The following is a 144,179-nucleotide window of genomic DNA, read 5'->3' on the forward strand; positions in this document are numbered from 1 at the left end:
AATTGAAGTTACTCACAGGTGCCACTTTGGGGAGAAAGTCTTGACCATTTCATAGGATAAGATATTTAGGATGGCTCCTAGGCCTCTTTCACACTAGCGTGTGCGCCCCGTTGCTGTATTGCGGACCGCATTTGTGGCGTTTCGTGGGCATTCCGCATCACGGATGCGGACCCATTCACTTGAATGGGTCCGCATATCCGGAGATGCGGAATGGTGTGGAACGGAACCACGGAACAGAATCCTACGGAAGCACTACGGAGTGCTTCCGTGGGGTTTCGTCCCGTACTTCCGTTCCGCAAAAAGATAGAACATGTCCTATCTTTTTGCGAAACGGCCGGATCGCGGACCCATTCAAGTGAATGGGTCTGCGATCCGTGCGGCTGCCCCACGGACTGTGCTCGTGTATTGCGGCCCGCAATACGGCAACGGGGCGCACACGCCAGTGTGAAAGAGGCCTTAAGAAAAGGATCCTTTGATTACAAGTCCTATAATAACCAACCATTTTGATGTTGGTTGTGGACACCAGGAAAAGGTTGTGGACACCAGGAAAAGGATTTTCCAGGCAAAAAAACTGATCTGTATTTTGTAGGGGTTAAAAAGGAAACTCACTAAAAATAGATGTTTCAACACCGACGATAAATCCCAGGAAGACACCAATTTGCCTATATTGAATTCTTGATAAAGAATCTCTTGGCCAACAACTAATTTGAGAATTCATCCTCTGACAAGGCATTAATGCACCTTCAGTGTATTGAAATTAAAACCTTTCTGAAATCTTTCCTGCAAGAACTGAAGAGAAGATAATGCAGAATATGGCAGCTTGTTATGTGCACACCAGATAAAGTATTTCTTCCAAACTCTCCAATAAACCTTGGATGTAGAAGGTGTCTGGGCACAAAGAAGGGAGTTAATAGTTCCTTCGGGAAGGCCTTTGCTATTCAGTTTCCTCCGGTTATCTTCCAAGCAGTCATCTAACTTTAGGGGATCCGCATGATAAATACAGTTGTGTTCAAAATATTAGCAGTTAGAAATCACTACCCTGATCAATCACTGTTTTTGGTAGAAATGATATTTCTACATGGCAAATAATTTACTAGCAGGTGTAGTAGCGTAATAGAAATCTGACCCAACAGTCATGACATGCATGCTGCTGATTCTGTGTAATTGAATCACTAATTGAAAGGGGCATGTTCAAAATAATAGCAGTGTGGAGTTCAATGAGTGAGGTCATTCATTATTTGAAAAACAGGTGCCAATTATTGCCCTTATTTAAGGAAGGAAGGCAGCAAATGTTGTACATGCTGGTTACAGCGCATTTCTCTCTGAAATTCTGAGGACAATAGGTCGTTCCAGACATTGTTCAGAAGAACAGCGTACCTTGATTAAAAAGTTGATTGGAGAGGAGAAAACATATAAAGAAGTGCAGAAAATGATAGGCTGCTCAGCTAAAATGATCGCAAATGCTTTAAAATGGCAACCAAAACCTGAAAGACGTGGAAGCAGAGGCGGCTCTATCATTAGGTCACTTAGGCCGCCGCCTAAGGCCTCGCGCTGTCTTTTTTACAGCGCAGGATCCAATTACCCTTATAGTTTCTATTTTAGATTTTAATTGTTAAGTCCAGGCAGGGCTTTTTATCGGAACCCAACAGCGGCCCCCGGAATTATTCCTAGGGCAATATCAGATACGTAGGTTGCATAGATTAGCATCAGCGCAGGAGTACCCCCCTCCTTTCTGTTTTATTACTCCCCCATGGCATGACCCCCTTGTAGCAGAACCAGCCTCTCCCTGCTCTGCTATCCCTCTGCCCCTTCTCCAAATCCTTATTATGAAATCTTTCTCATTAGGATAAAACACAACATCAGCTCCACCGAGCCCGCGGCCAAAGTGTTGAAGTGGTGTCCGAGATCCCCAAGGACCAAGCCAAGTAATTGTAAGTTTTCATGTGAAATATGTTTGTTATACACATATAGCCTACATTGTGCCACACAAAATACATGTCCCTGTCCTTTACTATGTGCTGCAAGCATGCAGCTGCTTAACCCTGACTGTGATATCACTGTGTATACCCTGTACTGTGATGTCACTCACTGTGCATGTTAACCCTGTACTGTTAATATGCACAGTGATGTCACATACAGTACAGCCAGGGTTAATATGCACTGTGACATCTCAGTATAGCCAGGGTTAATGTAAAGTGTTAATATGCATTGTGCATATTACTCTTTACTGTGATGTCACTGCATATTAACCACCTCAGCCCCCATAGCTTAAACACCCTTAATGACCAGACCACTTTTTACACTTCTGCACTACACTACTTTCACCGTTTATTACTCGGTCATGCAACTTACCACCCAAATGAATTTTACCTCCTTTTTTTCTCACTAATAGAGCTTTCATTTGGTGGTATTTCATTGCTGCTGACATTTTTTGTTATTAATCGAAATTTAACTATTTTTTTGCAAAAAAATGTCATTTTTCACTTTCAGTTGTAAAATTTTGCAAAAAAAACGACATCCATATATAAATTTTTCTCTAAGTTTATTGTTCTACATGTCTTTGATTAAAAAAAAATGTTTGGGTAAAAAAAAAAAATGGTTTGGGTAAAAGTTATAGCGTTTACAAACAATGGTACAAAAATGTGAATTTCCGCTTTTTGAAGCAGCTCTGACTTTCTGAGCACCTGTCATGTTTCCTGAGGTTCTACAATGGCCAGACAGTACAAACACCCCACAAATGACCCCATTTCGGAAAGTAGACACCCTAAGGTATTCGCTGATGGGCATAGTGAGTTCATAGAACTTTTTATTTTTGTCACAAGTTAGCGGAAAATGATGATTTATTTTTATTTTTTTCTTACAAAGTCTCATATTCCACTAACTTGTGACAAAAAACAAAAACTTCCATGAACTCACTATGCCCATCACGAAATACCTTGGGGTGTCTTCTTTCCAAAATGGGGTCACTTGTGGGGTAGTTATACTGCCCTGGCATTTTAGGGGCCCAAATGCGTGCGAAGTAGTTTGAAATCAAAATTTGTAAAAAATGGCCGGTGAAATCCGAAAGGTGCTCTTTGGAATGTGGGCCCCTTTGCCCACCTAGGCTGCAAAAAAGTGTCACACATGTGGTATTGCCGTACTCAGGAGAAGTTGGGCAATGTGTTTTGGGGTGTCATTTTACATATACCCATGCTGGGTGAGATAAATATCTTGATCAAATGCCAACTTTGTATAAAAAAATGGGAAAAGTTGTCTTTTGCCAAGATATTTCTCTCACCCAGCATGGGTATATGTAAAAAGACACCCCAAAACACATTGCCCAACTTCTCCTGAGTACGGTGATACCAGATGTGTGACACTTTTTTGCAGCCTAGGTGGGCAAAGGGGCCCACATTCCAAAGAGCACCTTTCGGATTTCACCGTCCATTTTTTACAGATTTTGATTTCAAACCACCTCTCACGCATTCGGGCCCCTAAAATGCCAGGGCAGTATAACTACCCCACAAGTGACCCCATTTTGGAAAGAAGACACCCCAAGGTATTTCATGATGGGCATAGTGAGTTCATGGAAGTTTTTATTTTTTGTCACAAGTTAGTGGAATATGAGACTTTGTAAGAAAAAAAATAATAATAATAAATCATCATTTTCCGCTAACTTGTGACAAAAAATAAAAAATTCTAGGAACTCGCCATGCCCCTCACGGAATACCTTGGGGTGTCTTCTTTCCAAAATGGGGTCACTTGTGGGGTAGTTATACTGCCCTGGCATTCTAGGGGCCCTAATGTGTGGTAAGTAGTTTGAAATCAAAATCTGTAAAAAATGACCTGTGAAATCCTAAAGGTGCTCTTTGGAATGTGGGCCCGTTTGCCCACCTAGGCTGCAAAAAAGTGTCACAAATGTGGTATCGCCGTACTCAGGAGAAGTTGGGCAATGTGTTTTGGGGTGTCTTTTTACATATACTCATGCTGGGTGAGAGAAATATCTCGGCAAAAGACAACTTTTCCCATTTTTTATACAAAGTTGGCATTTGACCAAGATATTTATCTCACCCAGCATGGGTATATGTAAAATGACACCCCAAAACACATTGCCCAACTTCTCCTGAGTACGGCGATACCAGATGTGTGACACTTTTTTGCAGCCTAGATGCGCAAAGGGGCCCACATTCCTTTTATGAGGGAATTTTTAGACATTTGGATCCCAGACTTCTTCTCATGCTTTAGGCCCCCTAAAATGTCAGGGCAGTATAAATACCCCACATGTGACCCCATTTTGGAAAGAAGACACCCCAAGGTATTCAATGAGGGGCATGGTGAGTTCATAGAAGAAAAAATTTTGGGCACAAGTTAGCGGAAATTGATTTATTATTTTTTTTTCTCACAAAGTCTCCCTTTCCGCTAACTTGGGACGAAAATTTCAATCTTTCATGGACTCAATATGCCCCTCATGGAATACCTTGGGGTGTCTTCTTTCCGAAATGGGGTCACATGTGGGGTATTTATACTGCCCTGGCATTTTAGGGGCCCTAAAGCGTGAGAAGAAGTCTGGGATCCAAATGTCTAAAAAAATTTACGCATTTGGATTCCGTGAGGGGTATGGTGAGTTCATGTGAGATTTAATTTTTTGACACAAGTTAGTGGAATATGAGACTTTGTAAGAAAAAAAAAAAATAATTCCGCTAACTTGGGCCAAAAAAATGTCTGAATGGAGCCTTACAGGGGGGTGATCAATGACAGTGGGGTGATCAATGACAGGGGGGTGATCAGGGAGTCTATATGGGGTGATCACCCCCTGTCATTGATCACCCCCCTGTAAGGCTCCATTCAGACGTCCGTATGTGTTTTGCGGATCCGATCCATGTATCCGTGGATCCGTAAAAAACATACGGACGTCTGAATGGAGCCTTACAGGGGGGTGATCAATGACAGGGGGGTGATCAGGGAGTCTATATGGGGTGATTACCCCCCTGTCATTGATCACCCCCCTGTAAGGCTCCATTCAGACGTCCGTATGTGTTTTGCGGATCCGATCCATGTATCCGTGGATCTGTAAAAAACATACGGACGTCTGAATGGAGCCTTACAGGGGGGTGATCAATGACAGGGGGGTGATCAGGGAGTCTATATGGGGTGATCACCCCCTGTCATTGATCACCCCCCTGTAAGGCTCCATTCAGACGTCCGTATGTTTTTTACAGATCCACGGATACATGGATCGGATCCGCAAAACACATACGGACGTCTGAATGGAGCCTTACAGGGGGGTGATCAATGACAGGGGGGTGATCAGGGAGTCTATATGGGGTGATCACCCCCCTGTCATTGATCACCCCCCTATAAGGCTCCATTCAGATGTCCGTATGTGTTTTGTGGATCCGATCCATGTATCCGTGGATCCGTAAAAAACATACGGACGTCTGAATGGAGCCTTACAGGGGGGGTGATCAATGACAGGGGGGTGATCAGGGAGTCTATATGGGGTGATCACCCCCCTGTAAGGCTTCATTCAGATGTCTGTATGTGTTTTGCGGATCCGATCCATGTATCCGTGGATCCGTAAAAATCATATGGACGTCTGAATGGAGCCTTACAGGGGGGTGATCAATGACAGGGGGGTGATCAGGGAGTCTATATGGGGTGATCACCCCCCTGTCATTGATCACCCCCCTGTAAGGCTCCATTCAGACGTTCGTGTGTTTTGCGGATCTGATCCATGTATCCGTGGATCCGTAAAAAACATACGGACGTCTGAATGGAGCCTTACAAGGGGGTGATCAATGACAGGGGGGTGATCAATGACAGGGGGGTGATCAGGGAGTCTATATGGGGTGATCAGGGGTGATCAGAGGTTAATAAGGGGTTAATAAGTGACAGGGGGGTGTAGTGTAGTGGTGTTTGGTGCTACTTATTACTGAGCTGCCTGTGTCCTCTGGTGGTCGATCCAAACAAAATGGACCACCAGAGGACCAGGTAGCAGGTATATTAGACGCTGTTATCAAAACAGCGTCTAATATACCTGTTAGGGGTTAAAAAAATCGCATCTCCAGCCTGCCAGCGAACGATCGCCGCTGGCAGGCTGGAGATCCACTTGCTTACCTTCCGAACCTGTGAACGCGCGCGCCTGTGTGCGCGCGTTCACAGGAAATCTCGCGTCTCGCGAGATGACGCATACATGCGCGACTCTGCGCAGAGCTGCCGCCTCTGGAACGCGATCCTGCGTTAGGCGGTCCGGAGGCGGTTAAAGGTGAAAAAAGTTCTGAAATGAAAAGACTTTGTCTCATTTTTTTTCATCACAGAAACCTGACATTTTAACAGGGGTGTGAAGACTTTTTATATCCACTGTACATACTGTCAACGCTGACTATTGCAACCCTGCTCCTTTCCCTATCTTCCCAGCGCTAACAGAGACATGATTGTAAGGTAGGAAGAAATAGGTAGCAGAAGTGAGTGATGTTACGCAGCCGGCCGGCCTGCCTGCTACGGTAGTTTTCGCCGGGACACAGAGCTGGCGGAGCAGATCATGTCATTGTGGCTGTCGGCAGTGGCCAGCGGGGCTCAAGAGGCAGCTGCCTTGGGCCCCCAGGAGCAACTGGGCCCGGGGCAGCTGCCACTTTTGCCCACATTAAAGATGGCCCTGATTATACCACCCCAACAGAGCCAAATATGACCTGTCCTAGGTTGCTTATATAGCTTATATGTTTATACAGCTAAATCTGCCAATAACCTTAATATAGTTCCTACGGTATGTTTGTGTGTTAAAGATAAAAGCAGAGTTATTTACAGTGACTTCATGTTTAGATGTCATAAAACTGTTATATATTGTGTTCACAGAAGCAGAAAAGATAATATGCCTTTAAGATTCATTATATAATGTAAGGTAAGCTCAATGACACAGCAGAAACAACAGAAAGCATAGAGTTAAACTGTTGTTGCTGGGCAGGAATCTTAGCCAATCATAGCCAGCCTCAAACACAGCAAGAGTTTTGACCAATCACAGCCAGCCTCACACACAGCCTGTGTGGGAAATTCCCCTAGCAGGAGCTGCTAGAACCATTACACCAGAGGAGAGAAGCTGAACAGACATTCACTCCACTAAGAGCTGTGTTTTATTGAAGCAGAGAGGCCAAAATAGCTATTTAAAACTGTTATATAATGTTCCTACTGTTAATATAGTGATTAAAACTGTATAGTGAAACAGTTATATGTGTGTTTACTTACAGTTCCACCAATTGCAAACTACAAAGTTCCCAATCCAAATTCAAATTCCATATTGCAATCCAAATTGCATACAACCATACCAGATCATACTCAACCAATCCTTCCCAGGATATTTTAAGGAACATGGACACATGTACTGCAGTCACTAAAGATTTAGTAAAGCTCATGAGAGAACTTTCAGCTGCAGCTAATTATGATGAAGTTAAAGCAAGAAGTAGAATGAATGAGCTTTTTATGAGAGACTATGCCACATCACTCCTGTATCCCTCCACTTCCCAAAGCCTACAATTTTTTTTAAGCTCAGGTAAACCATTATGATTCCAGAGCAGGGTGAGCGCATTGCAACCTGAGATATTTGTGATATCTTTTAATTTTTTCCAAACTTTATGGAATAAAAAAATACTCGGGACGGGTATCTGAGCTGAGCTCCAAAATATAATTTGGTGGCTTACCCCCCCCCCTTAAGTGTGAGACTAAAATACCCACTGAATTAAAAGCACCGTCCTTCCCCCACGATTGGAATTGTTGCGCCTGCGATGCCAAAAAATACAACCATGGATTGGGGATTGCAACCTAATTCTGGGAGATTTTTTTTATTCCAAATTAGAGACCTAAATAATCCCTGTATTTTATTAAAATACTTCGTCGTTATCAAAATTGGGCTGTTATGAAGTACATACAGGAACTGCGGCATGAGCACCATTTTCACCAGATTGGCCCTACCTATGATTCAGAGAGGCAGTTTACACCAGCTATTTATTTTTTGTGCACTTTTATCTATTAATAGGTTCAGGTTTAATGCAATATATTCTTGTGGACTGTAAGAAATATTTATCCCCAGGTATTTAAAGGACGTATCCACTCACAGGGGCAGTATTTTATCCCTGACATCTTGTGATATAGGGTCTATGGGCAACATAACATATTTATCGCCATTTATAGAAAGTCCCGAATACGAGCCAAAACTCTCTATCAACCTCATCACATAAGGTACTGAGATTGAAATGTTATCAAGAAACATCAACATATCGTCAGCGTACAGTGCGATTTTTTTCCTCTATATTTTCATACTGAAGACCTGTCACCTGGGGGTCTCTATGCACCATTTGGTCCAAAAGTTCAATGGCCAACGCAAAAAGCAGCGGCGACAGCGGGCAGCCCTGGCGTGAGCCCCTTTCCATGGCAAATGGTTCTGACAGTAACCCATTAGTACGTACCCGTGCCCTCGGTTGGTTGTATAGGAGTTGGACCCACTTCATATATCTAGGCCCAAAACCCATAGTCTCCATTACTTCCCATAGAAGCCTCCACTCGATGCTGTCAAAAGCCTTCAACACGTCGAGTGAGAGGATCGCCCTATGTCCAATCGTGTCTCTAGACATCTGCAGGTTAAGCTGCAGGCGTCTAATATTAATAGCTGTTAACTTACCAGGCATAAAACCCATTTGGTCGCCGTGAATCAAGCTGAGGATAATAGTAGACAATCTGTTGGCCAGAACTTTAGCCAGCAGCTTGACATCTGTACATAAAAGCGATATGGGTCTATATGAGATCGGATCCAAGGGGTCTTTACCTGGTTTAGGCAGTACAATTATAATAGCTTCTCCCATAGATTTTGGTAAGGTGCCGTGTAATTACGCCTGTTCAAACACTGTGAGGAGCTGTGGCAAAATAAAATCTCCATATTTTTTCAAGAATTCCCCAGGAATCCCATCCGCCCCGGGTGCCTTTTCATTAGGAAGCCCTTTTACCGCTTCTTATAGTTCTTCCAGACTCAAAGGTGCCTCCAAACTTTCCCTTTGCTCCGCAGTTAAAACCGGTAATCGCAGGGGTTCCAAAAATGTTTTGATCTTGTCTCCGGTACGCTGTAGTCTGGTGGTATACAGCTGTTGGTAATATTTGCTGAATACTCCCAGAATACTTTGACTATCTGATACCCGACTACCCCCACTATCCTGAATGCATCCCACATAGGAAGGACCCTGCTGGGCTTTAATAATCGTGGCCAACTTGTGTCCCGCACTCTCGCCCTCTTCAAAATATTTTTCTTACCAGAAAAATCGCTTACGATTTGCAACATTAAGTTGGTGATCCATATACGTCCGTTGCGCTTCGGTCCACCTGGCCCTGTTCACCCCTGTGGGAGTTTCACGTATGTATTTTTAGTGTTTATCACTCTAGACCGCAATTCCTGTAAAAATTCTCTATTTTTGGATTTATGTCGTTGGATACGTTTGATGTATCCTAACGCTAAATCAATGCGGGAAAGTGAGTTATGGGAGCTCGAGTAACATGAAACTTGTTTAGTATCAGGATTGCGTATTCTCCACACATCGCTCAGGTTGGACTCTATGAGGATCTTCGCCATATTAGTTGGGGATGGATTTCCGGGAGTAGGGATTTCCCTATGTCTGTCCAAATTATGATCTAACACCATATTAAAGTCTCCCATTATAAGCACGGGAGTGTTTGGTGACGCCTCCAAAAATGTCAATACATGTTTTAACACTTCGCCCGAGTACGGCGGGGGAACATATGTTGCTACTATTAGCACCGTCACCTGGAATATTGTACATTTCAAGCAGACATATCTGCCATACTGATCTATATTGGAATCAGAGCAACTAAATGGAATCTGCTTGTGTATTCACACACTGACCCCCCCTAGCGTGACTGGAGTACTGCCATGGACTCCTTGGTCAAGTGAGTCTCCGAAAGACAAAAAATGGCCGGTTGAAATTGTTTCAGCTAGTCAAATATTGCATATCTTTTAGAGACGTCACCAAGACCCCTTACATTCCACGCTATCACATTGACCCCCATCTCTAAAACCCCAAAATTGTATGCAGAGGGCTACTTTATCAAACCATCTGGTCCCAAAGAGATACAGTCAGGTCCATAAATATTGGGACATCAACACAATTCTAACATTTCTGGCTCTATACACCACCACAATGGATTTGAAATAAAACAAACAAGATGTGCTTTAACTGCAAACTGTCAGCTTTAATTTGAGGGTATTTACATCCAAATCAGGTGAACGGTGTAGGAATTACAACAGTTTGCATATGTGCCTCCCACTTGTTAAGGGACTAAAACTAATGGGACAATTGGCTTCTCCGCTGTTCCATGGCCGGGTGTGTGTTCTTCTCTCATTATCCCAATTACTATGAGCAGATAAAAGGTCCAGAGTACTTTTCAAGTGTGCTATCTGCATTTGGAATCTGTTGCTGTCAACTCTCAAGATGAGATCCAAAGAGCTGTCACTATTAGTGAAGCAAGCCATCATTAGGCTGAAAAAACACAACAAACCCATCAGAGAGATAGCAAAAACATTAGGCGTGGCCAAAACAACCATTTGGAACATTCTTATAAAGAAGGAACGCACCGGTGAGCTCAGCAACACCAAGACCCGAATGACCACGGAAAACAACTGTGGTGGATGACCAAAGAATTCTTTCCCTGGTGAAAAAAACACCCTTCACAACAGTTGGCCAGATCGAGAACACTCTCCAGGAGGTAGGTGTATGTGTGTCAAAGTCAACAATCAAGAGAAGACTTCACCAGAGTGAATACAGAGGGTTCACCACAAGATGTAAACCATGGGTGAGCCTCAAAAACAGGAAGGCCAGATTAGAGTTTGCCAAATGGCATCTAAAAAAGCCTTCACAGTTCTGGAACAACATCCTATGGACAGATGAGACCAAGATCAACTTGTATCAGAGTGATGAGAAGAGAAGAGTATGGAGAAGGAAAGGAACTGCTCATGATCCTAAGCATACCACCTCATGAGTGAAGCATGGTGATGGTAGTGTCATGGCGTGGGCATGTATGGCTGCCAATGGAACTGGTTCTCTTTTATTTATTGAGGATGTGACTGCTGAAAAAAGCAGTAGGAGGAATTCTGAAGTGTTTCGGGCAATATTATCTGCTCATACTCAGCCAAATGCTTCAAAACTCATCGGACGGCGCTTCACAGTGCAGATGGACAATGACCCAAAGCATACTGCAAAAGCAACCAAAGAGTTTTTTTAGGGAAAGAAGTGGAATGTTATGCAATGGCCAAGTCAATCACCTGACCTGAATCCGATTGAGCATTCATTTCATTTGTTGAAGACAAAACTGAAGGGAAAATGCCCCAAGAACAAGTAGGAACTGAAGACAGTTGCAGTACAAGCCTGGCAGAGCATCACCATCGTCTGGTGATGTCTATGCGTTCCAGACTTCAGGCTGTAATTGACTGCAAAGGATTTGCAACCAAGTATTAAAAAGTGAAATTTTGATTTATGATGATTAATATTATGTCCCATTACTTTTAGTCCCTTAACAAGTGGGAGGCACATATGCAAACTGTTGTAATTCCTACACCGTTCACCTGATTTGGATGTAAATACCCTAAAATTAAAGCTGACAGTCTGCAATTAAAGGACATCTTGTTTGTTTCATTTCAAATCCATTGTGGTGGTGTATAGAGCCAAAAATATTAGAATTGTGTTGCTATCCCAATATTTATGGACCTGACTGTATGTATAAGGTTTCGGTGCGGTTCCCCTAAACTGACAAGTAAAACATTCCAACACGAACTCATACCCTTAACAAAACGGGGATTAAAACAGTGAGGTTGAAACAATACCCAGCTACCGTGGGCAACGTGAGTTGATACTGCGATAAAACAATTGATCAGTAAACACGTAGATCAACAGTTCTATCTTTCAGCCTGTTGCTCTCCCAGGCTATTCTAGCATCTCAATCAGACATGCATCCCTGCCACTTAACTTAATGCAATAACAGTGTAATAAACATAGAATTGTATGCTTCCCTTAAAGATGTAGAACCCATGAGATACAGGAAGCTAACTTTAGAGTCTCAGATGTCCCTATCCCACTTCCCCTCCCCCCATCCCCAAACTAGGGGTAGATGATCTGAAAAATACTTATCGTCCCATGACATTCCATGCTTGATGGACGAGGAGCAATTATGAATGTTTTCTACCGCATGGATTCAACCAGTGGTAGTTGCAGGATCCGCTGACAGATGTGAAGAGTCCAGCCATTGGGCCGCTGCACCTGGTGTTTCTAAGATATGTACTTTTCCTTCCGCCACTACCCTCAATTTAGATGGATACAGCATGGAATATATTATTTGCTTCTCTCGCAGTCTGCGTTTCACCTCAGTAAATTTTGCTCTCTTTTTTTGTGGTCATTCTTTCTTAGTACAAAGATCTTTTAGAGAGAAATTAAATAACTGGCCTAAAATAGGTCCTAAAGGACACTTCAGACTCCAAGAGTATGGTGACTTCCTGCAAGCATGCAGCAATGCCATCCCACATGTTCATGGTTTAGAAGTACTGAACGACTAACTAGAAAACCACAGGATGCTAGCCAAGCTGCCTAAAGAAGTGGCTTCTAGATGGAATCACTATGTGACGGAACAGTTAGGTCTAGGCAAAAACTTCCCAAGTTTTAAAGAGTTCTCTGAGTTCATCAATAAGGAAGCACGGATAGCATATAATCCAGTAACATCATCTTACGTCTTAAAATCCTCAGAAGAAAGGCCTGCAAGAAAGATAAGACATTCAAGAACAACTAGCTTTGCAACCAACACAGCAGCTAAAGGTCCAGATACCTGCAAGAGCAAGTTTAAAGTCACTACTGGGATCAGTAGAGAGACAGAACCAACAAATCTTCAGACTCCCTTCAAGTGTATGTTCTGTGGAGGGAACCACTCCATACACAAGTTCCAACAATTAAAGGAGAAGTCCCCAGATGAAAAGAAAAGGTTTGTACTTGAGAACCAACTGTGTTTCGGTTGTCTAAGAAAAGGCCATGTTACTAAGGAGTGTAAGAAAAAGGCCACATGCAGCATTAGCAAAGGACACCATCCTACACCACTACATGAAGAATGTCCAAAGAAAGATAAATCCTCAATACCTAAAGATACTGAGGAAGGAATGAAAGTATCAGTATTCTCTTGCAAAGTGAGGGAAGGAGAAAGCAACGGCACATCAATGGTTGTACCAGTGTGCATTTCAAATCCTAAAAGGAGGAACAAGAAGGTATACGCCTATGCGCTACTGGATGCCCAGAGTGACGTCACCTTCATTGATCAAGAAATCTGCAAGAAATTACAAGTGGCTACAGAACCAGTGAAGCTCAAACTCACCACGATGACGGGAAGAGACACATTAGTGAACAGTCAAAGGGTCAAAGGACTGAGAATTAGAGGACTTCATTCAAACTTCACATGAGATCTACCTCCAGCTTATACAAAAGACGATATACCTCTAGATCGAGATCGCATACCTACCTATGAAACAGCCAATAAATGGGAGCACCTGTCATATCACATGAAATGTCCCCGCTGAAGGAGTTTGCTGTTGGACTGTTGATAGGCTACGATTGTCCCAAAGCCTTGGTACCACGAAAGGTAATCACAGGAGGAAAGGGTGAACCCAACGCTGTTCAAACTGATCTAGAATGGAGTGTTGTTGGAGGAAAACAGCAGATCACAAACTCAAGACAGGTGACAGGATTGTGTCATCGAATATCTGTCCAAGAGTTACCAACTGTAAGTCCAGCAAAAGTAATCAAGATCCTTGAATCCGACTTTGCAGACATAAGTTCTAAAGAAAAGAGTGTATCCCAAGAAGACATAAAGTTCGTACACACTCTAGAAGAAAGTATTCAGCAGAATCAGCAAGGTCATCTTAAAAATGCCCTTACCTTTTAGAGAGCGACCTCGTCTGCCAAATAACAGAAATCTTGCCCTAGCAAGATTGAAATGTTTGAAGAAAAGGCTGGGAAGAGATCCCAAACTCAAGAATGATTATTTCAAATTCATGGAAGGCATCCTCAAAGAAGGACATGCAGAGTAAAGATGGCCTTGCGGTGCGCCCGGCGGTCATTTCACGGCGAACTTTGCTCGTTCGCTGTTCGCCAAATGGGCGAACATATGGCGATATTCGCACCCACCATATTCTTTTACATTGTGAAGAACTTTGACCCATGACACATCCATCAAGTGGTACAGGACAGCCAATTGAGACGTTTGAGCACATGGACATACCCCCTACCTTATAAATAAACCTGATCTGGGCGCCATTTTACATTCAGTCTTTTGCCAGTGTAGGGAGAGGTTGCTGTGTGGAGCAGGGACAGACTGTTAGGGACACAAAACGCTATCAAATAGGGCCACAAAAGTTCTTTTTAAGGACTGGTATAGGTGTGCTATCGATAGGTGTGACATACTGAGGGGTGTAATATACTTATAATATACTTTCTAACATAGAAAGTATATTATAGTGCAATTGTATTGTGCAGCAGTTGTGTGCGGTTCTGCTGCGATACTGCAGCCACACAGAGTGCCAAACGCTATTGAAAAAAATGATTTCTACTGGTGTGATTTACCCGTTGCCCCCCCAAAAAACTGATTGAGGTAGGGGTGTTATATAGCAATAATATACTTTCTATATAGTTCATTTAGGTAGTGCAGCATTTGTTTGCGGTTTGCTGCGTTACAGCATCTACACAGAGTGACAAACGCTATTGGAAAAAATAATTTCTACTGGTGTGATATACCAGTTGCCCCCCAAAAAACTGATTGAAGCAGAGGTGTTATCTACCAATAATATACTTTCTATATAGTGCATTTGGGTAGTGCAGCATTTGTCTGCGGTTTTGCTGCGTTACCGCATCTACACAGAGTGACAAACACTATTGTAACAAATAATTTCTACTGGTGTGATTTACCAGTTGCCCCCCAAAAAAATTGATTGAAGCATGGGTGTTATATACCAATAATATACTTTCTATATAGTGCATTTAGGTAGTGCAGCATTTGTTTGCGGTTTTGCTGCGTTACCGCATCTACACAGAGTGACAAACACTATTGTAACAAATAATTTCTACTGGTGTGATTTACCAGTTGCCCCCCAAAAAAATTGATTGAAGCATGGGTGTTATATACCAATAATATACTTTCTATATAGTGCATTTGGGTAGTGCAGCATTTGTCTGCGGTTTTGCTGCGTTACCGCATCTACACAGAGTGACAAACACTATTGTAACAAATAATTTCTACTGGTGTGATTTACCAGTTGCCCCCCAAAAAAATTGATTGAAGCATGGGTGTTATATACCAATAATATACTTTCTATATAGTGCATTTAGGTAGTGCAGCATTTGTTTGCGGTTTTGCTGCGTTACCGCATGTACACAGAGTGACAAACACTATTGGAACCCAATAATTTCTACTGGTGTGATATACCAGTTGCCCCCCAAAAAACTGATTGAAGCAGGGGTGTTATATACCAATAATATACTTTCTATATAGTGCATTTGGGTAGTGCAGCATTTGTTTGCGGTTTAGCTGCGTTACCTCAGCTATACAGAGTGACAAACGCCATTGGAACAAACAATTTCTACTGGTGTGATATACCAGTTGCCCACCAAAAAAACTGATTGAGGCAGGGGTGTGATATACCTATAATATAATTTATACATAGTGCATCTGTATTGGGCAGCATTTGTGTGCGGTTCTGCTGAGATACCACAGCTATACAGAGGGACAAACGCTATTGGAACAACTAATTGCAACTGTTGTGATTAGAGATGAGCGAATCAAAGCTGACGAAGTCAAATCCGTTCCGAATTTCAGGAGAAATTCGATTATGAATAAATGCGAATTTCCTCACGCTTCGTGGTAATGAATCGCATTATTAGCAAGAGTTTAAAGTGCCCACATATAGCACATAGTTGGGACACTGCATCAAGATGAATCAGGAATGGATCAGCAAGGATTTCAACACACCAATGCCTGATGCATTTTGACAAAAAAGACAGTTTTCTTCTGGCTACCTGCCTCAGCTACTATTCTGATGCTGTTACCCGCCTGATGCCAAACATCTGATGCCAAGTGCTCTTTCTTTCACCCATCTTCAGCGAGTACTAGTATTGCCACCCACCTCCACACTATGTCACCTTGCCCCTCTGTGGCCTCCTGGTGCTGCCATGTCCACACTATGTCACAGTGCCACTCTGTTGTATCATGCTGCTGCTACCATGTCCACACTATGTCACCTTGCCACTCTGGCCTCCTGATGCTGCCATCTCCACACTATGTAACCTGGCCACTCGCTGGCCTCCACATACTGCTGCCAACTACATACTCTGTGATTGTGCCACTCGGTGGCCTCCTCATACTGCTGCCACCTCCACACTGTCATTGTGCCACTCTGTGGCCTCCTGATGCTGCCGCCACCTCCAGACTTTGTCATTGGGCCACTGTGTGGTCTCCTCATGCTGCTTCCACCTCACCACTCTGTCATAGGGACACTCTGTGGACTTTTCATGCTGTTCACACCCTCCCCACTTCATGACTGGGCCACTAATTTGGCTTTCGGCCTGGCTGACATCATCATTTATTTGACCCTTCTTCTGATCTGTCAGAAGGAAGGAAAAATGAGACGCACAACAGATCCTGTCTGTGTAGCAGCTGTAAGGCCTGTATGGTCCCATCAGAATTGACTTTTGATTTGGTAGACAAAAGCAGGAGTGGGTACAAAACATAGAAGACATGCAAATATTCCATTCACATGTCATCTCTGTTTTAGATCCACTCCTGTTTTTATTGGCATTAGCAATACTGAGCAAATGCTGACCGGGTGAAGGCGTATGCTCCAAAGACAGGATCCGTTTTTTGTGGGTTATTGTTCTGACGGATCAGAGGAAGGGCAAATTAATCAGTGACGTCAACAGAAACTTATTGCTGACATCCTCTCCACTCTGTCAGGGGGGCTCTATTTGTATAAGCGTGTAATACAGTAGAACAGGTTCTGTAGACATCTATGTGGAATCAGATGACAAGGGTGTAAAAGCAGTGCACTTCTTCTTGACACTAACATCGACCTATAAGGCAGAGCTCATACTTGAGTTATTAGGCCAGTTTTGGCAAATTTAAGTATAGTTTTGGTTTAATAAAATTTAATAATAAAAATTAAATGTTGCGTAAGACAGGAGAGAATCGGCCAGTCTTCTGTTTATTCAACGACGTGGTGTTGCGATGGAGAAAGCATTAAAAAAAAATAATAATTACTCTCCACCTGGAGCCGAATCCTGTCAAGATTGATGCAAGTGAGGTATTGGCTGCTCATCCAGCAAGATACTTCTGAGTGCGAAGAGTTGCGAATTTAATCACGATTCAAACCACCCAGGGCCCAGTCTCTTCGTCAGGGGTTCCCAGTCATCATGGAATGGAAAGGAGGGCATCCTTATTATATTTAAGAATAAAATGTTTAATAAATTTTATAATAAAAATTTCATTTTTCCTAACACAGGAGGAGAAGGACATCCTGTGGTGCACGGAGATGGAGATGGTCTTCGGATTACCACACAGACGTCTAAGAAATGAACCTCGGCTCCCAAAAGCAGATCCTGGGAAGATCACGGAGCGTCCTGATCATCCATCATCTATTCGCCCCACTTTATTTTGAATGTGTGGAACCCCCAGGCTGAAGATTGATCATGGAGACACCGAATTTTATGATATATATGGAATAAATTCATAATAAAATGTTTAATAAATATTGATATTAATAATAACATTTAAAAAAAATCTTAGGAGAGAATCGGCCAGTCTTCAGTTTATTCAACGATGTGGAGGGTGCTGCGATGGAGAAAGCATTCCAAAAAAACTATTTCTCTACACCTGGAGCCAAATCCTGTCAAGATTGATGCAAGTGCGGTATTGGCTGCTCATCCAGCAAGATACTTCTGGGGGAACCTGTCTGCCATGCTTAGGCCTCTACTAGCGACAGACAATGAGAAGAAGACAAAGTTAGTTATTTTCTGTACATAGAATGAATAATTTTTGGGGCCTGTACTCAACTGGCCTTTAGTAAAATTGATATCTAATGACCGTTGTGGGGATTTGCTCTGGTAGACAGGTTAGCGGACGCAGTATAGAGGCAAGGAACCAGGATGTAAATCAAACTTCAGTGTTTTATTCACACTCAACAAAAACATAACAGTCTTGGTGCTTGTTCACACACAGCAAAATAACACAGTGTTCACCTGGAATCCTAGGTGTCAGTTCACAGAAAAGTTCACTGGCCTCTTCCAGGTGGCCTGCCCACCTGTTTGCAGTCTTTAGCACAGAGGCTCCACAGCTTCACTGTCAGATGGAGGTAAAATCCACACAGCTAAGACTGCTGGCTGGGTTTTTATATCCCAGACAAAACCCGACCTGGAGCGTGGGGAGCAGCCACCCACCCTGCACTTTGGCTGCTCCCAGTAAGAGCCGGCCCGGATCGGCTTTACAGCCATACTAAATAACAAATAGTGTCAGTCAGCACTAACTGCCGCTAACACTTAAAATTACCGGCTCTTACCTCACCGAGGCCAGGAATCTCGGTGACACATACCTTCCGTCAATGACGGACTATTGTGCCTTCCTACACCGTCTAATATACCTCCAGCCACATAATCACTTGATGTTTTCTGTCTGGTGAATGCCTTATGTTTGGGGCCTGTACTCCCGTGGCCTAAAATAAAAAACTCTAGGCTCCAGCAGGGAACATTTTTGAGAGTTTCAATTTAAGATGCATAAAAATGGCCCCTGAATAAAATACATATTTTTTGTGGGAATTTTTGCCATTGATCGCCCTCTGGTATGTCACTGGGACGATTTGTGCACTTCTTGTAAGTATTTGGTGGCTGCAAATATGAGCTAAAGGTTTTTTTAGGTTCGCCTGCCATTAAAGTGAATGGGGCCCGCCACAAACTTGCGGTTCGCGAACATTTGATCCCGTTTGCGAATCGTCCAGGCCGATGTTCGTCCATCACTAATGCAGAGAAAGTTAATAACCAACCTAAAGAAGGAGAAGTGTGGTACATCCCACATCAAGGTGTTTACCACTAAAATAAACCAGATAAGATTAGAGTGGTATTTTATTGCTCAGCAAAGTACAATGGTGTTGCATTGAATGATCATCTACTAAAAGGACCAGATCTTACAAACTCTGCCTGGAGTACTCTGTAGATTCAGAAAGTATCCCGTAGCGGTCATGTGTGACGTTGAAAAGATGTCCCACCAGTTTCATGTGAAGAATGAAGATATAGACTTCCTGAGGTTTCTATGGTGGGAGAATGGAGATACGGATACAGAGCCAGCAGAATACAGAATTAAAGTACACTTGTTTGGAGCAGCATCGTCTCCAGGTTGCGCCAATTATGGTATGAAGTACCTGGCCAATCAGAATCAAAAGGATTGCCCATCAGCAGCAAATTTTTTGAAGAAAAATGTTTATGTAGATGATGGTCTCATAAGTCTAAAGTCCACAGAATCTGCAATCAAACTAGTGAAAGAAAGCCAAGAGTTATGTGCAAGAGGAAACCTGCGCCCTCATAAATTAATCTCAAACAACAGAGAGGTACTGGAATCCAACAGTTACTCTGAACATGCATCATCAATGAAGAATGTAGATCTCAATTATGATCATCTTCCAGTTCAAAACTGGGATTGGGATGGAATGTAGAGAATGACAAGTTCTTCTTTGAAGTATCTATTGAAGAGAAAGTTGCAACTAGATGTACCATTCTTTCCGCAGTGGCTTTTATATATGATCCATTGGGATTCTTGGCCCCAGTAATCCTCAGAGCAAGAAAAATACTACAAGAATTATGCAGACAGAAGTTAGGATGGGATGAGCCCATATCTGAAAATTTGAGGCCAAGGTGGGAGAGTATAGGAGACTCAAACCTTGACAAAAAAGTAAAACGTCTCACTACTCCACTCAAGTTGGAACGTCCTATACAGAAGTTAGTTGTTCTACTTGAGAGTGATAAAAGACACTTGGAAGTTGAGAACCTGATGGAAAATTACTCAAATTCATGTCCAAGTCCTACCACTAAGAACATAGAATTCTAGGTAATTTTGGTGGGAGTGTAGCTGGCCAGCTAAGACCTGTCCTAGGTTGCTAATATAGCTTATATGTTTATACAGTTAAACCTGCCAATAACCTTAATACAGTTCCTATGTTTATATGTTAAAGACAAAAGCAGAGTTATTTACACTGACTTCATGATTGGATGTCATAAAACTGTTATATATTGTGTTCACAGAAGCATAAAAGATAATATGCCTTTAAGATTCATTATATAATGTAAGGTAAGCTCAATGACAGAGCAGAAACAACAGAAAGCATAGAGTTAAACTGTTGTTGCTGGGCAGGAGTCTTAACCAATCATAGCCAGCCTCACACACAGCAAGAGTTTTGACCAATCACAGCCAGCCTCACACACAGCCTGTGTGGGAAACTCCACTAGCAGGACCTGCTAGAATCATTACACCAGAGGAGAGAAGCTGAACAGACATTCACTCCACTCAGAGCTGTGTTTTATTGAAGCAGAGAGGCCAAAATAGCTATTTAAAACCGTTATATAATGTTCCTACTGTTACTATAGTGATTAGAACTGTATAGTGAACCAGTTATATGTGTTTACTTACAGCTCCACCAATTGCAAACTACAAAGTTCACAATCCAAATTTAAATTCCATATGGCAATCCAAATTGCATACAACCATACCAGATCATACACATCTGCAAATAGTTACTGCTAACTGCATACTGCAAATTGTGACCAAATTCAGCAAGTAGAACTATTAGTTAGACCTCAGATATACCTCTCAGAGAGATCATAAAGTTTTTAAATAACTTAAAGTGAGAGTACAGATACTAAAGAGAGAAATATATCCACCATTTTATGTTGAATGACAAGATTGAACAGTTGAACCACCATCTTATGCATACCGCCATTTTGTGATATCTTTTCAACACGTGTTATGTACATGGACTATCTGCTGCGGAGGCGGCAGTGTTATATATGAAGAAAAGTTGAAGTTAATAAGGAAGTTATTTCAAGCATTTGGTCTGCTCTTTAAACCTACTGTTTCCGTAGAACGGCACTAGAGGAATTACAGAGTAATAGACAGTCTGGTTAGACTAAAAAGTCAGAGATATCAGAATTCTTCTAATGCCACAGCGCAAAAGACACTTTATAGTTCTGCGCCTGCCACACACAGTCCATCACAAAATACTGCCAGCAGCACAAAATACATCCCCAAAAACTTCCACTGGCCGGCCCCCTGGGCATCGGCCCACCGGGAAATTTCCCTGTAAGGTCTATGGCCAATCCGCCCCTGCTGCACCCCTAGACTCTATTAAGGTCTCGGCTCCAGCTCCAGCTGCTAAAGCCACAGCTCCTGCACTGCAGCCAACGCTGTCTCTCATTCCATAGTACCGGACTGCACCTCCTAAGATGGAGATCCCAAGATTTGCTGTGCCTTCCTGAACCAATACACTATTCATTTTGAACTGCAGTTCGCTACAGATCATGCCAAAGAATAGGCATTTTCTATTATGGTTGTGGCCATGTGCGGTCCGCAAATTGCGGAACGCACATGGCCGGTATCCATGTTTTGCGGATCCGGCCGTCTGAATGGGCCCTTAGAAAGCGCTTTAGAGAGTTTACTCTGGAGATAAGAACTCCACGACTATAACCTTCCTTTCAGAAGCGCTTACTCCTCTTCTGCTTCTCAAGAGCAGCCTAGGCAGCTAGAGTCAAGCTGTCTGAGCAGGAGTGCCAGCGCAGACACAGTAACAATGTATGCCTATACTGCAGTGGTAGGGCCCATTACGTGATGAATTGACCTTTCAAGTCGACAGAATTCAGCACCTAGGGTCCATAGAGAGACAACCTTTGGGAAACATTAACTCTCTCCAAAGCTGTTTTTGTGGTTCTGTCCTCCAGTAATATTCGTTTCTCTTTCTGGACTCTGTTTCTGTGGGCAATTTCCTGCATCAGGCCTTAGTTGCCCAATACCAAATAATACCCACTGTACAGCTGGAGAGACTGCAGATAACTAAAAAAAACAACCGCTAACACATGTCTTCCCCGCCTAAACCAAATAACGACAGAGGCACATGTTTTGTGGAGTGAGGATTGGTCACAGCTTTATTTAACATTTTTTAATCTCTTTTTTTTTTTTTTACCAAAAAACACCAAAACTCTTATCACCTGAAACCCCTTCCAGGAGTATGAGAAGCAATATGCCCCACGGAAACCACAGTGGGCAAGTCCGCCTTCTCCTCCGGTCTTAGTAATTTATTTCCACCGACCTCCAGCCGTGACTCGAACCATGACAACTGTAACAGAAAGATACGTGAGACAAAACATCATAGAGAGAACAATAAAAGGGCGGGCGGGTGCTAAAATTCCTGTTGAAGGTGCCGGTGAAAAGAGACCGAGCTGTGATAAGCCCTCCTATTTATTAACTCTAGAGGGAGGGACAGGAGAGACTATAAATCTGAACCAGGGGAAAAGGGGGGGGGGGGGGGGAATAAGGGAGAAAACCAAATACTGAAACAGGCATACACAGTGCTGAAGGAATAACCCCCCCCCCCTCCCCCCATTAGAAGAAACTACAATGCCGGCAGGGCAGGAGACATGAGGATTTAACCCATGAGCTGCCACAGTAGCTGCAGTCAAAAACGCCCTCAGTATATGCTGTGGCGTTAACTAAGTCCATAGCTGTGGCTTCGGTCAGTGGTATACTTCTTTCTCAACCTATTCTGTACTCTGCAGTGCCCATGGATCTCCAGATGGGAGTTATGCAAAAATGAAGAACTCTTTATGTTCTCCCCAAGTCTATTAGACCTTTATTGCTAGGATTTCCTTGGGTGTTCCATGCCCCTGTTATCAATTGGGACACCAGGCAAACTCTGCTTTGGAGGTCTTGATGCCACTAACGCTGTTTGGCTACAGTTCATCCAGTCCTGAGGTCTCTAAACCTCTAGTTATGTGGATGTATTCGACAAGGAGGCCTCTCTCATAGGCCATATAAGTGTTCATTAACCTTTTGCCTGGCACTACTCCCTTTCGCAGTTGTGTACAGTATATCTTCTATTCCTTCTAGAAACTGTCACCATGTTTTCCTACATAAAGAAGAACCTGGAGAGATGATTCATCCACAAATCTTCCTCCCCTGCTGGAGCTGGTTTCTTCTTTGTTAAGAAAAAAAAAGTCTCTCTTCGACCCTGTATAGACTACCATGGCCTCAATAAGATCACTATTGAGAAGTAATCAATTTGCCATTGATATTGGAACTTCTCCAAACTGGATCTTCAAGGTGCGTATAACCTAATATGCATTTGTGAATTTATTTTTGAAAAATCATCTATTCACTTCTTGGGATATAGGATCTTGGAATACGGTCTTCAGATGGATCTTAAAAAGCTGTCTGCAGTTCTACACTAGCCTTGTCCACAAAGCCTGAGGTCCATCCAGCACTTTTTAGGTTTGGCCAACATTCCACATTTCCCCACCCTGGTTATCTGAAACCGAAGCTAGACCGTTAGGCTGAGTTCACACGGGCTTTGCGGGAAAAGGTGCGGGAACATGCGCAATTTTTCCGCGCGAGTGCAAAACATTGTAATGCGTTTTGCACTCGCGCATGTTTGGTACACAAACCTGAACTTCTTCACAGAAGTTCGGGCTTGGGATCGGTGTTCTGTAGATTGTATTATTTTCCCTAATAACATGGTTATAAGGGAAAATAATAGCATTGTGAATACAGAATGCATAGTAAAATAGCGCTGGAGGGGTTAAAATAAATAAATAAATAATTTAACTCACCTTAAGCCACTTGCTCGCGCAGCCCGGCATCTCTTCTGTCTTCATCTTAGCTGTGTGCAGGAAAAGGACCTGTGGTGACGTCACTCCGGTCATCACATGGTCCATCACCATGGTAAAAGATCATGTGACGGACCATGTGATGACCGGAGTGACATCACCACAGGTCCTTTTCCTGCACACAGCAAAGAAGAAGACAGAAGAGAAGCCGGGCTGCGTGAGCAAGTGGATTAAGGTGAGTTAAATTATTTATTTATTTTAACCCCTCCAGCGCTATTTTACTTTGCATTCTGTATTCAGAATGCTATTATTTTCCCTTATAACCATGTTATAAGGGAAAATAATAATGATCGGGTCCCCATCCCGATCGTCTCCTAGCAACCGTGCGTGAAAATCGCACCGCATCCGCACTTGTTTGCGGATGCTTTCGATTTTCACGCAGCCCCATTCACTTCTATGGGGCCTGCGTTACGTGAAAAACGCACAAAGAGGAGCATGCTGCGATTTTCACACAACGCACAAGTGATGCGTGAAAATCACCGCTCGTGTGCACAGCCCCATAGAAATGAATGGGTCAGGATTCAGTGCGGGTGCAATGCGTTCAACTCACGCATCGCATCCGCGCGGAATACTCGCCCGTGTGAAAGGGGCCTGAGCTACTTTCACACTAGCGTTCAGAGCGGATCCGTCTGATGTTTCATCAGACGGATCCGCTCCTATAATGCAGACGTTTGCATCCGTTCAGAACGGATCCGTCTGCATTATAACAGAAAAATTCAAGTGTGAAAGTAGTTCAGACGGATCCGTCCAGACTTTACATTGAAAGTCAATGGGGGACGGATCCGCTTGAAGATTGAGCCATATGGTGTCATCTTCAAGCGGATCCGTCCCCATTGACTTCCATTATAAGTCTGGACGGATCCGCTCGCCTCCGCACGGCCAGGCGGACACCCGAACGCTGCAAGCAGCGTTCAGGTGTCTGCTCACGGAGCGGAGGCTGAGCGCTGGCAGACTGATGCATTCTCAGCGGATCCGCCTCCACTGAGAATGCATCAGGGCCGGACGGCTGCGTTCCCTTTCAAACGGAGCTCACGAGCGGACACCTGAACGCAGGTGTGAAAGTAAGGCCTCTTTCACACGAGCGTGATGGATTAGGTCCGGTTGCGTTCAAGGTGCGTTCAGTGAAACTCGCTCTATTTTGCAAGCAAGTTCAGTCAGTTTTGTCTGCGATTGCGTTCAGTTGTTCAGTTTTTTCCACGAAGGTTTACAAACAACATCTCTTAGCAACCATCAGTGAAAAACGCATCGCACCCGCACTTGCTTGCGGATGCAATGCTGTTTTCACGCAGCCCCATTCACTTCTATGGAGCCAGGGCTGCGTGAAAAACGCAGAATATAGAACATGCTGCGATTTTCACGCAACGCAGAACTGATGTGTGAAAAACAACGCTCATGTACACAGACCCATTTAAATGAATGGGTCAGGATTCAGTGCGGATGCTATGCGTTCACGTCACGCATTGCACCCGCGCGGAAAACTTGCTCGTGTGAAAGGGGTCTAAAGGTTTACGGCTTGATTGAAGTTATCAGACATTCAGAAGAACACTGTAAAGATTGGTACTTTGACAAGTATCAAGAACATATATATCAATGTACTGTTTCTTCTGTGATATACATACACATATATCGCAGAATCCCCATATTTTGAGGTAAAGGGGCCACTGAGGTGAATAAATCTGGTCCATTATCGCTGACTAGGAGGAGTGATCTCCAAGAATCAGCCGCGCCGTTCTGGAGCAGTGGGCGTGCCGTTAGCTCGCCCCGCCCCACTATGTTCAGCTTCCCAGCTGTTTATGTAACGTGCCCGGACAGGTGACAGACTATCGTGTCCGGAAGCCGCACCAATGGTCGGATTTATAAAGATCCTCGTCGGCCACGCCCCCACCAATGAGCGAGAGGGGCGGGGTCTCGTCACGTTGCACGGTGAATGTGTGTTGTGTGTGAGAAGATGGGGAGTCAGAAGAGGAGCGGAGTGTGACGAGGGCGCAGGGCTGAGCGCTGCCTGCTGCTGGGGTCTTACTGCCTGGTCTGGAGCCCTCGGATACGGCATGAGGAGCCAGCTGGGTAAGTGCCGAGCATGTGTGCGCAGCATTGCTGTATTTCTGCATTTGTATGCTGTGTATGTGTATTCTGCATTGTATACCCTGGCATTGCCCATGTGCATGTCATGAGTGCCCATTTACAGGCAGTAGCATGGCAGCCTATGCATACACCCCGCCTGTGGAAAGTTGTAACCCCTTCCCTCACTCATATGACCATTATGATACCTTTCTGTCACCGGAATGGCGTTAATATATGTGCTAAAAAAAAAATAATTACTGCTAAATATCAGCGTAAGAAACGCCATCTGACCGCTGCGGTGGCGCCAGCAATGACTCGAAAGCAAGAAACGTGCCAACGTTCCTCGGATTGGAATTTGTTTTAGTTCACGTTGGTTAGAGGGATGCCAGGCGGGCGGCAGGCAAAACCGACTGACATGGTGCCATTGAAATGGGGGAATTTGCAAGTTTTACGTATATGGACTGAAGGGGGTCCAGCCCTTTACTGGGTGCAGGGACCCTATTTTATTAGGTCCCCAGCTTGCCATTTTTTTGCCAGTTTACATCATTATCTTTTTGGGCAAGTGTGCCAGGATAGGTTGGGAGTTGTAGTTTCAGAATTTGGATCCCCTCCAGGGAGCACCTGGCGCTGGTGTGGACACGTTATTGGGTGCCCAGAGCTGGTAGGGGTTGCTGTGCCCGCTGAACTTGTGACTGGCCGCAGAAGGGGGCGTCTCCACACAGAGGATTTTGCGTGACCGTCAGCGGATTATTTTTCCCATTGTTGGTTGATCAATTAGGACGTCAGAGGCTCCTGAGCGGTGGCAGGACATGTGGATTCCGTGGAGGGGACACATGACAACCTGCCTCCCCTCCTGTGCCTGCTGCTTATCTGTGTCCTTACAGCTCCGACCTGCCACCTGTGGCTCCCCAGCTGCTGGGAACTACAACTCCCAGCATGCCGTGACAGATCATTGTGTTAGCCACCGATGCATTCGGTACGTCCTAACATTTATTTTGCAGCCCCAGAATCAAACAAAAGTTGTACATTTGATGTGAAACTCTGCTGGGATTTGTAGTTCTGGGATCAGCAACCTCCGACCCCCAGCTGTGGTGGAATTACGACTCCCAGCGTGCACTCTTGCTTGGCTATTCTCAGAACTTGCATAGAAGTGAATGGAGCATGCAGGGAGTTGTAGTTTCACGAAGTGCTGGAGGTTGCTGACCCCTGACTACGTTGCTGTAGGGGGCTATTCAGTGCATGCTGAGAGTTGTAGCTCTACAAGAACTGTCGAATGGCATTGCTGTGCTTGGGGCTGGCAGAGAATGCTGGGAGTTGTGGTTATTTCCTATAACTAGGCAGGCACCGTTTGCTCACTGCTTTATCTTATTGCTGTGGTAGGGAAGATCTTGATCTGGGGAGGGCGATTATTTGGGTATTTGAGAGTGGGCAAGGGGTCTTCTACTCGACCCTGTATAGGAGATACAGGGACAGTATGTAAGAATGTGTGCCCCCTCCTTCTGATTGTTTGGCATCCCTTGGCTTTGGGAGCAGTGAGCTGTGTAACGGGACTGTGCCAGACGCATGCAGCAGATTGGCACTGAGGGCAGAGCCAATGAGAGGCGCTCGGCTCAGCCTCCTCTCTCTATTGGTCCTTCACTGATGGGGTCTGGGATTCACGTGAAGCAGACATGCTTTTCTGAGACGCTGGGCTGTGCACATGCCACCACCTCCAGCAGCAGAGGCGTCTCTTCACATATGTGTATAAACGCACATGTATGTGGCGTGTGTGTGCAGATCTATTCAGATTCCTACAATCTGCTAATCCAGAAAGTCTGATCACTCCAGAGTCGCAAGTGATATCTCTATGAATAGGCAGGTTTCCAGAGGTCATCCTATGACAGCCGCAATAGCGAGACCCCCTCAGAAAGATCGCACTTCTAGTCCCCCATTATTTAAAAATTTCACTATGTCGTCCATTTCCAGCCTCTTTCCCGAATATAAAATCCCTTTAATACGGCATCAGTGGGACCTGGATTATCGGACATTCTGGATTAAGGAGTTTTTTGCCTTTAGACTCTGGCATTGCTGCTGCGTGATTGTCATTTCAGCAATATTCCAGTAATATATTGTATGTAAATGACACGTGAAATGTTGGCTTAAAGGGACAGCATTTCTCCCCGATCCACCACAGGGCAGCTGATAATGTATGGTTGTTGGGGGTCCAGACATTGGGACCTCCAGGCCTCTGTGTGAATGGTGCAGTAGTGCGGATGCGGGACCACTGCTCAGATTGCTGTCTATGGGAGTGGTGGAGGCGCTCCTGCACGCTACCACTCCAGTCGGACAGGGGACTTGGGGACATACCTTCTTGTGATCGGTGGGGGTCCCAACAATCATACATGTATTACCTGTCTTGTGGAGCTGGGCCCCATAGTCACACAGATTGTCATTGCATTTTTACTTGAGGGTCAGTCATTTCTGAGGCGTGGCAGCAAATTCCCCTCTATAATACTGCTAAAGAAAGAGAGGAAAAACTTAAAGGGGTACTCCGTTTGTTAGAAGCTATCCCCTATCCGCAGGTTAGGGGATAACTATTAGATTGGTGGGGGTCCCACCAGTCACTAGAACGGGGACACCTTATCCCCTGCATCCCCCTCTTAAATGAACGGAGCGGCCGCTCATTTCTATAGGAATTCTGGAGATAGGCGAGCGCTGTATCAGCTATCTCTGGAGTTCCCATAGAAATGAATGGACCAATCATGCGCATGTGCGACCGTCCACTCCGTTCATTTCAGAGATGCTGCAGGGGATACGGGGTCCCCGTTCTCGTGATCAGTGGAGGACCCCCACCGATGTAATATCCCCTACTAACAACTGGAATACCCCTTTAAATCACCCTTCAGATGTCGATGAATAAAAGGTTCAAGAGGAAAATCTTTACTGATGTAAATTGTGTAATTCGTTAAGAACAAACCTCACGCACGCCGCCGTATATGTTTTGTAGATCCACAAAATACAGATGACGACCATGTTGCATCTGTTTGTTTTTTGCAGACCCATTGACTTCAATAGGTCTGTGGACCAAATGTCTTGGCAAGAATAGGACATGTTCTATCTTTTGCTGAACCAACATACAGATGTGGAAAGAACACAGATGATCCGTGTGGTTTCCGCATCCATGTTGGTTGTGCAAAAGATAGAACATGTCCTATTCTTGGCTGCAAAATACGGCCCTCAGACCCATGGCATCTGCAAAAAAAACAAACGAATTCAGCACAGACGTTTCCCGTATTTTGCAGATCCGCATTCTGCTGGCTGCAAAATACATACGGTCGACATACACGACATCGTCAGAGTCTTTCACATCTGTCACTTTTGCTAAGGCTGGTTTCACACGGGCGTTGCGGGAAAATGTGCGGGTGCGTTGCGGGAACACCCGCAATTTTTCCGCGCGAGTGCAAAACATTGTAATGCGTTTTGCACGCGCGTGAGAAAAATCGCCCATGTTTGGTACCCAAACCCGAAGTTCTTCACAGAAGTTCGGGCTTGGGATCGGTGTTCTGTAGATTGTATTATTTCCCCTTATAACATGGTTATAAGGGAAAATAATAGCATTCTGAATACAGAATGCAAAGTAAAACAGCGCTGGAGGGGTTAAAAATAAATAAATAAGAATTTACCTCATCTTAGTCCACTTGATCGCGGCCCGGCATCTCCTTCTGTCTCCTTTGTTGAATAGGACCTGTGGTGAGCATTAAGTACAGTTACAGGACCTTTGATGACGTCACTCCGGTCATCATATGATCCATCACCATGGTAAAAGATCATGTGACGTAAAATGTGATGACCGGAGTGACGTCATCAAAGGTCCTGTTCCTGTATTTAATGCTCACCACAGGTCCTATTCAACAAAGGAGACAGAAGGAGATGCCGGGCTACGCGATCAAGTGGACTAAGGTGAGTTAAATTATTATTATTTTTTTAACCCCTCCAGTTCTGTTTTACTATGCATTCTGTATTCAGAATGCTATTATTTTCCCTTATAACCATGTTATAAGGGAAAATAATAATGATCGGGTCTCCATCCCGATCGTGTCCTAGCAACTGTGCATGAAAATCACACCGCATCCGCACTTGCTTGCGGATGCTTGCGATTTTCACGCAACCCCATCCACTTCTATGGGGCCTGCGTTGCGTGAAAAACGCAGAATATAGAGCATGCTGCGATTTTCACGCAACGCATAAGTGATGCGTGAAAATCACTGCTCGTGTGAACAGCCCCATAGAAATGAATGGGTCGGTATTCAGTGCGGGTGCAATACGTTCATCTCACGCATCGCATCCGCGCGGAATACTCGCCCGTGTGAAAGGGGCCTAAGTGTGAACACTCTTTCATCCATGAAGACAACAGGGAGTCATTGTCTCACCTGCCAGTTCTGGTGTTCTCAGGCGAATGCCAGTCAAGCGTCACCATCCTGGGTTGTAAGCAGGACAGCGGACCCTCATGCCACCCTCGTGGAGTCCGTTTCTGATAATTTGGTCAGAAACATGCAGACCAGTAGGTCATTTTGTAGGGCTCTGGCAGTACTCGTTCCTCCTCACACAGGAGCAGATACCACATATGGTCACAGGTGCGCACTACCCACCACCATGTCCGGCTCTCCTGGTGTCTTGAGAATGTGCTGTGAGACCTTCTTGCGATGGCATGTATGGATGGTCCATCCTAGGGGTACTTGACTACCTATGAAACCGAATTTGATTGTATGTGGCCACCATCTGCAGGACCATCCACTTTTTTGGTTTCGGTTGTCTCTCCTGTGCATCTGTTGTTACCTTAATTTGCACCAAATTGTGTGAAATTGATTGAGAGTTTATTTTGATTAGGAAATAGGGAGATTGATATCCCTGAAGCTTAAAGGGGCTGTCTCACATCAGTAAATGGCATTTATCATGTAGAGAAAGTTAATACAAGGCACTTACTAATGTATTGTGGTTGTCCATATTGCCTCCTTTGCTGACTGGATTATTTTTTCCATCACATTATACACTGCTTGTTTCTATGGTTACAACCACCTGTAATCCATCAGTGGTGGCCATGCTTGCACACTATAGGAAAAGTGCCGGCCTCTCTGGTGGCCAGGACCATGGGAGCGCACATAAGCTGATGCTTTTTCCTATAGTGTGCAAGCACGACCACCACTAATTGATAGTGGGTTGGTCGTAACCATGGATACGAGCAGTGTATAATGTGATGGAAAAATGAATCCAGCCAGCAAAGGAAGCAATATGGATAATAACAATACATTAGTAAGTGCTTTGTATTAACTTTATCTACATAATGCCATTTGCTGAGGTGAGACAACCCCTTTAAGTGACTTGGGGTTACTCTGTGATGCTTAAGCGTTCCCAAAATTTTTCGAGCAGTACATATCAATGCCACGTGCCCAGGTTGCTGTCGGTAAGCTGTACCCTTTCTGTGCAGTCCTAGGAGTAGGTGTCTCTTGGATAAGTACAGTGTGAACCGTGTACCTGCAGGGTGTGAGAAGAGCGTGTTCCTAAATCGTAAGCCTTTTCCTCCTCCGCTGGGTGTCCACTCTCTGGATCCACCTCCTTCTTGCAGTACTTTGTGCTCTGGGTGGAAGGATGTGCAGTGCTTCTCTTAAACTGGCTCGGATTACTTGTTGTGCTATCCTGATGGTAAGCTCTTGGGACGAATTTCACTTTCTGCTTTCTATGCATTCCGGTGAGTTGCAGAAATTAGTTGTGGCAACAACCTGACCTCTGAAGGTTCTCGGAGTGAGTCAGCTCCTGGCATTTGATGTAGGAGTCGAGAAAGCCGCATTCTCTGTTAGTAACACTTAGGGCTCATGCACACAAACGTTTTTTGCGTTCTGTATACGGGCCGCATTTTGATTCCGTATACGGAACCATTCATTTCAATCCATTGCTCCGTTCCGTGGGCCCGCAAAAATTTTGAGGCATGTCCTATTCTTGTCTGTTTTGCGGACAAGAATAGGCATTACTATAATGGGCCGTCTGTTCCGTTCCGCAATTTGCGGAACGCACACGGGCGGCATCCGTTTTTTGCGAATCCAAAATTTGCGGACCGCAAAAAATGGCACGGTCGTGTGCATGAGCCCTTAGGTCTCCGGTCTGATTGCTCATTATTTTATATAGCACCAGCATATTCCGTAGGGCTTTGCTAGGAGCACACTGACTTTGAGATGCACCTGTTCTCTGAGGTGACCGTGCTGATCTAAGGCACTCTATAAGATTGGTTTCATAGGAAACCCAGTAACCTGTCGCTATGGAAGGAAATCTGAGAACATGGAGAAAATCCACGAGGACAACATTCCCTGCGTCCCTTCCCAAGTTTCCCATACACAGAGGCACCCTGACCACCCCGCTGTGCCCCAGTGAGGGCGGTGTGGCCTTTTCATTCTCCAGATAAGTTCTGGTCCCAGAGGATGGACCCCCGTGATCATAAAGTGATGGCATATCCTACAGATCACTTTATGGCCTTACCCCTTTAAATGTTGTAGACTGAAAATGTATAGTCATTTATCATGTTTTTCAAGACCTCTGCTACTGTCATTGAATGGGAACCTTTAGGATTCTTGCACACAACCGTATCTGCGTATTTCTTTTCGGTGTTCCTTCTGAAGACCTTGTCCTTATTCGTGGATTAGACTACCCCATTCTATCGATGGGAGAAAAATCGGAAGCTATCTTTAATCTGCAAATCCGATTTTGCAGACAGAAATACAGAGATGTCCGTGTGCATGAGAGGCCTTATTGTGGGAGCTCTGAGCCATGTACATGTGTGAGTGTCAATATGGCCATGAGGTTCTATTCAATTACGGAAAGCAGTGATCTTTAAAACTGAGCAGGATTCATATGGAAAATTGATTAACTTTGTATGATTACACTTTATTTTATAACCAGAAGTGAATTTCCTTATATATTCTTGTGTATTCTTTCACTTCCTGGCTGTCTTGGCATGCTGAGAGTTGTAGTTCATTTGTTTTCTGCATGAAATCAGGAGGGACTGATTTTAGTATGAAGTGCCTCGGGCACATGGCCATAGTTTAGGTCTGCATCCAATGGATGCGGATCCATTCAATTCAATGAATAGAACATGTCCTATTTGTTTGGCAGACAAGAACAGACATGTAACATGCTGCGGGACCTGCAGAAGGGTAAATGTGGGATGCACATGGCTGGTATCTGTGTTTTGCAGGCTGCAAAAACGGATACGGTTGTGTGCATGAGGCCTTGGGTTGTACTCGCACGGCCATGTCTGTTTTAGGTACTGCAAACCGCGGACGTCGGTGGTGTGCACCCGCATCACAGTGCGGGCCCATTGACTTCTATGGGTCCATGATCCGCAAGATCTATTGCAGATTGGCCGCACAGTCCCAGAAGCACATGGGATTGCGAACCCATTGAAGTCAATGAGCCCGCACTGCTATGTGCGGTGCACAGGGCCGGTGTTTTCTGGATCTGCGGTTTGTGGTCCGCAGAACGGACACGGCACAGTGTGAATACACCCTTGTGCAGTGTCTACAAATCTTGCTGGACTTGTCTTCTTTATCAAATATGGTGTTCTGTGTATTTTTTACTGAAAATCTATTAGACAGATTTTTCACCTTCTCTAAGTGTAGAGAGATACACAATGTCCCCCTGTGTAACAGGGTAGTCTCCATACAGCATCGTGGACAGCACCACCTAGTGGCTAAATTACAATGGAACATAAGATGGAAGTTTATAATGACATGTTACTCAAGAAGTCAGACTAGCTCCTGGAGCAGGGATCAGCAACCTTCCGCACTCCAGCTGCTGTGCAACTACAACTCCTAGCATGCACACTTACTTGGCTGTTCTTGTAACTTCCATAGAAGTGAAAGGAGGATTCTGGGAGTTGTAGTTTCAGAACAGATGGAGTGCGGGAGGTTGCTGATCTGTCTTGGAGTGAGATGAATGTCTGGAGAGCTGCGGGGTCCAGTGAGTCTGTGTGCCCCCTGGCCCATCTTGCCTATCCTCTATGTTCTTTCATGGTTTTGTCCTATACCTGTAGTTTTTCCTGAATATATTCTGCGCTGATTTTGTTTGAGTGGTATGGAGTACTAACCCCTTCCCACGTGCTGCTTAAAATCTGGCACTCTTCCTTTAAAGGGATTCTGTCACCTCGTTTTAGCCTATAGAGATGTGGAGATGCACGGCTAGATCGCCGCTAGCATGTCCGCAATATACCTGTCCCATAGCGCTGTGTCCTTTTATTGTGTTTAAAAAAATATTTTATAGATATGTAAATGAGTCTGGTAAGGAGCCCAAGGGGCTGCACTAACCTTCCTGGTGCCCAGCCACGCCCCCCTGTGAAGGAGCCAGCACCGCCTATGTCCTCCGAATCTCCTCCTTGCTCACAGTTAAATCGCCGTAATCTCGCCATGCGCGAGCTCACGCATGCGCAGTGCCGGCATAGTGTTCCTTTCCTGTGCTGGCATCAGCCTCGGGGAAGGAACTGCGCATGCGCGAGCTCGCGCATCGCGAGATTATGGCTATCTAACTGTGAGCAAGGAGGAGATTTGGAGGATGCAGGCGGTGCTGGGCTCCAAGAAGGTTAGTACAGCCCCTTGGGCTCCTTACCAGGCTCATTTACATATCTATGAAATCATTTTTTTAAACACAATAAAAGGACACAGCACTATAGGACAGGTATATTGCGGACATGCTAGCGGCGATCTAGCCGTGCATCTCCACATCTCTATAGGCTAAAATGAGGTGACAGAATCCCTTTAACAATAGATTCTGCACCTCTGACAACCTGGAAGAATGGTTGTCAGGACAAGCTGGGGCTTCCCTCTACTTGGGGAGTTAATGCAGTATGTGGATGTCTCAGTTGTACGATATGAGGGTTCCTCTAGGGCTTCTCTGTATGGGCGACCATCGATTTTTGTCTTTTGATATAGAGTTGTGCCCTGCTGTTTCTTACAAAGAGGGTCCTGACTGGCGGACCCCCAGGACACTAATTATTCAGTCTGCAACCCAGTAATTTGCTGGTCCACCAAGACCAGAGAACACCCCCCCCCCCTTCCCCAGAAAAAGGGGGTGCGAGTTTGATCTTTACATAGTGCAGATGAGCTCTCCTGGTAATTTGGGTGTGAAGGCAGTCTATTTACTGTGGCTCGCTGCTGCTATAACGTGCTGACGCCCTGCCAGCTTTCTGTTCTAGCCGTGTGTTGTGCAATGCAGCCCGGACTACACCTGCGGCATTGAACATTGTGTTCACATGTGTTTTCTCTGTTCTGTCCTACAAATGTGCTTTCCTACAAATATTCCCTCTTGATCCAGAACAGGGCACGTGGTTGGGACGTATGGGGATCTGGGTGTGAAGAGGGTTAACCCTTAAAGTGTCTCTAAAGTTTGAAAAAAACTTTGGATATGTTGTACGACATATAAAAGGTTTGTCAGGGGAGCCCTGAGACCCTCAAAGATTGCTAGAATGAGGAGAGAGAAGTGCTTACATAGCTTGTTGTTGCTCCTCGCTGCAGGAGACTGAATCGAGACTGGCCCGTCGAGGAGAGACAACAAGCTATGTGAGTGCTTCTCTGTCCTTGTTCTGGCCATCGACTGCGCTCTCAGCGCTCAGACCCCCACTCCCATCGAGACTGGACCGGCTCTGCAGCGAGGAGAGACAACAATCTATGTGGGTGCTTCTCTCTCTCTTTGTTTTGGCCATCGGCAGCGCTCTCAGCGCTCAGACCCCCACCGATCGAAACCTTTGATGTGTCGCCGTGACATATAAAAAGTTTAAAAAAAAAAAGTTGAGTGACACTTTAATTATTATATAAAGAGTGCCCTCTAGAAACTGGCACAATATATAAAAATCACACTCTGAAAAACATACTGCAATATAGTGTGTGTGTGTCACGTAACCAGAGTTTGTAGGGACTTGTTGTGACTGTAACTTGTTGTGAACTTTCTACCTTTGGGAACAGGCTCACGTGTAGCCGCTGTGTACAGTATGTCCTGCCAGTAGGGGTGTCACCCGGTAACAGCTAGGAAGCGCTTACTGTACAGGGTGTGCTGATGAACACGTCCCTGCCTGCCGTACAGTACCAGCAGATAAATATAACCTCACCGCAGGACCCATGACGTCGCCCCAATACCCTCCAGAAATAAAGTGTTTGTTTATTCCTAAGCAAGCAGAACAATTAAAGTGCCCCCCCTCCCACCCATCTCTGCCATCATACCCGCCGTACGCAACCGCAGATGTCAAGCATGGAGCTAGCACGGCGAAGTGCTGCCTACGACCAGAGTTAAAAATTGCTACAGATTGATGGTTAAATTTAGCCGCCTAATAGAGATCTAATTACAATCATTACTATTCGCATCAGAGATTTTTTTTTTTTACGTTGCACATTAATGTCCCTGGACGGAAGCGGGGATAATGAGAGCGCAGCTCTTATGGAATAGAGTTTTTTGTTAGGCATCAGCGGGAAAGTTTTTGGAGCAAGTTCCTCACTGGTATTATTTAGCACAGACACAGCCAACGTTAGTGGCGCTAGAATGACTGCTAATCCTGCATCCAACCGCCCAGAATGGTCTGGCACGGCGGATAATCTGCAGTCCTGACAAAAGCCTGACGCGTTAACCCTGTGTGATCCCGCTGTCATATGTCACTTCACTCCCTATAGATTGCGTTCAGACTTATAGCGCCATTTATCAAACTGGTGTAAAGTAGAACTGGCTTAGTTGCCCATAGCAACCAATTAGATTTCACCTTGCATTTTGGACAGCTCCGCTGGAAAATGAAAGGAGGAATCTGATTGGTTGCTATGGGCATCAAAGCCATTTCTACTTTACACCAGTTTGATAAATCTCCCCCTGTGTGGGGGGCAGAGCGTGGAATAACACATGACTGCTCACAGGATTTGTTCAGTCTGTGTATATGGAGACACATAGGTCCGCATAGAAGCTGTAGACACAAAACGGTAGGGGATTTTTGGTCTAAAAAGGTTGCAGGCGCGTAGACAAAATTTAGTAAGCTGCCTATGGATTTAAAGATTTGGCACTTGAATAGGGACATACACCTAACTCCTGTGTTTTATTAGACAGAGCACTTGTGGTCCTGGACGTTTACCAGGTTGCGGTGTAATAAGTGTGAGCCAGCAGCGTAGTGCGAAGCACACAGTTACCTGAGGTCCCCACCACCGCGTGGGCAGATAGGTGACAGCTGGGGACCATTCATCATTCATTTCTATATAGCGGTGATCACATCCTATGGCTCTATAATCTACATGGTGTGATTCCCTTCAGCTCACGGTCATTAATGGCGTCCTGCACTTACATACTGGCTCTGGGAGGCAGATTACACCCGCTACAATACTTTTTGTTTTGTAATTTTTTTAAATCCCGTTCACTGTGGTGTAAAATCCGAATACTGAATCAGGGTGTCCCATTTTACACAGCCACGTCGCAGTTACAGGGGGAGATGGAGATTTAATCACTAGACTGTTATACTAGGTGCTCCCGACTGCTGTTAGAGGGCTAGGGGTGCACCTAGCTATTCTGCAATCGCCTCACCTGGCCTCATTGGTGGTGCACCCCTGGGAAGGGGGCCGCTCCCAACTGCTGTTAGAGGGGGCATTCCAGGTTCCAGTTTGTGTACTCTGGGGCAGCCCCCTATCACAGCAGTCTGATTGGAGCTCTCTTATAACAGCAGACGCTCCAGACTACACACCCAGACTGCTGTTATAAGGGGCGATGCAGACTATACGACTTCTTCTTAATATGCAAATTAGGCCTTTGGTGCAAAGAGGGCGTCACCATTCCTCTTGTTACATCTAAACTCCACTCCTTTCTGTGACCAGCCTGTCGATGGCTGCTTTGATTAACAGGGCCAGGCATCAGGGAAGGAGGGGTTGGCCGCAGAAATGACTGGGGATTATTTGCAACAAGAGCAGTGGTGACGCCCTCATTGCACCAAATGTCTAATATGTATATTAAGAAAAAGTATTATAACTCGGGAACAGAGTCTCGGATCAAGAAAAAAAAAATGGTGAACCACAGCTCTGTGTCTATGCAGACAGCCTGATAGGGAGGTCGCCGACAGATGTTCTTTAAGAATTTGCAAAGAGGTAACTCATTCCAGTCTGTCTTTCCATTTAGGAAGTGTATAATACCTCCCCCTCTTTGTGAAGATACTTTGCGTTTGAAGCTACTCAGAAAGTCACTGGAGAACCACAAATGCCACAAAGGTGGAAATCTCCACTGAATAGTTTTGTTCTACCCATCTTATACTGGAGATTAGAAGCACATATACAGACCTGAGCAGTATTATTCCAGATCATCCGCTACCATGAGCACAGAAGTCCAAACTGAGGACTGGTCTACAGCCACTAGAACGAACGGGGGTTGTTCTCCCAAAAAGACATTTAACTGTGAAACCCCTGAGGAGCAAAACTCAGAGCACCACGAGGACATGGAGATGCACTCCAACAGCAATGAGTCCAGTGGCAACGACTGTAACGGCCATGAGTCTAGTGGAACAGACTCCCATATTAACGAATCTAATAGGAGATCAAACTGCACCTTCCGGAGGCCGAGCAAGTCCACTGGCAGCAGCAATAACAGGTACTACTGCACTGGATAGAAGTGTGCCGCATCCGTTGGTCCGTTCCGTGTGCTGTCCGCATCCGTTGGTCCGTTCCGTGTGCTGTCCGTTCCGCGGCCCCGCAAAAAAAACATGTCCTATTCTTGTCCGCAAAACGGACAAGAATAGCCAGTTATATCAATGGCCGCCCGCACACGGGCGGCTTCAGTTTTTTTTGCGGATCCGCGGTTTGTGCGGTTGTGTGCATGTAGCCTAAGTGTAAGGCAGTCTGTTACTGATAATGTAGGGATGCCCTTCTTACATTGGGAGTGTTGATGCTTTGCTGCTAGGATATGGTTACTATTTTTACTAGTGCATACATGGCATATTTAAAAGCCTGTTTTCTTAATCCCTTTAAGTGATCAAATGGATAGGACCCGTTCACACAAGGAGCTGATGAGCATGGTGCAGGAGATGAAACGGCGGTTCCCACCTGAAAAACTGAACTGCAGCAAACCTAGTACTGTGGATGCGCTGAACTACGCCTTGAAGTGTGTGCGACAGGTCCAAGGTGAGAAACGTCTTCACTTTCCTCTTACATGTTATGTAATGTTCAGCTTAGCTGCCGTGGAGGACCGGTCGCCTCTGCTGATGTGTTTGCATTAATAACTACTAGCATTCCCCATGTAATGACAATTCTGGAGAATCCTTACATGTAACTCTATGTTGTCATTCCTCTGCTATTCCTAATAGAAAGTTAGAAATGAGTTGCCAGCAGTCAGCCATAAAGGTTCAATTGGGTGTTACCAGTTAGGGGTGTGTCCCTGCACAGTCCACCACTGGCGCACTGATTGGATAATGTCAGACGGTGTAGGAACACATCCGAACTGGTAACGCCCACCTGGACCTGTATTGCAGACTGCTGGCGGTTCATTCATAAACTTCTACAAGGAATAATAGAGGAACGGCACAACATACGGTTATAGGGAAAGACCTTACAAAATTGTTATTACATGGGGAATGCAAGTGGTTACTAAAATGGACATGTCAGGAGAGGGGACAGGTACATGTTAAAAGGGTTGTCCGCTTATCCCTTATTGATGACCAATCAGATCTGCGGCGCCCAGCTGCTGGCAACGCGCTGTTGTATGAAGAGAATGCAGCACTCTTCCTAGCGCGGTGTTCTCCTCACTGTTTGCCTGCAGAAGTGTAATTACAGCTCATCCGTCCCATTCTCTTCAATGGGACAGCTCTATAATATTCACTTGAATAGGAGGCATAAGATAAAACCACACAAAGCACTAGACTGCAGTATTGCATTGTGGGCTAGTGGTGTTTTTTATTTTGTCGACTTCTCACATTTCACACCAGCAGGACGGGGTCTGTACTTACACTGATGTAATAGGAAGAAGCCAGCAGATTTGTATTTGCAGCTTTGCATGTGACTGGCGTACAGGATGTAGCTGAAGATCACTTCTAAAAAATCCTAGATGCAAACTATGAAATGATGAAAGTGGGAAATTCTCCCAAGCTGTGTTGATGATTTCATGCTGTTTTTCATCTCTGCCTGCGGAGTTACATAAGCTGTTTTTTTTTTTTTCCTGTCTTCAGCAAACAGCGCTTTTTTCCAGGTCCACAGTGACAGTAGTACGTCAAGAGTGGACACAACTGTACATACGATTGAAGATCTAGAGACCATAACATCCGAACATCCGCCAAAGAACACGGTGAGGCCCTCTGCCCTTTATACTTAGAGTGACAGCCATAAGGCTGATCGCATACATTTTACCCATCAGAAAAATACACAAGACCCTGCTGCATGCAGTGGTATTTTGCCTGGCAAAAAACCCGCTGGTCCCCATTATAGGCACGTGACAGATCCAGCGCTTCCAGGTGTTTTTTGTCTACACTACAACCGAAAAGCACTGCCCCTGAAGCCACTGTGCTATAATAGTATTTTGCTGCAAGTAGGTAGTTGCGCTCAGCGATGTTATATAATGGAGCTGTGATGTCAGTAGTTTTAGGACTGTATTACACCAACAGATTATCCAACAGTTTTCTGACCAATCATTGGTCAGATCGTCGTTTACACACACAAACCTTTTGTTACACACACCAACTATTGGTCTGATTGGACAGAAATTGGTCAGATAATCTGTTGGTGTAATACAGCCCTAACCCCCTAGATGCCTCGGTCAGTGCTGACTGTGGCTTCTAAGTCGTTAGCAAGAGGTCCTTTGCCAGGGCTGAATATGCATGTGTATTATGTGAGCAATCAGAGGTTCTCATTCTCAAGTCTCCTACTGGCACATGGAAGAAAAGTAAAAAATTAAAATAAAAAATAAAGTAAAAACTGCCCTTTTAAATTACAAACACATTTATTTATCTATAATAAAATATTTTAAAAAAAAATTATAATTGGCATTACCATACACCATAATGATCCATACAATAAAACAATCCAATTTTTTTATCCCGTGCAGTGAACAGCGCAAAAAATAAAAACAACCAAATTGCTGTTTTCTCTTCATAAAAAGTTATATGTCCCCCGAAATGGCACCCATGGAAACTACAACTTATCCCTCAAAATAATACATTTTCAAGAAAAAAGTTTTTTTTTCATTTTTTATTTTTTGTGTGCAAAAGTAGAAATATATTACAAAAACAATGTAAATTTGGTATTGGTATAATCATACTTGTCTACAGAATAAAGTTATGTCACTTATTCTGCACAGTGAAGTCTGTGACAAATTATTGAAGATTTCTACATACACAGCATTTTTTACACTTTCTGCGTTTGAAGCATATATTTTTTTCAAAATGCAGCATGCCTTGGGTATGTTTTTCTGCCATTTTAAAACAATTTCCATAGCGTGTATATGTATTATAGATGGCCTTCCTGTTTCTGTTGCAGCAGGGCCGTTAGTAATTGGTTATTGAGATTTGTATTGCTCTCCCTCTTCTAGGACACATTTGTAATTGTGTTTTCACTGACCTCTGGGAAGATGGTGTACATCTCTGAGCAGGCCGCCTTCATCCTCAACTGTAAAAAGAAGCTGCTGGACTCGTCACGGTTTGTGGAGCTTCTGGCCCCTCAGGACGTCAGCGTCTTCTACAAGCACACAACACAATCACATCTTCTGCCATGGAATATCGGAGCAGAGACAGGTACGAGCCTCAAAACCCAGCCAATTACGCATACCTTGACCTACTCATTAAAAGGGCTTTAGGCACATGAATACGTATACTGATGATAGGAAGGCTCATTTTGGTAATATGAATAGATGCAGGCCAAGCAACTGCGGCCCCCCCCCCCCCCCCTTCCCCCAGAGGCCTTCCGCAACTTCCACTAGGGGGAGCTCATTGCAAAATTTCGGCTTAGCTCACCCTTCAGTGATTTGATCACTGATTGCCATCTGTAGTTGTGAGCCAAAACCAGGAGTGAAGATCACACAGAGAAGGTATAATGGAAGGATCTGCACTTGTTCTATGTTTACAGCTGCTAGTTTTGGCTCACAATCACTTATGGAAATCGCTGACCAAATTACTGAATTACTGAGTGAACTACTAGGCCTTAGACCGCATTCACACGGTCAGTATTTTACTTTAGTGTTTGTAAGCCAAAACCAGACATGAGACCTAGAGAGAGAAAAAGGAGCAAGGAAATATTTGCTCTTCTTTCATGGTTTTGGCTTGCAGATGCTGATGCAGAATACTAACCAGAGTACTGTGAAACTGGCCTTATACAGATTCAGTTAAAATGAAATATTAGCTGTGTACATTCATATGTAGTCAGCTCCTTTTAGTGGTGGACGCATGCCGCTAGAATTATATAATATATCCAGTCTAAAAATTCTGAGCTCCCTTGTACATATCGGCTCAGTCAGCGTTCTTGTAACAGTGAAGCTCCTTCAGTGCAGGCTGTCTGCAGACACTGAACCAGCAGCGGATGTCGGGAGATTTCAGTTCTGGAGCATTTTTAATTTTTTTTGTAATCCATGTACATTTATATACTAACCTGGGTATGTTGTTACGTTGCAGCTTCCCTTTATGAATACACTCAAGTGAAGTCCTTTTTCTGTAGGATAAGGTAAGATCGCTTCTAGAGAATCTAAATCTAATGTAGCAGTTTCCTTTACTTTTTGTATGATGTAAGAATTGACTTTTTTTTTTCTGTGTCGATTTGCAAATCTCAGTTTAGGACCCATTCTTGTTTGTATTTGTGGATGAGAATAGTCCTTTCAGTTGATGGAAGTGGGAAATGTATGGAATGTACACTGAAGCTATTTGTATTTTGCAGATCCATTTTTCGCAGACCAAAATACGGACACCACCGTGTGCATGAGACCTTAAAGGGGTTGTGCACATTTCTCAAAACCTCCTCTCCTAGGCAGACCTGTGAAGGTCAGCATACTTACCTGCTTCCCGATGCTGGCTCCCGGCTCCTGCACTCACCATCTCCACCCAGGTCCCTGGATGTAAGCTTCCAGTTCGCCGCTGCTGCGGCCAATTGCTGGTCGCAGCAATGATCTGCTCCCCTTGCATCATGTCTAATGATCACGTGACACAAGGGGAGCAGGTCAGCTCTGCGGACAGCGATTGGCTGCAGCAGCGTCAAACCAGAGGTTTACCTTCAGGGACCCAAGTGGAACAGTGAAGGCCAGAGACAGAAGGAGCTGCAAGCCAGCATCAGGAAATAGATAAGTATGCTTCCCTCCGAAGGTCTGCCCAGGATGGGGGGAGGTTTTCCAACCTTATCCCACCCCCCAAAAATGTGCACAACCCCTTTAAAGAGGTTTCCCAGACTACTGATATTGATGACCTATTGTCAGGATAGGTCATTAATATCCAGTTGGTGGGGGTCTGGCATTCTCAGTCAGCTGTTCCCTGCAGCTTCAGCTCCGGCACTTAGAACAGAACAGGAAACACAACTCCTTTCAAACGGTAGTGGCTTTTCTGGGTTCCTGCAGCTCTGCTCCCATTGAAATCAATGGGAGCTGAGCTGCAATAACCTGGCACGGCTGCTGCACCTAGAACTGAGCTGTACCTTTCGGCTCCATTCAGGGTGCTAGTTCTGGTGCTGGAGGCTGCAGGGAACAGCTGATATGGGGGTGCCGTGTATTGGACCCCCCACGATCGGATATTGAAGATCTATCCTGCAGATAGGTCATCAATGTCAAAAGCATGGAAAACCCATTTAAACAGATTTCATGTCTACTGTGATTTCATTATTCGGTGTGATATGAAATGCAGCGCTTGACTTCAGGCAGGAACCTGTGTTATCCGAGAACCTGTAAGGCGAACCAGCATTCACTGCTGGGGGATTATTCCAAAGCAATAAATGCCCCCTTCTCTCCAAAAAGGTGGTCCGGATACGTATCGGTACATTTACTTGTAATGTTACAAAAATAGTACACAGAAATGTACCCTAGATGGGTAGCAATGAGCCGAGCCGTCATGGCAGCTCAGGAGTTTACAGGGCAGAATGTCCCAGACCATAGAAAGAACACAGCTTTGTCTTAAAAGGGCTCTATAGATTTTATGTAATGTTTGGCTATTTAATGTTTTCTTCCACTTCAGTTGTATGATTTATGCATGCTGTCAGTGAATGGAAACTGATAACCCTTCCTTGAATAGCTCAAACGCCGCAGTTGCACGGATCTGGATGCAGACAAGGACGTTTGCTTTCACTCATTGAAAGCGGAGATCTCGATAATGGCAAGGAATTATAAATCAAGTGTATTAGGCATTTGTAGGGCAGTGAGAATTGGCCTAGCTGAAAGGCAACAAGCAGGATTAGGTCATACGCTCCAGGTGGCAGGATGCGGTGCCTGTCTTCATACCTTGTGCCGCAGTCCCTCTGTTGTTATGTCTTTCCCCCCCCACCGTATTACAGACAGGGTATTTCTGTTTCCATGACAACCTGAATGCTGTATTCTGCTGTTTTCTTTACCACATGTGGGGAGCGGAGATGATCACTTCTCTGTTCATAGGAAAGGTCACTGAGCTCTCTGATAATTAAAGGAGTAGAAACTTGAAATCTTCGCCTGGATAGGGTATAGCATGGATTTTCATTAACCTAATGCAGATATGTCTTATAGGCATCCTTTAGGGGCAAGGCTGCATGACAGTGTCCAAGTCTCTACTCATGGGACTGGAAAGGGTTAATGGAAAACACACATGCACACGACAGTGGAGGAAAAAAAGGCCATTAAAAATGACACACTGTCAGTTTTTCATGTCCATTTTTCAACCGTTTCTACATCTGTTTTCTGCCCGTCTGTCCGTTTTTAATGGCCGTTAAAAATGGATGAATTTAATTGGCTTTTTTTCTACAGTTCCAACCCCTGCAGTATAGGCCCACAGCAGTAAATATGTCCCCCATAGTGGCCTTCAGGTGTAATGTTTGTTTTTAGCAGAAAAACAAAAAATTACTCTCCTCATCACGTGCACGCGCAGAGGCTCCTCTCTGGATTCTGAAGGACCTGCGCTCAAGCATGATGATTACGGTAGGCTTGAGCAAATCGACCTTCGGATCATAGATCTGAAGTCAATTCATTCAAAACCTTAGTTTTTAATGCTGTTTCTGTACAGCATTAAAATGTATTGGCTCCATGTAGGCAAAGTTTGTATAGGACGGAGTTGTGCGAGACTTTGAATTACTACTGTATTCATTTCTGCGTATTTAAAAACTGTTTAAAATAGAAATCCGAAGTGGGCTTTGGTACCAAGGTACCAGCCAGTACCAAAGCCCACTTCGGATTCTTATTTTAAAATGTTTTTAAATATGCAAATATGAACACATTAGTAATTCACCGAAGTCTCACGTGACTATGGGTGATACAAACTTTGTCTACACAGAGCCAATACATTTTAATGCTGTGCAGAAGCAACATTAAAAACCAAGGTTTTGAACAAATCCACTTCGGATCTATGATTCGCACAAGCCTAATGACATCACTCGATCGTGCGGGGAGTGCATGGTGACCTCATCATGCTTGAGAGGAGTGACGGCCCCTGCACATGCAAGTAGAGGAGGTGAGTGACTTTTTTTGTTTTTAACCCTTAGAAGGCTTATTGCACTAGTGTACCAGTTTTTAACGGCTGTTAGATGGGTGCACTCCTGTCTAGGCAGCCATTAAAAATGGTCCCAGTGATGGTCCCAGTCTGGCCGAGAAAACAGCCATAAATATGTCCTATTTTTGGAAGGCTGCTATTCACTGGCCATTAAAAAAATAAAATAAAATGCAAGCCTGTGAATAACCTCATAGACTGCAATGGTTCTGAAAACGGCCATGTGACAGCAGCCACATGGAAGTTGTGCATGTAGCCTAGAAATTCTGTGTGTAACAGGTGCCTAGCGCTCCCTTGGTGCCCGTCATTATTGCTCTGCCAGCTGGAAGTGTGGCCATACATGGTGAAGGGGTAGGGCCCAGGTGAGATTTCTACCATCCCCAACTGATCTTTATGCACTTTTGAATATTTGGATGGTCTTGCTTTCTTCAGACACTTTGACCGATCCCTACAAGGGATAATGGTGCTCATAAACACTCGTTTTAAGTCCTATTTTTTTCGTTTTAAGTCCTATTTTTTTTATCAATTTGATAAGAATTTAGCTAAGTGTTTATAAGCTGTCAGGAGTTCAGAGATGAGGGTTACACAATGAGCCAGCTTCCATATGGATTCAGCATAAATCAGAAAGTGAAGACTGCAGAACAAAACTGTTTAAAAAATTTTTTTTATAAATCTTATTTTTATTTTTTTGCCCAAAATTAGCAAAATGCAATGATAAATTCTCCACTGAGCAGAGAAAAAATATTTAATTTTTTCTTACATCCAGTTTATTCCTGTGATGATATATTGCTCTGCGCCTCTTTGTCTCTCTTGTCCTGTAGAACGGAGCCCTTAACAAATCCCAGGAACCTGCTAATGAGTCATCGCTATGGCAGCATCCATCGTTGCGAGTGGTGGTCTTGTTCTGGATTATTTATTTATTCCCGGCTTAATCCAGGCATGACATTAATTAAGTGGCGCTTACGGTGTTACATGCTGGGCAGAGCATTAAATTATTGTTTAAGGCCAGATCTTCTGTAGTGTAGACTGCCAGTGTTAATGAGTGTGAGTACTAGATATTCCAGTTATATAATCTTCCTTTTTTTTTTCTGTGGTTGGCTTTAGAAGTCTCTATTTGTTATTATTTGTTTCTGGATGAAACCAATTTTCACAGTGCAATTTCTGCTTTTCCATCCATAATTCCAAGAGCCATAACTTTTTTACTTTTCGCACTGACCACTAGGCCTGATAATATGTTGCAGCTTCCTCTTCTGAGTGGGTAACTTTTCAGTAGTCATCACCTTATCACAGGCAGGATTACAGTGATTACAGTGATTACAGATATCACCTCACCTCTCCATTCACAGCTTATCTACCCCCCAGCCCCCTAATTCTGCACAGATCACTGAGCAAGCCCAGTAGTCAGAGGTCCCCTTCTGTCCATTTTGTCTATGATCCATGGGGCTGCTCTCAAAGAATAGACAGTCTTGACACATTTTAGGCCTAGTGGCCAATAAAAAAAAAACCTGCAGGATTGATCCACCCCCAGAGGCCCTATATTCGGTATAATACAACATGTTAGAGTGTTCCTTTAGTCCTAGTACAATTATTGCCTGATATAAAGATTGTGTGCGCATGCGCTGCTGTAGAGTCTGTGTGCGTGCCCTCACATAACCGCTGCTACGTACACCTTCTAACAATTAAGTTAGAACGGCCTACATGGTGGGCAATTTGTGGAAACAATCATCCTGCATCTGTCAAATGATGCGCCCCTCTCGTAGTCTTTCAGCTGGGCAAAATGTCTTCAAGTACACTGTAGAGGCATGTTTAACATTCAACAATCTCTCACCAAGAGGTACACTACCCAAAAGAAGCCTCTGAGAGTCTTTTTTTAGGGCAGTGGGGGAAGCACAATTTTGTCCACGGCAAAGGCAGAAACCGCTGTACTTTTCTGCGGTTTCGGCCATGGGTTTTCATGCAGAACCACTCTAGGTTTAGCGCCACTGTTGCTTTTGTGAGGGGTCCGCACAGTGACTGCGCCAAGAATGGATCTGTACTTTCCTGACGCAGTCTTGAAAACTATGCAGCAAAAACCCATGGGCACATGAACTTCAGTGCGGCCTCCCATTGAATAATATTTCCTTATTTCTATGACTTATTACTCGTGGTTGTGTAGGGAGGAAGACCCAGCATTCACTGTGGCTGCACTGCTTGTATTGCGTCCCTGCGGCGTGTGTAATTACATAACAGTAATTGCTTTTAAACGCTTTACCTCGTGTTGAGAAGATTAGATCCACAGCTGGTTTATCTAGGAAGCGTCTAGTGGGAGTCACATGGTTCTACATCCGCATCACAATGCCGGTTGTGGAAATGGAGGTCTGTCCAGTTCATTTTCATTGCGTCCCAAATGTCAGCACATTGCTAGCTTGCAGAGGGGTGAAGGCTGAAAGCCTTGGCATAGCAGTGGGGTAGCTTAACACGCTGCGCTGCCTGATTTTTAACTCTTCCTTTGTCTTAAAGGCATATTAAACCTAGAAGTGAATGAGAAAAAAAAAACATAAAAAAATTAGACTTTTCAGTCTGCAGGGGCGGACTGGCCATGGACCCTACAGGGAAACTTCCCGGTAGCTCAATGCCCAGGGGGCCGTCTGAGCCCTCCACATGACCGTCAGCCAGGTAATGCCTCATTCACACGTCAGTGTTCGGTCAGTGATTTCCATCAGTGATTTTGAGCCAAAACCAGTTGCGGCTCTAAACTCAGATGTGCAGATCTTTCCCTTATAGAAACAGAAACATAGAATGTGTCGGCAGATAAGAACCATTTGGCCCATCCAGTCTGCCCAATATACTGAGTACTATGGATAGCCCCTGGCCCTATCTTATATGAAGGATGGCCTTATGCCTATCCCATGCATTCTTAAACTCCTCCACTGTGTTTGCAGCTACCACTTCTGCAGGAAGGCTATTCCATGCATCCACTACTCTCTCAGTAAAGTAATACTTCCTGATATTACTTTTAAACCTTTGCCCCTCTATTTTAAAACTATGTCCTCTTGTAGCAGTTTTTCTTCTTTTAAATATTCTCTCCTCTTTTACCTTGTTGATTCCCTTTATGTATTTAAAAGTTTCTATCATATCCCCTCTGTCTCGTCTTTCTTCCAAGCTATACATGTTAAGGTCCTGGTAAGTTTTATCCTGCAATCCATGTACCAGTTTAGTAGCTCTTCTCTGAACTCTCTGCACCCCTACTCCTTATACCTTATGTCTGTGGAGGCTCCAATCCTGGTTTTTGCTCATAATCCCTGATGGAAATCACTGACCAAAACACTGACGTGTGAATGAGGCTTAAGTAAGGATGTGATGCCCCCATCCGGAGGCAAAAGGAGTAGGAGGACAGAACATGGCCGTTGGCCACCACAGAGTGGTAGATTTTGGGCTGTTGGGTCAGTATTTTGTGATGCACTGTGTTATTTGGCTCTGCTGGGGTGGTATACTGTACCGCAATATGGTATTGCTGGTCCCGCCTACTTATATTGACCCTGCCTTCTGTCAATTTGGACCAGACTACAAAAAGGGGCCACTTTTAGTTTTTTTTTTCCAGGGAAACTTTAAGTTCCCAATCTGCCCCTGCTTGTCTGTTGGTGTGAACGAAGGAGGTGGGACCTAAAGTGGTTGGCCTCAGGATGTGTGATAAATGTATGATCCACAGTAGAACGGGGGGCCCTGAGTGACTGGAGCAGTAACGTGCATATGTGACCTCTGATCCATTTGTTTCTGTGGGACTGACGAGTACAGCGCTGAGCTGTCTCTGGGCGTCTCATAGACGTGAGTGGAGTGATGGTCATGTATGTGCATCCACACTGGATGACTACTTTCTTATGATCAGTAGGGGCGCAGTAGTTGAACCACCAGCAACGTGCATTTAAAAGGGATGTCCCATTAACACCACTTATCCCCTATTCACAGTGCCTAATTGGCAGTGGTCCAACCGCATGGGCACCCATGCAACCCACTTTAAATGGAGCAGTGCCACTCTATGGGACTGCCAAGGATAGCTGAGAGATGTACTACAGCCCCATCATCCAAGTGAAGCTTAGTCGATATAAAAAGTTCTAAAGCTTTCTCATATACTTTATATACCAATTTCTCGCCACTTTGAAAATGACTGCTTGCTGTCAGTGTATGGAAAGTATTGTTGTTTACTTGCAGCTGCTGAAAAGCTGTACAGACCCAACATGGCTGAGAATTTGACATTTATATCTCATCTAGACAAACGCCTGTGAGCTAACCAGCCGCACAAATCTCTTCCCTGTCCTCACTGTTTGCTGCATTGTATTGGCGCAGGTAAAATGCTGTCCAGCCTGTTTGGCTCACCCTGCTTAGGTCTGTAGTGGTTTTTGGCCTCTGGATGTAGACCAGAATGGCCCCATTCATTGACAGCGAGTAATCTTGAAAATAGTGCAAAAGTATATTAGAACGTTGCAGAACTTTTTCATTATGCAATCTTTAAAGGGGTTGTCCAAATTCAGATCATTCTTTCAATTCCCTCTCCTACCAAGCAGGACCTGCCAAGGAAAGCGTATTTTCCTGCCTCCCCCCGATATTTGATTCCGGGATTTGTGGGTCCACTGCTGCCTTCACTGCCCTCCAGTCCCCGCATCTAAGCTTCTGGCACAGATTGGGGTCCCATACCCGGCTGTATCCAATGACAGTGGTGACGTGTGTCAGAAGTGACACACGACCTGTGTCCTTGACAGATTTTTTCATATGTGGACAGAGGTGCAGTGGACCCATGGAGCTGAAATCGAGCATCAGGAAGCAGGTAAGTAGTATGCTTCTCTTCACTGCTGGGTGACTTGGGGTGGGGGGATTAAAAAAATATATATGTTTTTGAAGTTGGTCAACCCCTTTTCAGCAGTTACAGTTTTTAGTTTGAGCACCCGGTAATATTCTGCTGCCTGAAGCTACATGGCTCAGCATCTCCGTTCAGGGCCGGACATGTGATTTATCCCATCGATGTAGCAGGAACAGAATTAAAAAAAAAATTTCTCTCTTCTTGGAACGGTCTCCTTGAACGGCACTAATCAGCCCATTAGCGACCAGTGAGAATGGCAGCTCGTGCTAAGCTTGCGGCCACACTTGTTACAGGAATCAATAGCAACGACTACAAGTTGAACACGATTTCCCTGTCAGTCAGTCTGAAGCATTCAGCAGTGAAAAGAAATGACAATTAGGTGTGGTACATCCATATCGCCCTCTCCCCCTATGCTCGTCTTACATAATCACACTCCAGAATGTGGCAGAAACACGTGTCCTAAAAATGCCGCATCTGCAGCCTTTACAATGGAAGAGCCGACTTTCTACTGAAAAGACTTGAGACCTGTTGTTTTTAGCGCTGATTAAAAATAGATTGCCCGTTCCTGAAATAAACCATTTATTATCACCTCCACAATGTAATGTAATGCTACGGTCTGTTTCATAATGGCTCTCTTCCTCATTGCAATGTATCTTTTGCTGCCGGCTCATTACACAATGCTGAAACTGTGCCACGTAATGGTGCTTTCACGGATATGTTCCCTTTTGCAATGAAACTTGCTTTCTCCAGTGAATCTAAAATAAATAATTTAGCAATGTTGCATATGAAAAATCTCCAACCCTGGCGTGTCTACAGCTCCTCTGTTTGCCAGTTTGTACCCATGGTTACAGACTACAAACAGAAACTTGTGTAGTCTGATTCTGCGGTCATACACTAGCAAGTATTATCGGGCAGATGCAAGGGTGTAGCTTTATTTTTCAGGAAATATAAGCATACAGAGAATATGTGAGCTGCTTCGCATGGTAAGCAGTCGAGTCACTGATCCAATTGCTCCACTTTACAATTTGCATTTCAGTTCCTTATCTTCGAGATCTCAAAGTGTTGGAACCCAGGAGGTTAAAGGGGTTGTTTCACTTTAGAAAATGGCATTTATCATGTAGAGAAAGTTAATACAAGTCACTTGCTATTGTATGGTTATTGTCCATATTGCTTTCTTTGCTGGCTGGATTCATTTTTCCATCACATTATACTCTGCTTGTTTCCATGGTTACGACCACCCCGCAATCCAGCAGAGGTGGCCGTGCTTGCACACTATAGGAAAAAGCACCAGCCTATGTGAGCTCCCACAATCCCGGCCACCAGAGAGGCTGGCACTTTTTCCTATAATGTGCAAGCATGACCACCACTAATGGATTACAGGGTGGTCGTAACCATGGAAACAAGCAGTGTATAATGTGATGGAAAAATTAATACAGCCAGGAAAGGAAGCAATATGGACAATCGCAATACATTAATAAGTGGCTTATGTTAAAGGGGTTGTCTGGGTTCAGAGCTGAACCCGGACATACCCATAATGTCACCCAGGCAGCCCATGTCATGCTCCGATGCGCTCCCTTACCCTGCGCTGGATAGCGCAAGACAAGGTTTATAATAACACACTGCCGGGCAGAGGCTTCCACCCAGCAGTGTCTTCAGTGACGTCACCGGCTCTGATGGGCGGGCTTTAGTGCTGCCCTAGCCTTTTTACAGGCTAGGGCAGCGCTAAAGCCCGCCCATCAGTACCGGTAACGTCACCGGGCTCACTGCTGGGCGGACACCTCCACCTGGCAGCCCCATAGAGAGCCTGGTACGTCAACGGAACTCCAAAAAATGTGAGATTTAGCGCAGGGCAAAGGAGAGCATGAAGTCAGGGGTTCTGCCTGGGTGAAAATGGGGATATGTTCAGAGCTGAACCCGGACAACTTTCTCTACATAATAATTGCCACTTGCTGAAGTAACACAACACCTTTAATTTATTTATCTTGCATTGAGGTGATTGAGCATTGTAATTTTTCTTTAATTTCAGAGGTAGCAAAGACCGGGATCATGAACTCCGATACAATCCCTACCGGATGACGCCATACTGCGTCAGGGTCCGCACTTCTCCTGATGTAGAGCCAGAACCTTGTTGCCTTGCTTTAGTGGAAAAGATTCACTCAGGATATGAGGGTAAGTAGAAGGAAAGACCATGAATTTATGATAGTTGGGGACCCCATCTGTAAAACCCCCCAGTCATAAGCAGAGCGGACAGTGGTGCTCCTTCATAGCCGTGTATTCATGTTGCTGCGTCTGGTACAGTATCTCAGCCCTGCTGACTTTGTGTTGAGCTGCAGTACTAGACACAGCCACATGCGGGTACTACAATAAAGGGGCTATGGTACGCCATAGCACTAAACTGTCCCATCGTTCTGCTGGTCAGGGGTGCTCTGTGGGGTGGGACCCCCACCGATCACACATTGATGACCTTTTGTAAGGACGCAGTCCAGGAAAACCCCTTTGGCCGGATCATCTTGATCAATGATATCCTGTTCACTATATTAAAACTAGTACATATTTGTATTGCAGCTCCAAGAATTCCCCTTGAAAAACGGATATTTACCACGACACATACGCCTGGCTGTGTGTTCCTGGAAGTAGACGACCGGTGAGTTGTTTTTCTTTCTTTTTGTTCTCAAGTGTGAAGAAATCTCTTATAGAAGAGCGAACCAGAAGTCATCTAATCACCAGCTTTGCTGAAACCCTTATTGTCCTGGATCTGGGAGAGGCCTCTCTTATGCATTTCAATTCATTTCCTGATGACTTCTGTCTTTCAGAGCTGTACCGTTATTGGGCTACTTACCCCAGGACTTGGTTGGAACCTCAGTCTTAATGTATTTGCACCCAGAAGATCGTCCTTTAATGCTGGCCATGCATAGGAAAAGTGAGTTGGTTGAAGTTTGAAAAATAATGGAACGATTGCATTCTTGGCAGGGAGATTGTGCTGAATCTCCTGGTGCCCCATGATCGCATTGCCACTGTCTAAAGAAAAGGCAGAGTAGAGCTGAGTTTGTCATATTGAGAGATCTTGCCATAAGGTGGGTTTTCTTGCTGTTCTAAAACTCCCCCTCCCACCACCTCACATGCAGACATAACGTATTGTGATATCATGAGATAAAATGCACCCTAAGAGCTTTGTCTTAATGAAAGGGGTGTTATCACAGGGAAAGTAGTATGGCTTAAATGTGGTACCATGTGCCTAAGAATGCACAAAAATTTGCCACGTGTAAACTAAGCCAATAAATAGTTGGTTGAAGATTTCTCATCCAGCATCAGCCACTGTAATAAATCTGGAACAGTTTACACTGTCTTAGGCCTCATGCACATGGTTGTGTCTGTATTTCGGTCCGCAAACCATGGGTCTGCAAAATACAGATACCTTCCGTGTCCATGACACATTTTTCTCTCCTCATCAATAGTGTTGAGCGCGAATATTCGAATCGTGAGTTTCAATCGCGAATATCGCCACTTGGAGAGTTCGCAAATATTTAGAATATAGTGCTATATATTCGTATTCACGAATATTCGAATTTACTGTGAATTTATCCCGAATATCAGCACTTGGCAACATCCCTAGCACACAATAGGAAAGTTGCCTGTAGGAGTAGTGGATATCGCAAATCAAGAAAATAATGACTGGAGATCTCGAATTCGCGAATATATGACAAATTCGAATATTGCTCATCACTGCTCATCAATAGAAATGACTATTCTCGGCCACGATCCGCACCAGAATAGGCCTTGTTCTATAATTTGCAGAAAGACCAAATGGATCTGCATATGCGTGCTTATGGCCCCATAGAAAGGAATGAGTCTGTCTGCTTTCCACAAATGATGGCACACGGATGAAAAATACGATTGTGTGCATGACGACTTACTTTTAGACAGTATTCCTAAAGGACAAACTCAGCTCTGCTGCATCTGAGTGTAACTACAGTATGTATTAATTTGAATTGATTCTTGCCTGTTCTTCTGCACATTCTGATGTGTTTTCTTCCTCCTCTCTCTTCTCTTCTGCTTTCCTTTAGTCTTAAAGTATGCAGGGCAGCCTCCATTCGAGCATTCCCCAATTCGATTCTGCACTCAAAATGGTGACTACATCACACTGGACACCAGCTGGTCGAGTTTTGTCAATCCCTGGAGTCGAAAAGTGGCATTTATAATTGGTCGCCACAAAGTCAGAACGTAAGTGTCGTTGCTTCTCTTTTTGTAATTCATTTACGCTTCATTAATAGATTTCAGTTGAGTGAGGATGCTGCATTTTTTCTCATCTCCGCACTTAAAAGGCTGTAGCTTTTTCTGTATTTCTGTTGATTTAGACATAGGAGGGCCTTATTTTTTGCAGGTTGAGTTGTACTTTGCAGTGGCACCTCTAACCCAGGGATGCCCAACCTGCATCCCTCCAGCTGTTGCAAAACTACAACTCCCAGCATGCCCGGACAGCCTACAGCTATCAGCCTCCAGCAGGGCATGATGGGAGTTGTAGTTTTACAACAGCTGGAGGGCCGCAGGTTGAGCATCTCTGTTCTAACCACTTCAATAGGCATCATGTCATTAATACTTTCCTAAAGCAGCTAGACCAGGAATGGGGGATGTCCTGCTTAGACCATCCATTTTAAAGGGGGTTCCCAGGACTTTGATATTTATGGCCAATCATTAGGATAGGCCATCAGTATTAGATTGGTGGGGATCCAACTTCCTAATTGAAGGGGTTTCAGCATCCCACCCTCTGTTTACCAGGCACAGCTTTGTGCATTTGGTAGTGGCTGTGTCTGGTATTGCAGCTCTCTGCAGATACTGTACATCCCATTCAAGTGAAAGGGTCAGAGCTGTAAAACCAGGCACAACCACTACAGATATACAGTGTCGGGCCTAGTAAACAGAGAATTTGATGCGGTCATACTGATCGTAGGGGTGTTGGGAGATGGACCTCCACAATCTGATATCAATTGCCTCTCCGAAGGACATCCCATCAGTAGAGTCCCAGACAGCCCCTTTAAGGTCTTTGAATATGAAGTGATGAATGTCGAGTACATTATTATTTTTCAGGGGTCCTCTCAATGAAGATGTCTTTGCTGCCCGAAGCACAGAAATTAACAATGTCGACAAAGAGATTAAAGAATTACAAGGACAGATCTACAAAGTTCTTTTGCAGGTACAGCCACTTGTATTTAACTGTTTCACTTGTAGGCACAGCACTATTTCTTTACTTTGTTTCTGCATTTTCTGTGCAGATCAGCTTTTCCATGGTCTGCATTTGCATCCACTATTATAGGAACTCATATGTTTTATAACAATGTGTGAGATCCTGAGTCATTCAAAACTGCTGAATTGCAAAAATGTTGTGTTTCTCTCTTGCATCTCTCCATTTGTTCTTGGCCGTACATGGTTCGATAAAACACAGACAAGCTCATCCAGGATAGCCAGTGTTATTTCTGTGGCTGCATAGGCGGCTGCTATACAACTCTGGCGACACTTATCTCGGGCAAACAAGAAATCGACGGCTACTATAGCACCTGTGGTTGTAGCTGAGATCTTACTTTTTTCTAAACTCCCCCCTTCCTCAGATATATACACACACACACAGTGGGTTCAGTTCTTCCCTCATCTATACGATGATACCTTTTATGACCACCTTTAACCATTCAAGATACCAACGCACATGCACACCATCCAAAAAATTGTAGGAGCAGAGGTATAAATCAGATGCATTGGGTGTAAGCATTTGGAAATCAATCATCCAAATGAAAAAATTAAAAACAGGCCGTACTCCAAAAATATAGACTGATTGATTGTGCACATTTTATATGAAATTTTTGCTTGATGATGTGCAGTCAATTTGCCCACTTTCTATGAATATGAAATATATATATATATATATATATAATCCATTTGATGCATTGCTTAAAAAAGGCTCTATAGCAGAGCTTAAACGTTGTGTTTGGGTGTGGGCTACGTCCACATCAGCCCTATCATTTTCTGTACTCTGTTATAGGAGCAGAAGAACAGAAATAATGAAAGTGGCAAATTCAGCACATAACTGATACGCAGGCAGATTAACAGATCCCATTCACTATAATGGGATCTGTTCGATTTCCGTTCGGGGGGACATTTCATTTTTATTTTTTTTGCGGAGAATATCCTGCTATTTTTAACAAACTGTGACGGAGGCTCCTGAGGGAGCCTGCAATGCAGATGTGAGCATAGCCTGAGCCACCCTTTTTTTTTTTTTTTTTTTTTCCTTTTACTGAAAATTTTTGGAGTACTGCCTATTTTTGCTCTGTCACTCTTTCTCGCTCTCTGTCACTCTATCTATATATGTATATATGTATGTATATATATATGTATATTGTAAATTTTATTTATCCCGCATGGTGAACACCATAAAAACTTAACCCCAAAAACAATTCCAAAATTGCTGTTTTTTTGTTCATCCTGCCTCCCAAAAATGAAATAAAAAGTTATGAAAAAGCTGTATGTACCCCAAAATAGAGAAATTGCTATTTTCACTGTGCTGCGCATTCATTTCTGTAAAACCATGTGAGGTCAAAATGCTCACTGCATCCCATGATTAATGCCTTAAGGGGTGTTGTTTTCAAAATGGGATCAATTCTCAGGGGCTTCTTTTATTATTTCACCCGAGAGCCTCGATAATTAATTGTTGGCATAAACTGTGTAAATCCCCTCTTTGGACCTGAAATGCGCATGTTGCTCCTGAGGCCTGTCGTATGTCCAGGCAAAAGATGAGACCCAAATGTTGGGTGTTTCTTATTCCAGGAAACACAGCATAATAATGAGAGCAGACTTCTCACAGTGGCACAAGCTCTGCACAGCCATTGCAATTTTCACTTTGCATCATCCAAAAAAATAAAATCTTTTTGTGTTTTTTCACAAATGGACACAGAATATAGCCTTAAAAATTTACTAATAACCTAAAGTATAATGTGCCCCGAAAACATTATTTGGATATGTAAAAGCGTTAAATATTTATTTCCATATAAAGTGACTCATGTCAGATATGAAAAATGGGGCTCTATCACTGAGGCCATAACTGGCTGCGGTTATTGCCCCCTTTGACTATTTCTATTGGTTAGCACTCAATGGATGTCCTCTGAGTATGAGGTCAGATATGCAAAAAAAAAGCTGAAAATCTCCCTTTTGATCAGAAGGATGTATGCCTCCTCGCCCACCTCTCCTGAGATCTAGGGGCCTTTCAGCGTGGCTGCCTGTTGCGCTCCAGAGCCAGGTATGAAGGACCTTATGGATCTCTTGATTGATGGGTCCAGATAAGTACATTGGGTGGGTTATGGTCAGTAATCCAGCATTACATTAGTAAGACGTTCGGCAGGCCATAGTTATTTCACCTCCTAAATATTTGTGGCGTCTCAAAGCAAAGTGCTTATGTAAACAAGTAACAAGTAAAACATGAGAATTGCTTTTAGGGTCTATTTAGGCCAGGGTAATTTTTCTCTAGGCAGTCTCTGAAAGGTCCTCCATTGTTCTCTCCTCCACCGTCATTGTGACCAGTATTTTGCCACTTCAGAAAAGAATGGCGTATTACATCACTACTCCGTCGTGCAGTCTGCTTGCACAAGACACATTTCACTGACCAATCTGCAGCCGGAACGGGGTGACTCAGTGCCATCACATGGATCTGTCTTTGCAGCCTTCGTCTATGCCGCCATTCAGAAATGCCGCTCGGCTTTTGTGTTTCTGGTTGTTTTGTCTGTTTGCATACAATGGGACATGTGTTGAGCCACACAGGAGCTTATAAGAGTAAAGAATCCTTTTCTAGAAGCTTCGAAATTCTGTTGTTCTGAAATACAATTTTAGGATTTCTTTCCATAAACAAGGCTATAATAGCACCAGCACCCTAATGTGCCTGTCGTTTTCTATTCTTATTTAAATGAAACTTTAATTGGCATATAATGGAACGTTGTACAACTTTCTAATAAACTTTGTATCCATTCCTCACAATTAATAAGATCTCTGTTTGCTGTGATTGAATGGGAACTTTCCCGTTTACGTCCTGGACAGATATAAGATTTTTATTTTTTATTATTTTATTTTTTACAGCTTTCCAACAGCAACCAAAGGTTCACAGGGCTCACCAGGGCTCTTCCGTTTTTTTGCGACAACTCAAACTCCCTACACTATATCTTCCTTTATGGAGAATATGAATGTTTTTGAAATCACAGTAACCTTGGACTCACTGCTGCCACTAGGAGGAGCTCACTGCGCTGGAATCCTCCTATTGGCAGCTCCCAGCAACTAGAATTTATATAACTTTTTTTTTTTTGTCTGGCTGGATAGCGACCTCCACTTCCTTTATTTGAGGATGAGCTTTCAGTACTATTTAAGTGAAGCAAATATAAGACACAGTTCATTCATTAACACACACATCAATCATTGTGGCCATCATAATCATCTCCTATATATTTCATTATGATCTTGACGAGGATATGGCTCTCTAGTGTTTTTTCAGACTCTTACCCTCCACTTCACAGACCTAAAAGTGTTAGACTTGTCTTAGAGAACAAGCCCTTACATAAGACACCTCAGTCACTCTTTTCATCCGATATACTCTTAAAGGGGTGACTTCATTAAAGAAACATTCCCACAATTTTTTTTATTCTCAGACCTGTTAGAAAGGTACATGATGTAAACTGTAGTGAAGGTAATTCTCTTACCAGGGAGTGTATTTGTGAGTTATAACCTCCCTTCTGATCCTCTGTGACCAACAGTTTGACTCTCCAAATAACAAAGCATCTTATATGTGGACAGGAAGCCAGTTTCTCTATGTATTCCTATGGGAGCCTCAATATCAGTCTCATAGGAATAAATAGAGAAGTAACTGACTTCCTGTCCTGTATCAGTTGTAGGTCAGAGTGCTGGTCACATGACACAGCTGAGGGTCAGAAGGGAGGTTATAACTCATAAATACAGTCACTGGTAAGGAGATCGCCTTCACTGCAATTTACATAATGTACCTAACAGGTCAGACAATAAATTTTTTTGTTAGAGTGCTTCTTTAAAGGGACCCTGTCATCAACCTTTAAACTGATAACCGAATGGAGTGCAGTCTAGGACGGTGTGCCATCATTTCAACCATTCCTGTTTTACTTTGATTACAATTTGCTTCCTTCAGAATTAGAAGTTTAATTTTGGCTTTTGGCATTTCCAAATTCTATATCTGGACAGTGCCACAAGCCTTGCAGAGTCACGGAGTCCTCTCTGTAAGCAGAACTCCTCCAGGCTGATTGACCTCAGGGATGTCTGAGCCGCTAGCGCCGATGTCAGAAGCAAGGGAGATGTGAATCAGTCTTTAGGAGGTATGCTTGCATTCCCCATGTAATAACAATTCTGGAGCATTTATTCTTATGGCTCTATGTTGTGCCATTACTTTATTATTTCTGTTAGAAGTTATGAATGAATTGCTAGCAGTCTGCAGGAAGAGTACAGGGGGGAGGTAACCAGTTGGGGGGGTGTATCTGCACAGACTCACTCTATCCAATCAGAGTTGCCATTCTCAGTCTGTGCAGGTACACCCCCCCCAACTGGTTACCTCCCCTCTGTACTCTTATTACAGACTGCTAGCAATTCATTCATAACTTCTAGTAGAAATAATAAAGGAACGGCACAACATAGAGCCATAAGAATAGATGCTCCAGAATTGTTATTACATGGGGAATGCATGACGTTATAAAACAGGCAAGTCAGGAGTGGTGACAGGTCCTCTTTAACCTCTTTTTGAAGATAGGGAATTCTAATGGCAGTAACACGGGTATGGTTGAATGATGGTAAGCAGTCATAGCCTGCAGTCAATTACATTTGTTACCAGTTCAGGCGGGGGAGGGTATGACTGTTGTGTTTCGTTACATCATATTTCTAATAAAATGCTCCTCAAATTGTATTAACAATACATGTTGACTATGATGAGACTTGTAGTCTGATGCTGAGGAGCATCTCTCCACTGGATACATTTTAAAGGACATCTGTCAGCAGATTTGTGCCTATGAAACTGGCTGACCTGTTGCATGTGCATCTGTGTTGGTGCCATGTTCATATGTGTCCACATTTATGAGAAAAATGAAGTTGTAATATATGCAAATGAGCTTCTAGGAGGATCAGCGGCGTAGTTGCTTAAAGAGCAGAACTTCTAGGAGTAAAGACAACGCCCCCGTTGCGTCTAGAGGGTCATTTGCATATATTAAAACATAATTTTTCTCAGCAATACGGGCACGTATGAACATGAGACCAACACAGATGTCTTCAGCTGCCAAGCGCGAATGCAACTGGTCAGCCAGTTTCATAGGTACAAATCTGCTGAAAGACGCCCTTTAAAGAGAACCTGTCACCTCTCCTGTCTGTTTTAGTAAGTATTTGTACTCTGCACATGAAATTACACTTCTGATGATTTTTTTTTTCTTGGAACACTGCTTATTCCTCCTTGAAATATAGGAATAAATAGTCAACTGTACTTCCCCATTCCCTTTGTCTGATACGGTCAACACTGATTGGACATGCAGGGACACATCCAACTGGTAGTGCTTAGTTGTTTATTTAGACATTTCCAGGTGGAATAATGGAGGGCTGTCATAGTACAGCATTTCAAGACATAAAAATGCTCCCACATAGAACACCAATGTCGAATACACATATGTACTGTATCAGACATAACAGGAGTGGTGACATTTGCTCTTTAAGAGGTGCAGAGGAAGCAGTTTCTCCAGACTCCTACTGTTGGGGGCCTGTAGGCTGCTCATGGCACATTGGCACCAGTATAGGTTTTGCATTTATATTGGAGCTTTTCTACATTGATCATGCTGCAAATCTCATTGACAGTTTCCCCTTAAGTTGGCCGTAAGGTTGACAGTTTCCCCTTAAGTTGGCCGTAAGGTGCTGTGTACGGTCACCTTTATGTATAATTTGGCTGGATTTGACCTCTTCTGTGATTTTCGTGCAGCCTGTTCACAACAATGGCTCCAGCGGCTACGGGAGTTTGGGAAGCAATGGCTCTTACGAGCATTACATAAGCATCGCCTCGTCTAGTGATTCCAATGGAAATTGTGTGGATGAGACTCACAAAGAACCAGTAAGCAGTGTTAATGACCGTGTCGTCCGTTATTAAATGCATTGCACGTCTTCCAATTTTTGTCACAAGAAACCCCCAAGAACCGCCTTAAACCCAGACCTATTTGGACCTTAATGACCAGCTTTCAATAAGACTTTGTTTTATGTTGGAGAAATTACATTGTTTGGGCAAACATACATTATTAATCAGTGTGATCCATGTAGTTAAAAAAGGCATCATTGGCTTAAAAGGCTAGAATCTGAAGTTCCACCAATCTCGACAATTAGAGCAGTTGTCGCACATCCGTTTTCACAACTAGTAGAAGTCTTTGAGGCTATTCACATGGCTGTTTTTTTTTTTTTTGGGTGGGGGGGGGGGGGGTTTAACAGCAAGCTATTGTTGACTGTTTTCAGGGCCATATGGACCCCATTGAAATGAACGGGCGTTTAGACAGGAGTGCACCCTTATAAGAGTTGCTAAAAACAGGTAAAAGTGCCTTTCAAGGGTTTAAAAAGTTACTCCCCTTATCCACTTGAAAGTGAGGGAACAGTCGCTCTGCACCGGAGAGAGCAGGACCTGAAACTCCCAGCGTCACATGTGAAGTCATGATAAGTGTTAGACCCTGGTGCAATGCGAATGTTCTCTCGCTTTCAAGTGGATAAAGGGAGTATTTTTTTAAATTATTATTATTATTTTTTAAACCCAGCAGAATGGAGGGCACTATTGTGGGCATTTTATATACAGGGGGCACTGTGGGGAGCCTTTATATATACTGGAGCCACTATGGGGGGCATTATAGACACTGGGGATAGTACAGGGAGGGAATTATAGATACTGTGGGCAATATGGTGGCTAATATTTTATACTGGGCACTGTGGGGCTGTATAATCTATATTGGGGGAACTGTGGGGCTCTATATGTTCCCATGACATTCATCCTTTTAAATGGCCACCAAAAATGTATGCAAGGCCATAAAAGACAGGGTGTCCGTTTTTAATAGCAGTTTTTTCACTGTCAAGTAAATGTAGCCTTAAACCCAGACCTATTTGGACATTAATGGATTATAGCAGCCATAACTTTTTTCATAGCGTAGCCGAATAAAACTTTGTTTTCTTTGGGATAAATTGCATTTTTCCAGCACTGTTTTGGGAAACTTACAGTATAAAAAGGTATGATCAAAGGGTTAAAAGGCTGGAATCTGATGTTCCACCGATTTGGGCCTTTAGAGCAGGAGCTCTGCTGTCGGGACATAATGTACAGCCCTGTGAAAACACAGGGCTATAGAATAATGTGCCTTAATGACCGTCGTTTGTTGAGGAGTTAACCCTGGCCTGTAGATTATGGGGTCCTCTCTTAGACAGTTCTTTTTGTATATGCTCTTTTAGAGTATTGGTGTAATAGAATAAGTTCCACTGTTCAGAGTAATAGAGAAGTGTTCTGAACAAAGAGTGACTCCTCTTATGGAGGGACCTTGGTGCCTTACACCCATTGATTTAATTGCGTGCCATATGATGCTTTTTTATGAAGAGCCCCTTTTAAAGAGAACCTGTCACCACAAAATGCAGTTCAATCTGCAGGCAGCAGGTTATAGAGCAGGAGGAGCAGAGCAGATTTATATAGACTTTGTGGGAAAAGATTCAGTAAAATGTACATTTCTATCAATATTTCTGATTTCATTGTTCTTGGGGGAGGTGTTATCAGTGACTGACAGCTATCTCTGTATATGTATTTACACTCCTAAGAAGTCCCTGTGTACAAGTGAAGTCAGAAAGAGCAGACATTTAAATGAATTAAATACAAGTTATGCTGAATCTTTTTGCTATAAATCTCTAGATCAATGTGCTCCGCTCCTCCTGCTCTATAACATGCTGCCTGCAGATTGCACTGCATTTTGTGGGGACAGGTTCTCTTTAAATTTCCAAGGCCTTTCCAGGAATGTTTTCCTTCTCCTGCTATTCTGTATTCTGTAATAGAACGCTTTTGGTATGAGTCATGTCTCGCTCTCCATTTCTCTGGTTATAAATAAATGTTGTGTTTTGTGATGTTTTTGTGTTGTATAATATCTATATACGCAGAAGGCTATTTTCACACTAGCGTTTTCCCTTTCCGCTATTGAGATTCGTCTTAGGATCTCAATAGCGGGGGGAAAACGCTTCCATTTTGTCCCCGTTCATTGTCAATGGGGACAAAACTGAACTGAACTAAACGAAATGCATTCCATTCCATTTAGTTGCGCTCCCATCGTGGACAGAATAACGCCGCAAGCAGCGTATTTTCTGTCCGCGATGTGGTACGGAGCAAGACGGATCCGTCCTGACACACAATGTAAGGCAATAAGGACGGATCAGTTTTCTCTGTCACAATAGAAAACTGATCCATCCCCCATTGACTTTCAATGGTGTTCATGACTGATCCGTCATGGCTATAGAAGACATAATACAACCGGATCCGTTCATGACGGATGCATGAGGTTGTATTATTGTAATGGGAGCATTTTGCAGATCCATGACGGATTTGCAAAAACGCTAATGTGAAAGTAGCCGAAGCCATAGAGTAGTCATGTCTTCACCTCAGTTTTTTTGTGCTGGCTCAACGGCAGCTATGTCAGTGATTCTTCACAATGTAAACCGCGTGTAGACCCTGTGCATGATCAGCCATGTATGTGGGGGTTAGTAATTGCCAAAAGTGGTCCAAGGCAGGACAACTGGTCACAGGGTCATGGACTCCTAGGGCTCATTGATGCATTTGTGGAGCAAAAGATAGCCTGTCTGTTCTTATCTGACAGAGAAGCTCATGTAGCACTTGCTGGAAAAATAAATGCTGGCTATGATAGAAAGGTGTCCAAGCTCTCAGATCATCACCGCTTGCTGTGTAGTCACAGACTAGTCAGTTCCCATGCTGTCCACTGTTTACGGTCAAAATCACCTACAGTGGTCACGTGATTATCAGTATAGGATCATGGGGCAGTAAGGAAAATGTCCTGGTCTGATCTCGAGGGGCGGATTGGGAACTTAAAGTAGCCCCAATAACAAAAAATAAATAAATAAAAGTGGCCCCATGTGGCAGGTGCAGGTCCAAATTGACAAAAGGTGGGCCAACCCAAGTAGGCAGAGCCAACAGAGGTAGACGGGGCCTGCAATACTGTAGCGCAGCACAAAATACCATGCTAGCAGAACTAAATACCACAGTGCATCACAAAATACCATAGTATTCAACTGTATCACTGTCCTGAGGACGGTGATGCAGTTGAGTTCAGGAGGGCACCTGCGGCCGTTGGACAGTTGAATAAGTAACTGATGCTCCTAGTATTAATTAATGCTTACAGCAATAGATGATTATGTACACAGCCAGTGGCCCACCAGGAAATGTCCCTGTAGGGTCTATGGCTAGTCAGCCCCTGGCTCCACCACATAACTTGAAGAACCGTTGAATAACAAAGGACACCTTCAAAAGTCTTAGGGAATCCATGCCTTTTATGAGTCAGAGCTGTTTTGGTGGCCTGAGGGAACCATAACCCGTTGATGATCAGCGTTGTACTAGTATGGCGGAAGCCAACTCTTTAGCCAGGTTTTTGCTGTTTAACAGCCAATTGCAGACATTTAGCCCTACAGATGCCTTTGTCAGTTGTGACCACAGCATCTGGTTTGGCTTTCCACAGGAGTTCTGCTCTCCCAGGGCTTGAATGGCTCCCCCGTTTCTGAAGAAACCACCTAGGCTATTATAGTAGTAGTTCTAATGGTTGATCGCATATTCAAGCACAAAAAAAAATTTACTGCTTTTTTTAAAATATATAAATATGAATCGCCCCCCCTATCCCCATGATAAAAATAAACAAGATAGACATTGCTGCGTCCCAAAATGCCTGAAATATTAAAATACAAACATAGTCATCCCCTATGGTGAACCCCAAAGTTTTTAGGGTATTTTTTCAGTATTAAAACACAAAAAAAAAGTATATAAATCTGGTATCTCTGTAATTGCACTGACCCAGAGAATGACGGGAACAGGTCACTTTTACTGCACAGGGAATGCCCTAAAAGCATAGCCCATAAAACTATTGCGCAATTGTATTTTCTTTTCCAATTTCACCCCATTTTAAAAAAAATCCAGCTTCCCACTACATCATATGCTATATTAAATGGTGACATTAGAAAGTGCAACTTGTCCCACAAAAAAAAACAACCCCTCATCCAGCTATGTGAACAAAAAAATAAAAAAGTTATGGCTCCAGGAAGGCAAGGAATAAAAAACGAAACAGCAAAAACTGAAAATCGCCCGGTCCACTTTGGGTTAGCTGCACAACTAGGCAGCGTTTTGGGTGATTGTTACATATGTATTAATTTATCCATTATTAGTTTACATTAGTTTTTGTTTTTTTTCTGTCACAGCTGTCACTAAAGCAGGTGTGTTCAGACATTAACCGCATCAAGAACACTGGGCAGCAGGTGTACATCGATACAAGAAGCAAATCGCAGCCCAAGAGATGGGAAGTGCAGGAGAAGGAGAGTCAGAAAGGTGAGGATACTTGACAATTTTGTGGACACAATTGGAAGGAGTTTGGCCACTTCGCTACCATACTGTGACCACCCTGGCTGTGTATTTGATTTTAACCCCTAATACATTTTTGGTGAATGTAATAGCTCCACCTAGTGGTGAAGTAGAAGAATACATATAAATATGTACATCTCATCAAATATCTAAAAAAAATATTTTCTAAGGCGGTAGTTCCATTAGGGTCTTCTTTGGTTTACTATTCTTCTCTTGATATGGCTTCTGATTAAATCTGGTGGCATCTCCCAGGTTTCTGACAGCAGGGGAGTTGTGAAAAAAAAAGTGTAAAGTGTAAAAAAAAATTAAAAAAAATTCCAGTATGTGAGTGTTGGTTGACTACCATAAGAAGATGATTTCTGAATTGACTGTATGGCCACATATAAATATATTATTTTTTTTTTTTTGAATAGCCAAACCAAGCCAAAATACTTTATTGAGGCCTCGTCAGGAAAATGTGATGGTGGATGGACACGCTGCATCGTCGTGTGACACCTCCAGGAAGGGACAGCACATCCCTTCATACCAGCAGATTAATTGCGTGGAAAGTATTATTAGGTAAAGATCTGGAGTTGCAAGAAGGAAATGCCAGCATTCGGGACCAATTAGATTTTAATATACTTTTGTACTGATTTTAAGTGATAAGTATTTGTTTCCCCCCTCCTGAATTCTGCTGGTTTCTTGTCATCAGAGAGCAGTGCATGATGGGAGCTGATGTGTATGGATGAAAAGTAGACATGATGAACAGATGGCTGGTGTCCTCATTGACGTGGACACTCAGGTTGACCTCTTGTTTTGGGGGCACCTGTTCACCTCCCTAAGCTTTACACAGGAAAGACATTGACAGATTGTGTCTGTTGCCCAGCAGTGACTCTCCCTGAGGCTGACTGGGGCCGACAGTCAGCCCTTTCATGCTAGTAATTGGTGGGAGTCTTGGCTCCTGCACCCCCACAATCCTATCTTTTAATATGTCTATATGGCATCACAAAATAGAGAATTGATGCACCACTTTGCACATTTCCTATAGTGCTACTGCTTACGTATGCAAAGCAATTTCGCCTAAAGGAGGCCAAACATCAGCCAACTAAACTGTTAAGAGGGTGTGTGACAGCACGTCTACTGTGTCCAGGAGAAACCAGTGAAATTGTGATTGAAGGTCTGGACAAGCTGTAACTAGGGATCAGTATAGTACAATCAAGCTAAAATGCATCTATGCAATGGTCCAGTTATAATCCTGCATGCTGTCAGTGGCTGCGCCTAAATTAGGTGCAGCCTTCGGCAGTATGTGTGCCTCAATCCGGCGTAGATTTCAGTTGTCTTGTATGCTACAAAACTGGTGAAAAAGAAGATAATGTGGCTGGGTAGCTTTACGCGAAAGTACAAGGTGTGCTTTGCGTTTTTTTTTTTGTCACACCCAGAAAATTGGAGAAACTTTATATGATAAAATTAGGCCCAATGGCTCTACCAGTAGAATTGTGAGTGCAGCTCTGGGGTATAATACAGAATGTAACTGGGGATCAATAGACATATAATATAAACTCTTGTAATCCCCCATATATTTTTTCATCTCTAGGTATCTGGAGAGCTATAACATCCCAGCTTTAAAAAGAAAGTGTGAATCCTCCACCAATACCGCCTCCTCCTCTGAAGACGACAAGCAGGGTGTCTCTGGACAGAATGACCTGGAGACTTTAGAAGGTAAAAGTTTTCTCAGTGTTGGGGTCATGAGCTGCAGGCTTCATTAGGAACACTAACATTTTTGGCTTCTATAAAATTTGGCAGGAGCATTCACACATATATGTATGTAAATGTTTCAGGACCTTGTCAGAACAGAAGATAGAGAGCTGTGACAGTGCGGGAAGATATTTTCTTACACATTGCAGACTTTCTGTCCAGTAATGCCAAGGTTGCCGCATTCAGCCCTTACTGCAGCCCAAAGTGGAGGAAAACTGAACAGTCTCTATACAGAGGAAGCTGGCCTATGCTGTTCTTGACATGGACACTTTTACATATATATCTCTGTCAATGCTACTGAGCTTTATAGAAGTCGCCCTGGGTATAGCAAATTACTAGCATATTTTTATTCTAGTAACAAATTTGTGCTCGATACACATTTCCCTGTAGAGGATGAATCATTGCCCCCCATCCAACTAAATAAAAGTTCTTTAGTCATCCTGTTCTGTGAATTTGTTAAAAGAAGTTGTGATTGGCTATTTCTTGTATATATTTGTTCTTGGCCAGCCCTTAGTTATGTAGTCATGTATATCTCTACATAACTGAACTTTAGGAGAGCTCATGTCACATTAAATACATTTCCTGAGGTCCCCAGAAATGGAAAAACCCCAAGAAGTGACCCCATTTCGGAATAAGCACCCCCCATACCAACATTTAAAGGGGTGGAAAGGGCACTTTTGACCTAACAGTTGTCTCGCAGAAAAGAATATGGAGTGGTAAAGTGGAAATGTTATAGGGAGCATAAAGGATGAAATAAAATTAATACTCCATGAATGAGTGGTATATTCTGAAACACTCCTGCATGCACAGTAGATATGGCTGCTCTTTCAGCTTTCACAGAGGTGTCATCCAGCTTTCCTCATCTTAAAGGGGTTGTCTGGGTTTTTAATATTGATGACCTATCCTCAGGATAGGTCATCAATATCAGATCGGCTGGGGCCTGACACCCGGCACACCCAACGATCAGCTGTATGAAGGGAAGGCGCGCACAGTGCATGCATGTGTGCCGTCTCCCTTTTTCTTTTCCTGCTCACTATAGACATAGCAGCAGCGAGCAGGAAGAGAGACCGGAGACGGCACGTGTGCACGGCGTGTGTCTTCTCTTCATACAGCTGATTGGCGGGGGTCCTGAGGATAGGTCATTTAATATTAAAGGCCCAGAGAACCCCCTTACAGGGCAAATCTATGCTATGCACTGGTGGCCATTGTAGTTGTCACCCAGACTTGAAACGTTTGCATCGGGAATGCCTGCAGGTGTAAATTTTTGAATTTTACTTTATTTTTTACATAATATTTTTGGCTGATAGATTCGTTAACTAATCTTTGTGTCTTTTTTATTTTATTTTTAATAATGCCAAAGAAATTTTGAAGTGATCTGTTACATTGAATTATCAATCTTCCTATAGCTTATCTCAGCAGTTGTCTGTGTGTTTTAAAGGGGAACAACAGGAATTTAAATTAATGAAATACAACTTATATTGAATTATTTCAAACAAAACTATATATATCAATCTGCTCCAGTCCTCCTGCTCTATAGCATGCGGCTGCATGCAAATTACTTCACACTTTCATAGTGACCGGTTCCCCCCTTCATCAGGCTATGATATTAGCCAGCTTGGAGGAGGTGGGGGATGTGCTGACACGCTGTAGAAGGGGAGAGATGGATCTTGCGCTCTCCCTATATAACTGTAAATTACCCCAGGGGAGGGTAACATGGACTTCTGTGGATGTTATCTATCCCCCTTGTCAAATATGTGTCTTTTTTTGTTCCCCCCCCCCAGAAAAAGGGCGAGAAGATGAGCGCCTGCTCATCTAATCACCTCTGTGCACTTAATTAGGAAGTTCATTGGCACCATGACCCAGATGTTTAACAGTGTCCAGATCACATCGTCAATAATTAGCATCAAACATTTGTACCGCACATACAGAAAAATCTGTAAAGTTTCCATTTTACACTGTCCCTCCTGTCCATATGATCTTTACCAAACAATATGCGGACTGCTTCTCTAGCGATACCTGTTACATGCTGCAGTAATAGCAACGATGATTATCACTGGAGAGAAATTATATATTTCTGACAGATGAGAGGTTTCCGTCAATCAGAAAATATGTTTTCTCTTCTTGACTGTCGCCATAAACGATTGCTTTTAGTTTGTTTTACAAAACGAATCAGTATGACAGTCCAGGGCAAACTGGGCTCTGGCACAAGGTTGTGCCGTTCAAGGGAGGCACCGGAGGTGTAGGGGATTTATTTTTAATTTTTATTTTTTTTATCATCCACACCCAAAAAAATACTAAAATGTATATAATACATTTAAAGGGGTTCTGCGCTTTGTTTTAACTGATAGATCATCAGCATCTGATCGGCGGGGATCCGACACCCGGGACCCCCGCCGATCAGCTGTTTGAGAAGGCAGAGGCTCTCCAGCAGCGCCGCGGCCTTCTCACTGTTTACCGCCGGCCCAGTGACGTCACGACTAGTATCAACTAGCATGGGCGGGGCTAAGCTCCATTCAAGTGAACAGAGCTTAGCCCCGCCCAGGTCAGTGATACTAGTCGTGACGTCACTGGGCCGGCTTACAGTGAGAAGGCTGCGGCGCTACTGGAGCGCCGCTGCCTTCTCAAACAGCTGATCGGCGGGGGTCCCGGGTGTCGGACCCCCGCCGATCAGATGCTGATGATGAGGATAGATCATCAGTTAAAACAAAGTGCAGAACCCCTTTAATGTACCACTAACTAATAGTTTTTTATAAAAACTGCTAAATTTAAGAAAAGATGAAAAAAAAAGCTATGACCGATGGAACACAGATGGGGAGCAATATTACAGGTTATTAATGCTAAAATTAGTTAACTCACTAAGGGGTTAAAATGCACAGTTTCCTGAGTTGTGCGCCAGTTGTATTTATTTGATAGAGAGGTGCAAAATCTCCAATGAAAAAGTGACTTTTTTGGGAGGGATTTTTCAATTTTGATGTGACGGTTGGGGGGGTTCACAGGGTCCACTTTTTACAAATCAAATGTGATATTTTGTTTTCTACATGCTCCAGAAATCTGTCTTCATCCGTCTTGTCCACTCTTGTTTCTCACTGTCACAATTACACCCTGACAGTGGACTACGGGGATAGATATGGTACAACCTCTAACAGCATTTAGGTTTAGTAGGTATCCTGGGGTTGTAGTAGGTATCCTGAATTTTTCCAGTTTGTCCGAAAAGTTTAGTATTTGTATTGTAGTTTTGTACCTGATTTATACTACCAGGATATCATAGTGATAACCTTTTGCACATATGATAAATTGTTTTTTTTATTTATTTTTTTACTTGCCACCCAGCAGAGGCAACGAAGTTATCCGTGTTTTAAATGGGCTTTCTGGGCTCCAAGTATAGATGGCCTATCCTCAAAATAATCACCTAGTGGTTTCTATCCAGAATCCTGATGGAGAATCTTGGGAAAGCCTGTGCTACCACCATTTCCCACCTTGCTTACTCTGTGCAGCGGACTTTTTATAGAAGGCAGCTGCTGACCTGTCTTCAGGCTGTGCTCTTAAATTTTTGTAAGAAACATTAGGCTAGTCTAGTGCTCCACAGCCAGGTACAGCTGGTAAAGAAAGTTGTAAGTGACCTTTAAAAAGGTTAACAAGTAACAAGGTTTTATTTTTTTATTTATTTTTTTGCAAATAATTGAAAGGTTTAAAAAATATATATTGCAGTCCCCCACTAGTTATGGTAATAGCATGGGTTGCAGGTGCCTCCATGGAGCCCTTATCAACAAGGCTGTTTCTTTTGTACCTCTGCACACAAACTTATAAAAAATCTCTGCTGTCTGTTCTCACCACTAGGGGGCAATCTATATGCATTTTTGGCATCAGTAGGAGTCAAGTAAAACTCGAACAGATCACCCTCTTAGTTGTAGAAACAAGCAGCAGATTTTTAACACTGTGTACCGACACTTTCCTCTGCTAAACTGCTGATGCACCGGGACAGCTTCCAGTCGTCTAGCATATCTGATATCTCGTCACTTTGGTGATTGTAAGCATTGCTGATTATGGGAATGTTATTGCACCGGTCAGGGATCCCATATTGAGCTTCCACTAAGGCCTCATGCACACAACCATATTTTTGGTCTGTGCCCGATCAGTATTTTTTTGCGGATCGCACACTGACCCATTGATTTCTATGGGTCAGCGGGAAAAAAAAAAACGTAGTACACGAACGTTATTTGTGTGCTGCCTGCATCCATGCAGCCAGCCCTCAAGTTATAGAACCTGCCCTATTCTTGTCTGTTTTGTGGAAAAGAGTAGTCTTTTTTTACAGTGGGTCCCATGAAAATTGCGGGACGCACATAGACCCAAACGTATTTTGCGGATCCGCGATCTGTGGACTGCAAAATGGATATGGTCGCGTGCAGGAGGCCTAATCTGGAAAGAAAACTGGATATTTAAACGTAAAAACCTCAAGTATCCTCGACTTTCTCTTGTATCGTTGCAAGATGTTCCAGCGCCAATTTCCACGAGTCAATTGTCAGCGGAATCGATGGTCACTGCCGATGCTCAGACAACAGCCGCTGTGGTGGGAGCTCCACTGACCGACCTTACCCTGTCCATCAAGGCAATGAGTGTGGTTTCAGTCACCAGCCAGTGTAGCTACAGCAGTACCATTGTACATGTTCCTCAGCCCGAGTCAGGTACCTATGAGGGGATGCGTATTGGGGAGAATTTTAAAAATGCATTTTGTTTTCTGCAACTTATATTGTCTGAGATATGCTTATTGCAGTTGACGCTTAGGTTGTGCTCAGGGAACAAGCCACACTCACTTGCTCCATAAGAATCATAATGAAATGTAAGTGAAGCCTCTGGATAAAACCCTACTGAATTTCAGCTCATGCAAAGCTGGCTGTAGTCAAGCAAATGATATCCAGATGGAGATAAGCAGAAACTGGATATAGCATACGCCACTTATCGCCAGCAGCAGTTTGGCATGGGCAACCAAAAACACAAATTTGTGGGGGGTTTTTGGATTTTTTTTTTAAAAAACATCTTAAACTCAGTCTTTAGGGGAAGGTCTGGCAGCCCTGTAGGTATTAGAAGATTGGATAGCTGATGGACAGCCTGATGCCAGGTTTATACTGTACATCATTTTTTGCACCATCATCAGGTGGGCATCCAAATGGTTGCCGTTATCAAAACTTTTTTCCCTTGCTTAACAAAGAGAGCTTTTTTTTGGGAAAGGGGATGGATATGCCAATACCCAGAATGGGTTCGTCTCTACCAATTACAATGTCACTGCAGTAATGTTGGTAGAAACTGAATATTTTTTTTCTTGTATGTGAAGTTGCCCTGTCCCTGGTCCTGCCTCTGCAGCTGAATCTCATATTGTAATGCCATATACAGTTCAGGGTGCTGATCACCCTTGTTTGTTTTTTAATATTTTTTTTTCCTTTCCTGTGTTTGTGAAGGAAAGAAGCATGTTCAGCCAAATTTCTCCCATTTCCATATAATAGTGTAGGGTCTGGAAATTTTATACTAGAATAGCAATGAGCGAACCTTCAGGTTCGCTGAAGTTTTTAAAAAAAAAGTTGGTTCAGACACTAATTGATTGAGAGAGCGAGAAGCTCATCCTTTTATGTCATCCAGTATTAAATATTCTTCCTTTTTCCTTTTTTAAATTATTAGTTTTTTTGTTTTTTTCCGCTTGCTCCCATTTCTGTTTGTTTTGTCTGCCTAGGTATAGCCTGTGATTGGGATGTGTAATATTTGGAAATGCTGCTAGCCTCCAGTGCATTATTTAGACAAATAACCTTGTGTTACTTCCCTTTGTCTTCAGAGGTAACAGCCATAGAAGATGCTACAGGTGGTAGTGAACAGATAGACATGAGATCTTCTCAGGCTGCAGGTTCCAGTGTAGCTCCAGAGGAGTTTAAGCAGGTTGGATTAACCAAGGAGGTCCTATCTGCCCATACACAGAAGGAGGAGCAGAACTATGTGGACAGATTCCGGCAAAGGATCCTGCAGTCCCCGTACAGTAGCTATCTACAGCAGGACAGTCAAAGTAAAGTCTGTTCCCATGAGCATGGTGTACAAGGTAGTTGTTATGGCTTTTTGTCTGTTGTCTTCCATCCTCGTGGTGCCAAGCACAGTTGTCTCTTTGACCATTTACCAAATGTAGATCTCTTCCTTTCACGCTAAAAGATGTTTCAGTATGGTGCCATTGCTAAAGCGTTATGTTCCCAGAATAGAGGCAACTTAAAAGGGTTGTCCTGGATTTTTATATTGAGGGTCTATCCTCAAGATAGGCCATCAATATTAGACTGGCAGGAGTCCGACACCCCTCAGCCCGCCAATCAGTTGTTTCCTTGTAGCTCTGGTGGCGGAGGTCAGTGCTGTAAGTTCACAGCTCCATCCATTGTGCAGTGCTGCCTCCATTCACTTCAGTAGGAGCAGCGCTGAAGCTACCAGCTCTGTATACTACACAATACATAGCTCTTTAAATGCCAGAGCTACATCAAAGCAGATGATCAGCAGGGTGTCAGAACTCCACCAAAAGGATTTTGATGTCCTATCTGCAGGATATCCTGGAAACCCCTTTAAGAAATAGAAAGACCCCAATTATAGTAATTACATGTATCATTTTACTGGTTTTGTTTTCTTAGGAGAATATTCATCTCAGCAAACTACTCCGGCTGCTTGCAAAAAAGGTAAAAAACAGGGCAAGCACAAGAGGCAGAAACCTATGGAATCATCGGAAAGTGGATCCCACCCCAATCTACCTCCACGACCAAGGAGGCCAGGACCTTTACCGCCATCTTGGCCATCATCTGAAGTTTCGCACCCAAGCCCTTCAAACATGGCCTTCCCACCTCCAATGATGATCCCAATTCAACCAGCATATCCCATGCCAGGGTTTCAGCTCCCACACATGGGCTCGACGGTAGCAGGAGACTGTACGAATTCAACAGTAGTTCCTGAGTCTATACCACAATCCAACATCTCTTACAACATGCAACCGTTCCCAGCATTCCCATCCCCATACATGGGCACATTCATGGCTGTGTTCCTCCCCAATTATAATATGTACCCACCTATCAACCAACAGATACCTCAGCCTTTCTTTCCCACTCAATACCCTTGTCCGCCTTCTTATCCATACACTGGAATGCAAGTTGCTCCCCAAGTTGTTCCCCAGACTGTGCCATCACAAATTCCCACAGACTTTTTGGACCCAACATCTCGAGCATCTTCTCCCATGTCCGCTGAGGAGCAGCAGGAAATTCTGAGTGATGATCCACATCTTTTTAGTAACTCTAGAAGTAGTTCCCCATTACAGCTGGTCCTTCTTCAAGAGGAGTTACCAAAACCAGCAGAGCCTCCTGAAGGAACTAACACAGAAAACCAAGCAGACATTAAATGTGTGAGTTCTGTTCTTAGTGTGAGAACCTATTGCCTAATTCTTGGCATAACCCAACAAGACTGTAATTCCATTTAGATAGAGTATGTATATATTCCAACTCATACCAAGTTCAACCCTGTAGCTATGTGGTAATATTCTTGTACATAGGGAACAGTAATATAGTAATTATATTCTTGTACATAGGAGCAGTATTATAGTAGTTATATTTGTGTAATTAGGGGGCAGTATTATAGTAGTTATATTCTTGTACATAGGAGCAGTATTATAGTAGTTATATTCTTGTACATAGGAGCAGTATTATAGTAGTTATATTCTGGTACATATAAGGCAGTATTATAGCAGTTATATTCTTCTACATAGAGGGCGGTATTATAGTAGTTATATGCTTGTACAGGGTGGGGGGCAGTATTATAGTAGTTATATTCTTGTACATAGAAGCAGTATTATAGTAATTATATTCTTGTACATAGGGGCAGAATTATAGCAGTTATATTCTTCTACATAGAGGGCGGTATTATAGTAGTTATATGCTTGTACAGGGTGGGGGGCAGTATTATTGTAGTTACCATATATTCTTCTACATAGGGGCAGTATTATAGCACTTATATTCTTGTACATAGAGGGTATTACTATAATATGAATATTATTGTACAGAGGTAGGATTTGAGAATAATAAGCAGATAACTAAGACGGATATTCTTTACATAAAACAGTTAGGAATAGATGCTGGAAGCTGTAAAGCACTTTTCATGATGAGGACAGGAGCTTCATCAGAGTCCTTTATAGTGTACTAGAAAAATTACATGCAGCCACCTTCACCTGACATTTAAAGGAGCATCTCATCCTGCCACAGACTGGGCAGTACAGAACGTGTAGTACTGTAGAGAGGTGCTACTAGACCACTAATACTGGTGTTATACCAGGGAGTATTATAGTGGTTGTATTATTGTATATAGAGGTAGTATTATAGTAGTTATATTCTTGTACATAGGACATAGTATTACAGTAGTTATATTCTTGTACGTAGGTAGCAGTATTATATACTTTCACAGAGGGGGCAGTATTATAGTATATTGTACAATTCATGTAAAGCCATTATACTCATAGTATTTATTCTTACAGGCGGACCCAGCCGAGGACAGTGGGAACAATGACAGCCATTCAGCATCTAGTGAACTCTTTGACCTCTTACTACAGGAGGACTCCCAGTCTGGCACTGGATCGGCCGCTTCAGGAAGCGGATCTGCTAACTCCAGCTCATTAGGGTCTGGGTCCAATGGTTCTACCTCAAATGGGACCTCAGGAAGTGGCTTAGGTATGAAATGACTAGAAGTTTGCTGGTCACCTGTATAAGTAATGTGTTGTTGTTGTTGTTGTTGTTGTTGTTGTAAGTACCCATTATCCTAGTCTGACAATGCTCAAACAATGGACCTGACAGCACAATATGTCTTTTTCTGCTTTGAACTGTATACCAGGCTCCTTGGTATCAGTGCATAACTGAATAAAGCACATACATTCTAGGTGGTGCAGGGCTGGACAGATCAACCTTAGTTACGATATAGCCATGAGCCACGGGTAAGTAACCTGGGACTGCTTTATGTCAAGGCTCTTACTCCTGTGTCTGTCAATAACAATAACTAATTATGGAAATCTCTAATCAAATCCTATAGCTATTTAAGCTGTTTCTTCTCAGAGGTTTTTTTTTTCATTTTTTTTTTTAAATTTTATTATTATTTAATTTTTCTTTTTTTCTTTAACCATAGTTTGGGTATTTTAGAAGGAATCATTTTTATTGGCATTTTTGTAAATTGGCAAAATGAGCCATACTTCGCAATATTTCAAAGTATAACATTAGGTGCCTACGCAGTAGGCTTGCTCTTAAGACAATAGTATACAAGTAGAAATTGCATATCTGGTGAGGTCTGTAACAAATAGACCGTAACAATGAGGGAAAATGGGGGGGAGGAAAGAAAGGGGAGGAGAGAAGGGGTTTGGGATGAACCCTAACTCAGTCTATCCGAGTCAGAGAGACCTATGTCCACTAGGCGTATCCTACTGTCTTCACTCTTAGTGCAGGAACGTCTTGGTTATTCAGGGGGTATAGTTGGAGTTATGGAGCCATGGATCCCAAGTGAGTATCCTGGATTTAAGGGAGATAATCGTGGGAGGCAGTAAACTCTCGTATCTACATGACTTGTTAATCTCCTGTATAACCTCTGTTATAGTCGGTGAGATGGATTGCTTCCAATAACGTGTAACGATCAATTTAGCGCTAAGTAGGACGTGACCTACCAGGTTTCTACAATTTAAGGGGATGGAATGTATACCCAAGAACAAGAGAGCCAACTTAGGGCAAGGATCCACAGCCCGAGCTAGTATCCCAGAGATCAGGTCAAAAACACTGTGCCAGTAAGGGGTAATTACGGGACATGCCCATAGGATATGAAGTAGAGAACCTCTAGAACCGCATCCTCTCCAGCAGTTGGGGGAGGATGTAGGATAAATTGTATTTAGTCTCTGTGGGGTGATTGTTTGGGTATTTTAATGAAGATAATGTCTCTAATGTGTTTTCCAGGTAACTTATGTGGGCTTTCCTCCACTTTCTCTTGCCCAGAGTGACCCTGGCATTTATGTGTCTTTTGTTTGGTTTGTATTCACTTATAACATCCAGACAATTTTAGGGAGCGTACTTAGCGGGTTTAGGTATTGTGGAGGTCACTCTATATGATGTAGCCAGCAGTTACATTGTTAAGAGTCGCTTCATAAGTTTATATAATTAACTACTGTGCATCTCATTTGCCTGGTGACCACCTAAAAATAAAAATGTAATGTTAGAATTTATTTTACTGCTCTAATCACGTTACTAAAAGAGCAGGCTCCCTTTTGAGCATCAGTTTGCACGTACAATCTGCATAATGTTGAGATACTCTGCAAAGGAACTTGAGCTAACCTTGACTTGCATCAAACTACATGCTCCAGCCTCAGAGCTGCATTCAGAAATCTGTTGTATAGCCTGACATTGTGCCTCTCTTGGATGCTGTGCTGTACTGCATTTTTGGATGAATGGTTTTCCGGGGTACTGTAACATAGTATGATTGAGTAAAAGCTGTACTGCAGAATGCAATGCATTATCAGACTTTGGCTTGTTTTTAAGATGGCGCATTGAGGAAGGCCATTCAGCCACATTAGGCCATTCAGCCACATTAGGCCATTCAGCCACATTAGGCCATTCAGCCACATAATGCCATTCAGCCACATAAGTTTATTTGCGCCCAAACTGTCACATAAGGAGGTGATAAACACTTAAAAGATTATATAGCCATTCTCTGCTATGGAGGCCAGGAAAAGTAGTGGCACCAGGAGGACAGAGCTACATGTAGGACAAGGGGCCCCATAGCAAAAAATGAAATGGACCCTTCCCCTATTCTCTGTTAATGTCATGTAACTACTTCTAAGCGGCAACCAGCAAAACTCTGAATGCAGCTCTTGATGGGATTGGAGTACAAAAAAATTGGTGTAATTCAGTATATGAAAAGCAAAGTGGTTTGCAGTGTTACTCATCTGTATCAGAAGTGGAGCTTCCCTCCTAATTATTCTGAACAGGACATATTAAACCGACTCTCCACTAAAACATTCCCCATAAGGTAATGTATGTGGTTAAAAGGACAAATTTTGTTCTCTTAATATTTATCTGCACACTCTTGTCATGTTAGATTTAGCAAAATTTGTGTCCTGCACTATTTGGTTACCTGGCACCCTCTGAATGTGCTGTAATGCCAGGAAGACACCCAAGGGCAACTTTGATTTGACCCCAATTAATAACCTGTATATTCACTAATCTTTAAATATTAGCCCATCATCACACACATGACCTTATGGTGAGAGGAGCTTTTAGCGTAGAGCCCCTTTAATTGTGCCTGTCCATTGTAGAGAGCGCAGACCCGGGGCTCAGACTACAAACAGAGCTTGAAATGGGGACGGTGGACACTGAGACTGCACCGAGATAACAAAGAGATGCAGTACTGTTCAAAAGTTTGGACACACATTTTTCATTACATGTTTTTTATTGTACATTGTAACTTCTTATTAAAGACATGAAAATGTTGAAGGAACAAATATGGAATTAAGTAATAAACAGAAATGTTTCATATTGTAGATTCTTCAAAGTTTGCTTTGATGACAGCTTTGCACACTCTTGGCCTTCTCTTAAAGTATCGGTGGACTGTTGTTTTCCTTTACTTAGTTGAGTGGTTCTTGCCTTAAAGGGGTTATCCATTCCTAAAAAAAGCCCTCCATGCAAGGCCCTCCACGCTGAATATACTTACCCGGGTCCCCGCTCCCTGCGATGCTCCTGGTCCCCGCACTGCCGCTGCTGCTTCTCCTCCCCGTGCATGGGTGACAACACCTAGTGTTGGGGGGAGCAGCCAATGGCAGGTGGGGACGAGCCTCCCTAGCATCGCGGGTGACACTAGAGGCTTGTCCCCGCCTGCCATTGGCTGCTCCCCCCAACACCAGGTGTTGTCATCCGTGCACGGGGAGAAGCTGCGGTGCAGGGAGCATAGGTATATTCAGCGTGGGGGGCCTGGCATATGGGGGGGGGGGGGGCATTTTTTAGGATTGGATAACCCCTTTAATGTGGATTAGAATAGGTCTGTATACTATATTGAACCGTGCACCAATTCTACCTCTGCTCAACATAACTGATGGTCTCAAACACCTTATGAAGAAATGTCTCAAACTTCAGTTCATTACCTGTTAATTGAAAACCATTTCAGGCGACTACCTCATGAAGCTATTTGAGAGAATACCAAGAGTGTGCAAAGTTGTCATCAAAGCAAAAGGAGGTGACTGAAGATTCCTAAATATAAAACCTGTTTTGGTTGAACTCTTTTCATAGTTTTCATGTCCTGTGAATCTGCAATGTAGACATTTAAAAAAATGTAATCCAAGAAAAACTATGGAATGAAAAGGCGTGTCCAATCGTTTGCCACCGTGCATCTGCATCTCCTCCATCATTTATCGACTCTGCATAGGATCTGCAGTCCCCATTTCAAAACCCACTTTTGCTTTCAGATGATCAGAGTGGACACAATGGGGCTGTCATCTGTACTAATTAGACTGCAAATTGTTTGCACTCTGAAAATTGTTTATCATCTGACGTTGTAGACCTGGATAATGGTGAGCTGTGTACCTGTATGCATGAGAGGAAGTGGTCTTCCCCGTCATTGTACCCCATGTTTTATACTTTGTTTTTTTCTTTATTAACGTCTCAAAGGGAGTAGTAACAGCAGCAAGTATTTTGCTAGCAAGTCCTCCGATACCTCCAAGAAGGGGCACAAACGTCAGGAGGTTGTTGAACCAGATTCTTTTCCCAAAGCTGCAGGAGATTCTATATGGACTATGATAGAACGTACACCTACCCCTATTATGATGACATATCAGGTACCCGAGAGGTAAGAAATGCGCATGGCGTCAAGTAGTTTTGGTTCTCTTTATCATCTTAAGCATCCCTGTACTTTGAACAAACTTGAGATATATTATAGTAACATATCTGAGTACTGAGACCCCCATCAATTGCTACATGCTTATAATCTTTCTATTCAGCTTGTCTTCAGCAGTGAGGAGAGACATTGTTCTGTGTGAACGATTCTTCTCATTTTAGCCATTTATGGGGGTCGCAACACTTGGAACCCCATCAATCAAAACCCTTGCTGTATGTCACATTAAAGGGACATTTTAATAAAATGGCAGCATTCTTGACGGGCCGCAGCAGTGATCATGGGTTTACCGGGGGTTAGTGCTTGAACTAGAGATGAAAATGTCTCTTGCAAAAAGTTACGGGATTGGTTGTAGAAGAGCCTCTTCCCTAAAACAGCAATATGGGAGAGGATACATAAATGACTTTGTGCATCCATAACTCCCATGGTATGTGGGATTTGGGGGGGGGGGGGGGGGGGGGCGGTGTTATATATTAGAACGTTTCACCCCTTTCCAGTTGATAATTTTTAACGTATCACCCCCATTACCCATTAAAGGTATCGCATTAGTATTGGGGCTTATTTGAAAGGGTTTGCGCATCAATAAATTTAAATACATTTAAGAATGGATTTTGTATCGATAATAGATTAGGCAACTGATTTTCAAACAAATTTGGTTTTCTAACAGATTTACTTGAAGTCTTCTTAAAGTGCCCCTCTTAAACACAGTAATGACACTTTTATTGTCATTATGTCCATTAAGGAGCATCTCCGCCGAAATTCCTTCCTGGTGCAAAAATCTGTCCTTGGTAGTATATATTATTTATGGGCTCTCGTGCTTCTATTTTGCAGGGATAAGGAGACCTTGTTAAAAGAGGATCTGGAGAAACTGACTGCTATGCGGAACAAGCAGCCATGGTTCACGGAAGAGCAAAAGGAGGAGCTGGCAGAGGTGCACTCGTGGATTCGAAGCCGCACAATCCCACAGGAGATAGACACTCAAGTACGGGTTGGATTTCTGATTCTGTCCTTAAATTTTTCATCTTCTAGGAGAACAGTACAAACTGATTTGTTAATAGGGATTCATATCAAAAATGTGAAATGGACCAGCGTCCTCACCTCACAGGGCAATGTGCACATCATCCTGCACAGTACAGACTGAATGGTCATTCATCTTGTCCAGCTTTTCTTGTCTGGAAGAGGAATGCAGTGATATGGAGTGGTGTGTGTAACAAGTATGAAAAATTGCTGTTCAGGTTGCTGAGAAAGTGAATGACAACCCCTATAAAATTGACCATATTGGTTGTCAGCCAGCTCTCCCAACATTAGAGTTTTTAACAGCGTTCAGAAGGTGATGGTCTTTAACTCTTTAAGGACGGTCCGATTTTTCATTTTTACGTTTTTGCTTTTTTATTTTTCCGTTCACATAGCCATATGAGGGCTTATTTTAAGTGGGACAAGATACATTTTTTAATGCCACCATTTTAATATACCATGTCTTGTACTGTATTGGAAAACAGGAAAAAAATTCTTTGTGGGGTAAAATTGAAAGAATAAAAAATTCCGCCAAGGTTTTTCGGGTTTTGACATCACGCCATTCACTGTGAGCTAAAAATTACATGACTTCCTTATTCTGCGGCTCGTAACAATTGCGGTGATGCCAAACTTGTATAGTTTTTTATTTTGTTTAAATACTTTTAAAAAAAATATAAAAACCTTTGCAAAAAATCTAAATTTTCTTTGCATTGCCATATTCTGGCAGCCATAACTTTTTATATTTCGGTCTACAGAGCTGTTGTTTTTTTGCATAGCAAACTAGTTTTTATTGGTACCATTTTGTGGTATGTATGACTTTTTGATCATTGTTATTCAATTAGGGGACATGATGACTAAAAAATGGCAAATCATGTGTGTTTATTTTTTTCATTACGGTGTTCACCGCACATGAAATTTTTATTTTAATAGTTCAGACATTTTCGGAAGCAACGATACCTAATATGTTTATATATTTTTTTTTGTTTATATTTTTATATGTAAAATTAGGAAAGGGGAATGATTTAAGCTTTCAATATTTTGATGGGGTTTTATTTATTATTTTACTTTTTATTTAATAACTACTAGCCCCTTTAGGGGGCTAGAACCTAGGATCTTTTGATCCCTCGTCCTATTCACCTTAACAGAGATCTATTAGGCCCCTTTTAGACGGGCGAATCCCACACATCGGACTCGCAGCGTGAGTATGCAACAGCACCCAGCCTGCTTTTCCAGCACTGACAGGGTCGCATTATATTGATTTTATGATGCTATGTAACCCTTACAGTTCTGGAATGTATTGTATAACACTGACATAACATTGGCAGTGTTATCAAATACATTCCAGACCTCTAAGGGTTTACATAGCATCATAAATCAATATCATGCTATGTGACCCTGTCGGTGCTGGAAGAATAGGCCGGGTGGTGCTGCTGCATACTCACGCTGCGAGTCTGATGTGTGGGATTTGCTCGTCTGAAAGGGGCCTTTGGGTGAATAGGATTCTTGCATTGTCCCTGCTGAGCTATGCCTTGTGCATAGTTCAGCAGGCAGCTTACAGTGGCAGGCCTGGAAGGCTTCAGCAGCTTCCAGGCTGCCATGGTAACTGATCAGAGCCACAAGATTTCATTGAGCTACATCCCTCTGCCTAACTCCACAGATGCCTCCTCGATCATCGGTGATCGTGGCATCTGAAGGGTTAAATGATGGGGTTCAGTGGGATCGCCGTTCCCCATCATTGTGGCAGAGCGCTGGCTGTATAATACAGCCAGCACCCACCACATATGGAGCAGGCTCACCGCAGCAGCCGACTTCATACAAATGCGGGTGCATAATGCTGTTCTACCGAGCATAACACAGGAGGTCTATTTTACATGAATAGTACCTTTTAAGATGTAGTGAACTCTCTAGACTAGCAGTCCATAGCATGTGGCTCTTCAGCATGTTGGGAATTGTAGTTTTGCTCCAGATGGGAGGCCAGTCATCTAGTGCTTTTAACAGGATAGAATACTCCATGTTGCAATGTATGTATGTTCTGGAATCTCACATCCATGTCTTTCGATGCCCACAGGGATGTGTCACATGTGTGAAGGGTACCACAGCAAATAATAATCTTGAAGAGAAGGAAGAAGACCATGGGAGAGAGGAAGAGCCCACCAAAGCTACAGAACAATCAGTGACACAACAAACTCTGTGCCTGAACAGTCTCTGCGACCCAAGAGAAAACACATCAAACTCAGAGACTTGACTTTTTTTTTTTTTTCTTCTTTGTAAATAAAGTTTTTATTTTATATATAAAAAGTTTTATTTAAGTCCGTTTAATGCAGTATAAAAAGAGGAAGCTTCACGTTTCTTCACGAGTCCTTACAGCCCGGGGAAGAAGCTGACCGATTTCCTGTTTCATGACTGACCCTGTGCCAAGACTTTCACTGTCCACTCCGCAGCCTGCCATTCTGACCAACACAGTGGTAGGCTGCTAGCATTTCCTGGTGGACGTGCACGGTCTTATTTTGGAAAATCCATCCTAAATTTCTGTGAACATTTTTCTTAAGACATGGAGGTCGTTTCCTTGTGCACGTGTCCTGTCTATAAATATCACAGTCATTAGTTCTAGAACGGAGTAAGTGGTTTCAGACGTTTCGTTTTCCTTTTTATTTGTAAATTTCTATATTGATAAAAATGAACTTTGAGGATTATGTTTGTCTAAGCTTGTGTTTTCTTAAATCCTAAAAAAATTCTTAAATGGTGATCCGCATGATTACATTCACTCACCACAGTTCCATTGTACTTTGTATTTGAATTTGTAGATGCGTTACTTACTTTGTACTGATTGTGTGTTAAACTTCAGAGCTAAATTCATAATTCTGCAGGCTTCAGAGCTGAAAAATCCCAGCTTTCCCTTGTTCAGTTTGTGCACAGAGCTCACTCTGATAATTTGCATTCTGGGAATTTTCCCCTTTTAAAACAGGCAACTGATGTAGGAAACATACCCCCGCCCCCTTCCTCTGCATTATAGGATTCAGAAATATAAAGTGTAAAGACTGTAAATGCACCAGTAGAATAATGAGTGCAGCTCTGGAGTGTATTACAAGCTGTAACTCAGGATCAGTACAGGATAAGTAATGTATGTACACAGTGACTTCACCAGCAGAATAATGAGCACAGCCCTGAAGTATAAGGCCCCTTTCACACGGACGAGGTTTCCGCGCGGGTGCAATGCGTATGGTGAACGCATTGCACCCGCACTGAATCCGGCCCCATTCATTTCTATGGGGCTGTGCACATGAGCAGTGATTTTCATGCATCACTTGTGCGTTGCGTGAAAATCGCAGCATGCTCCCCTTTGTGCGTTTTTCATGTAACGCAGGCCCCATAGAAATAAATGGGGTTGCGTGAAAATCGCAAGCATCCGCAAGCAAGTGCGGATGCGGTGCGATTTTCACGCACAGTTGCTTGGAGACGATCGGGATGGGGACCCGATCATTATTATTTTCCCTTATAACATGGTTATAAGGGAAAATAATAGCATTCTGAATACAGGTGGGGGTTAAATAAAAATAAATTTAACTCTCCTTAATCCACTTGTTCGCGCAGCCGGCATCTCTTCTGTCTTGTTCTGTGAGGAATAGGACCTTTTGATGACATCACTACGTTCATCACATGGTCCGTCACATGATCCCATCACCATGGTGATGGATCATGTGACTGACCATGTGATGAGCGTAGTAACGTCATTAAAGGTGAGTTAAATTATTAAGGTGAGTTAAATATTTTTTATTTATTTTTTTTTAACCCCTCCAGCCCTATTGTACTATGCATTCTGTATTCAGAATGTATTATTTTCCCTTTATAACATGGTTATAAGGGAAAATATTAGCAATCTACACAACCTTGAACCCAAACCTGAACTTCTGTAAAGAAGTTCGGGTCTGGGTACCAGATTCAGTTTTTTAGCACGCGCGTGCAAAACACATTGCACACGTGCAATAAAAACTGAACAACGGCATTTACCTAAAACGCAACTGTCTCTCTAAATTTGAAAGTATATGAGGCATTTTGGATTGACAGGTCTGGAGTATGTAGCCCTCGGCTGGCCCTCCAGAGAAGTGGTCTGGTCACTGGGGGTTAGATGTGACATAACTGGATCTACATACAAATAAAGGAAGGAAGGAAAAAGGGGGTGCCCTATGGCCGTTGTGATCAGAACTTACTCTTACCTGACAATACTGGGTGTATGAGTGTTTGGGTGTTTGCTGGGTGCCCGTCGCCGTCCGCTTGTCTGTCCGTCTGTTTATTTGTATATCTGGATTTAGCTCTCCAGGCTATGTGGTGTTCGTTGCCGTCTATATCTAGCTATGGATACAGTTTCTTGGTTCTACATGTGGAATACGTCTCGGCTGGCTGTCCCGGGGTTGTGGAGTTGCTATTGAATTCATATTTCATTACATGTTCTGTAATGTATATATCCCTCTCTGTTTATTGCGGTGGGGTTTGCTTGATAAATCCACTACCTGTACTTAATGTCTTTAACCACTTCCCGCCACGCTAACGCCGAAAGGCGTCATTTCTGCGGCGCTCCCAGGTCACACTAACGCCAATAGGCGTCATCTCGCGTGAGCCGAGATTTCCTGTGAACGCGCGCACACAGGCGCGCGCGCTCACAGGAACGGAAGGTAAGAGAGTTGATCTCCAGCCTGCCAGCGGCGATCGTTCGCTGGCAGGCTGGAGATGTGTTTTTTTTAACCCCTAACAGGTATATTAGACGCTGTTTTGATAACAGCGTCTAATATACCTGCTACCTGGTCCTCTGGTGGTCCCCTTTGTTTGGATCGACCACCAGAGGACACAGGTAGCTCAGTAAAGTAGCACCAAGCACCACTACACTACACTACACCCCCCCCCCCGTCACTTATTAGCCCCTGATCACCCCATATAGACTCCCTGATTACCCCCCTGTCATTGATTACCCCCCTGTCATTGATTACCCCCCTGTAAAGCTCCATTCAGACGTCCGCATGATTTTTACGGATCCACTGATAGATGGATCGGATCCGCAAAACGCATCCGGACGTCTGAATGAAGCCTTACAGGGGCGTGATCAATGACTGTGGTGATCACCCCATATAGACTCCCTGATCACCCCCCTGTCATTGATTACCCCCCTGTCATTGATTACCCCCCTGTAAAGCTCCATTCAGACGTCCGCATGATTTTTACGGATGCACTGATAGATGGATCCGATCCGCAAAACGCATCCGGACGTCTGAATGAAGCCTTACAGGGGCATGATCAATGACTGTGGTGATCACCCCATATAGACTCCCTGATCACCCCCCTGTAAAGCTCCATTCAGATGTCCGCATGATTTTTACGGATGCACTGATAGATGGATCCGATCCGCAAAACGCATCCGGACGTCTGAATGAAGCCTTACAGGGGCATGATCAATGACTGTGGTGATCACCCCATATAGACTCCCTGATCACCCCCCTGTAAAGCTCCATTCAGATGTCCGCATGATTTTTACGGATGCACTGATAGATGGATCGGATCCGCAAAACGCATCCGGACGTCTGAATGAAGCCTTACAGGGGCATGATCAATGACTGTGGTGATTACCCCCCTGTAAAGCTCCATTCAGATGTCCGCATGATTTTTACGGATGCACTGATAGATGGATCGGATCCGCAAAACGCATCCGGACGTCTGAATGAAGCCTTACAGGGGCGTGATCAATGACTGTGGTGATCACCCCATATAGACTCCCTGATCACCCCCCTGTCATTGATTACCCCCCTGTCATTGATTACCCCCCTGTAAAGCTCCATTCAGACGTCCGCCAACTTTGTATAAAAAAATGGGAAAAGTTGTCTTTTGCCAAGATATTTCTCTCACCCAGCATGGGTATATGTAAAATGACACCCCAAAACACATTCCCCAACTTCTCCTGAATACGGCGATACCACATGTGTGACACTTTTTTGCAGCCTAGGTGGGCAAAGGGGCCCACATTCTAAAGAGCACCTTTAGGATTTCACAGGTCATTTACCTACTTACCACACATTAGGGCCCCTGGAAAATGCCAGGGCAGTATAACTACCCAACAAGTGACCCCATTTTGGAAAGAAGACACCCCAAGGTATTGCGTGAGGGGCATGGCGAGTTCCTAGAATTTTTTATTTTTTGTCACAAGTTAGTGGAAAATGATGATTTTTTTATTTTTTATTTTTTTCATACAAAGTCTCATATTCCACTAACTTGTGACAAAAAATAAAAACTTCCATGAACTCACTATGCCCATCAGCGAATACCTTGGGGTCTCTTCTTTCCAAAATGGGGTCACTTGTGGGGTAGTTATACTGCGCTGGCATTCTAGGGGCCCAAATGTGTGGTAAGGAGTTTGAAATCAAATTCTGTAAAAAATGACCTGTGAAATCCGAAAGGTGCTCTTTGGAATATGGGCCCCTTTGCCCACCTAGGCTGCAAAAACGTGTCACACATCTGGTATCCCCGTACTCAGGAGAAGGTGGGGAATGTGTTTTGGGGTGTCATTTTACATATACCCATGCTGGGTGAGAGAAATATCTTGGCAAAAGACAACTTTTCCCATTTTTTTTATACAAAGTTGGCATTTGACCAAGATATTTATCTCACCCAGCATGGGTAAAAAGACACCCCAAAACACATTCCTCAACTTCTCCTGAATACAGAGATACCAGATGTGTGACACGTTTTTGCAGCCTAGGTGGGCAAAGGGGCCCATATTCCAAAGAGCACCTTTCGGATTTCACTGGTCATTTTTTGCAGAATTTGATTTCAAACTCCTTACCACACATTCGGGCACCTAGAATGCCTGGGCAGTATAACTACCCCACAAGTGACCCCATTTTGGAAAGAAGAGACCCCAAGGTATTCGCTGATGGGCATAGTGAGTTCATGGAAGTTTTTATTTTTTGTCACAAGTTAGTGGAATATGAGACTTTGTATGAAAAAAAAAAAAAAAAAATAATAATTTTCCACTAACTTGTGACAAAAAATAAAAAATTCTAGGAACTTGCCATGCCCCTCACGGAATACCTTGGGGTGTCTTCTTTCCAAAATGGGGTCACTTGTGGGGTAGTTATACTGCCCTGGCATTCTAGGGGCCCGAATGTGTGGTAAGGAGTTTGAAATCAAATTCTGTAACAAATGACCTGTGAAATCCGAAAGGTGCTCTTTGGAATATGGGCCCCTTTGCCCACCTAGGCTGCAAAAAAGTGTCACACATCTGGTATTGCCGTACTCAGGAGAAGGTGGGGAATGTGTTTTGGGGTGTCATTTTACATATACCCATGCTGGGTGAGAGAAATATCTTGGCAAAAGACAACTTTTCCCATTTTTTTTATACAAAGTTGGCATTTGACCAAGATATTTATCCCACCCAGCATGGGTATATGTAAAAAGACACCCCAAAACACATTCCTCAACTTCTCCTGAATACAGAGATACCAGATGTGTGACACTTTTTTGCAGCCTAGGTGGGCAAAGGGGCCCATATTCCAAAGAGCACCTTTCGGATTTCACAGGTCATTTTTTACAGAATTTGATTTCAAACTCCTTACCACACATTTGGGCCCCTAGAATGCCAGGGCAGTATAACTACCCCACAAGTGACCCCATTTTGGAAAGAAGAGACCCCAAGGTATTTCGTGATGGGCATAGTGAGTTCATAGAAGTTTTTATTTTTTGTCACAAGTTAGTGGAATATGAGACTTTGTAAGAAAAAAAAAATCATCATTTTCCGCTAACTTGTGACAAAAAATAAAAAGTTCTATGAACTCACTATGCCCATCAGCGAATACCTTAGGGTGTCTACTTTCCGAAATGGGGTCATTTGTGGGGTGTTTGTACTGTCTGGCCATTGTAGAACCTCAGGAAACATGACAGGTGCTCAGAAAGTCAGAGCTGCTTCAAAAAGCGGAAATTCACATTTTTGTACCATAGTTTGTAAACGCTATAACTTTTACCCAAACCATTTTTTTTTTACCCAAACATTTTTTTTTTATCAAAGACATGTAGAACTATAAATTTAGAGCAAAATTTCTATATGGATCTCGTTTTTTTTGCAAAATTTTACAACTGAAAGTGAAAAATGTCATTTTTTTGCAAAAAAATCGTTAAATTTCGATTAATAACAAAAAAAGTAAAAATGTCAGCAGCAATGAAATACCACCAAATGAAAGCTCTATTAGTGAGAAGAAAAGGAGGTAAAATTCATTTGGGTGGTAAGTTGCATGACCGAGCAATAAACGGTGAAAGTAGTGTAGTGCCGATTTGTAAAAAAGGGCCTGGTCTTTAGGGGGGTATAAACCTGTGGTCCTTAAGTGGTTAAAAGAAAATGTTTATTATTGTTTTTTAATTAAAAAAAACATCTGATTAAAAAAAAAAAATGGAACAACGGAACGCAATCGCAGTCAAAACCAGGGCTGTGGAGTCGGTAGATAAATGTTCCGACGACTCAGTTTTATGTACTTCCGACTCCTACTCCTCTGTATTAATATGCGAATGTATTTTATACATTCCTTGAGGGAAAGAAACGCAACCTACCACAGGACTACTGGCTGGGAAGCCAACAGTCTACTGTATTGCACAGTTTAAGCAAAAGACAAACACAATGAAAACAAAGTTTTATAAAAAAAAAAATATTAATCAATCAAGTGACTGGATAGTAGCAGCAGGCATAAACATCAGGAACAGGATCTTTACCAGTTCAAAAATACAAACCACATTATTTGGTTGTTTTAGAACAAAAACAAAGCTTATCTATAATGAACCAAAAACAAAATCTGTAAAACCTAGAAATGGTTTATTACTCTTGAAATGTAGTTATAGGCTTAGCAAATCAATTCAATGTAGAGTTCTAAGGAAGAGAATTGCCTCTGCCAGATCCTCTTTCATAGAGGCTCTTAAGTCAGACTTTATTATTTTTAGGGCTGAAAATAATCTTTCGACACTGACTTGGGTGGGTGGCATTGCAGTAACTATTCTGGCCACATCACTAACGATCTCTGGATAAACAAGGATGGCTTCTTCAACAGTAAGTAAGGACATTTAAACTTGCTTTTTTTTTTTTTTATTCCAATCTAAATTTAGTAGGAGTCGGAGTCGGTGCATGGTTTGCCGACTCCGACTCCAGGTACCCAAAATTTCCCCCGACTCCTCGACTCCGACTCCACAGCCCTGGTCAAAACTGACTGCAATTGCGTACCTACTCGCGCGGGTATCCTGCAATGCACCGGGACGCATCCGGACACGCTTGTCTGCAAGGGGCCTAACACAATATAACTCAGAATTAGCACAGGGTAAGTAATGTATTTGCACAGTGACTTCTCCGGTAGAATAATGGCGCAGCTCTGGAGTATAATACAGGCAGTAACTCAGGATCAGTATACGGTAAATAATAAATGTACACAGTGACTCCACCAACAGAATAGTGAGTCCAGCTCTGGAGTATAATGCAGGATAAGTAATGTGTTTGTAAAGTGTCTCAACATTGTATGTGGATTAATTCTGTATATAAACTAAAGGACATATGCTTTAAGCATATCTAGGAATGGAAACCAAGCTTTTTTTTAACATCTATATCAGGCATGCCCAACCTGCGGCCCTCCAGATGTTGCAAAACTACAACTCCCAGCATGCCTGGACAGCCTACAGCAGGGCATTGTCAGAGTTGTAGTTTTACAACAGCTGGAGGGCTGCAGGTTGAGCATCCCTAATCTATATCTTCCTCCTTATTGATATCTGTACCTATGACACAGGAACAATGTATATGAGCACATTATATTAGATCCATATTTGTATTTCTTGCAGAGCTCATTATGTTGCCCCTGCAGGCCAGTTAGCAAGTAGGGTGTTGGGGTCATCTGAGCAAGGCTCCCTATGCTCTTCATGGGTATCTTAGCAGGCCCATGGGATGCCTCCATGGTACATGATTCTTTGAAAACCATGTAAAATGTAGTACATGTTTGCTGGGCACATATAGAAACCTGAAGGCCTGTATCCGAGCTGATGTCGCTATTATTTTCTGAGCCTAAAGTTAGATCAGTGTAATCTGAAGCTGTAGCTATCCATCCTCCACACGTTGTCATCTGTCAGCAAGGATTAATAATTTCCTGAGAAGTAATGAATGAAAAGATGAGTCCTGTGTCCAGTAAGAGATCTATTGATCTGAGGTCTAGACACGTGGGATGTAATCATTCTGAGGCTCGCACTGTCTTGGGTGTCGTGCTCTACCGTTTTAAAGAACAGATTCAGCCAGTAAATATTTCTCAACTGAATTAAGTAATATTATATACAGGGTGTAGCACTATGCATGCAATTGGGGAGGTCCCCATATCAAAATGAGAATCTTTTCTGATGTCTCTTGATTCATATGTCTGTGAAGGTTCTCATTTATCCAGGTCATGGTATATCTGTAAAGAATAAATCAAGGCAACTGGACTTACTGTAGATTTCTTGAAATTCATAGATGCACATAAAGTAGGGTAAAAGGGTTAGGCTTACTGGCTTTACAGTCACAATCTGCACCCTGTCTACTCCACCTTAATTTTGACAAGCATACAGCAGCCTTCCCCCCGAGCCTTTGGGCACTAAGTGCTGAAGGCAGTTATTTTATTTGAGCACACTGTGGTGGTATTATTTGTGCACTGTATATAGTATGTGGGCAGATAATGAGACTAATTCCATCTTGTCCCTCAGGCTCGGTCAGATTAGCAATTAACCTTCGTGGTAGCCTATCGCCAGGGTGCACTGTCTAATGAAAAGGACTGCACCCGCCTGTATTCCTTTATAAAAAAAATTATCATTAAAGATTATCTTAGTGCATTGTGATCCAGACACCGCAGCAGTATATATGATCCACAGGGTTAAGTGCACATTTCAGGAGCAGATTATGCAGAACCTATTGACAGATTTGTCTTCTTAGACTTGTGGCGTAAACCCAGTCAACAAGATTTATATCATGGGTCTGAAGTGTAGAACTCCCGTCAGTGACTGATGCAGGGTGCTACAGGGATCAATTCAGACTATATATGACAAGAATGTCAGGCATTGATGAGCAATTATGTGGGAATATGTCAGATATCTTCCTGGACCTAACTGAAATGTAGTCAATTTCTGGCTAATAAAGTTGTTCTAACAGCTATAGACATGAATTGTGCATATAACCTCTCCTTTAGTATGTGTATACAGTATGGCTGTATGTGCCGTCAGAGCCTTGGGTGGGTAGTAGCCAGCTGAAGTTCCCACTTCCCCCATAGATTGTGAGAAACGGCTCCCGTCCCCTACTTTCAGAGGCCCTGCCTTAAAGGGTCACTGTACTTTCACACCATTTCTAGATCACTACATTTCAAAATATGCCTGCATCCACCTGAAAAAAGTTGTAAAGTCATGGCCACTAGGGGTCTCAATTCCACCAAATTTGCAGTCCACTGCCTATTGTCAGGCAGGATCTTTCCCTAGTATTAGAGACACAGAAGACGGCTCACAGAAAATGGGGGCATGTCAGAGCAAGCTGAGATCATGAGCCTGATAAATAAACTGCTTCTACACAGCTTTTGAAGATTATAGGAGCGTCCTGTGTATCTGTAAGTGTGATTTGCCATTCCTTATCTGTTCTGTGAGCTTTAGAGCTGAAAACATGCATAGTAGGAAGTAAGGGAAAGAACATCACAGCAGTACAGTGCTGACAGTTTCCACAGAAGGGAGACGCCTCTGCTTCTCAGTGAGGTGCATCTAGCTGTGCAGCTGAAATGGAATAATATGGCTTAAAGAGACATTAGGGGAGCCCAAAAAACAATCTGTTCCTTCACAGTTGTGATTCTACAAAGAAGCACAGCCATTATGCAAACTCCGGTACGATTTAAAGGGATTTTGTCTCTTCAGCAAGTGCCATTTATCACGTAGAGAAAGTTTATACAAGCCACTTACTAATGTATTGTACTGCTTAGTACTGCTAGTATTGCTTCTTTTGCTGGCTAGATTAATCAAATTATACACTGCTCATTACCATAATTATGACCACCCTGTAATCCATCAGTGGTGTGTAACTTGTGGGCCATAGCAGCACCCCATTCCCATTTCCTTGTTGTGATAAAGATACTTAATCTAAATTAGATGTAAGACGGCTCACTCACTGTTACCGTGGTTTGGTGCTCTTGTCTATTTTGAATCACCCCTTTCAAGATAAAGCATATACTAGTAGTTTAAATATAGACAGGCACTCATACAATAGGAGTCACGTGACTCCTATTGTATGAGTGATAAAGATTACTGCTAGACTCTTATGCCCAAAGACAAATGCCGCAGGGACTCAGGCTGCAGGCTGGAAAAGGCCTGTGGCCTGCACTGGAGATGGGTGATTTGGAACGGGCTCAGATATTTAGTTTTTTTCCCCTTGGCCACTTGGGGAGCATAGTACTGGGGCATTACTAGGGGAAGTCCAGGCAGCATGCTGAAGGTGGGGCTGGCTTAGTGCTGTGGTCCACACATAACCTCTTAAGCCCCCTGATCCATATCTTAGAGACAATTGGAGGAGGGGGACAGAACATGGCAACTATTGCTGGCCACCACAGATGGACAGATTCTGGGCAGATATTTTGTGCAGCACTGTGGCATTTGGTTCTGCTGGGACAGTATTTTGTGTTACACCATGGTATAACTGACCCTGCCTAGTTGTGTTGGCCCCATCACTTTGTGTTCACCCCCTGCCTACTTGTGTTGCTCCACCTTCTGTCAATTTGCACCCAACTACAACATGGGGGACACTTTTAAGTTTTTTTCTAGGGTCACTTTAAGTTCCCAGTCTGCCCTTGACCAGCCACCAAATCCTTGACCATTGTTCAGATGCCCAAATGCTCAGTTCATTCCCATTACTAGACACATAATTGGAAATGATGTAGACAGGGCCTTGACACCCATGCGCCCGCACTGATTAAGCATTATTTTTAGACTTGTCCTCTTTGTCTTTCTACAACATCATACACAGTGTGAAAAAAATTCTCAGTTTACCATTGTCATTATTACTTTTATTAAATAGCTTTCATTAAAGAAAAGAAAAAGATATACCAAATATCAGCAAAACATAAAATATTTTTTCTGAAATGTAAAATAAACTATTTTGCAGAGTTCGTCTTCACATTTCTCATTCCATCTTGTGTTGAGATGAGGCAGCATTGTAAATACAGGTTTATTAGAAATAAGCAGAAATCCTGTTGATGCTTCAGGTTCCTCACAATTAAACACAGTATTTCCAAAAACATTCAGACAAATTCCCTGCTCGCTTCTTATAAGGTTTACGCTCTTTAGACTGTAGACGGCTCAAAAGTGACATATGTGGCTGCTTGTCCAACCACTCCTGGAATATAAAAAGACAATTGCCCTCGTTAAGTAATGTGACTGGCCCTAGACTTTTTGAAGTTTGGCACAATTTGGTGCATCTCATTTTACCAAAAAGTACTATAATACTGCCTCCAATGCACAAGAATGTAACTACTATAATACTGCTCCTATGTAAAAGAATAAAACTACTATAATACCGCCTTCTGTATACAAAAATATAAATACTATAATACTGTCCCGTATTTACAAGAATATAACTACTATAATACTGCTCCCCACGTACAAGAGTATAATTCCTGTAATACTTCCCCTATGTACAAGAAAATAATTATAATACTGCCGCCTATGTACAAGAATATAACTACTATAATACTGCCCCTATGTATAACAGTATAATTATTTTCTTGTACATAGGTGGCAGTATTATAACTACTATAATACTGCCCCTATGTACAAGAATATAACTGCTATAATACTGCCCCTATGTACAAGAATATAACTACTGTGAATACTGTAACTTACCTCTTTCATAACATTGTCCATATTATAGGTTCCAAGACTAAGACCTAGCAAAAAGAGAAATACTTTTATTAAAATACAATGAAGTAATTTGTTAACAATACAAATAATTCATTATTCATGTCAGAACACGTAATTTAAATATTTTTAATGTTTAATATTATTATTATGCTCAGCTGGGAGCTAGTACTACGGAATGGTTCATCTTTGAAAAATCTCTGTCGGCAATAATCAACATCTGCAGAATGAGAGATATCTCAGATGGAACCAGGGACTACTTCACCAAACCACTGAAACCTAGGAACTGGTCCAGCATTGTACTGAAGAACAATCACTGCTCCACAAAATTACTGACAACCCAATACTTCTCCACCAAAATACAACCAAGAACTGATCCACCGAAGCAGGGGCGGATTGGGAACTTAAAATGGCCCTGGAAAAACAAAACAAAAGTGGCCCCATGTTGTAGGTGGGTCCAAATTGACCGACGATGGGACAAAGCAAATAGGCAGGGACAACAGAAGTAGGCAGGACCTCCAATACAATAGTGCAGCACAGAAAACCACCCCCGCAGAAACTAATACCACAGTAATCAACTGTATCACAGTTGAGTTCAGGATGGCACCTGCTGTCATTGAGTATCAGATCATTATGTACCTGGCCTGCGGCCATCAAGAGGGCTTGAGTGGCCCCCTGAGCATCGGCCCACCAGAAAATTTCCCTGTAGGGTCTATAGCCAATCCGCCCCTGCACCAAAGACACAGAAAAAGGCCAAGGACCACTTAAAACTGAATACTTCACTACTAAATCAGGGACTAAACCAGTGAAGAAGACCAGGGAGGACTTCTCGACCAAATTAGTGACTGTGGTGGGCTTCCCTAACCATGGTCCTCAATGTAGATGCACCTTCCCATCTATGCACACTAACAGACGTAGGCACATACGGAAAGGGGACTGAGTTTGGGAGTAAAATACAGAAGTTTTGGAAACATGGAAAGTGGAGAGAGCTGTGACTGCTACATCTGCTTTATGGGAGAAGATCCAAATTAAAATATGTAAATTGTTTCATGCACTTCACCTTCTTTGCCGAAAATGTCATCTGTATCAATATCTATGTCTCTGCCCTTGTCCAGAAATGAAGGCAGATTCTGTAATAAGTGGGTGTCATCCCAGCTGCTCACATCTCCAAAATCCATCTTTGAATCTATCAAAAGGAAGATGGAAAATAGACGACTGTCAGCAAAGCGTCGCCATCGAAGAATAATGACCTGAGATGCTAGTGTAAAGAAAATGTGAGCAAAATCTGTAAGGGAAAACAACTGAACGTCTTCCATCTAAACCAGGACATCATAGAATAAGAAATGGTGTATTAGGAGAGCACAACAGAGAAGGAATGTGTTACCATTCTTAAAGGAACACTCTGGCCAAAACTGTGGGGGAGATTAATCTACCTGCGCCTTTTATTGGTTGCACACCCTGCGTTTGCAACATTTTAAATGCAACTTGCAACAAAGTTTGTCACATTTCTGCGCCACCCTCGTCAATTTCTGAAAAGGAGCGTGACGAGGGCAGGGAGTGGATGGGCCAGCGGTATGCCAAATTTATCTTCATTTGCCCCTGTTTTGCATGTAAAACGGCATTCTTTAAAAAAAAAAAAAACTCCCTTTTTGTGTCTAGTGCAAGGTCTGAGGGAATGAAGCATGACATAGGAAGGAACTAAAAGAACACCAAACCCAGGTCTTGTACTGAGTATAATACAGCGTATTAGCTTCACCCATAGTGCTTATGGTTCCACACAGTGACCAAGAAGTAAAAGATGTAAATCTTAACACCAATGGCCAGCCTAAGAAGTTAATAACAAAGATTTAAAGGGAGGTTCCATTTTGTTCTATAAATAAAGCTTAATCATTGAATAAAGAAAAGCTATGCATCTTCCTAATATACTTTGTGTTTCACTGCCTCTCTATTTGCTAGACCTCTGCTTGCTGAAAATGGAAACCTTCTTGTTTAGATCCAGAGTTGGAAGACTCCTCCTGATCATGTACTGCTGCCACAGGTGCATGGCTTGATACAGTGCATCAGAAGCTCTTTGTGTCAGTTGGAGATGATTAGCACAGTTTTCCACAATTTGGAAGTAAACAAGAATGCTTCTATTCATTGACAGCAAGTAACAACCATTATCAATCCCCTAATAACATGAGTAAAACTTATTCTCATATACAACAAAGGCATAATATTTATAGTTAAACTTGTAGAAATAAGTCATGTGCCGGTTACGATCTTAAGTTTTATGTCCCACTAAAGGCCTGCATCCAGTGTTATAACTTTATAACTACAGGTATTGCAGATGCAACCAAGCCCCTATGCCAGGTGTCACACAAGCCCACCTCTGCACCCACTGATTCTCTTTTAAATGACTGGGTAGAGCATTCATGAAACATTCTGCCTGATCATAGAGAGAACAGTGCAGCCATACCATTACAGCTGCATGGTTCTCTCTATCACTGACCTACACTCATCTCTATGATTAATGCAAGGAGGAAACAGGAAGTTACAGCCAGGACTTTGGTGGAACCTGGAGAAGTAAATAACATGGACCTCATGTATGCAGCATTAACCCTTCTATTGCCTTCCTCAAAAATATTCCCGCGATAACTACATATATATATATATATATATATATATATATCACGATAAATACCCATTTAGAAGAAAAAAAAAACTTGGGGCCACAAGGAAACCTTATACTGTATGGGGCATCCACAAGGAGACATTATACTGTATGGGGGCAGCCACAAGGAGACATTATACTGTATGGGGGCAGCCACAAGGAGACATTATACTGTATGGGGGGGCCACAAGGAGACATTATACTGTATGGGACAGCTACAAGGAGACGTTATACTGTATGGGACAGCTACAAGGAGACATTATACTGCATGGGGCAGCCACAAGGAGACATTATACTGTATGGGGGCAGCCACAAGGAGACATTATACTGTATGGGGGGGCCACAAGGAGACATTATACTATATGGGACAGCTACAAGGAGACGTTATACTGTATGGGACAGCTACAAGGAGACATTATACTGCATGGGGCAGCCACAAGGAGACGTTATACTGCATGGGGCAGCCACAAGGAGACGTTATACTGCATGGGGGCAGCCACAAGGAGACGTTATACTGTATGGGGGCAGCCACAAGGAGACGTTATACACTGCGTGCAGAATTATTAGGCAAATGAGTATTTTGACCACATCATCCTCTTTATGCATGTTGTCTTACTCCAAGCTGTATAGGCTCGAAAGCCTACTACCAATTAAGCATATTAGGTGATGTGCATCTCTGTAATGAGAAGGGGTGTGGTGTAATGACATCAACACCCTATATCAGGTGTGCATAATTATTAGGCAACTTCCTTTCCTTTGGCAAAATGGGTCAAAAGAAGGACTTGACAGGCTCAGAAAAGTCAAAAATAGTGAGATATCTTGCAGAGGGATGCAGCACTCTTAAAATTGCAAAGCTTCTGAAGCGTGATCATTGAACAATCAAGCGTTTCATTCAAAATAGTCAACAGGGTCGCAAGAAGCGTGTGGAAAAACCAAGGCGCAAAATAACTGCCCATGAACTGAGAAAAGTCAAGCGTGCAGCTGCCAAGATGCCACTTGCCACCAGTTTGGCCATATTTCAGAGCTGCAACATCACTGGAGTGCCCAAAAGCACAAGGTGTGCAATACTCAGAGACCTGGCCAAGGTAAGAAAGGCTGAAAGACGACCACCACTGAACAAGACACACAAGCTGAAACGTCAAGGCTGGGCCAAGAAATATCTCAAGACTGATTTTTCTAAGGTTTTATGGACTGATGAAATGAGAGTGAGTCTTGATGGGCCAGATGGATGGGCCCGTGGCTGGATTGGTAAAGGGCAGAGAGCTCCAGTCCGACTCAGACGCCAGCAAGGTGGAGGTGGAGTACTGGTTTGGGCTGGTATCATCAAAGATGAGCTTGTGGGGCCTTTTCGGGTTGAGGATGGAGTCAAGCTCAACTCCCAGTCCTACTGCCAGTTTCTGGAAGACACCTTCTTCAAGCAGTGGTACAGGAAGAAGTCTGCATCCTTCAAGAAAAACATGATTTTCATGCAGGACAATGCTCCATCACACGCGTCCAAGTACTCCACAGCGTGGCTGGCAAGAAAGGGTATAAAAGAAGAAAATCTAATGACATGGCCTCCTTGTTCACCTGATCTGAACCCCATTGAGAACCTGTGGTCCATCATCAAATGTGAGATTTACAAGGAGGGAAAACAGTACACCTCTCTGAACAGTGTCTGGGAGGCTGTGGTTGCTGCTGCACGCAATGTTGATGGTGAACAGATCAAAACACTGACAGAATCCATGGATGGCAGGCTTTTGAGTGTCCTTGCAAAGAAAGGTGGCTATATTCGGTCACTGATTTGTTTTTGTTTTTTTTGAATGTCAGAAATGTATATTTGTGAATGTTGAGATGTTATATTGGTTTCACTGGTAAAAATAAATAATTGAAATGGGTATATATTAGTTTTTTGTTAAGTTGCCTAATAATTATGCACAGTAATAGTCACCTGCACACACAGATATCCCCCTAAAATAGCTAAAACTAAAAACAAACTAAAAACTACTTCCAAAAATATTCAGCTTTGATATTAATGAGTTTTTTGGGTTCATTGAGAACATGGTTGTTGTTCAATAATAAAATTAATCCTCAAAAATACAACTTGCCTAATAATTCTGCACTCCCTGTACTGTGTGGGACAGCTACAAGGAGACATTATACTGTATGGGGCAGCCACAAGGAGACGTTATACTGCATGGGGCAGCCACAAGGAGACGTTATACTGCATGGGGGCAGCCACAAGGAGACGTTATACTGTATGGGGGCAGCCACAAGGAGATGTTATACTGTGTGGGACAGCTCCAAGGAGACATTATACTGTATGGGGCAGCCACAAGGAGACATTATACTGTATGGGGGCAGCCACAAGGAGACATTATACTGTATGGGACAGCTACAAGGAGACATTATACTGTATGGGGCAGCCACAAGGAGACGTTATACTGCATGGGGCAGCCACAAGGAGACGTTATACTGCATGGGGCAGCCACAAGGAGACGTTATACTGTGTGGGGGCAGCCACAAGGAGACATTATATTGTATGGGGCGCTGTGGCAGCCACAAGGAGATGTTATACTGTATGGGGGCCACAAGGAGACATTATACTGTATGGGGGTCACAAAGAGACATTATACTGTATGGGGGCCACAAGGAGACATTAAACTTTATGGGGCTCTGGGGCATCCACAAGGAGACATTATACTGTATGGGGGCAGCCACAAGGAGATGTTATACTGTATGGGGGCAGCCACAAGGAGACATTATACTGTATGGGGCAGCCACAAGGAGACATTATACAGTATGGGGCACTAGGGCAGCCACAAGGAGACGTTATAATGCATGGGGCAGCAACAAGGAGACGTTATACTGTGTGGGGACAGCCGCAAGGAGACGTTATATTGTATGGGCAGTGTCGGACTGGGGTACCTAGGGCCCACCAGTAAAATTTATTTTGGGGGCCCACCGTACGATACATTCAAATATAATAAATAATCTAACAAGTTTTTTATAGGCTGGTTAAGGTGCTGTACATTGAATATATATATGTAGTGCAGGAAAATCTAATGTGTTATGTGCCACTTGTGCAGGCGGTGGGAGACTAGGGGCCCACCTTGCTCAGGGGCCCACCGGGGGATTTCCCAGTAACCCTGTGGGCCAGTCCGAGCCTTTGTATGGGGCACTGCGGCAGCCACAAGGAGATGTTATACTGTATGGGGCAGTCACAAGGAGACGTTATACTTGCATGGGGCAGCCACAAGGAGACTTTATACTTGCATGGGGCAGCCACAAGGAGACGTTATACTGTGTGGGGGCAGCCACAAGGAGACATTATACTGTATGTGGGCCACAAGGAGACATTATACTGTATGGGGGCCACAAGGAGATATTATACTGTATGGGGGCACAAGGAGACATTATATACTGTATGGGCAGGCAGCGGGGCACAAGGAGACATTATATACTGTATGGGCAGGCAGCGGGGCACAAGGAGACATTATATACTGTATGGGCAGGCAGCGGGGCACAAGGAGACATTATATACTGTATGGGCAGGCAGCGGGGCACAAGGAGACATTATATACTGTATGGGCAGGCAGCGGGGCACAAGGAGATATTATATACTGTATGGGCAGGCAGCGGGGCACAAGGAGATATTATATACTGTATGGGCAGGCAGCGGGGCACAAGGAGACATATACTGTATGGGCAGGTAGCAGGGCACAAGGAGATATTATATACTGTATGGGCAGGTAGCGGGGCACAAGGAGATATTATATACTGTATGGGCAGGCAGCGGGGCACAAGGAGACATATACTGTATGGGCAGGTAGCGGAGCACAAGGAGATATTATATACTGTATGGGCAGGCAGCGGGGCACAAGGAGATATTATATACTGTATGGGCAGGCAGCGGGGCACAAGGAGACATATACTGTATGGGCAGGTAGCGGGGCACAAGGAGATATTATATACTGTATGGGCAGGTAGCGGGGCACAAGGAGATATTATATACTGTATGGGCAGGCAGCGGGGCACAAGGAGACATTATATACTGTATGGGCAGGCAGCGGGGCACAAGGAGACATTTTATACTGTATGGGCAGGCAGCGGAGCACAAGGAGACATTATATACTGTATGGGCAGGCAGCGGGGCACAAGGAGACATTATATACTGTATGGGCAGGCAGGCAGCGGGGCACAAGGAGACATATACTGTATGGGCAGGCAGCGGGGCACAAGGAGATATTATATACTGTATGGGCAGGCAGCGGGCCACAAGGAGACATTATATACTGTATGGGCAGGCAGCGGGGCACAAGGAGATATTATATACTGTATGGGCAGGCAGCGGGGCACAAGGAGATATTATATACTATATGGGCTGGCCGCTCGGCAGGCAGTGGGCCACAAGAGTCACTATACTGCATGGGGCCACCAGGAGACATTATACTGTCTGGACTTAGGAACTATACTGTAAGGGGGCCACAAGGTGACAATATACTGTATGGGACAACAATTTGTAACCCCTTCGCCATCAGTATAATAATTTCTTGTGGCTCCCATACAGTAATGTCTTCTTGTTGCTCCTGTATGGGGGCAACAGGGAGACATTATAGTTTATCAAGTGCCATCACCATGTGCAGTGCAGCTTGCAGGCAGGGCCAGGGCCGCAGAAGACATAGACAGTACAACCTTTATTTCTGACACCTGGACCGTTAGGGTCTCTCACTCCTCTTTCCCCACCTTGGCTTGGACACGGACTGCTGACTGACTTTGAGCGCCAACGGGCGGAGACTTGAATATGGGAGCGATATTGCCATATCGCTGTTTCTTAATACCGCGGTATATCGTTGACACCGGTTTACCGCTCAACCCTACTCAGGAGCGTATTGGCCATAGACCTTACAGGGAAATTTCCCGGTAGGTCGATGCCCAGGGGGCTGCCTGAGCCCTCCTCATGGCCGGCCAGTGGAAGTTTTTGGGGATGTACTTTGTGCTGCTGGCAGTATTTTGTAATGGACTGTGGTATTTGGCTCTGTTGGGGTGGTATAATGTGCCACAATATGGTATTGCTGGCCCTGCCTTCGATCAATTTGGACCTAACTACAAAGCGGGGCCCTTTTTAGTATTTTTCCAGGGCCACTTTAAGTTCCCAATCCGCCCCTGTCACTAATGATACTGGAATTAACTCCTTCACTGCCCTAGACCACCAGGTATACCGACCTTAACACCTTTACTGCCCTAGACCATAAGGTATACTGGTATTCGTCCCTTCACTGCCCCAGACCAACTGGGCTACTTAAATCAACCATTTTGCTGTCAAAGCAACCGGGTAGCCTTACATTAACCCCCTTACTGTAGTAGATCACCAGGTATATTTACATTAACCCATTTACTGCCCTATTCCACCAGGGATTCTGACATTTATCCTTGACTATTACAAATAGGTTACACAAAACATAGACATACACATAAACGGTAATTGGATGTACTATGTTAAATAGACCCGGAAAGAGTAAGTAAAAACCCACTCAGTGTACTTAAATACACCAAACACCGAAAATGAACTGAGATTAAACGGGTAGATCATCAAAAATAAATCCTTTATTGAATAAATAACATATATAAACGAGAACGTGATACAACAGATAAAAAATGGCTACATCTGAGGAGGCATATCAGCACAGGTGAAACATAGAGGGGAGGAATGGAGTACAGGAATGGAGGCAGAAAAGGAGAGTTCAATGCCTGCCTAACTATTGCATGTACGTCTGTGACCACGATTACTTAGTGTATAGGGGCAAAGAACCACCAACAATACTAAAGTGCAAGTGCAACTAATGAAACACCACATCAATAAATGGTCACAGACTACACCGCAACATATAGATGTGTAATGGTTCCAATAAATATGTATATATGGGAACAAACAACAGCCAAAAGGAGTTAAAGTGCAAATGCATAAGAGGTCACCACATCAATGGTCAAAATACCACAGAAAAATAGATATGTAGTGACGGCTTAAAACTCCATATACATAGTAATATGGCTCAGGTGCACGGCAACATCCACTTATGGATAACCCAAGTGGGTATAGCTAAGTACCAGAGCCAGAAAACACATCCCCAAAGATTCACCAGAGCATTAAATATCTACATACCCATAATATGGGGATATACACCTCAGGAGAGCCACGTAACCCCGACGCGCATCACGTTCTTGTTTATATATGTTATTTATTCAATAAAAGATTTATTTTTGATGATATACCCGTTTAATCTCAGTTCATTTTCGGTGTTTGGTGCATTTATCCTTGACCTAGACCACTAAGAATATTAGCATTACCCTTTCACTGCTCTAGACCACCAGGGATACAGACATCGACCCTTCCACTACCCCTGACCACATTAACCTCTTCAATGTCCTTGACCAATATGGATATAAACAATAACCTTCACCTGGATTCTATGCAGGCCTGTGTAGCTGGCTGCTGTATAATTAGTTATTAGGGTGCTGTACAATATTATTAATTTGATTCAGTTCTCGAAATGCGGTTCTGATGCGGGGAGAGGGAACATTGTCCTGGTTCCTAACTGCCCCCTTTATCTGCTATAAAGGGAACTCCGGCTTTAAAGCACCTAAAAGTTATTGGAGGACCTCAGCCAACAACTGTGAAAAGAACTTGCAGGGGGAATGTGGGGGGCCCTAGCTGAAATTTTGCACTCAGGGCCCCGAAACATCATGTGACCTCACATATGATATTTGTACTACCAGGTGCAACCTCTGTGCAGTCACAAGCCATAAACACTTAGGGACTCTTTTGGTCCTGCACCAATAAAGAGGAAGGAATTTTGGCTACATAATCCCCCCTTCCATACACTGCTATATATGATGACAGGGGATTTTGTTGCTTTAGTGAATAAGTAACAGTTGGTGGGTCAGAGTGAAAAGGCTGGAGCATGTGAAAGGACATGGTCAGTTTTCCCCTGATAACAGGGAGCAAAAGCATTTACCATTGTAAATATTAGGAATTTAAATGGGGTTTCCCACAAACAACATTTTTCAATCATTCCAAAATGAGGGACAATGGAACACAGAGATAAAGAGGTTCCCGAAACGTCGCTGGTCTCTGTGTTCTCTGAAGACTCTGAATTATCAATAAGGACCTAACTGCAGCGTACCTTCCGAGTGTTTTCCCTCATTTTGGATTTCAGACTTATATGGTGATCTGTGATAGGGGATACCACGAGAACCCGGACCACTGCAGTATCTGTACATAGAGGCAAGAGAGTGCTGCTTGCAACTGGATAGGACCTATCTCCCGGATGAGTGATACGTGAACCCCACCTCTGAGACCCCAACAATCATTATTATGGAGACCCCAATGATCAATTTAAGATCCACCTTAGTGGTCATGGTCTTGGGGACAGGGGATACATAAAAGTGGTTTGAAGCAAAGCCCCAAATATCTGCTAGAAAAAAAATATGGATATGTGAAATCTGCCTCAAAATGTATTTTATTTTTAACTATGAAAATAAAACAGTAAAATTCCTTTAATCCAGGGTCAAAGCGACCTGATACAAATAAAAACTGTGCGAATTTACCGGTAGATGTTTAAAATGATTACAAAGCACATGTGTAAATTAGATGAATGTAGAAATGAACACAAAAAAAAGATTAAAGTTTAGAATAAATTTTAAAAAATCAAATACACAAAAATATTAAATAATATACCATTACTATATAATAATAATAATTTATAACTCTGTAATCTGCAAATTTTAATCTTTCGCAAATTTGACATTAAAATATTTTCTATGTGTATGTGAACTTTGTTGCTATGCAGTATAAAGGAAGAAATAGGGACAAAAAAACTAAAACCCTGAAAATAATTAATTAAAAAAATGAAGGTGACTTAAAATGACCTTGTTATTCCGACTCCTTAAATTATCCTTCACTTACAGTCTGGAATATTCACTTTATTTATTATTACAGTAATATCATCTTAAGAAAAGTCATTTCCTTCAGTACATAAAAAATTATTACGTGACTATAATTGAGGCTAATGAAGACATTTTATTCTGGCTTGCTTTCAGCATTTGCAATTTCTGTGACCCCTCTGTATGATCAATCTTTAGAAATTAGCTGCAGGGTAGTCAGACAGTCAGTAATTTAACCTTCAAATTTAAGTAATTTTTTAAGTGGTTGAGGGGATGGTAAAGATAATTCTTCTTACCTGGTATTCGAAAGGAAATCTCGCTAGGGTCCAAGATTGGAAGTGATCGGAGTGGACTGAAGACAATGGCAAGGATGAGCCCGCAGGAGAAGAGTTTGTGCATGGCTGCTGGACCAGGGAGTAGATGCTTCTCTGTCTGGTTTCTAAGGATTCTACCTTAATTGCCGGGTTCATCATTAAAGTGTCAATTCTTATATAGCATTCTATGACGACATAGGAAACATCACACTCCTCCAAAAAGACGGATGACGAGCCAATGGTTCCATCCCAGCAGAATTCTTAATGCCAGGCACTTTGCATTGATGTCATTCTTCAAGGTTCATAGACGATAAATTTACTGTCTCTCAGGTCCTTGCTACAAACTGTTACAGCAAATGTGGCGTAGCCAATGAAACAAAGTAACGTTCTCTTATAAATCACCCAAGTTAGGAAAGGGTCAGCACTTGGTGGACGAGATGACCGGGGCAACGAGGCCGGTGATTTATGGGCTAGCACCTAGTTTGACGTAAAAGACTGGGGCTTTGAAAAGTGGATTTTTTACTGAGGTGGATGGATGAGGTGTCAGGTGGTGTTTGGGGGTGTCGCAGTCGATACTGTGCGAAGATGAAATGGTTGTTGAGATCACATTTGTTGGATCTGATGAACTTGCAATGAATACCTGCTTTTTTCTGATGCTTTTGGAATAATCAATCGGTGTATAAAATTATAGTGATTAACCCTTTCTTTCCTGCATAGATTGGAACACACATATATCAGGGGTGGTACAGTAAAACAGAGTCAAATCAAAGCAACAGGGCAAGGCATGCAATTAAAGGGACACCTGTCAGAAAGGAGTGTTTTTTTAAAACTCCTTATTCATAAAATGCTTTATTTTTATTTTTGGGTGACTTTCTTTTTCATTTTAATAATAGCATAATAATAAAATGTATTTATATAGCGCCACTATATTCGCAGCGCTTTACAAATTCATAGGGTTCATGTACAAAACAAAAGTAACTGGCTAATACATTTTGGCAGTATTACGGTATATCATTGAGATTAAATACAAAATGTTGTCCTTCTGTAATGGTTAGTATAGAGAGATAAAAATGCTATATAGCTAGGATTATCATGACTATTTTATTGCTGCTGTGAGGAAAAGATGTTATCTGCTAGTATAATAGTAGATTGCGGAATTGGGATGACAATATCATGGGTCTATTGACTATTGTTCCCTTGATAGGTATAAAGATGTCCACAGAGGAGCACTGTATTTATCAGTGTAATGTGTGCTGCTCTAATTGCGTCACTCGCCCCCCCCCCCCCCCCCCCCTTACCTCTCTGATCGCAGTGAACGGTCAAACAAGGCTCTTTGCAGTGTTAAATGTGCAACTATAGGCGGAAGTTAAAGAACCGGGTCAGGAAGTAGAATACATGGGATTACTTCAGAAAAACATTTTTACACAGAATATTCCCATATAGGCTGATAATATGTGATTAAAATGTTGATGGTAGTGTCTCTTTAAAGACAGAGATATGAGTGGAACAAGCAAGAGTTTAAGGGATTGTCCAGTTTTTAAGTTGCACCCTTCTTACAGATACAATGTGAGGACTTGTCGGTGCCTTTCCGTTAAGTTACTTGGACAGGAATGTCAAGGGTGTTATTTAGGGCCAGGCTAGCTATAAGGGGTGCTAAAGTAGCTATCACAACAAGGTCTTGGAGCTTGACGGGGGCCCGAAGGCCACTGTCAAATGAGTAGACACCACTATTATAAATGACACATAGTAGGGGAGGTCTATTACAGATTTTACACTGTGGCCCAACAGGTTCAAGATTTACGCCGCTGACCGTAGGCAAAAGCATTGGCATCATAGGAACCATTAGCAAAGATAAAATTAGACTACTTTCAGGTGCTGCTTGAGCATGTATACCCTTGCCCAATCCAACATGGATGGAGATATACTTAGATACTATTTAGCGCTCTCATTTGAACATTGCATGGTATAATACTATAATATATGCACTGGATGGCAGTATTATTGAGCACTGTAGAGTATTTGGTTTGCAATTATAATTTGTGACAGAGTCCTGTGTAGATTTAATCCCTGTTCAGCCCTGGTCCTGCTATATGAAATGTGAAATCATTCAAAGTTATCATTCATGATGCACAATTAATGTAGCCCCAAATAATGAAATGGATTTTCCCTTTAGACTTTCCGTATTCATAGTCCTGAGCATGTTCAGTCCGGGAAAACCGCTCCTTGTGATGGCTGCATTTCCCACACCAAACACTGCTCCTCTGACCCAGAGCATCATAATGACTTACAGTACTGTGCAAAAGTTTTAGGCAGGTGTGGAAAAAGAATATGAAAAGCCTAACAAAGAAATACCAGACCAGGCATAAATATAATTATAGTTTATTAACACAATATAAAAAATATAGTACATACATGAAAATTAGTGCAGGGAAAAGGCGGCATCCACAAGAGGAAGACACAATGGCTGATGGTTCTCACAGATTAAATAACAATAAAAGTGCAAAGTGCAATAATATTCAAGCAATGACAAAGAATCCATTACCCATGATGTGCTTCCTCTGGGATGGCGCCAGTCCCAATGAGCGTTTTGGCGAACCTTTGTCTGGGGGTGAATATGTAAGAATATGTTTTGAAATATTTTTTTTTATTCTTTTTTTACTTTTTACTCAGTAACATAGTGCTATTGAACATGACATTTGAGGGGTTAAATGACCGGTTTCCGCATATTATACAGCCGGCAGCCCATTTCATACAAGCCCTTGCACATAATGCCGCACATGGGGTTAAGGGGTTAAATGTGATTGGCTAATTTTAAACATAACCACATCATTCATTTTGGAATTGTACAGATTATGGGTAGTGTTGAGCGAAGCGAAGCATTCGAAATGGAATTTGGTCTGAAGTTTAGGAAAAATTCGGTTCGCAACAAATCCAAATTTCCTCGCCCTTTGTGGTAACGAATCAGTTTTCCCTAAAATGGCGGCTACACGAGTTACCAAGTCAAAGTAAGAAGCCCGGGAACGCGAGATCTCCCATAATGCCATGCAGCCAGCCAATCAGCAGATAGCCCTCCCCTCTGCTGTCACAGACCCTCATCCTGCGCGGTCTCCGCCATTGTCCTGTGGTATGAGCATAGGAAGGACGTGGCAAGCGCTTATGCGCTCGGGTCAGAGTTTCTAAAAACGATTAATAGCAGAATATTGGGAAGGGAGAGTGCAGGGAGACTGCAGGGGAGTGCAGGGAGACTGCAGGGGAGTGCAGGGAGAGTGTATCTCCATGTGCATCACGTTCTAGTGCACAACATTCAATTCAAAGTTAATCTGTTATTTTAGTGATACATTTACTGTACACTATGGCCAACAGACAGTTGCCAGGGCCCTCCAAGAGAACAGGTAGTGGCAAAAATGTTGCTGTAGCTGGAACAAGTAGCAGCAGAAGAAGGGGTGGTGGTAGCAGCTGCAGCAACATGCCAGAGCTGCCACTGTCATCCAGCGGTCGTGTTTTGACCAACAATCCAGCTGTACTGGAATGGTTGACTCGCTCTTCAACATCATCTCAGGTGACAACAGATACATACAGCCAGGAATTGGTGGGTTCCTCTGACACCACACTTAGTTGGCACGGCTCAGGAACTGCCTCTATGCTTTCACTAGTCCTGAACCTGCCTCTTTCTTTTGCTGCTCCTTCTGCTAGCTAAGTAATGATAGCCGCCGGCTCCGCTTTTCAGAAACAATGAGCTTTGTGAGGATAGTCAGCAGCTACATGCCAGCCTAGACTTGGAGAAGTCTGCTGGTTAGGTGTGCAACTCCCAATGATGACAGTCGGGGGGGAGCATGTTGCAATAGGTCAGGGACGTGCGCAAGAGACAGGTGAGGGTGACACAAGTGACAACCAAACATTTGTAGATGATGATGTAGCTGATCGCACATGGGAGACTGGTGAAGAGGGGGCGAGGGTGGCAGTGTGCCCGTCAGATAGCAGGGTGGCAGTGTGCCTGTGAGGCAGCAGGATGAAAGCAGTGGGAGATATGGAGCCAAACACGGAAGGGGTACACTGTCTGCTACTCGGGAAACTACCTGTGAGGAACACACTAGCAGTGCATGAGTTTGTATAAGTAGCAGCAGGCAGGCATCACGCAGTGGTGGAGGGAAAAGGCCACAGTCGGCAGTGTGGGAATGGTTACCAAGTCACTAGGGGACGTTAGGGTGGCGGTATGCAGGATGTGTGGGCAGAAGGTGAAGTGCTGCCAGGGTTCTAATGTTGGCATGACAGCCCTACGTCAACACATGGAGCCACTCATTTAGTCTTACCGCCTGATGCAGCAACCGCTGCATCTTCCACCAGCTTGCACCTCCTCTCAAGCAGTCAGGGCTCGTCAATGTCAGCAGAAGGAAGCTGCCATTCCTTCCCAACAAATTCAATGTAGTCTATTGGTCCTGATGCTCCTCCTAGTGCCCAGCCAAGGTGAAGTGTCCCAAGCCGACATTACTTTTCCAAAACAAGCTGTACCAGCATTGCATACGTACAATGAGCAGAAGGTGTGCCAGTCCTTGTGCCTCTCAGTATCTGGTAGCACTGACATATGGAGTTGTAACTATGGTCAATGACAATATATGTTATTCACAACCCAATGGGTAAATGTGATTCTGGCCCAGGCACACCAGCAACTTGGCCAGGTGATGAAAATGCCGCCTCTGTGTTGTAATGCTGAGATTTTTGTGCCAATATCCTCCTCATTCTTCACCTTGTCCTCACCCTCCCCTATAGGCACAGTTCACAGTGGTCCTCCAGAATATCACCTATGCAAAGCTAGGAGTTGCCACGTAGTTCTGAACCTGGTCAGCAACTGGAGATAGGAACAATTGTTAATGATAACGGTGAGAACATTTTGTCTGCACTGTGTCAGGGTGGGATGACCCATGTGCCCTGCATGGTGTACGTCTTCAATCTCGTTGTCACCCGATTCCTCAAGTCGTTCACTGAACTGCATGCACTTCAGCCACTCTTACCATGCAAAAAACACCCTCCATGAGCTGCCAAGGCAAAATGCTCTGAGCCAACATGGCCTGATATGTGACGTTTCCACCAGTTGGAACTCCACCCTCCGTATGTTAGACTGCCTGTACGAGCAGAGGAAGGCGGTCAATGATTTCTTAATGCTACAGACGGACAGGTTTACTCCATGGTGATACTTGCACATTAGCCAGTGGCAGCTGATACATGCTGACACGTGCTGTGTTCTTAGGCCCTTTGAGGAGGCTATTTTATTTGTCAGTCGGCAGAACTATGGGATGAATGATGTAATTCCACTCCTCCTTCACGTCCTGGAGGGGATGCTGAGAATCTGATTGGTGAGGGGACAGAAGACGTGGCACCCACATCTCATGGCCACCTGAGCCCTGAGGAGGATGAACTAGCAGAGCAGGAGGAAAAGGAGGAGGACATAGGAATTTTATACACAACTAGGTAGTTTATCTGCCTAAGCAACAGGAGAGGAGCATGAGAAGCTGGAGGGCGACGGCAAAGACGACGCAGATGACCCCTACAGACTGTGGCAGTATGCATAGGAGATCGAGACAGGGATGCCCTCCAAGTCCCTTGCGCAAATAGCCAGATGTATTATTATTATTTATTATTAAAGCTCCATTCATTCCATAGCGCTTTACATATTATAAGGGTATACTGTTCATACATAATATAGACTATTGCACTAAGCATAAACAAGACGAGTTTCAAACTGGTACAGAAGGAGAGAGGGCCCTGCCCGTGAGGGCTTACAATCTACATATGCTTCCTTGTCTGCATAGTGACAGCCGCATTGTCAGGATTCGGCAGAGGGATGACTACTGGCTATCCACATTGTTAGACCTTCGCTACTGGTCAAAAATGAGGGCGTTGTTTAGACCTTATGAGGAGGAGGCAAAAATAGACTGCTATAGAGACATGCTGTGTAGTTGGTTGGTTGCTGCCTACGAGCGCCATTGCCCGTCCTCAGGAAAGTCTAACCGGGAGGACCCTCTGCTCTCACTCTCCACTGCCATGATTGGGGGGGGGGGGGGGGGGGGCGGGGGGGGGGGGGGGGCAGGAGCAGCACCAGTTACATAAGCAACAACTTAAGTCTGGAGTCTCTGATGAGCAGTTTTCTTCAGCCGCATTCTGAAGAAACCACCCAGCAGCAGCATGCTTTCCTGCCCGGCCAGTAGTGTGGCATCAGAGTGGGTGTTGAGTGCGGCAGGGGCATGTTTACCCCTAAGGCCTCTTTCACATGGGCGAGATTTCCACGCGGGTGCAATGCGTGAGGTGAGCGCATTGCACCCGCATTGAATCCGGACCTATTCATTTCTATGGGGCTGTGCACATGAGCAGTGATTTTCACGCATCACTTTTGCATTGCGTGAAAATCGCAGCATGGTCTATTTTGTGCGTTTTTCACGCAACGCAGGCCCCATAGAAGTGAAAGGGGCTGCGTGAAAATCGCAAGCATCCGCAAACAAGTGCGGATGCGGTGCGATTTTCACGCATGGTTGCTAGGAGATGATCGGGATGGGGACCCGATCATTATTATTTTCCCTTCTAATATAGAATGCTTAGTAAAATAGTGATGGAGGGGTTAAAAAAATATAATAATTTAACTCACCTTAATCCACTTGTCCGCACAGCCCGGCATCTCTTCTTTCTTCTTCTTTGAGGAAAAAGACCTGTGGTGACATCACTGCGCTCATCACATGGTCCTTCACATGATCCATCACCATCATGTGACGGACCATGTGATGAGCGCAGTGACGTCACCACAGGTCCTTTTCCTCAAAGAAGAAGAAAGAAGAGATGCCGGGCTGTGCGGACAAGTGGATTAAGGTGAGTTAAATTATTATATTTGTTTTTTATCCCCTCCATCAGTATTTTACTAAGCATTCTGTATTAGGAATGCTATTATTTTCCCTTATAACCATGTTATAAAGGAAAATAATAAAATCTACACAACACCTAACCCAAACCCGAACTTCTGTGAAGAAGTCTGGGTTTGGGTACCAAACATGCCGTTTTTTCTCACGTGCGTGCAAAACGCATTAAAATGTTGTGCACTCGCACGGAAAAATCGCACATTTTCCCGCAACGCACCCGCATCTTATCTGGCCCAAATCCGTGGCGCCCGTGTTAAAGAGGCCTTAGAGAACTCGCCTTTCCTCCCAAAATGTTGAGAGACTTACCTTCATAAAGATGAATCAGGCCTGGACCAAACAGGATTTCCAGACGCCTGTGTCTGATGCAACAGAATAGATCATTCTGCCACTAATGATCATACTGTAGTGTGCTGCCACAGCAAAATATTCTGCAAAATGGGCAGATACTGCTTACTATATGCTGCTGCCACCCGCCTGATGCCTCTACTGCCATTCTTACAATGGGGCTTCTAGGCCTACTGATGTGTACATGTTAAATTTTTTAAAGGATATGCATGCCACTGGGCCTTGCTATCATACTGTTGCTTTTGGGTTCTGATACTACTGTGATCTGCCACCATCTTGTGCTGTGTGCCACTGCTGCTGCCATTCTTCCCACTCTGTCATGGGGCCACTACTCTCACTGGTACTGCATAGCCATTTTCTGACAGCCATTTCAGTCTACACAGCTGTATGAGGGATTGTTTTTTGCAGGACGAACTGTAGTTTTTATTGGTACCATTTTTATGGTATGTACCACTTTTTGATCACTGTTATTAAATTTTTTAGGTGGGAAAAGGTGACTGAAAAACAACAAATCGTGTATATTAGATTTTTTGTTTCCGTTACGGCGTTCACGGTACAAGAAATTAAAAGAAATATTTTAATAGTTCTGACTTTTTTGGACACTGCGATAACCAATATGTTTATTTTTTCATTGTTTATATATTTTTATATTTAAAGTAGCCTTAGGCATAGCGCAACATGGAGCTTACCATGGCAAGCCTGACAAGCTTCAGAAGGATCCAGGCTGCCATGGTAACTGATCAGAGCCCCGCGATTTCACTGCGAGGACTCCGATCAGAAGGCAGAGGGAGCCGCATCCCTATGCCTTACCTCAGAAATGCTGCTATTGGCGTTGATTGCTGCATCTGAGGGGTTAAATGATGGGGTTCGGTGGGATCGCCGTTCCCCGTCATTGCGGCAGGGTGTCTACTGTATGATACAGCCATCACCCGCCACGTATGGGGCAGGCTCATTGCAGCAGCCTGCTCCATATATTCCCTCAGCCACAATGACATACGGGTATACCTGATTTAGGCTACTTTCACACTCGCGTTTTGGCTTTCTGTTTGTGAGATCCGACATGAGCACTCACAAACGGTCCAAAACGGATCAGTTTTGCCCTAATGCGTTCTGAATGGAAAATTATCTGCTCAGAATGCATCAGTTTGCCTCCGATCAGTCTCCATTCCGCTCTGGAGGCGGACACCAAAACGCTGCCTGCAGCGTTTTGCTGTCCGTTTGACGAAACTGAGCCAAACTGATCCGTCCTGGCACACAATGTAAATCAATGGGGACGGCTATGTTACAGATAATACAAACGGACCTGTTCATGACGGATGCATGCGGTTGTATTATTGTAATGGATCTGTTTTTGCAGATCCATGACGAGTCCGACCAAAACAAGAGTGTGAAAGTAGCCTCATAGAGATTTATGGCGAATTAATTCGGATGAATCAAATGTCTTGGCTAACTTCAGCAAAGTTGTCGAATTAAATTTTTCAAAACTTCGCTCATCTCTAATTATGAGTCACACTGAAGATGCAAATAAATCTGAAATAATTAGTCTTGGTCTGATTTTTACATGACAAAAACCTGGCATTTTAACAAGAGTGTATAGACTTTTTATATGGATAGATAGATATGAGATAGACAGATAGATAGACAGACAGATAGATAGATAGATTACAGTCTCAGAGAGAGCACAAACTTATTGGTTAGACACAATACCATAGCACAGAACTTGGTGGTTACACACACAGAATTGTGTTACTAAGAGAAACCCTATGTGTGGTTTTCTAAATAACACTACTGTGGTTGCCAACAGTAGTAGAGATTATTTTCTATACCGAAGTAGCTTTCGTAAAGGTCCACATACCTGTGTCTAACTTCAGGTAAAGGTCAGAGCTGAAATAAAATGTAAGGAGGGACAACACCGGTGGCGCACATCGCTCTGTGGCAAGTTGTTTTTTCTAACAATAAGCCACACCTCTAATCCCACCCAATCCCCTTGGTGCTCCAAAACAAAAGGAATGTCCCCTTAGTGCCCCTTAGACAGTGATGATGCCCCTGAGTGCCCCTCAGACAGTGCCAATTTAGTGCCCCCCACAGAGTATGATGTCCCCTTAGTGCCCCCCTAGAAAGTAATGATGCCCCTGAGTGCCCCTCAGACAGTATGATACCCCTTTAGTGCCCCCACAGAATATGATGCCCTCTTAATTCCTCCCTATGCAGTATGATGCTCCTAAGTGGCCCCCTCACAGTAAGATGTTCCCTAAGTGACCCCCTCACAGTAACATGTCCCCTTACATGGGCAGTGCTGTACATGTATGACGCTGGTCAGTAAGGAGTTAAGTGGCCCCTCCACAGTGGTCCCGTTAAGTGCCCTTCACAGTGATGCCATCTTAAGTGCTGCCTCACAGCAATACCCTCACAGCAATGTGCTCCATTAACTGGCCACTGACAAAGAGTGTAGTGATGCCTCCTTAAGTGGCCCCAATGGAGTGATGTACTACATTACCTCCAATTTAAATACTCACCTACCCCAATCCCATGTTCCTCCGCCATCAGCTTCCTACTTGATCATTCACCATCGGTGGTTCAGTGCTGGCAGGTGCGTTGCAGTAATGTCATTGCACCTGCCATGCTGAAGCAAAGGCAGCAGAGCACAGAGCGTAGCTGACTGCTCCTCAGATACAGTTGAAAGTGGACATGACATTGAAAATTTGGGACAACTGTAGCAACTTCTGGACTGTTGCCAACTATGCTTTACTCCTTGGGCTCTTGTTAATGGTAAAAGGACAATATCTGTACTCCACTGCAGGTAGCCACTCAGCAAGACAGTCTCCACACTCTACTGCAGGTAGCCACTCAGCAAGACAGTCTCCACACTGCACTTCAGGTAGCCACTCAGCAAGACAGTCTCCACACTCCACTTACAGGAGACCACTCAGCAGGGCAGTCTCTGTACTCCACTGCAGGTGGCCACTCAGCAGGACAGTCTCTTTACTCCACTGCAGGTTGCCACTCAGCAGGACAGTCTCTTTACTCCACTGCAGGTTGCCACTCAGCAGGACAGTCTCTTTACTCCACTGCAGGTGGCCACTCAGCAGGACAGTCTCTTTACTCCACTGCAGGTTGCCACTCAGCAGGACAGTCTCCACACTCCACTGCAGGTTGTTACTCAGCAGGACAGTCTCTGCACTTCACTGTAGGTAGCCACTCAGCAGGACAATCTCTGTACTTCACTGCAGGCAGCCATGTGAGATTGTGAAACAGCTCTTCCTGTATAATGTTTGTGCCTAAATTGTATTGAAACTGTCATTTGGCATTCCGGGCACTAGACGCCACTGTTTAGCAGCTACAACCAGCACACTCTGGGATTTGCATATGTAAAGCAGGTGATGACTCATGCAGGCTGCTTCTGGGTGAACCAGGAAGTGCTGATCTGACATGGTGGAAGCAATGTTCTGTGAGAGACTGAATCCGATTCCATCTTGGCTTCTGGGTGTCCAGGAGTGAACGGGCACACAGAGGAAGGAGACTAGTTGTTGTCCCTTACTTGGATCCGGCTCTTTGAAAGAGATTGTTCCAGGAAGACAGTTTACAGCGTGTGGGCAGAAGACTGATTACCAAGCAAGGCCACATGGTTGCTGAGAGTTTGGTGGCCATCCCGAGTAAGCGGCGTCCTCGGGCTCAGAACGGACGCAGGTCAGTACACCTGGTTACTCATTGTCTTATACTGAGTGGCGCCTGAAGTAACAGAGACTAAGTCTAGGCCTGAACATAGTTAGATAGTTAGGGTTATATGTTTTGCTAGGCCGGACAGAACTGTTCTGCGGCGCAGTATTTTGACTTGCAGGCTCTGCTGCGTTTGCCACCGGCTAGGTGTGTCCTCTTTAGCGGCACAGTACGACTTGCATGCTCTGCTGTGTACGCCACCGGGTTAGGCCTGTCCCTCAGACAGGGACAGTGACTGGGAGCCAGGGGCATAGCTTAGTTTGTGTATATTCATATTGTTGTGTTATTACTATTGTTAAAGTAAAGTTTCTGTTCTTGCATATAAAGCTGGTGTCAGTGTAGCTTTTCTTGTCTGTAACTTCGCTGTATCCTGGAGAGCCCACCCCAATGCACGGCTTACAGCCACTCAGCAGGACAGTCTCTTTACTCCACTGCAGGTGGTCACTCAGTAGGACAGTCTCTGCACTACACTGCAGGTGGCAACTCAGAAGGACAGTCTTTGTACTCCACTGCAGGTTGCCACTCAGCGGACAGTCTCCACACTCCACTGCAGATAGTCACTCAGCAGGACAGTCTTTATACTCCACTGTAGATAGCCACTGAGCAGGACAGTCTTTGTACTCCATACACGTACACTGACCAAAAATATAAAACGCAACACTTTCGGTTTTGCTCCCATTTTGCATGAGCTAAACTCAAAGATCTGAAACATTTTCTACATACACAAAAGACCCATTAATCTCAAATATTGTTCACAAATCTGTCTAAATCTGTGTTAGTTAGCACTTCTCCTTTGCCGAGATAATCCATCCCACCTCACAGGTGTGGCATATCAAGGTGCTGATTAGACAGCATGAATATTGCACAGGTGTGCCTTAGACTGCCCACAATAAAAGGCCACTCTGAAATGTGCAGTTTGATCACACAGCACAATGCCACAGATGTCGCAACGTTTGAGGGAGCGTGCAATTGGCATGCTGACTGCAGGAATGTCTACCAGAGGTGTTGCCCATGCAATGAATGTTCATTTCTCTACCATAAGCCGTCTCCAAAGGCGTTTCAGAGAATTTGGCAGTACATCCAACCGGCCTCGCAACCGCAGACCACGTGTAACCACACAAGCCCAGGTACTCCACATCTGGCAGGTTCACCTCCATGATCGTCTGAGACCAGCCACCTGAAAAGCTGCAGCAACAATCAATTCGCATAACCAAAGAATTTCTGCACAAACTGTCAGAAACGGTCTCAGGTAAGCTCATCTGCATGCTTGTCGTCCTCATCGGGGTCTGGACCTGACTGCAGTTCGTCGTCGTAACCGACTTGAGCGGGCAAATGCTCACATTCGATGGCGTCTGGCACATTGGAGAGCCGTTCTATTCACGGATGAGTTCAGGGCAGATGGCAGACAGCGTGTGTTGCGTCATGTGGGTGGTTTGCTGACGTCAACGTTGTGGATCGAGTGGCCCATGGTGGCGGTGGGGTTATGGTATGGGTAGGCGTATGTTATGGACAACGAACACAGGTGCATTTTATTGATGGCATTTTGAATGCACAGAGATACCGTGACGAGATCCTAAAGGCCCATTGTTGTGCCATTCATCCACGACCATCACCTCATGTTGCAGCATGATAATGCACAGCCCCATGTTGTAAGGATCTGTACACAATTCCTGGAAGCTGAAAACATCCCAGTTCTTGCATGGCCAGCATACTCACCGGACATGTCACCCATTGAGCATGTTTGGGATGCTCTGAATTGGCGTATACGACAGCGTGTTCCAGTTCCTGCCAATATTCTGCAACTTCGCAGAGCTATTGACGAGGAGTGGACCAACATTCCACAGGCCACAATCAACAACCTGATCAACTCTATGTGATGGAGATGTGTTGCACTGCGTGAGGCAAATGGTGGCCACACCAGATACTGACTGGTTTTCTGACCCCCTCCATCCCCTCCTCCCTTACCCCCCCAGTAAGGCAAAATTGTGCACATTTCAGAGTGGCTTTTTATTGTGGGCAGTCTAAGGCACACCTGTGTAATATTCATGCCGTCTAATCAGCACCTTGATATGCCACACCTGTGAGGTGGGATGGATTATCTCGGCAAAGGGGAGGTGCTCACTAACACAGATTTAGACAGATTTGTAAACAATATTTAAGAGTAATGGGTCTTTTGTGTATGTAGAAAATGTTTCAGGTCACCAGTTACTTCACTGGCTTGTACAATTCAAGGATACAGTTTGCTGGCAGCCGTGGTGCTTGGACAGTACTCACCTTCATATAGTAGATTTTGCCTGTCCATGGCCCTAAACCACCAGTGAGGCAGACATAAACCCCTCCACTGCCCTTTAGGAACCACGGATGGAGGAGTTCACCATACCCAATCTTAGACCACCAGGGAAGCAGGCATTCGCCCCTCCACTACCCTTTAGGAACCAAGGATGGTGGAGTTCACCAAACTACACTCTTAGACCACCAGGGAAGCAGACATAAACCCCTCCACTACCCTTTAGGAACCACGGATGTTGCAGTTCACCATACTACAATTTTAGACCACCAGGGAAGCAGGCATTCGCCCCTTCACTATCCTAGACTACCAGGGTGATACTGGTAATTGCTGCTACTGTAAAATGGGACATGATAAATACCAAATTAGTAGATAATTTGGATTACCAGATGGTCATAAAAAAGAATATAATATTTTCTGGATTATCAGATGTCAGATTAAAGGATTTTTACACAAAAAAAATCACAGTGCCTCTTTATGAGATGTTATGCAATGTTATGCCTCTTGCCTCTCGCTCCATCATAAATATTTTCTCACCACAAAGAGCCTCTTTCAGCCTCTTCATCCTACGATAAACTCTTCCCTAATGGTGCAGATCCTCTCCATTTTTACAGATCACTGCCCTCTGGCTTGGGACAGTGTTATATTTGGCAGAGTTATAGTGTTTGTATGCACACATTGATATCTATTCCATGATGGAGGCCTAGTAAGGGGGTGCCGTGTGTGAGCCCCCCTTGTTCTCTTCAACCAGAGCCTGTCATGCAGGCCTGTGATGTCATTACTAGTTGATTAGTAGGAGGTTGGGAAACAAATGCCTTCTCTTTATCTTGTTTATGTTCATTATGAGCCAAAGTCGATTTGGCATGACCGTAACGTAATGCCCACGCGGGATGTTGTCAGGATGCCAGGGCTTATGAAGATGCTATCTGATGTGCTGGAGCTACATAGGACGCACACTGAGAACTGACTGAAATGTGCTTTCTGTCAGTCTCGCCATATGTTAGAACACTTGTAATCACAAAAACAGAAATAAGTTCTGGCAGCACCATATGGATGTGGGTATTACAGCAAATAAAAGTAATCGTATCACAGTCATAACATGTACAAACAATTATACAATAAATTCGATTATCTCCATTATACAGATAGTTATAGTTATGGAACACTAAATTTGTAAATATTTTAATGTTTTGTGATGTTTATTCAATAAAATTTATCTTAAATAAGTTTTATTGGAAGGCTTTCTCCCAAGATAACTCAAGAAGAGTGGGGAGGGGGGGGGTGTCTCTCTCTCAAAAATGTTGAACCAAATATTCCTCACCACTGAGGGTTTGCTACAATTGTATTCAGTGACAGCTTGATTTCCAGACTGATACATTTTAGGCTACTTTCACACTCGCGTTTTGGGTGGATCCGTCATGGATCTGCAAAAACTGATCAGTTACAATAATACAACCGCATGCATCCGTCATGAACGGATCCGTTTGTATTATCTGTAACATAGCCAAGACGGATCCGTCATGATCTCTATTGAAAGTCAATGGGGGACGGATATGTTTTCTATTGTGCCAGATTGTGTCAGAGAAAACGGATCCGTCACTATTGACTTACATTGTGTGCCAGGACGGATCCGTTTGGCTCAGTTTCATCAAGCGGACAGTAAAACGCTGCAGGCAGTGTTTTGGTGTCCGCCTCCAGAGCGGAATGGAGACTGATGGGAGGCAAACTGATGTATTCTGAGCGGATACTTTTCCATTCAGAATGCATTAGGGCAAATCTGATCCGTTTTGAACCGCTTGTGAGAACTCATGACGGATCTCACAAACGGAAAGCCAAAACGCGAGTGTGAAAGTAGACTTACCTGCACTGATACATTGTAGCAAACGATCAGGACTGGAGAGTGATTTTGTGATCTGCCAATGTGTTGTTTAGACTGGATACAACTGTAGAACATCCTCAGCTGTCAGAAGTATTAGGTATGTGCAGTCTTTCAGCCTCTGGATCTATTCAAGAATGTTCCCATTTTCTGAATGTAAGCAGTTAGGGTTAGGGTACTGAAAATAGCAAAATTGGAATGCAAAGTACATTACAAACTGGCAGAACTTTTATTCTACAATCATTAAGATTTACATATAATACAAAAACCCTCAAGAAGAAGAAGGGGCCCTAAGATCAACGTGCGGGGACCAAGGGGGTCATTTATTAAACAGAAATATGCCTAAATTAGGCGTATTTCTGGCGCAGATTGCTGCGAAAAGGTCCTTTGTGCCGCAATCTGCGACTTCTCTCTGCTCACTCAAGGTTTATAAAAGTGAACGTGGCATGGGTTGGGAAGGGGACGGTCCGGCAGACCCGGCTCATTTACCATTTTCTACGCCTGTTTTAGATGTAGAAAATGATCTAACTGTAAGACAGCAAGGAAGCTTTCTTACATTTAGGGTCCATTCACACGTCCGCAATTCTGTTCCGCATTTTGCAGAACGGAATTGCGGACCCATTCATTTCTATGGGGCCGCACGATGTGCTGCCCGGATCCGGAATTGCGGATCTGCACTTCCGGGTCCGCAATTCCGTTCCCGAATAAAATAGTACATGTCCTATTCTTGTCCGCAATTGCAGACAAGATTAGGCATTTTCTATTAAAAGTGCCGGCGATGTGCGGTCCGCAAAATGCGTAACACACATCGCCGGTGTCCGTGTTTTGCGGATCCGCAAAACACATACGGACGTGTGAATGGACCCTTAGACTGGTGTTGGATGCGCTAAAGTTATGTAGAGGATGGCGCCTCTTCATAACTCCGGCGGATCCACTGCAAGGTATAGGGCGTATTAAGACCGCCTTTTAAAACACCGGTCTTAATAAATGTGCCCCCAAATTTGCACATGCAGCTTGTGTATTGGCACTACCACTGGGTAGAACCTGCCCTTGCTACAGGTGTTAGGAGTTATAGGTCCATCTTCCAAGGGCAGACTCCATGTCAACAAATTGGTTTTCAAGCTGAAATGGGATGGGGAGAGGATCTGACTTTTTGAGAAGGTGTTGTTTTTTGCAGGTGGAATGTACTCTCAATGGGGATTACTTTAAGGGTATGGCCACACTGCAGAGTCTACTGTGGATTTCACCCTTGCACTGTGGATACATCATAAATTGACACACTGCAGACTTAAAATCCACAATTTTTTTTTGTGGATTACATGTATTAAAATCTCATCCGCTTTGCTGGTATTATAGAACAATGTGGTTCGCTGTGGACAAATTCACTGCTGCAAATCCACAACATACATGTTCTATGTGGACCCTTAATGTCTACAATTCTCAAGAACCTCTGCAGCGTGGAGTAACAGACGAGGATAAATATTCCAAGGTCTGACTGGAGAGATAGATGAAGAAGCTGGGAGGTTACGGTGAGTGCCGGGAGGAGATGAAGGGGAATTAGATGCAGGACGGGATGAATCAGCTTATAATTGGAATTATTTTATACAGTAACTTTGGATGTGACAATATCCGCTCATTAATCTGTCTCTGGCAGACACTTGGTACCACCTCACACTAGATGAATCATTTAACTACAAATGCAAACATTAATACACTCAACAGGTTTGTCCTGCAAGATTTATCCTCTGCATTTTCCAACTTTATGGCCTAATGACATCATGTTCGTTAAATGAGGGCTTCTGTATATGCAAATCACTGATGCCGGTGACTCATAACTCTACTGAACCGCCATTGTGGATATATCATGATGTAGCAAGGGCAAAACTAACCAAAGTGTCCCAGCTCATCTCCTGAAAACTTCTTATTTTTAAGAGACTTGAACTCCAAAATTGAAAAATAATCCTGCTGCACTCCAGCTGTTGTGAAACTACAATTCCCAGCATGCCCCATTTATTTCTATGAGAGTTCTGGGAAGAGCAGAGCAAGTATGCATGCTGGGGGTTGTAGCTGCACAACAGTTGGAGTGCCGCAGGTTGCCCACCACTGCGTCCTATATATACTTATATACTGTATCTGTCAAATCAATAAAGGTTTACTCTCATCTCAGACATATGGCATAGCCACTTTATATGGTAGGTGGCAGTCACAAGAATGAGAGGTGACCAGGAGTGGCTGCAATCCTGGTAGATTGGGGTTTAGCTGCCCCAATTCTACCAACAGGTGAGGTTCCCAGACATTACTTAGTTGCGATGACAACTTCTGCAAGGGTTGTCACTTAGCTTTCCCAGACTCCAGCTTAGGCTACTTTCACACGGGCATTTTGGTTTCTGTTTGTGAGATCCGTTCAGGGCTCTTACAAGCGGACCAAAACGGATCAGTTTTGCCCTTAATGCATTCTGAATGGATAAGGATCCGCTCAGAATGCATCAGTTTGCCTCCGTTCAGCCTCCATTCCGCTTTGGATGTTTGTCACCCAGCTTTCCTAGAAAGATATATTAAAGGCTATGTAGACTTTTGGAGGCAATTTTTGTTTATGATTGCACTTTACTCATTTTTGCCTAAAAATCATATTTTCAATAGTTTTATATTAACAATATTGATCCATTCTGGCACAAAGGGTGAACTGTTTTTCTGTGCGACTGGTACTTTCACTTTCACTTTGTGCTGGTCATCTAATAAACCTTATCTCTAAACTACTGAGAAGTCATAAACACTTATTTAAGCCACATTCTTATCAGTAAGATCAGAACTGAGCTATAATAAGTGTTTATAATAACAGAAAGCAGAGATAAGGAGTCCAGCTGCTCAGGACCGATTCTAGCTTTTCTGCTGCCTGAGGCGGAAAATGAAATGCTCAATGCTTTGTGGCCAAGGGCAGGGGAGCACCTAGCCTTTCTGCTGCCTGAGGTAAAAATGTAAACCTCAGCCACTTGCCAAATGGGATGATAGGTCCTACCCCCACTACCCCTTTGTTAACTAAATACCATAATGAAATAAAAACACAACACAAATAATTGTTTGGAAAAATTTTAACAACTTTTGGCCACGGCCTTTATTAGTTAACCTGTGCAATAACTTCAAAGACCACATAATGTTATAAGATCCAACCATACCAATCACAGAAGAACCAAGCTCAGCCATAAGCTCGAGCTCAATTAAACGTTTACATAAAAACCCCAGGTCAACACAACAAGACCGTGACTGAAAACATCTATTTAAAAAAGGGGGGCTTGGGTGGGTGGGACAAACGCTCCTTAGCTTCAAATAAGAATGTACCGCACTCCAGCCCTCTAAACCCACATATTTATTCTCCTGGTCACCCACAGACCACCAATGAGAACTTGTCACTATGGCTAAAATCTGCCTAAACTATAAATAACTATTGGACCATACAGTACCCAATCAAATACCTGTCGCCATGCCGGGTCAAAACTACCCCCAGGCAGTGGCAGACCAATAAGATGCTTGTTGCTGACCCAATAAATCTGCCTAGAGATGACCAACAGAAATTTTGGCGGGGAAATTCCCACCAAAAAACAACCAAGGATCAACATAGGATGACCATAATCCCATGTGGATCCCTCTCTAATGTCCGGGATCCTTCCATTCCGACATCCGGCACCACCGCCAATCAGCTGTTTGAAGAGAAGGCAGCGCTTATATGGGGAAAAAAAAGCAGACGACCCCTTTAAAGACATAGGGAAAAAGTTGAACTGTGGTCAGTGGCTCAAACTCAGTTAGAGCAGGGAATGGAAGCTCACTCAAAAGAAACATACCCAATGCTCAGAAAAAATAGAAATTGTATATAATGGCTGGCACTCACTATCTAGTGCTGCATGGGACATATAACAAATCATATATCAATATTTTTAATATTTATTAGTGCATATAAAACAATATCGGAACAATAATAGAGAAAAATAAATAAAAATAATAAAAATCAATAAAACCTAATTATTTGGGATACTACCGTGTTTCGGACCAACACGGATTAATGGTAGTTGAGTATCTCAAATAAACGTACATAGAAGACTATATACCATCACAGCATCCTTAAATGATATATCACAATTTTCGCGTCTTATAGTAATGTTTAGTTCAGTATCAAACATATACCAGTCGTGAGTCACCCTTAATTTGCTTGTTAATGGCAGTTAGTATTTGTTAAGAAGGTATCACAGTCCTTGCTTCATATCACATGGAGCTCCCCATATGGCAGATAAATATAGTCAATGAGTCTTTATCTGTTGATAAAAGGTTAATATATAGGAGGATCTTGAGAGTGCCCTCTCTTCAGATAACGGGACCCCTCTCTTGCTGTTGTCCTCTATATTAAACCACAAGGTCTATGGATCCAATAGAAGTCACTAGCGCAATATATGTGTGAGCGAAACAAACAATGTTCTGATTACTTTACCGCTCCTGCTCTATGCGCTGTAGTGGAATCCGTTCCCCGCTGTTTTTGCCGGCTTAGTCAGATAGCGTCCCACGTGATCGGAAAGCAGTCTCTGTATTTTCTCACCGGGTCCTAGAGCGGGTAGAGTGTTGGCCTCTGTGCAATGTTAGTATAGAGGTTATAGTACTTAGTAACATAAGTGTTACAATTCTTGCGGATCCACAGTATTGTCCAATTTCAAAGCCCTTTGTAAGTGCCAAATTACTGCATAGGAACACCAAACGCGTTTCGGAGACACATTCTCCTTCTTCAGTGGTGAACAGCAATGGCACATTAATTGCTTTATATAGGTTGGTTGATACCCGAGGGGAGGAGTTCAGATGATATATAGGTATATTCAAACCATGGTCTGGAATTTATGAATCGATTATTCCTTCAGTAATATATACTAAAATGCATATTTGTTTCCAAAAAGTAATAAACTACAATAAATAAACATCCAGTGTCAACATATATTATCGCATATAGGTTTACATCCCAAAATGCAAAAAGTAAACTACAATAAATAAACATCCAGTATCAACATATGTCATCACATATAGGATTACATCCCAAAAAACGCATGTGCGTTTTTGGTGCGGTTCTATTCAAAAACCACTTTTTGTGATTCCATATTGTATAAAATATCAAGCCAATATACGTATGGTATACTTCAGCAATTGCTTAAACATACTTTCCCCTAAAGTGTCACCAATCCCATTGGGAAGAATTTTTGTTATATATATATATATATATATATATATATATATATATATAAATCTGGAAGCTGTTTTCTAAAAGGAAGTATTTTTTTAGGTTCTTTTATATATAGAGTTTTTGTTTATTTTGAAATATTTTAGTTTTTTGTTCTTTATATATATTTTTTTATATATAATGAGATGTTTCTATGCAGAGAAAGAGGGTGGAGGCCGGCCAACGAGGGAACGTCCACGCTCTGAGAAACAGACATGGACGTACCATCCCAGACCGGCATCCACCCCATATCACAGAAATCCAAATGGTTCTATGTCCGCATTCAAGCCTGAAGGTATGAGCGTATCAAACTCATATATCCTTTTAGATTCTGCTCTCAACATTTTAGCCACATGATTTCCTGTTGCTCATATTCTTTCTTGATATTCGCAATATGTTCTGCTATAGGTTTTTTTAGGACCCATTTGGTCCTACCTATATATTGCTTGTCGCACGTACACTGTAACAAATATATTACACTTGAGGATTCACATGATTGGTTCTTTTTAATTTCAAAATGGTGAGAGTTTTGGGTTGACTTTATTTCCATAGTTCTTCTTGGGAACTTTGTGGTCTTACAATTAATACATTTGCCGCATCGAAAAAAACCGATAGCCAGTTTTCCCTAATCTTAGTAGTCTTGCATTTAACTTGCAATTTTTAGGCCTAAACTTGGGGCTTTGGTGTAGGTAATCTTAGGTTTATTATTCAACAAAGGTCCAATTAATTTATCTTTTAAGAGATGATGCCAATGGTTCTTAATTATCTTTTCCACTTTTTTATATTGTGCTTGAAATGGTAATATGATTCTAATGTCTTCCTGTAATAAATCCTTCTCTCTTCTTTCCACAAAAAACTCTTTTCTATCAATGGCTTTAACCTTATTGAGGGAGGCCTCCACAATTTCTACTGGGTAATCTTTCTCAATAAACTGTTGTTTGAGGGTATTTGACTCTATTTCAAATTGCATATTATCCGTACAGTTAAGTTTTATTCTCCTGAACTGACTTCTCGGGATATTAATCAGCCACCTAGGCAGGTGACAGCTGGAGAACAGAATGAAACTGTTTCTCATTACTGGTTTGTAATATGTATGACATGATAATTGATTATTAGCTATTTTTATTGTGAGGTCTAAAAATTCCACTCGTGACTAAGGCCTCATGCACACGACCGTATTTTTTTGTGGTCCGCAAAAACGGGTTCCGTTTTTCCGTGATCCGTGACCGTTTTTTCGTCCGTGGGTCTTCCTTGATTTTTGGAGGATCCACAGACATGAAAAAAAAGTCGTTTTGGTGTCCGCCTGGCCGTGCGGAGCCAAACGGATCCGTCCTGAATTACAATGCAAGTCAATGGGGATGGATCCGTTTGACGTTGACACAATATGGTGCAATTTCAAACGGATCCGTCCCCCATTGACTTTCAATGTAAAGTCAGTAGTTAATATACCATAGGATCGGAGTTTTCTCCAATCCGATGGTATATTTTAACTTGAAGCGTCCCCATCACCATGGGAACGCCTCTATGTTAGAATATACCGTCGGATTTGAGTTACATCGTGAAACTCAAATCCGACAGTATATTCTAACACAGAGGCGTTCCCATGGTGATGGGGACGCTTCAGGTTAGAATATACTAAAAGAACTGTGTACATGACTGCCCCCTGCTGCCTGGCAGGTGCTGCCAGGCAGCAGGGGGCAGCCCCCCCCCCCTGTAGTTAACACATTGGTGGCCAGTGCGGCCGGCGCCCCCCCTCCCCTGTAGTTAACTCGTTGGTGGCCAGTGGGCCCCCCCCCTCCCTCCCCTGTAGTTAACTCATTGGTGGCCAGTGGGCCCCCCTCCCTCCCCTGTAGTTAACTCGTTGGTGGCCAGTGGGCCCCCCCCTCCCTCCCCTGTAGTTAACTCATTGGTGGCCAGTGGGCCCCCCTCCCTCCCCTGTAGTTAACTCGTTGGTGGCCAGTGGGCCCCCCCCTCCCTCCCCTGTAGTTAACTCATTGGTGGCCAGTGCGGCCGGCCCCCCTCCCTCCCCTGTAGTTAACTCGTTGGTGGCCAGTGGGCCCTCTCCCCTCCCTCCCCCTCCTAATTAAAATCTCCCCCCCTATCATTGGTGGCAGCGGAGAGTACCGATCGGAGTCCCAGTTTAATCGCTGGGGCTCCGATCGGTAACCATGGCAACCAGGACGCTACTGCTGTCCCGGTTGCCATGGTTACTTAGCAATTTGTAGCAGCATTATACTTACCTGCGAGCTGCGATGTCTGCGTCCGGCCGGGAGCTCCTCCTACTGGTAAGTGACAGGTCTGTGCGGCGCATTGGTTAATGACCTGTCACTTACCAGACAATACCAGAATTACATAAATACAGTACAGTATATATTAACCTTCTATCAACAGATAAAGACTCACTGACTATATTTATCTGCCATATGGGGAGCTCCATGTGATATGAAGCAAGGACTGTGATACCTTCTTAACAAATACTAACTGCCATTAACAAGCAAATTAAGGGTGACTCAAGACTGGTATATGTTTGATACTGAACTAAACATTACTATAAGACGCGAAAATTGTGATATATCATTTAAGGATGCTGTGATGTCCTCCGGTATGTTCAGGGACTTGGTTATAGTAGGCGGAGTCTGCCCTTGTTCTGCTGGGTGTCTCCTTCTCCTAGGCTGTAGCGCTGGCCAATCGCATCGCAGAGCTCACAGCCTGGGAGAAAAAAACCTCCCAGGCTGTGAGCTCTGCGCTGCGATTGGCCAGCGCTACAGCCTAGGAGGAGACGCCCAGCAGAACAAGCGCAGACTCCGCCTACTATAACCAAGTCCCCGAACATACCGGAGGACATAACGGGAGAACGGAGCGGCGCCCAGGGATAATAGTAAGTGCAGTGAGATCCCTGGGCGCCACTGTATATGTAATGATACTTAGTTCACAATGTCAGGATCGGTGAAAGGTCCTCTTTAAGGATGTTGTGATGGTATATAGTCTTCTATGTACGTTTATTTGAGATACTCAACTACCATTAATCCATGTTGGTCCGAAAAACGGTAGTATCCCAAATAATTAGGTTTTATTGATTTTTATTATTTTTATCTATTATTGTTCCGATATTGATTTATATGCACTAATAAATATTTTAAATATTGATAAATGATTTGTTATATGTCCCATGCAGCACTAGATAGTGAGTGCCAGCCATTATATACAATTTCCCCTTTAAAGACATACTTGGAAAACACTACAAACAGTTCTCCAGAACATACAGATTAATACAGCGCCACATATGTACCTCTCACAACTAGTGCTTCTCCTCTGATGTAGATATTTTCTTTCCTCATCTTCTTCTTTCAGACCAGACCACCATGATGATTTCTTTCAGCCATCTCTTCTTTCTGCAGAGTTTGACAGACATCTTAGTTTCCTACTTTTCCATCATCCTCCCAGCTTCTGAAAATCCCATCCTGCCATTTCTAATACCGTGCACACTGTGATCCTCAATACTATACTGCTGAAACAGTTCCCCTGAAAATACTGGTACCACACAGATAGTGCGCCAGTACAAAAATACCCCCTTACCTTTTAGATCGGACCCCCAAATCAAACCTCAGATGAGACCCCCATCTCAGAACCCTATTAGACCTCCATGTCAGAAATGCCCCTCTCAGAACAGACCACCCCATGTATCAGACCTCAGACCAGACCTCCATCAGACCTCTCAGAACCCTATATCAGACCTCAGACCAGACCTCCAGATAGACCCCATTAGACCTGCAGACCCCATTAGACTTCCAGACCCCCATATCAGAACTCAAGATCCCCATATCAGACCCTATTAGACCTCCAGACCACCATTAGACTTCCAGACCCCCATATCAGACCTCCAGACCCCCATATAAGACCCCTATTAGACCTCCAGACCCCTGTATCAGACCCCCATTAGACTTCCAGACCCCCATATCAGATCTCAGACCAGACCCCCATTAGACCTCCAGAACCCCATTAGATCTCCAGACTGGCATTAGACCTCCGAACCCACATATCAGATCCCCGTTAGACCTCTAGGCCCCCATATTAGATCTCAGAACAGACCTCCAGACTACCATATCATACCCCATTAGACCTCCAGACCACCATTAGACTTCCAGACCCCCATATCAGACCCCCATTAGACCTCCAGGCCTCCATTAGACTTACAGACCCCCATTTCAGACCTCAGACCCCCATTAGACCAACAGATCAGACTGTAAAATAAATAAAGTAACTTACCTCTCCTGCTCCGCCGCTCCTCTCCCGGTCCAGCGGTCTCCCCTGCTCTCATCTCTTCTCGGGGCCCACACTGTACAGTCACCTGACTGCCTGTAGCATCAGGTCATAGTGCGCTCTGTACGTCCTGAACTGGGAACCCTAAATGATTCCCTTAAAGGAAGGGACGGCCGTGGCTCAAAGGTCACTACACTTATTTATAAAGATTTTTGTACCACTGAAAATCCCCAGAGTGAGGTTGGCATTGGAGTGCTAATGATTCTAAAACTGGGAGGACATGTAAACCTTACTTGCAAACTCTCACTGTTGGCTTGAAGTGCTGGGTTCCTGGGTTCTACTTGTGTTTGCATGGCATTCCTCCAGGCACTTCCACACTCTAAAAACTTACTGATAGGTTCATTTGGAATTTAGATTGTACAGCCCAATTATGACAGAGATGACGTTTCTTTTGATTGGACCGCGCTACCTCGGAAATCACAGAGAATCCACAATCGAAGCCAGCAAGATAATCACAAGCATGGGGAAGCAAACAGGCCAGTCAAAACCTCTCCTCCTCTCCTTTCCGGGTGGGTGATTGATCTATTGATCCATTGTATACTGCCTGTATATACTTGTGCATTGTGAGTATAATAAAACCATTTTTACTCTAATCTGCATGACGGTACTTCACTATTGGATGCAATTTTGGTGTTCCATAGAAGCCTGGAAAGGAGAGGAGGAGAGGTTTTGACTGGCCTGTTTGCTTCCCCATGCTTGTGATTATCTTGCTGGCTTCGATTGTGGATTCTCTGTGATTTCCGAGGTAGCGCGGTCCAATCAAAAGAAACGCCTTCACCTGTGTGAACTGTACCCACTTCACCGTCGGGACCTGCGACACCACCAAGCAACGTACTTTTTGAGGCTTATTTATTTATTTTTTATAAAATGAGAGAGATGACGACCTCTGTATGGGGCTGCCGAATATGTTGGTGATATAGAAATGAATACATTAAATAAAAAGGGGAGACCTCCCAAGACCTGTCAAGTCTCCCAGGAGCCGTGTCCTGACTAAACACTAACCTCTCCTTGTTATTGCACTCCTCTTTATTTGCAAGCGCTGCCAAAGAGTTCTGTATTTATTTAGGGGGCCTGGTCTGCATCTGTATACATTTAGGGGTCTGATCTGGGGTCTGTCTTTTGGATGTCTAATCTGAGTCTGTATTTGTTTAGGAGGTCTGTAATTATTTAGGGGTCTGATTTAGAGTCTTCATTTATTCTGGTTTCCGGTCTATGGTCTGTTTTTGTTCAGGTGTGTGATCTATTGTCTGTTTTTATTCCAGAGTCTGGTCCGTGGTCTATATATATTTAGAGGTCAGGCTTGGAGTATTTATTTTGGGGTCTGGTCTGTATTTTAATTAAAGGGGTATTCTGGTTGGTACAAGTTATCCCCTATCCCTATTTCTCCTGAAATGAACGGAGCGGCTGGTCGCACAGACGCGTGTCTGCTCCATTCATTTCTATGGGAGTTCTGGAGATAGCTGTACTCAGTTATCTTCAGAACTCCCATAGAAAAGAATGTAGCAGCCATGTGCCTGTGCGACAGGCTGCTCCAGTCAATTCGGGGGAGTTGCAGGGGGTACAGGGCCCTATTCCTGTGATTGGTGGTGTTTCCAGCGGTAGGAACCTCATCGATCTTAAAGTTATCCCCTATCCTGTGGATAGGGGCTAACTTGCACCAACCGGAATAGCCCTTTAAAGGGTTTCTGACATCAGAAATATCTAAATTAAACTGGCTGACATTAGCGATGTCCTAAGCTGAACCTAACTAGCCTATTCCTCGTTTTATCCATGCCCCCGTTACTCCATAAATGTAACATTTATAATATGCAAATTAGACTCTAGGAGCAGGGGGGAGAAACATTGATCCTGCTCCTAGAGGCTTTGTTCTCCCACCTCTGTCACCTCCCTCCAAGTCTTGATTGACAGGACCAGGCAGCATTCGCATCCTCCTGCCGGGCCCTCAGTGCATGTTAAAACTCGCGCCTGCACTGTGCGTTCAGTATTCGGCGCAGGCATAGAGAAGGAAGAACGCTCACTGGCTGCCGACTTCCTTACTGCGCCTGCACTGAATACTGAACGGCACAGCGCAGGCGCGAGATTCACCATGCACTCAGGGCCGGCAGGAGGATGCGAACGCTGCCTGGTCCTGTCAATCAAGACTTGGAGGGTGGTGACAGAGGTGGGAGAACGGAGCCTCTTGGAGCAGGAGCTACGCTACCCCCCACCCCCCCCGCTCCTAGAGGCTAATTTGCATATTATAAAAGTTACATTTATGGAGTAAAGGGGGCATGGATAAAACTAGGAATAGGCTAGTTAGGTTCAGCTGACATTAGCACATCGCTAATATTAGCCAGTTTAATTTTGGTATTTCTGGTGACAGAAACCCTTTAAGTCTCCAGTTTGGGGTCTGATCTATTGACCGTTTGATTCTGGGGTCTAGATACAGGCTGTATTTTTTTTAGAGGTCAGGTTTGAGTTCTATATTTACTTTGGGGTCTGATCTATGGTTTGCTTTCATTCTAGGGGCTGATTAATTGTCCAGTTTTATTCTCGGGTCTGGTCTATGGTCTGTATTTTTTAGAGGCCAGGTTTGAGGTCTGCATTTACAGTGCATTTTGGGGTCTCATCTATTGTCTGTTTTTATTTTGGGGCCTGCATTTATTCTATGGTCTGGTCTAGAGTCTGTATTTTTAGAGGTATATTTTATTGATCTATTTTCTGTTTTTATTCTGGGGTCTGGTCTATGGACTGTATTTTTTAGAGGTTAGGTTTGGGGTCTGTATTTGCTTTGGGAATGGATCTATTGTCTGTTTTTATTTTGGAATCTGTATTAATTTTGGGGTCTGGTCTACAGTCTGCATTTTCTTAGGCTACTTTCACACTAGCGTTAATATTTTCTGGTATTGAGATCCGTCATAGGGTCTCAATATCGGGAAAAAAAACGCTCCAGTTTTGGCCCTTATTTATTGTCAATGGGGACAAAACGTAAGTGAACAGAATGGAATGCTCCAAAATGCATTCCGTTCCGTTTGGTTGCGTTCTCATACCAGAGAGCAAACCGCAGTATGCTGCAGTTTTATTTCCATCATGTGATGCAGAGCAAGACGGATCTGTCATGACCCACAATGCAAGTGAATGGGGACGGATCCGTTTTCTCTGACAAAATAGAAAACTGATCCGTCCCTCATTGACTTTTAATAGCGTTCATGACAGATCTGTCTTGGCTATGTTAAAGATAATACAACTGGATCCGTTCATAATGGATGCAGATGGTTGTATTATCAGTGACGTAAGCGTTTTTGCTGAAACCTGCCGGATCCAGCAAAAATGCTAGTATGAAAGTAGCCTAAGGACTCTAGTTTGGGTCAGTTTATTTATTTATTTATTTTTGGGAGGGGGGGGGGGTCTGATCTATGGTTTGTTTTTATTCCAGGGTCTGATCTATAGTCCAGTTTTATTTTGGGTTCTAGTCTACAGTCTGTATTTTTTTAGAGGTCGGGTTTGAAGTCTGGATTTATTCTGGGATCTGATCTATGCTTTTTTTTATATTATGGTATCTGATATGGGGTCTGTATTTATTCTGGGGTCTGATCTACAATTGTTTTTTTTTTATTCTGGGGTCTGATTTGCTGTCTGTATTTAATATGGGGTCTGATCCATGGTCTTTTTTATTCTGGAGTCTGATATGGGGGTCTGTATTTATTCTGGGGTCTGATCTATAGTCTGTATTTGATTAATTGGTCCAGTATATAAGGGGTCTGTATTTATATAGAGGGTCTGGTCTTGTTATTATAATATGTTGAAGGTGTGTCATATAGATGGGACATTTGTGCACCACTTATTAAATCCCATCTCAGAATCTCTCTGATCCCTGTATCGGTGATCCCCAAAATCAGCTCAAAGTTTTAGGAGCACCAGATGTGTCTTATTCCAAAAATTTCCGCATCAGAATGTAAAGCACAAACTTCACCATAGAGTTTTTCCTTTGTGCAATGTGACCTTGACGATCTGAGACTAAGCCTCATTTCTAATACATTAGTTCAGATCTCCAGTCGAGTTAATGAAATCTCCTCTCGGAACGTTCTGCCTGCCCAGAGACAGTGTTTAATCATTCTTCTCATTTGGAAGCATTACAATAAACAGAATACTGCCTGTCTTTAATTGTAGATAGAAAAGAAATCTAACATTCTTTTACAGAAGCAGTAAATACATTGGAACACAATGTTGAGAGCCAACTGATGGCCTTTTGGCTGCGACGTCCCAATCAATAAGGTCTCTGATGAAAGTATGGATTGACTGCTGACGTCAAGACTTGTAAAATCTCACCAAGATAGATGGTCAGCTGCACTTTTTTGTCAAAGCGGAGAAAGTTAAATTTCATTTTCCAGGCTGTGAAATTCTCAGGAGGATGGATGTTACACAAAGCACATATGTTTGCCAGTTTGTTGAGGAAACATTCATCAGCCTTTACATTCTATACAATTATTCAGGATTTGCAGCGTGTCTCTTAAAGGATCATCTTACAAAAGTACTTTAAAGGGGTTATCTGCTCTAGACAAGACAGGTCCATGTAATGCTGCTACAAGGACTCTCATCCTAAGCTATGGGGGAACCTGTCCACAAGTATCTGCAATTTCTACGGAGAAGTATTTCGCTGTTCTCATTAAATCAATGGACTTTCCATGTACTGGGTCCTCCAGATATAGTGACGCTCTTTGTAGCCATTCTCAACTCTAATATCTCTGGTTAATAGATGAGGTTCCTAAATGGAGAATTCAGTTAACTCAAAATTCCATAATAGGGTTTTTTAAAATGTATTCCCTAAAGCAGATAACTTCTTGAAGAAAATGCCTCAACCAGACTTGACAGTACTTGTGTTTTGAAATACTTCTTCTACATGGATTTACCACACAAGAGAAGTCCAAGTGAGAAAAGTTTGTTGTAGCATCGTCTACAACCGAAACCCACTACACCATGGTACCTCGTAGGTGAGGTTACACATCAGCTAGATGAAGTGTCATCTCAGATGAGACTTACGCTGGCCAAGTGGCCATACATAATACAGTCTGTTAAACAAATGCAAATATTGAGCCAAGAATGCACTAAGGGTTGTGAGAAGATGGCATGGTTGGTTTTGTACTGAAGAAGAACAGATCCCAGATGGGAAGGAAGGAGAAGAAAACAAAGTCAAATCAGTAGGAACAAGTAACATTAAAGGGGTTGTCTCACTTCAGCAAATGGCATTTGTCATGTAGAGAAAGTGAATACAAGGCACTTACTAATGTATTGTGATTGTCCATATTGCTTCTTTTGCTGGCTGGATTCATTTTTCCATCACATTATACACTGCTCGTTTCCATGGTTACGGCCACCCTGCAATCCATCAGTGGTGGCCGTGCTTGCCTATGTGCACTTCTGTGGTTCCAGACACCAGAGGGGCCAGCACTTTTTTCTATAGTTTGCAAGCACGCCCACCACTGCCGTGTGGCCGTACCCTAATATTGGTCAGCCTAGAATAGAGAGCTCTGTGCTGCTGGTGTTTTTGCACTAACGGCACATTGCCTACACTGAAACATTCTAATAAACCCATTGTCTGCGTGAGGAACAGGTAAGAATGTTTCCTTTTTTTTTTTTGCCTGTGAACTTAAACAAGATGCTTCCACTTGTAAGGAGCAAGCAGAGATCTTATAAATGGTGGGGGGACATTTTTCAAGCCCTGCACTCCAGAATTCTGTCTTAAAAAAGTTGTTAAATATGGTATTGCAACTTTTCAGGCTTATGTGCAAAAAAAAAATAATATTATTATTATAATGATATTTTGCATTTATACACTACTAACTCCAGTTTGTGGCTGTGAAAGTGGGCATGGTTATCTATGTAAAAGGGAGTTTGTGACTTCCAAAATCATTTTGAAAGCATACTTCCATGAAGGATAGTCGCCCCTGAAACCATACCTTCTTTGTGAAAATTCAGTCCTCTAATCCTGAGAAATTCTTCTTTTATTCCTATGCAAATAAGAGCACTGTGGGAGCAGTGGCGTCGCCAAGGGGGGCCAGAGGGGGCAACGGCCCCCCCTACATCACGCTGTGCCCCCCCCCCATGTGCCCCCCCAACTGAGATGTGCCCCCATTCATTTTAATTCCTGGTGGTGTGCAGGGCCGGACTGGACCACTCACAGAGTGTACATTTCTTCTAAACTGTATTCCGCATCCTGACTTGCAGTAACTTTAACTTTAACTTTAAATCAGCGCTCGGTAACAACTATCAGGCAGTGCGGGCGGCGTGCCTGCTCCTCCCACTAGGCGGTGCAGGTGCGTGACGTCCCTGGGAGCGCTGCCCATACTGCCTGTAGGCTGTAGCCTGTTACCGAAGCTAGTCTTAGTGTAAGGTACTAGTAGATGAGCGGCCGCTGATTTAAAGTTAAAGTTACTGCAGGATATGGATTACAGTTTAGAAATGTCAAATGTACACTCCTGTGAGCGGCGGGGAGGGGCATCTGTAGATGACACGGTTATGGGGTGGGATCTGTGGATGACACTGTTATAGGGAGGGGATTTGTGGATGACACTGTTATGGGGTGGGATCTGTGGATGACACTGTCATGGGGTGGGATCTGTGGATGACACTGTCATGGGGTGGATCTGTGGATGACACATATAGCATAAGATGCTATATACAGTATGTGTCATCCACAGATCCCCTTCATAGCAGTGTCATCCACAGATCCCCCTCCATAACAGTGTCATCCACAGATCCCCCTCCATAACAGTGTCATCCACAGATCCCCCTCCATAACAGTGTCATCCACAGATCCCCCTCCATAACAGTGTCATCCACAGATGCCCCCCATAGGTGTCATCCACAGATCCCCCCCATAAGTGTCATCCACAGATCCCCCCATAAGTGTCATCCACAGATCCCCCTCCATAACAGTGTCATCCACAGATCCCCCTCCATAACAGTGTCATCCACAGATCCCCATAACAGTGTCATCCACAGATCCCCATAACAGTGTCATCCACAGATCCTCCCCATAAGTATCATCCACAGATCCCCCCATAGCAGCGTCATCCACAGATCCCCCCATAAGTGTCATCCACAGATTCCCCCATAAGTGTCATCCACAGATCCCCCTCTATAACAGTGTCATCCACAGATCCCCATAACAGTGTCATACACAAATCCCCCATAACAGTGCCATCCACAGATCATAATGATCTGATGCTCTCAGTATAACTTAATGCTAGGAGCTTCAGGTACTTGGCCAGCAGCTGCGGGAGCTTTCCTGAATTCAGCCGTATCACTGCCCTCAGTATGGGGAAAGGGCAGTATTTTGTGCTGCACTGTGATATTTGATTTTTCCTAGGGAGGTAGTTAGTGCTGCACCATGCCATTGCTGGCCCCACCTACTTCTGTTGTTCCCGCCTACTTGTAATGTCCCGCCTCCTGTCACTGGACCCGCCTACAACTTGGGGCCACTTTTAGGTTTCTTTTCCAGGGCCACTTAAAGTTCCCAGTCCGCCCCTGGTAGTGTGTGTGGACACATAATCGTTGCCCGGCCCGCCGCCGGCCGCAATGGCTGTGTAGCGGGTGTAGGGCAGGGAAACTCACCAGCTGAGCGCTGTGATGTCGGACTGTGAATGATGTGGTACGCAGCTTCGGGGTGCTTCCTCCTCAGTCAGTGCCGGGCCGGCTCCCGGAGTCAGCGCAGCCGCCGCAGGGCAGTGTGGGAGAAATAAGTGAAGGCGGGACCAGCTGTCGCACCGCCGCTGAGGGGAATAGAAGGAGGCCTAGCCGGGGCTAAGAACTAGAGAGGGAGGGAGAGAAGTGTGAAAGAGCCAGCTGCCTGGTAGCCAAAGGCCCAGAAGGAGAGGACAGCCAGTGAGTGAGCCAGCTTGCTTGGAATCAGTGAGTAATTAAGCAGGCAGACAGAGCAGCAGGAGCCAGCAGCAGTGACAGTAAGAAGACCCAGTTAAATGACTTACTATGTCATCAGAACTGCTGCTGGCTCCTGCAGTGCATAGTGCAGCTGGAGGACTGTCATAGTGTGTGGGGAACAGGGTTTAGAGACACTAAAGCTGCTGCCTTTTTCTTTATAGCAGTGGTCTCCAAACTGTGGACTTGTGGAGCTCCAGATATTGGCTGTTCAGGCATGCTGGGAGTTGTAGTTTTGCAATATCTGGAGCTCCACAGTTTGGAGATCACTGTTCTATAGGCTAAAGCAGCAGATGGGGGTCTGACCACTCGGGCCCCCACCAATCCTGAGAATGGGGACATAATTGTGCCTGGAGTGAATGGTGCGGACTGCACCTGCGTGTCCACCACTCCATCTATTCCCTATGCATGTCTACATTCTCAGGATCGGCAGGGGTTCCAGCAGTCAGACTCCCACCTATCTGCTTGTTATCCCCTATACTGTGGATATATATAACTTAATGAGATGGGAAAACCCTTTAACCCCTTCCCGCTTCAGGACGTATGCAGCTGCAATGTTCACACAACTGGAGGTATGCATACGTCCTGCATTCTCACTGCACCTCGAGATCGGTGGCAGAACCTGGCTGATTGCCATGGCAACAGGAAGCCAGTGGATCTCAGAGGCGAACTGTCATAATATACTGACAGTTATACTATGCTGCAGTACAGATGGCCACAGGCATACATACCTTTTGCACTTAGAATAACATTAAAGTGCAGAAACTCCTATCATTTTGACAGGAACCCCTGCTCTTATACTGTAAACAGGGATACGCTATTCAAATGTATATATATATTTTTTTTTATTTACTTTTTTTTTTTATCATTGCTGAAGTCCCAAAGCACACAAGATAAAACCCTGTATCGTGAAAGGGCAGTGGGTGAGGCTCAGCTTCAGTGTGGTGAGCCCCTAAGAGCTTGATGCCCCTCTGCAGAAAAGAAGGGAAGACTGCAAAGGTATGTATAAAACTGAAGATATTCCTTACACAGTAGTTATTTAGGAGTAATATTTGCACACAATTTTCCACCATTTCCTTTGTGCCTCTATTTTTGTTACAGATATTGTCTTAACCCCTTGACGACCCATTACCCAGTGGCACCTGGCTGTTGTTAATACCCGGAGCAGAGCAATCTCCGCTGTTGGCATTTAAACTGCCCACGGCAGCCCTGTGTGTCAATCACCAGGCAGAGGGGCTTGATGTCAGCGGAGAGAGGCGCTGCGGACCCCTGGTCACTCTGGCACTGGTCACTAAAATATGTTTTGTTTTATTGGAAAGTATCAAATTGCGAAGTATCCAAACCTACAAACGAAGGTATGCTTGTTAACCCCTACTACACAGTGTCGCCAGTATAACCACTATAGATTAAGTGACAGATACACTATAAGTAATTACTACAATTGTTGTTCATTTTGTTTACTACGAGTTGCAGTAAAAACAAAAGCTAAAATTTGTATCTTGTGTTTCTTTGTTTTCTTTAAAAATTGCAGTAGGACAGGGGTGTCAAACTCAAATTCATCGGGGGCCGCATCAGCAGTTTGGTCCCCCTCAAAGGGCCGGTCCCGGCCTGACCTGCAAGCGCTGACTGGGGTCACATAGCATTATACTGATTCATGATGCTATGTGACCCTTACAGTTCTGGAACGTGTTGGATAACACTGACATAATGCTGTCAGTGTTATCCAACACATTCCAGAACTGTAAGGGTTACCGTATTTTTCGCCCTATAAGACGCACCGGCCCATAAGACGCACCTAGGTTTTTGAGGAGGAAAATAAGAAAAAAAAAATTTGAACCAAAAGGTGTGCTTTTGGTGGGTTTTGAACTAATTGTGGTCTGTGGGTGGCACTGTTATGGGGGATCTGTGGATGGCACTGTTATGGGGGATCTGTGGATGGCACTGTTATGGGGGATCTGTGGATGGCACTGTTATGGGGGATCTGTGGATGGCACTGTTATGGGGGATCTGTGGGTGACGCACTGTTATGGGGGATCTGTGGGTGACGCACTGGTATGGGGGATCTGTGGGTGACGCACTGGTATGGGGGATCTGTGGGTGACACACTGTTATGGGGGATCTGTGGGTGACACTTATGGGGGATCTGTGGTGACACTTATGGGGGATCTGTGGTGACACTTATGGGGGATCTGTGGGTGACACTTATGGGGGATCTGTGGTGACACTTATGGGGGATCTGTGGTGACACTTATGGGGGATCTGTGGTGACACTTATGGGGGATCTGTGGTGACACTTATGGGGGATCTGTGGTGACACTTATGGGGGATCTGAGGTGACACTTATGGGGGATCTGTGGGTGACACTTATGGGGGATCTGTGGGTGACACTTATGGGGGATCTGTGGGTGACACTTATGGGGGATCTGTGGGTGACACTTATGGGGGGGATCTGTGGGTGACACATATATAGCATCTTATGCTATGTGTCATCCACAGATCCCCTCCATAAGTGTCCCTGTAGTGTGAATGACCCCCAATACACGGGCTAGGGGCCGGCATCTGCTTTTATTATGTCAGCGGGGCCCGTGCAGTGACTATTCTACTACACGGGCCCCGCTCACTGTATAATCCTATGTCTAATAGTTAATTGTAATTGTATGTAATCGCATAAGGAGCGCTGGGTATTACGGTACTTACAACTACAAGCGCTCGCCGCTCGGTAGGTAGCAGAGAGGAGGCAGGAGGCAGGCCAGGAGGAGAGGCGCTGGCAGCGTGAGTCATACGTCACGCGCCTGCTTCATTCATAAAGTGGGCGGCGCAGGCGCGTGACGTATGACTCACACTGCCAGCGCCCGTCCTCCCAGCCTGCCTCCTCTCGGCGAGCGCTTGTATCTGTAAGTACCGGTAATACACAGCGCTCCTTATGCGATACACCCGATACAGGAGCCAGGAGGAGCGGGGGCCGCCTGCGGCTACGCGGGCCACATGACGAGGTCTGGCGGGCCGGATTCGGCCCGCGGGCCTTGTGTTTGACACCCGTGCAGTAGGAGGTTATGATTTTATTCATTATTTTTTATGTTGATTTTTATAGGAATGCGCTAAATATAATTTTTTAATACTGAGTACAAGTACTTCAGGTGTTCGCCGATAGCGATACTATTGGGTTCATGCCATGTGACAAAGAGAAGGGGACTTACCTCTGACACAGCCGGTAGATGCTGGAATTGGAGTAATTCCAGAATGCCCAGGCAGCTAGGACATGTTGAAATCCGAGTGATTGTTGTTTTTTTTTTAAACACTGACAGCAGGACTTTTCTTCCCTGTTGCAGTTTTAGGTATTGGGTAAAGTATCGCAGCATTTCTAAGCATACTTGTGTAAATGTATCGTTGCTATAGCTGCCCCCCCCCCTACTTTTGTCCTGGTCCCCAGTCTGCCCCCCCACTGTGTGGGAGGGGACATTCTGTTCTATGCCCCTGGCTTCCCCTGTGTCACTACCAACTCTGAAATCTCAGGGACTGTCAATTAAAGGGGTTATCCAATGCCCAGGCCCCTTGTATGCTTTATATTTTTCTTCTCCCTGGCACCCGCGTTGCTCCGGATCCCTGCATGGCTGCTGCTGCATCTTTAGTGTCACCCGCGATGCTAGGGAGGCTCGTCACCATTGCAGCCTTCTATTGACTGCTCCCCCCGTCACCAGATGTTTTGATCCGAGGACGGGGAGATGCAGTGGCGGCCGTGCAGAGATCAGGGTGCTGGGGAGAAGATAAGTATAATATATACGAGGGGCCTGGGCATTGGGGGGGGGGGGGGTCATTATAGGGGTTGGATAACCCCTTTAAGCAAGTTTAAGGGAAGTGTTTAATAGTGGAGCGACAGTGCTCCAAAAGGAGCACCGAGAAACATCATTTGTATAAAAATGAAAAGAAACATCTCTCATTATTAAAATATTGGAATTTCACAAAAAAGGCATGGCTATATTTAGGGGCACCTACCCTACATGGGTTTGAAATCGATTTTTGGAGCAGACAGACTCCCTTTATTTAGTTTCACTCTTGATTTAACTTCAAAAACTGGAGTGTAAAAAATGCAGTAACATTTGTAGACAAACGTGTCATTTTTAAAAATGCGCCAAATTTATCAAACAACGTGCAATCACAAATTACACCAACGGTATAGAAAAACTGACAATTTTTGTTTGAAATGTATTACATCCAATTAGGTTACATTTTTTTCACCTTTTAAAATACAATAAAAAAGCTCTATGCATTTACTTCTCAGCTTAAAATATTTAGGGCCCAGTTATGGGTACACCATGGCTTCTACAAATTTATCAGTTGGGTAAAAATGTTCAGTGATGGCAGTGAAAAAGGCTTTGAAAGGGTTTTCTGACATTTTAATACTGATGACCTTGGGGATGGATTGGCCCTGGAAAAAAACCTAAAGGTGGCCCCATGTTGTAGGCGAGTTCAAATTGACAGAAGGCAGGGCCAACAATACCGTAGTGCAGAACAAAATACCGCTCCAGCAGAACTAAATAGCACAGTGCAGCACAAAATACTGCTTCCCACGCCAACTACCGTATATCATAGCCCTGAGGATGGCAATACAGTTGAATTCAAGAGGACACATGCGGCTGCTGGCCAGGTGCATAAGTGCCTGATGCTCCTACATTAATTATTGTGAGCATCAGATCATTATGTACCCGGCTGGTGGCCACGAAGAGGGCTTGGGTGACCCTCTGGGCATCGGCCCACCAAGAAATTTCGCTGTAGGATATATGGCCAGTCTGCCAATGGATGACCTATACTCTGGATAGGTCATCAGTATCTGATCGGTGGGGGTTCTCCACGTAACTACCCATAATCCTGCATGCCTCATACACAGGTCCACCTCAACATCATCGACAAGTTCATTTATACCAGTAATTTAATTTAAAAAAGT

General features: G+C 43.7%; 2 protein-coding genes across 5 annotated transcripts; one reads left to right on the plus strand and one right to left on the minus strand.

Moving 5' to 3' along the window:
* Positions 1-25,896: 25,896 nt before the first annotated feature.
* On the plus strand, positions 25,897-84,514 carry PER3 (period circadian regulator 3). Of its 4 annotated transcripts, none has more exons than XM_040429917.1 (22): positions 25,897-26,030; positions 38,181-38,645; positions 39,024-39,175; positions 40,216-40,331; positions 41,571-41,772; positions 42,646-42,694; positions 52,539-52,681; positions 53,078-53,156; positions 53,326-53,432; positions 54,577-54,733; positions 55,598-55,703; positions 61,515-61,643; positions 66,011-66,137; positions 66,584-66,728; positions 67,744-67,868; positions 72,392-72,586; positions 73,726-73,983; positions 74,552-75,309; positions 76,432-76,624; positions 80,585-80,762; positions 81,639-81,789; positions 83,890-84,514. In XM_040429917.1, exons 2-22 carry the CDS (start codon positions 38,371-38,373, stop codon positions 84,064-84,066), a joined length of 3,822 nt encoding a protein of 1,273 aa, XP_040285851.1. In that variant the 5' UTR covers positions 25,897-26,030; positions 38,181-38,370; the 3' UTR covers positions 84,067-84,514. The 4 variants fall into 4 exon arrangements, with proteins under 4 accessions (XP_040285851.1, XP_040285870.1, XP_040285863.1 ...); XM_040429924.1 differs by lacking the exon at positions 25,897-26,030 and adding an exon at positions 31,658-31,752; XM_040429936.1 differs by lacking the exon at positions 72,392-72,586.
* A 10,580-nt stretch (positions 84,515-95,094) lies between these two features.
* Positions 95,095-106,710, minus strand: LOC120995202 (urotensin-2-like). The gene is made up of 4 exons (XM_040424288.1): positions 106,608-106,710; positions 96,796-96,993; positions 95,721-95,764; positions 95,095-95,214 (listed from the first exon to the last, which is right to left on the minus strand). Exons 1-4 carry the CDS (start codon positions 106,708-106,710, stop codon positions 95,095-95,097), a joined length of 465 nt encoding a protein of 154 aa, XP_040280222.1.
* Between the last annotated feature and the right edge of the window lie 37,469 nt (positions 106,711-144,179).

Source organism: Bufo bufo, chromosome 1 (assembly GCF_905171765.1).
Source record: "Bufo bufo chromosome 1, aBufBuf1.1, whole genome shotgun sequence".
In the NCBI taxonomy this organism is placed as follows: domain Eukaryota; kingdom Metazoa; phylum Chordata; class Amphibia; order Anura; family Bufonidae; genus Bufo; species Bufo bufo.

Bases quoted from the DNA above. Each gene is read 5' to 3' on its own strand.
- PER3 (XM_040429917.1), top strand. From the start codon at position 38,371: ATGAGCACAGAAGTCCAAACTGAGGACTGGTCTACAGCCACTAGAACG. The intron at 61,644-66,010 runs GTAAGCAGTGTT...TTTCTGTCACAG, and splicing joins ATGAGACTCACAAAGAACCA to CTGTCACTAAAGCAGGTGTG. The intron at 72,587-73,725 runs GTACCTATGAGG...CTTTGTCTTCAG, and splicing joins TGTTCCTCAGCCCGAGTCAG to AGGTAACAGCCATAGAAGAT.
- LOC120995202 (XM_040424288.1), bottom strand. From the start codon at position 106,710: ATGCACAAACTCTTCTCCTGCGGGCTCATCCTTGCCATTGTCTTCAGT. The intron at 96,994-106,607 runs GTAAGAAGAATT...TCTTTACACTAG, and splicing joins GATTTCCTTTCGAATACCAG to CATCTCAGGTCATTATTCTT. The intron at 95,215-95,720 runs GTAAGTTACAGT...TTTATATTCCAG, and splicing joins TGGACAATGTTATGAAAGAG to GAGTGGTTGGACAAGCAGCC.